This window comes from Ochlerotatus camptorhynchus, unplaced genomic scaffold, assembly GCF_037179485.1.
Source record: "Ochlerotatus camptorhynchus isolate MF236.1 unplaced genomic scaffold, CSIRO-AGI_Acam_v1.1 ptg000050l, whole genome shotgun sequence".
Taxonomy (NCBI): domain Eukaryota; kingdom Metazoa; phylum Arthropoda; class Insecta; order Diptera; family Culicidae; genus Ochlerotatus; species Ochlerotatus camptorhynchus.
The window spans coordinates 946,736-1,090,914 of NW_027040540.1; the positions used below are offsets into that span (position 1 = coordinate 946,736).

The following is a 144,179-nucleotide window of genomic DNA, read 5'->3' on the forward strand; positions in this document are numbered from 1 at the left end:
ATAACGATAATCCTATGTTTAGCACAGCCAGTTTTTATTGCAATGAAACATACGTACCACCCAATTGTGATGATTAGGAATTGCTAAAAATAGTAGAGTTGTCTAACACGCAATAAATACAGAATGCAGGCAATAGTTCCAGTCGCCTGTGTTTTAAAATGTAAATTTACAAACACATTCATATTAAATATGCGATGCGCCGAGAATGTCCAAACAAAAATGCGGACGCTATTTTAGATCAATAATAATACGTTAACTCTTATTGATGAATCAATTAGTCAAACAGAGCAAGTCTTACCAAAAATAAGACTTGCTCTTTATGCAGCATAAATGATGCATGTCCATAGTAGGTCATACAAGTGTATCCGCGGCATAAGCGTAATTGCCTCTCTTCCCAAAGGGCCTGGGTTCAATCTCAGTCGGTGCCGCTGGGATTTTTCGAGGCATAAAATCTCTGATCACGCCTTCCTTCCGAAAGTAAGTAATGCGTTGGTCCCCGGTCCATGAGTTTATGAGTCGATAGGTAGGTTTTTTGGTTCAGTTTTTAATTTGAACTACCCTTATTCAAATTGATATTTCATGTAAAACAATGAACCAAATGAATGGTATACTTTTATAGTTGTTGTGAATACATTATTATTATTTTTCCTTTTTTATTTAACGTCGGTCTCTGTCCGCAATCTAGTGCCAATCACCGACGGACATCGATTGCCATCCACTGACGGCAACCGAATGTGCAGGAAGGCAGCTTCTACAACTGCGTAGGATATCGCACCCATTCACAACACACATGGGCCGGGACCAACGGCTTTACTTCCCTTCCGAAGGAAGACGTGACCAGAGATTTTGATGCCTCAGAAAAATCCCACCGACCTCGGCTGGGATTGAACCCAGACCCATTGGGGTGTTTGAAAGCAGTCACGATTACCACTACACCACCGGTGCTGGCTGTAAATGATGTTATCCGTTGACCATAAATTTTAGTAGTTTAGATTTTGGGCAATGGTGGAGCTAACTTGTTTCAACAGTTTCAACCATTCTTTCTTCAAATCCAGTTCATTTTCCAACACTTTAGGTGTTTTGCGAAATGTTGCCTTCATGATAGCCCAATGTGTTCGGAGGGTTGACCTCTTTAGGTACAAAAACAAGATTGATGTTTTTGTACCAGTCTAAGACTGGTCGGGCGTAATGGCAAGATGCCAAATCCGGTCAAATCAGCGTCTGGCCACCGTTGGACATAAGGAAGGGCAGGAGGCGCTTGTTGCAGCGTTCATCCTTATAAAATTGCCCGTAATGGTGCCAGATGTGATGAAGGGCCGACTAATTTAACCCCATCCACAGATCGCCTACCAGACAAGGAAATTTTTTGAAAATTTGGATAACTTCTTCTTCCGGACGGTCTCAGGAACGGCCGACCTGAATTGACGTAGAACTCCTGTCCCGGCATCTGTGTTTCCGATCCATCTATGTGACGCGTTTGGATTTTTGAAGTGGGTGCACAACATTTGTTTACGCTTCTGTTCGTGTTCCGACGCCATCACTGTAACCACTTGCACAGTTGTCAAGAAACTCTGCCGACGTAAACATTACACTATTAGCTAGTTTCAGGCAAAATTCCAGCATTTTTTTTACCAACACGCTAAAAAGTTACAAACAAATGAGTGTGTCGAATACAGTCTTTAGTTGCCAATATTTCAGAAATTGCAATGCCCATACTGGGAAGGTACATTACTTTGAACTTTATTGGAGAGGTAAAGAAGTTACCGTGATTACTTTAGAATTGCCAGTACTACACTTATCGAATACATTTTGTTGTAATTACAATAATTACTCAAATTAATCAAATTTGATTCTCCGGTCATGCAATAAATACGTTAGCATTAAATAAAAAGGATAGGTTTATAATTATATTATGGTTTTTTTGCAAGTGTGTCTAAGAAATAGCTTTACTAAGTCGTACAAGGGGGTTAAAGGGTTGTACAAGGTGAAAGGTAATTCCTGTCAGTATATGGTCATAAAAATGAAAAGATGATGTTAAATTTAATTTTCAGTATATTTCCTGTTTCGTGTATCTATAATATTTGTCTTAGCTTAGTCCAATTCAAATCTTTCTCCCTTTCCTTTTATTACGCATCCGTTTTTGAAAATCGTTACAGCTGGCACGCACGATATCTTGAGGCATTTCGTCCCATATTTTCACCAAACGTTGCTTAAAAGTTTCCACGGTTAGTCCCTTGGTATTCCCTAGTTTGCCTAATATGTAGCCCCATGCAAAGAAGTCGAGAGAATTCAAAGCGGGTGAGGAGGCAGGCCACTCTTTCGACGAAGTGAAATCCGGGAAATTGGCCTCAAACCAAGCCTGCGTAACTTTTGCCTGATGGGACAGTGCTGAGTCTTGTTGTAAGCAGTATGGTAAATTCTTATAATGTTTTTGAACGAAGAGAAGTAAGTGGTTCTTCAAAACATTATCGATGTAATATTTACAGTTGATTTTAACACCAGGTTAAATGAACAGCAATGGAACTTTCAATGTTTTGGAGAAACATCCCCAAACCATCACCCTGGAAACATTCTGGAACCTTTGAAAAGCCAGTTTGTCACGAGGAATGTCATATTGCTGGTTGTGGTGATCCTGTAGCAGGAACAAATTTCTCATCCGAAAACAGAATTTCGCAATCACCGTGCCGTTTGAGCAGTTTCCGACATCTTTCGACTCTAGCTATCTTTTGCTTTCCGGTCAAACCATGCACCCGCTGTTTTTTGAAAGCATTCAATCCGAGATCATCTTTCAAAATACTCCTGATCGTTGGCTGCGACATTCCGAGTTCTTTGGTCATCTTATGCCCAGACTTACAAGGATTCCGCCGAATTCGCTCTCTCACTCGCTTTGATAACATCCGGAGTCCTGACACTGCGTTTTCGGCCTGGTCTGGGAGGGATTTTCCACGAACCGGTTTCTTTGTACCGTTTAATGGTGCGAAAGATTATTTTTCGTTTATTCCGAGTAGTTTCAGCGTCTTCAAAATAGAACACGGTCTATGATGTTTCAAAAACAGGGTTATCATGAGTTCCCTTTTCGCGTCTATGATTATCACGAGTATCAAACGAATGAAAATTCAAAACAAACGTGCATGCCGTGTTGACATTTGAACACACTCTAAAAGAGAAATATGCAGACATGTATGTGATTAACCCATTTGATACTACAATTGCTTAAAAACATTGAAAGAAATTACCTTTCACCCTGTAAATTATAAAATAAATATTCGTAATTACCGCATGACCCCTATCATTCTTTTGGAAGTAAATATATGGTGGCATGGTCTGAAGAAGTATGAATTTGTATCCTGCTAATAAAATCTGAATTCCCAGTTCATGTTTTTTTATAAAGAACTGTGAGTTTCGAATCGGTTAAGATTTGAACTAAGTGGTAAAGAATTATTTTGAAACAAGCGTCATACATATCATATGAAAGTGTGTAATTTCGAATAAACCGCTCAGATCAGATATGTGATTTATTTATCTATTTATTGTCGTCAATCAGATGTAGACCATTTTACTGGGACTACTGGGACCAATCACTAGGACATCGTTGCTCAGTCGGTGAAGACGCAGCTGCAAAGCAAGACCATGCTGGAGGTGACTGGGTTCGATTGCCAGTCCGGTCTAGGAATTTTTCGGGTTGGAGAATTTCCCGACTTCTCTGGGCATAGTACTTGCCACACAATTATACTAATGCAAAAATGGTACAGGCACCGAAAGCTCTCAGTTAATAACTGTGAAAGTGAATCTAGAAAACTAATTTGAGACCACGTAATAAGCTAATATGCGATAAGCAATAAGTAAAAATGCGAAGAAGAAGAAGAAGGGCATCTATTTTCAGAAATCACATAAGCACAACGTTAGCAGCTCTTATTATGATAAAACTAAAATACATAAATACGTTATGGTCTTCGGCAACAATGTCACGGAGACTGTCATATGACATTTTAGTCTAGTACTGTGCTTTGATTGCTTGTTTGCAAGTGGCGGAAGTAAAGGCAGCGGATTATCACAGAAAATACATCGATGACTGTGACTGCTTACTCAGGGTGTCTACTACCTGGAAAACCTGGAAAACCAGGAATTTACAGGGAATTTTTATTTTTTCTGGAAAAACCTGGAATATTCAGGGAATTTTCCAATTATCACTTCATTCGTATTTCAAAAGAAGTTTTTCGTTCAGTTTCTCGAAACGTTTCTTAAGGGCCCTGAACTGGACAAGCATCTGACAGCTACGACAACGTGTGCGAACGAGACAAGTTCATTCAGAGAGTCTTGTCACGCTCGCTCTTCGCTGATTTGTATGTGGAGGATTAAAATTTTCGTAAAAAGGAAAAAGCCGAAGAAGAGAGATTGGCAACCGTCAAAAGTAAGTATGCCGCTGAAGCTCAGGAGTTAAGCTGGGTTTAGACTAGGCAAATCAGATAATCAACTCATTCTATTTCAATTGGCTTGAAAAGTTGAGTCTGGTTCAACTTTTTTCAATTCAAGTCGGTTGAATGACATGGTTTACACGTTCAATTTGCGTTCAAGTCATTTTAATTCAACTGACTTGATCAATTGACATTCCCTGTCTAAACCCAGTTTAAGAACAAAGGAGGCGAAAAATACTTGAAGATGAGCAAAACGAAGCGAATGTGCTGGCGGAAAACATTAATTCGTTACAATTTTGAATAATTTTGCTTTCTATTTGTTACCATTTTCTCCAAATTGATATTGAATCAATAGCAATAAAAACACATGTACAGGGTGTTCATCCAACCGGGAAAACCGGGAAATCCGGGAAAAAACCGGGAATTTGGAGTTGCCGGGAAAACCGGGAAATCCGGGAAAAACCGGGAAAAAACCAGGAATTCGGATTTGCCGGGAAAAAATTGCGGGAAACCCCAAATCGCACCGGGAAAATCATATTTATTCCTCCTAAATAACAATTTGATTTTAAATATCATAGTCTTGTAGGTCATATGGTCTTGAAGAATCATTTAAACCTTTATAAAACATGCAATGTTATATGGAATCAATACATTTGTACATGATCATAATTATATTATTTTGTTTCAAAAATCCTTAAAATTACAAAAAACTATATTCTTTTCTTTCGCTTGCAATCTGTTCGTGCGAAAGGTGATTTTGAAGTTGCTGCTACCAAGAAAGTCTGTAAGCTAATTTTTTTTATATTTTGGTGTCATTGGAAGAAAAATGTTTGAATTCTTATGCTACAGTTTTCGGACTGAAGTAGTTCTAAAGCCTGAGCGAGACATATCTTGTTATGAAGCTACTTGAAGATAGAGAAGTAGATTCATGCCAATAAAAGAATGCCTGATATAAAACTCCCGATCATGATTGGCATGCAAATGTTCGACACCGTTACCACAACATTATAAAATCATGACATGATCGGTTCAGAGATAAATTTAAAATAATGTCTGCATTTGTGCTCAACAGATTAGTCAGGACATCGTAGAATACCTTGTTTAGTCTGTAACACATAAAGATCTGGATCCATACCTATCACGCCAAGGTTGAGGTACAGTCAACTTTCGCTCTTTGGGCTAAACCTGTAGCCCACTTAGTGAAAGATTTTCGTTAGTTGGGCTGAGCTGTCAAGCTGAAAATTGGTTGAGGTATACACCGATTGTTTATTATCATCACAATCCTTTAGCAAGTATCCAAATTATTCATTCATGAGCCCCTCGAAAAAGAAATAGCACTGTCAAAAATGACGTTTGACTAAGATTTAGGTTGGCTCACAGGACTGCAACGCTTGTCATCTGAGAACAACTCGAGTGAAGCTAAATTTCTCTGCAGAGTGGTGCTCTATGGCTAATTTTACAGCTCCTCCGTTTCTTCTATGATTAAGCTTGGTATTTGTCGCGCAGCGTTGCGGAAAATAGATAAAAAAAATTGATAACCTTATAAGAAAGCATGATTCACGCAAATTGTGCTCGTCAATTCGAAAACAACTAAATCATTTTGTAATTGTACATTGTGGTAAGAATGGTTTTGAAGGCATTAAATTTACTGCCACCTTGCGCATTTACTGTTACATGGTTGGAGCTTAAATATGTGATCATGCGCTGCTGATGTTTTCGGCAGTTTCAAGGTGGGCTATAGCCCAACTGACGGGAGCCCAACTAAAACTTAGCCCACCTAAACATAGCCCAACGAGCTAAATTTGACTGTACTTAATTATCTTAGAGATAAATCGTCCAGCTTAAGCCTAGGGGAAACCATCATTATCCTGAGTTCAAATCTAAACGGGATAAGTCACGAATGATCCAAGAGTGTTAAAGTGACTTTAAATATAAAAAAAAAAGTTCTGATCTCCAGGCATTTTAGAAAACCTAATAATCCAAACCAATGATATTACGATATAATGGGCAATTTCTATCATTAAGTCCAATCATCGTGTACCTTGCTGAGTCTGCAGAATTCTAAAAACAGATATCCAGGATGATTTAGTTAACCCAACAATGTTTTTTTTTAAACAAAATTGATAAATTTAAATGATGTTATGAACTCAAAGTGCCTAAAAGTGCTCAAAATGCTTAACCTGTAAAATATCTGCAAGACAATTTGGAGAATGATAAATATTTTTGTAACACATCTTTGTATCCCACAAAATGTTGTTTGGCTTATAGAACTTCATGACATTAACTCCAGGAAGGTTTTAGGAGCTTTTAATACTGCGTTTCTCCTACTCAGGTCTCTTGTATTTATACATATATGCTTTTTTCGATATAACAAAACCACATTTAGGCTCATTTCCATTTTATCCGAATTCAAGATGCCATGAGATGTTGGAGATCTAGATTATTAACATATTAATGAAAATCTCATCTCATATATATATTTTTTTACAAAATAGACGTATTGTAGAGCAATTCTTCTGAAAAAAACATATGATATATGAACATATTTTCGAGCGCCTTTTGAGTTTAATGCGGCGATGATTTTTGGGTTGGTTTTTTTTTTAATAACCGGGAAAAAGTCGGGAATTGAAAATTGGATTTGAATGGACACCCTGATCATGTATATCAGATAAAACTTTGTTGATTGGGGAGCTAATAAGTGATTTTAGATATGTGAAACCATGATTTATTCTGTCTTGATCTTCCAAACAGAGTTGGACACAAACATATAATCAAAATGATATTTTGTTTTTGAAAGCATATTTTTGCCAAATTTAGATATATCGTTTTATCGAAATAGTATCGATGGGGTTTCCAAAACACAGCTTTCATACTTGTATTTATATTCTTGAATTAAAAAAATACTACACAAATACCAAAAAAGAATGTAATATTGATCGACGTAATGCATGCTACTGAATGAATAACTAATGTGATTGCAAAAACCAAATACAATATTACCCATGGATATAATTTCTTTTCGCAAATTATGTGTAGGATAAATGCACCAATAGTGGAGGTACTTTTACATTGCACTAACGTACCACTATTGGTGCATTTACTAAACATAAATTCTACAAATTAATATTAAACAACCTATGCGCATCTGTTATGCTGTAATATTCAATAACTTTTTTGCTGTGCCGAATTATAAGTTCCAACGCCTACGTTTGAACAATCGAAAATAACATATCAATAAATAAGTACATAAGAGGGATTCCAGATGGATAAATAGAAAAAAAAAAAATGTGTATAATTTGTATGCACCTGGAATTTTTATCATCCGACCTGGAAAAACCTGGAAAACTTAGGAAATGTTATTCCTTGGATTGAATAGACACTCTGTTACTGCACTGATACCACGTTCAGACTACAGAGGTATTGCATATTATAATAATTATCAACAAATAAAATGTCATCAAGATAGGCTTATAACATGTTATAACTTCTCAGTCTGGCCAGTGTTTTCATATAGGAAACCTATGATGAAAATGTATGATGCTCACATTAGTGAGCATTTCCAGGCCAAATTGCAAAACTGACTGAATTTCAGATTCTACCTTCTCCGATTTGCATGGAACTTTGCATAATGGTTTGCTGTGGTCAATTTTCAAACAACAAAATGGTGTATTCGCTATTTCTCAACCAATCCTAACTCCTTCCAGTCGAAAGTACGTCTGAGACAAAGGTAAAGGAAAAAAATATTCATTAACAGAAGACATATGCACGTCAAAAAATTCCAAGTAATTTTGTGTTAAATACACACTCTTCAATATTTTTTTTATCAAATGGGTTATAAAACATGCAACTTTTGGTCAAAGTTTTAAACCAAACTATTATGCATGGTTTCATATAAATCAGAAAAGGTCGCATCAGATAGGTTCGTCATTTGCCGTGAATTTTCCCTAGTGCCAAATCAGCAAATCTCGATTACTTTTTCAAAGGAACGGTTTGCCGATTTATACCGTGAAACCCCCACGACACTTCTTGAGCTTCTAGTAACTCTACGACCATCAGAAAAGCGCAATTAACTCGCCTAGACCTATTTTTTTAAACTCTTTATTTGTGATTTAGGTTAGCGACTGAAAGTCAATTTTTATTTGTTATATGCGACAGTTAGAAGATACTGAGAGGTTAGCACATATCATCGGCAAGAGACGTGCGTGTGAGAAAATTTGCGAAAAAATCTAAGGGCACCGGTGGGATCCGAACCCACAATTCCCATTCAGTACACGGGTGCATTGCCAATTATACAACGGTGGACCTATGGTCTACGGATGTATTTGGCTAATGACATATGAGTTTCGAATCCGTTTCCCTCCCTTAGTCTTTGTGCGCAAGCGTTCTCAATACACAACAATCGTCTATTACCGACGATATGTGCTTGTACCGCAACCACTCAGTATCGGTCGATGTGAACAAACACAACTCGTCTCTGTTCTACATCACACATGTTGGATACGGGATGCCCAATGCAGTACGAATAGAGCAATGAGCTGCTGGCCTCACCTCCGACCACCGGGCCATAGTGATGATTTATCATCAAATTAATTTTCGATTTAGGTTAGCGACTGAAAGTCAATTTTTATTTGTTATATGCGACAGTTAGAAGATACTGAGAGGTTAGCACATATCATCGGCAAGAGACGTGCGTGTGAGAAAATTTGCGAAAAAATCTGGTCCCACCGGTGCCCTTAGATTTTTTTCGCATATTTTCTCACACGCACGTCTCTTGCCGATGATATGTGCTAACCTCTCAGTATCTTCTAACTGTCGCATATAACTCTTTATTTGTTTCAAATTCAAATTAAATTACATTTCATTTTAACCTAGGTGCTCCAGTTACTACAGTAACTTACTTATAAATCTTATAAATCTAAGTGTCTTTACATTGTTGCTGCCTTGGCAATTCAGTATTTTAAACAGGTTGTTTATACCTGCATGTCAGTATTACAATTTAAATCTTAAAACTAAAAACTAACACTAAATCTTATCTAAGTATACAGGGAATTAATTGTTGCAATTGATTATTGCAACGATTTTCGCCTGAAATTATTAATTATTGTGTTGGACATTTGTTCTAAAGTCTCAACATTCGAAATTCTTTGTACCTCAATAGTACTGTACCAGGGAGGCAACTTCAAAATCATCTTCAGAACTTTGTTCTGAATCCTTTTAAGTGCTTTTTTCCTAGTCGTGAAACAACTAAACCATATTGGCACAGCGTAAAGCATGGCCGGTCTAAAAACTTGTTTAAATACTAGAAGTTTATTCGTCAGGCAAAGTTTAGATTTCCTGTTTATAAGAGGATACAAACATTTTTATAAATGTGTTACATTTAGCTTGAATGCCGTCAATGGGATTTTTAAAAGTTAATTGGTCAAGTACCAATCCAAGATATTTCACTTGGTTTGACCAGGAAATTGGAACTCAGTTCATAGTGACTATGTGACTACTAATAGGTTTCAAAAACGAAGCTCTAGGCTTATGTGAAAATATTATAAGTTGAGTTTTGGAAGCGTTGGGAGAAATCTTCCATTTTTGTAAATATGAAGAGAAAATATCTAAACTTTTCTGCCACACGAAGACTTATTCCTTTAGCGGAAATGCCTGTGTCAAAACAAAGAATTTGTGGCATACCTGAGGCAAATCAGGGAGGTCCGAAGTGAAAATGTTATACAATATAGGCCAAGAATACTACCTTGAAGAAGTCCTGCTCTAACAGGTAGTCGTACGGATTTGGAATTTTGATAATTTACCTGCAGAGTTCTGTCAGTTAAATAATTTTGAACTAATTTCATAATATAGAGTGAAAAATTAAACTTTTTCAATTAAGCAATCAAACATTCATGCCAAACACTGTCGAATGCTTTTTCTATGTCTAGAAGAGCAACTCCAGTTGAGTAGCCTTAAGATTTGTTTGTACGAATTAAATTGGTAACTCTTAAGAGTTGATGAGTAGTTGAATGCCCATGGCGAAATCCAAACTGCTCATATGCAAAAATTGAGTTGTATTGATGTGAAGCATTATTCTATTTAAAATTATGTTTTCAAAAAGTTTACTTATTGAAGAAAGCAAACTTATTGGACGGTAGCTAGAAGCTTCAGCTGGATTTTTATCTGACTTCAAAATTGGAACAACTTTTGATGTTTGAGTAATTTTTAACCGGGGTTCAGATTACCGGGGGTCCAATGTTCCCTTACCTGATAGTGGTGTTAGTATGCGTGGGCGAGTTACCAGTTACACCAAACCGATGATCAAATGCATTGTTTACCAAATCAGACACGTCCCTTTGAAGTAGTAATCGAGAATTACCTTTTGATATTGGTGCCTCGAAACCAGCTCAATTATAACCGGAAATGGGATTGGTTAAACTATTAAACCCTCTCTAGTATTTTTAGAACCAAACTCAGGACTTCAATGCAATCATTTGTTTAATTTCGCGTTTGATCGGTAAGCTTAATAAGTCACAACCACCACTCAAGCCACGTCCTGTCCCACAATTGCCATCCGTTTTTTTTTCTCCCCGAAATCACCATCTCTTTGATGATGAGCCCCGATAATACCTCATTAAGGTGAACCTCATTAATCGAGAACTGTAGGTACCTCACCCCGGCCGCTGGTTGCATCACCACCATCCATCCCAATCAACCAACATCTTCACAGCCGCACAGAAGAGCGCTAATAATGATTAATACAGCTGATTCTGTTGCCCTGCGGCGAAACCATCCATGTCCCCACCCCTCTTCGGTCACACGGGTCTCTCGCTCTCTCTCTCTATCTGCTCTAATCCCTCGGTAATTACATCACGGTCAATTGTATCGAATTTTTAATTTACGTTCCATCAGTAATTCCTTCTTCTTGTACCTTCCTACGTTCCTCGGGTTTATGTTATGTCGTTATAGCCGGGACTCGGAATCCCTTCTTCTGTATGCTCCGAAGCTGTATTTAAGAAGTGCATTTCGCTCACTACTACAGAGACAGCTTGCACCGAACAACCGACTGCATATTGTTTGGAAGCATCCTGTTTGGGAATCTAGTCCGAAGTGCGCTCACCAATACACGGCGAGTGGGGTGATTGAGGACTGTTTTGCCGGCTGCTCCTGAACCGTACCGTGTGTTGTGATCAGTGAGATTTTGTTTCTCACAGATAAGTCACAGTGGTGAGTGGCGAGAGAGGCTCATTGCTCATTGGACAGTGATGAAGGAAGCGAGAGCGATGCGGAGAATTCGCAATGTTGACGACTAGATGAGAGCGAGGTTGCTTGACTGTGTGTGGGAGCATAGCTCTCGGTCGGGTCCATGTTGTTCGACGCGCATAACACACTGTCTGCTACTGCTGGGGGGTGTCGAGTGTATGCGAACTCGTGGTTGCTTTCATTGCTCAACATCAACGTCCAGCGGAAGCATCGAACTTCAATTGGGGAGATCTGCAAACTTGTATTCGAAGCTGGTACGACGTGTATACGTGTTTCTCGTACCGTAGCATAACAATCACTCGGGGGAAGCCCAACCAATAATAGTACGCTTGGTCGATCGGTCGGTAGCAAACCGTTAGGACGGAACACACGAAACGTGCAACTCATAAATTGGTTTATTATCGTGTGCAAACAATAAAGCGATAAATTTATAAAAGTATTAAATCATAAAACGGTAATTAATTTAATTAAACTTTTCGATAGCAGTTGTTCCTCCTTTTCTCGCTATGAGTCGGAGTTAGGCTTCTGGAATGTTGATTCCGTGCCCGTCGTCTAGACCAAAATCTGCACAGTCTATCGGCACCTTGGGAAACTAATTATTTTTTATCTTTCTCTGTCTCTTTTTCCAACAGGGTAGCGAAGAAAAAAGTTACACTTCAACTCTGCCGCGGAAGCTGATCCAATCAAAACCGTGGGGGAATAGGAGAAGAGACAGTAGCCAGTGGCAATTGTCACCGAGATCATAAAAAAGCAGAACCAAGCGCTGAAAAGTTGTCCCCCGGTTCGTTTACTCGTGGCGGAGATCGTTAAAGAGAAATAATAGTACTCCCTCCGATTGAGGAAGGACAGTGAGTTCGGTGGCGGAAGAATAAGAAGAAGTTTCTAGTGAAAATATTTATATGATTTTAATGAGAATCAAGATAAGAAATAATAGTTGGAAAATAATAAATAAAGGCAAACATTAGCTATCGGGCCGGGGCCGTCAGCCTTCCCCTAGACTCCTGTTGTTCCTTGTAGCTGTTGTCGTACAGTGATTCCCAAGTGAAGTGACTGAAGTGAGTGGGTTCAAGAATGGTCGCACATTTGCACCGCCGTCGATTTCGTAGATGTTGTTGTTGTGGTTGGTAGTGAAGTTCGACGAAAGACAGTCTCGCTTCCCCCCTCAGCATCTGAGTGTTACGCGCGCTGAACCCGTCGACGACGCCAGAAAGTGTTTGTGTTGTCACCTACCGACAGACCGTCCGTCCGTCCGTCTCCATCTTCGGGCCGGCACCTGCAGGCCGCCCAAAAGGCACCCGTCGAACCGGCAGCAGACCGCGCGCGCAAATTGCTGAAATGAAATATATTTCGCGAAAATTGAAATTTATTTAGATATAGATAAAAAGAAGTGCGCGACGCGGAGGGCAAAGCGAAAAAATAGAAAATTATTTATAAATAATAGCCGCGTGAAAATAACAGCCAGAAGCGGCAGAAAAACCAAACTCCCCACGTACAGAAAGGGGGATCCAAAGCGTTATTGTGTTTTAGAAAGAGCGAGAGAGAACGAATAAAAAAAAAAAAAACGAGGAAGAAAAATAGTGGCGGAAAAATCTATCAATTTTATCAGGCTTCCGAGCGCTTCCTTCAATCACCCTTATCCCTCTCGCCTAGCATAGCCAATACAATCAATAAAATAACGAGCATTTCGGCGCGTCCGCATTTGCGAAATAAATAAAAAAAAACGGTGGATCCAAGTGATTGAAAAATTGTGCAACGTCGAACCTAGCCAAACGCAAAAGTGGCGACGAGGAACGTGTCCCCCTAAATCAGAGTTGGTGCATAATCAGTAGTAGTAGTGTTAGACGGGCGTTACAAAGAAATTACACAGGCAGTACCACCGCAGAAAAGAAGAACCACCAAAACCAGTTTTCGTTCGTTTAGTGCGAGCGTTCATTTTTTTTCATAATTGTGTTGCGGTCTAGAACCGGCAGCGTCGTGAAGAACCGACCAAAAAAAGCCGTCAAGCTGGCCGCGTCAATAGCAATGAACCCACACTACCATCCGTACTCGGATCTGGGCTCGTCCCCGCACTCGCCCAGTCCGGACAACAACAACTACCCGCAGCTGACGCCGCACCACAATGGCCACGGTGGAGGCGGCGGTGGCGGGCCCGGCAATCCGATGGGGGTCAGCCAGATGGACAGCCAGGCGGCGGGATTCCACGGCATGGGCAACGGAGGCCCCGGTGGCGGTCCCGGTGGACCGGTCAAACACTGCGGGGGCTGTGGAGGTGAGTGGAACCAACCAGCGAAGTGATTTGTGTGTGAATATGTAGTTAGGGCAAAAACGAGTTCAATGTGCCACCGCAAAATACGTGGAACGAAGAGTTATGAAACTATTCCATGGCATGTAGAACGCGGTGTTCCAAAAAAAATACTAGTTATAAGGTGCTTTTGTGACGACTTGTTGGGTAGAATTGGACCGAAGTTGTTATTGGGAATCTTGAAGGGAAACAATCAACGAGTAAAGCATCTAGCATACAGATCGTTACGTTTCAATCTGCAATTTGTATGTTGCATAACGTTTTAACTTTAAGTTTTTTGGTAATGTTTATGCAGTATTAAAATTGTAAATTTCAATCGTCTCGTAAAATATTTCTAGTGTAGTTTTATGTTAAATCAACGAACTTGTTAACAAGATTGTAGAGTAAAGTGGAGCAAAAGTACCGAAATGATAGACAAGTGATTATGAGTAGGAACACAAACTTACCTGAAATTGTGTGTATTCTTGTGTATTTTGAATATTCCACCTAGAAGTTATCAACATTGGATTGATAAATTTTAGATTTTTGCATTTTGATATATAAAAAAAAAATCGAAGCGGTAGTATGACATGATGCAAGAAGATTGTAACCTAAGTGTTCCAGTATTATGAGTCTATATCAGTCCTGCCCAACCTTTCTATAATTACTTTTTCAAACGGCTGTGTCTATGCTCGATGAACATGGGCTAAAATTAATAATGATGAATATTGAATAGATCCAGAGACCACGTCCGCAGGCTATTTTATTGTATGTATCTGCAGACGTAACATATGAGAGACTCTTTTCATTATTTGAGTGAGTCAAGAGTAGTTTAAAATGGTGGATAAATCCATTCTCGAGTTATAGAGTGACATATGAACACCATTTCATTTTCATTTATAGAGAGATGTCAGATTGGAACTATTTTGTGCTAATTTCCACTGCTTAAACATAACGAACTTTCAAAACTTGAAGAAAGAACAGATCAGTGCATACAAATAATATATGCCTAAAGATGACGAAGGTTCAATTTGGGTTTGTTATTGATTTAGAAAGCATTGTTTCAATTAAAATAAACATTTGTGAAACATTCAGTAAAATGCGCACTCTTGCCCCATCAGTGGCAAATGTACGCACTCTGAACCCATTTACTAAATCGAACGTTTTAGAAAAGAATGTTGCCAAATAGTCAAGGAATCGACTCACGGTTATAAACTAAAATTTGATGCTACGGTGACAAATATACGTGGATTTTCAAACTAAGCGCGTATTCATAATCCACTTTACTCTACATACAAAATTGCTGATACATGCGATATTTTGTCTAAATTTACACGAACTATCGTTTAAAATTCCCCCAAATTAAGCTACGGGTGCGATATATATTGCAAAAAATTACATAAATTTTTCGAACAGTGCTTCACTTGTTCAATGTTAACTGTATAAACCATGGCATTTTGACGAAAGTATAAAATATAGTACCGTAAACCGGCGCCAAATTGATCACGATTTTCCGTAATATGTGAATATTTTCTTTGCTTGTAGATTATTTTCAATTAATTTATTTTTTAAACCAGTACTGGTATATATGTAATAAAACCTAGTAGCTTGATTTGTTGAATTATTAACGTAAAATCTAGTTTGAATAATTATTGTTCTAAAATTTGAAAATACTTCTTTGGGGTGAAATTGATTTATATAACTTATTCCAACAGTTGTGGCTTTTATTTTATTATCATTTTGGCTATCATGTGACTGACTGTGAGTTGATGTGATTACAGCTCATACATATCATTAAATTGTTTGAAAATATGTTTATTATCAACTATATATGTGATATCAAAAAATAAGCTAAAATTAATGTAGAATTATCAGTGATTTTAAAACAAACTTTATGAAAAATTTTGGTAAACCGTGCCTTTAAATCACCTCTCAATATTAAATCTTCAAATTATTTTCAGAAGTTTGTTCGATCAATTTTTGCCCAGTGATCAATTTACCCACGGTCTATGATATGTTATTCGTAAATGCCCCTTTTCATAGCTTATCAAATTAGTAAGAAGTATATATTCGATTATCTATGATTATCCTATGAATAATCATAACAATAGATAGGAATAGTTTTGAAAGTCTTGAAGCACATAATGTTTACTTGGCCAATTTTTCTTCTCTCCCATATATCTCCGGATGTGGACTACGTAAAAAAAACTGGAATATCAGGGAATTCATTTTTGAACATGGAAAATCAGGAAATCTCAGGGAATTTCATTAAAATTTGGGGAAATATTTCATTTCACATAAACTTATCAATAAGTATGACTAGGGTTTTCAAATTTTCCGGCAACCAACTTTCCGGGAATCGGGAAATGAAAAAAAAAAAATATTTCCCTGGATTTTCCAGGATTCTGGGAATGAGGAAAACAATGCTTAAAAATATAGATAAAAGTAGAAAAGGTGGTTTTCCTTAACAATATACTGCATATTTAAATATTGCGGCGCTCAAATTGTTCACTAAACAAAAAAAACATTTTCAATTTGAACGGAAATACGCGTTCAGTTTCGTTGCAACACATTGTAGATAGGGAGAAAACACATTTACTGTAAGACCCTGTAAGTGTACAGGGACGCTAGTCAGCTCTGTCTTGAAATCATAAAATAATTACCAAATATTCTTTTTCAAATAGCGTAAGCTCTTTCTGCATTACTTTGCATATATTGCTGAAGCATTAGAGAAGTATTGAATAGCAGATTGAAGTTGTAGTAGTAGGTTTAATATTGACCATTTGTCTGTACCTTGTGGTCATTTTCATCTGATGGTACTTTGCCAGACTAGAACTTTTTTGTTCGATATGAGTTTGACATATTTTTTCGTGATAAGGTGTGCTCTTGGAATTTTAATACCTTGAAATCTGCTCCTAAATATTTGTATAAATGTATTATCTCTCCATAAATGTTTCTTGAAAAAATTATTATTTTATACCCTGGGGTCAATTTGAACCCAATCTCAGTTTAGTGTATCCCAGTGGTGTTTCAATGGATTATTTCAATTTCAAATGTTTTGCATAGTTAATTTAGTGCATTGCACCAAAAACAGTTTGCGATCTTGTATGCTTGAACATCTTTGCTGAAGGCAGTAACAACCTACGGTTATCACTGAGATACAGCATTTTTAATTTGTGTCCAAATTTACCCCTGGATACACTGAATTTTCAGCATAGTTGTCCCATTCGTTAAAACAGCAAGCTGAGAAAAACGCAGTTCAAGAATTTTTTTTCTCCGTGGGCTCTTATAGATAGGGCAACATAATTTTGGTATTTTTCGTAACATTTTCTGAACAAAGTAGGACATTTTTGGTGTACATTGTAAAGTGATAGATTCCAATGTATAACTAATTTTCGCCAAAAATGCCAATGTAACTGTTATGCCGCACAGCGCAGTACAGACAACGTAAATTTTTCAATAAAACTGATGCAAGACACATATTTTTAAGTATTTAGGAACAGAATTCATTTTAGGCATACACACTTAGAAATTTTCGCCGACTTCGGTAATTTTTACCGAAATCTGAACAGCTGAACTTTTCGGTAAAATTTATGCAATTCAATTCAATTGCTTTTCACCTACTTTGAAACTAAATCTCCACTAAAATGACAAGATTTGGTCATTTAAACAAGGTTGAACATGTTTCGATATTATTTTCAAATTCAATAGCCTTTCAAATTAAGATAGTTTTACCGAACGTTCAACTGTTCTGATTTCGGTAAAATTTACCGAACACGAAAACAAAATCTTAGTGTGTAGCATTTGATAACGGCACAAAAGCATTTGTAAACAAACTTTCTAAGGCCCTTTACACGCGAACCAAAGTACACCCACGCAAACCAACAACGTAATCGGATAGGGGCAACTATAACCTTTCCGAAAGTGGTATTGGTTTGCGTGGGCGTACTTTGGTTCGCGTGTAAAGGGTCTTAGAAAGTTTGTTTACAAATGCTTTTGTGCCTTTATCAAATGTTAGGCCTGATTTAGTATTAAAGATTCCAGACAAATTTATCACCAAATTAAAAAAAAACTGGAATGTTAAATTAACGATTGTGCTACATTACCCTGAACGCCATCACCCCGAATCCCATCACCCTGAATGTGAAAAGAACGAGCAGCAATCAAAAGAAGGCAGAAGCTCATTCGGGGAAGTGGCCATGTGGGGTAATGTAGTACATATATTATATTCTATACAGGGCTGCTCACTAGATTTTAATTCTTCTGGAAGCAAACCACCATAATCCGTTCAAGTAAGATTAATTTATTATGTATTTGATCTGGTAGTTGACGTCTAAGTGTCTTGAAAGCATACAGGAAAAGGTAGGATGTCGATCAACCTTCTGAAATTACAATTAAAATTATATTTTCACTGTCGTAGTCAACATAAATCACAAGCAAATGATTAATTTCAGCGAAGGAAATGAAGTTCAGTGAAAACGAAAGCAATGAATATATTAATTTCCTGAACGGCGCCGGTGATGTAGTGGTAAGCGTGATTATCTCTCACCCCAGCAGGCCTGGGTTCAATCCCAGTCGGCGCCGCCGGGATGTTCTGAGGCATAACATCTCTGATCACGCCTTCCTTCGGATGGGAAGTAAAGCCGTTGGTCCCCGGTTCATGAGTTGATGGGTCGATAGGTAGGGTCCAGGTGTGGGAGCTGCCTTCCTGGCACGTCGGTAGCATTGGTACTCAGCACGGAAAACAAGATCGACGGAAAAAACAAACCAGAGGAAAAAAAAAATTAATTTCCTGGGAAATTCGTAAATCTCAGGAAATGCAAAATCGTTACCGGGAATGCAAACCCTAAGTATGACTGATTTCGCTAGTTACAACCAACTTAACTACTGGGTGTAGTTTAAGGGTGGTTTTCCATTTAAAATTTTAATTAGAGTTGCTAATAGAGTTGGTTGCTCAATGCTTAACGTAGCAGTTTTGCAATCTGACCAAGATTACTCAAATAAAAGGGTATTTTGATGATTTTGGGCTTAATATAAAATCAGCTCCCACTGGGTGTTTGCACATTTCTGAGTTGAACTGAGATCCATTTCCGTAGATACTACAAATTGTTAGTTGTTGCAACATTTAACCTCCAAATGGGTATATGGGTACGTCTCTTAATAAATGTTACCCCTACTTACACATGTCACAATTTTACCGACGAGTAGATTGCACTGTCGATCTAGCTTTGTCCAACAAAAATCAGTCCGTTGAGCGCATTGGAGTGCCTTGATCATTACGGATGATTTTTTTTAATGAATACTTGTCGTTCTTGTTCCTTATTGTGTTCTTAAAAGTACACTGAAGTCTTTTTTACGCGGTTTTTTTTTTCACACGTGCCGCTGAGTCGCAATTTACGCGGTACGTTTTTAACGATTTCTCGGCAACGATACAACCTATCGACTTGATTTCAATCACATTATCCGTTTCAAGCTATAGGTAATCGAATGGCATACTTTTAAAAATCACAATTTTTGGTGTAAATTACTGCATCCATCTTTTTTGTTTTGGTAAACTAAGGAATATAATCCTTTAAAACTAAACAATATAACATAAATTCAAATTCTGCTATGGGTGCATGTCTTCCCGCGCAAGGTTGCTCTTGACCCAGGGCATCTGAGAATGGTGGTAGAACGTTAATTTTTAATTTAATTTAAAAAAATCATAAATTCAGTAAATTTTATTGTATTAATGCGTATGTTCTCGTACATACATGAAAGACCTACGGTAGACAATGATTGACTGTACTAATTGCAATTATTACATTTAAAAATGATGTCATCCTTAGCTTGGCGATCTTGCCCCGTCCACCCCTAAATTTATTGTGTATTTATCATTCTTTCTTGATTATTTTTTTTCATTTCGAATCAATTGAATTTTCGATAGTGACGTGTTTTGTTGATCGCAGTGAAAATTAACATGATTATGCTTAGGCTAATTACTGATGCGCTTTCAAGTTTATTACAGGTTGCTAGATATACCACATCAACTCTAGCTTTAAACATAATTTGAGGCCGTTGAGAACGTTTTTCATATTCTTTATGTTTCTCGTCTGTTTCGTTCTAATACTGTCAGTTCCGAGTCTATTAGCAAATTGATAGAATCATACTGGTTGAGTTATCTTTTAGTATAAGTGAAAGTCGCCATACTTTCTGATCCTAATGTACACCAAAGTGGATTACTCTGCTAGAGGTAATCCCGCAGAATAGGTTTCACTTATAAATAAATATTAAGAATGATTTTTTTCAAAGTTCTGTATGATATTCTATTATAAATATAGCGCTTTATAACATTCAAAATTATATCTATATATTTTTTTTTAATTATTACTGGTCTGCGCGTGGGTAATTACGGGGATTATATTTGACGCAGCGAATTTCTTTAGTGTAAAATGCTTAGTATTTAAAATCTCAACATTGGATTGTAGGTACTTCATTTTATGAACCTTTTAATAAGTTATACAGAAATCTCACCACAAGCATCAAAATTTAACGGGGCTCAATAAACTGCAGTTGTTTGAAAAGCTTATAAGACTAGCGTTGATTTGAATTCTTCTGACAAATTTATCAGATTTTAAAATTCTTTTAGGATTCAAATTGTGCAAAATCCTTCTTGTTTTAATTTTTGTTAGGTAAACCGGTTTATGTTTCTTATCATGAAAAATTTGTAAAATAAAATCATATAAAATATTAAATAATACAATACTCTCTAACAAAAGTTCAATTGTTGGCCACAAACATGATTTATAAAAACTGGAAATGTTCTAACTTTTGACCAGGGAGACCGATGACCGATTAAAATGTAATGTCAGTTGCCACCCTGTATAGAATTACTTTTAACTGGATTAATTATGATGATCTCTAATAATACACATTTTTATTTCAAAAAATGTAAGAAAACGGGTTTGAATCTTTTGAAATTGAAAGAATAGGTTCACAGAATTAAGAAAAGGAGACCGGTGCAAATATAGTACAAGCAAAGGTTTGATTATAATTATATTACTATTCTTCGATGTGCAGTAATGTCCCAAGTAATCTTTTTGATTAATAATTAGAAAAGTTTGTTGCTCTGTTAATGTTTTTCAGATTTCTACATCCTGAAAAAAAAAAGTTTTTGGTATTGATCTTTAAAGGTAAACTGAACGGAAACAACTGAAAAGTGTTGAGGGAATTTATATCTGTAACTGTAACCAGTTCGTTTTTTTTCTAATCTGGTTAAATGGTATACCTTTTTTTTTTTTTTGTTAATTACTTTATTTGTACAGGCTCAATCGAATAAAGTTTACAGAGCCAAGTTATCATTTTCTTTATACATTATAAATGTCTTAAATCTAAAATTAAAGGATTGGAACCGATTACTCGCGGTCTTCTCGAGGTTAGTGGATGACAATTGTTTGGATCGGGAGAGGGAAAAGGTGATTTGGAATATGATTTATGATTCAAAAATTTCACTATTTCTAAAACATATACTTAATCCTATCGACGTTATATCAACTCTGTAATTATACAATTATTACAGAAACAAATCTACAAAAAAAAATACACACACATACAAAACACAAACTAAACACAAGGTTAATCAAACTTACAATCTATGGTTAATATTCTTCAAGAAAACATATATGAGTTGCATAAACTCCAGATCGCGTCTAGCCAAAATATCCCGAACTGGAACATTAGGTTGTCTACCTCGAGCCCGAAGGGAATCGTACAACTCGGATCTGACTCCACGGTGCTCAGCACATGACCAAATAATGTGATCTGCGTCCTGGTAATCTTGTCCACATTCACAGAGATTACTGTCCCCCAGCTCAACACGGAACAAGTGAGCGTTTAACGAGTAGTGATTGGACATGAGGCGAGACATCATACGAATGAAGTCTCGACCCACATCCAACCCCTTGAACCAAGGACACTTCGACACCTTAGGGATGATTGAATATAACCATCGTCCTAAACTCCCTTCACTCCATTTATTTTGCCAGCTGGCGAGGGACTGTTGACGATAAATGAAGAAAAATTCGTCGTAGGCGATTTGTCGATCGTAAATATCGCCTTCCATAGCGCCCACCTTTGCAAGCGAGTCCGCCTTCTCATTGCCCGGAATCGAGCAATGAGATGGGACCCATGCAAAGGTGATGACAAAAGATCTTAAAGATAAAGCACTTAGAAGCTCTCGTATTTTCATGAGAAAATACGAGGAGTGCTTTACCGGCCTCATGGAGCGAATAGCCTGACAGAACTGAGACTATCCGTAAAAATAAAATAATGATCTGGTGCAAGTGAGGCGATCGTTTCTAGCGTATAATGTATTGCCGCCAGTTCCGAAACATATACGGAACAAGGAGCATGAAGCATTAGAGAGGCGCTATGAAATTCGTTATAAATACCAAAACCAGCGGACGCCTCTATTAGTGATCCATCTGTGAAGAACGATCTTGCGGAATCAACTTGGCCAAACTTTGCAGCGTAAATTGACGGAACAATCATGGAACGATGATATTCTGGGATTCCACGAATCTCCCGCGTCATATATAAATCAAAACTAACTGAATTGCCGAAGTCGGACAAGCATACACGATGAGGATTATGCTGTGAAGGGCTGACATCCAGTGTTATGTACACGTAGTACAATGTCATAAAACGAGTTTGAGGGTTTAGCTCAAGAAGCTTCTCAAAGTTTGCAATCACCAGTGGGTTCATAATTTCACAACGGGTGAGGAGCCTGAGGGATAATTCCGAAAACCGATCAGAGAGTGGCAACATGCCCGCTAACACTTCGAGACTCATCGTATGAGTCGAGTGCATGCATCCTAACGCGATACGAAGACAGCGATACTGGATCCGTTCCAGTTTGATGATGTGAGTTTTAGCCGCCGACTGGAAGCAAAAACTACCGTACTCTAAAACCGATAAAATCGTTGTCCGGTACAACGTTAGAAGATCTTGCGGATGAGCTCCCCACCACGTTTCGGTAATTGTTCGGAGAAAATTGATCCTTTGTTGGCATTTTCGTCTCAGATACTCAATGTGGGATCTCCAGGTGCATTTGGAATCGAACCAGACCCCAAGATATTTGAAAGACATGGAATGAGTGATCGGCTTACCCAAAAGTTGAAGCTTCGGTTGTGCTGGGCTATGCTTCCTAGAAAAAACGACCAACTCAGTTTTCTCCGTGGAGAATTCGATACCTAGCTGGATAGCCCAAGTAGACAAATTGTCTAAGGTATCCTGTAAGGGTCCTTGCAGGTCGGCCTCTCTGGGTCCTGTCATAGACACTACTCCGTCATCTGCAAGTTGTCTCAACGTGCAGTTGTCCCTTAGACAATTGTCAATTTCTCTGACGTAGAAATTATACAGAAGGGGGCTTAAACATGAGCCCTGGGGGAGGCCCATGTAGCTAAATCGTGAAGCTGTAGAGTTTCCATGAGAAAAGCTCATATGTTTTTCTGACAGCAAATTGTACAAAAAGTTATTAACTAATGGAGAAAGGCCACAAGCGTGGAGTTTGTCTGAAAGGACTTCAACCGATACTGAATCAAAAGCCCCCTTAATATCCAAGAAGACAGAAGCCATTTGCTCTTTATTAGCAAAAGCCAACTGAATTTCTGTGGAAAGCAACGCGAGACAGTCGTTCGTTCCCTTGCCCCTACGGAAACCAAATTGAGTATCTGAGAGTAGGTGGTTCAACTCAACCCATTTGTCCAGGCGAAAAAGGATCATTTTCTCCAACAATTTTCGAATACACGATAACATCGCAATGGGACGATACGAGTTGTGATCTGACGCGGGTTTTCCAGGCTTTTTAATGGCTATAACTCTCACTTGCCTCCAATCATCCGGAACAATATTGAGCTCTAGGAACTGACAAAACAAGTTCAACATGCGCCTCTTAGCGACGTCTGGGAGGTTCTTCAACAAATTGAACTTGATTCTATCAGCCCCCGGAGCCGAATTGCCACACGAAAGGAGCGCGAGTGAGAGCTCCAAATGGTATACTTACCGAGAATATTATTTTGCTGCCATTTAACAAGAACATGACACTTAGAATAGGATTATCATCCATCGGCGTTGGTTTAGTTAGGATGCTTTAAACTTGGCACGCCTTGGAACACTGCTCAAATCCCATGTTAGGCTTATTTTATTGTTTAAATTATACTGCCTATAATCCCATATCAGTCCCATATGGAAAAAGTAGGCATAGAAGTTAAGAAGTTCAATTTCCATGTAAATATTTAAAAAATCATAGTGAATTAATGAATAATCTTGTCAAGCTCAAATCAGTTGCCATGAAGCTTGCATGTTTTGTTCTGTCAGCGAAAAAAATGGCGATTAAAAAAGCAAAACTCTAACCTGACTTCTGGACGATTGAATTTCAGGATGGGACTGATATGCGATTACTTTACATTATGGGACAAACTTGATGTTATTTTCACATTTTATCACCGTATATTTATCACATAATATGAAAGAAGATGCCAATTGATAGTGGATAGCGTTATTATCTTTGAAATTACGATAATCCATATGGGACTAAACTGCGATTATAGGCAGTATAGTATTTACCATTGATTGGTTATTATGATGTTTTCTAAAACTTTGTATTAGCCCCGATGACATTTTCGGTTTTATCATAGCTTTGAAGAGGTTTATAATGCTTAGAGTGGAGTTGAAGGCCATAATAAAACCATAAATGTTGCAGGGTAGGACAACTGTTTATACTCTCTGGGGGTTCTCTGTGTTTATACTCTTTAGTATGACTATTATTGCCCTGGAAAGAACCTTTTGACGTGAATTCTAGTTCGAAAATGTTCAGAAATTTGACTCTTTTGGAAAATATTGGTGGCCCTGAAAAGGGCCGATAGTAGCCTAAAGCCTTTGGAGGATTATGATGACGTGTAGGCAGCTGGATCTGAGGCGAATGCCACTTCGACCTGTTTCGTCTACTAACGACTCTCTGATGAAAGTGTTGGGGAAGCAGCAATGCTACATCGACATGTGTTGTCTAGAAACGATTATCTGATGACTGTGTAGGAGAAGCAAAATATACGTAATTAGTGGATTTGTTAGTTATTCCGATGCTTTTGGACAATGTTTAATTTTTACCACTTTGTCAATAGTTCTTTGTTGAAAATCAACAATCAAAAGCATATCGATGCGTGGAAATATTTCTGATCGATTGGTGGTATAATTATTGAAATTGGTCCAGGGGCAGCTGAGTTATTGACGTTCAAAATCTTTCATAATTTCGTTACATGTTTCATTTTCGGTTTGCACAAAGTGTACCCTCATATAGAAATCCCAGACGTATTCCTACTTTAAAATAAAAACCAGGAAAACCCGGGAAATAGCCGTGAATTCAATTGGATCATCAAAATATATTTTATACCTATATTAATCGATTGGAATTCTTATTTTTTTTTCTTAGTATGGAATTAGAAAAAATAAGTCTGACATATCAACAAATTAACAATGTCTCAGATTTTCGAAAATTTGTCAAGTCAAGGACCGTGAAAATTTTCCTGAATAGTTTCAGTGAGAATCTTTAACAATGTCTTATCTTTAGAAACGTGATTTTTTGTTAACTTTGCAATCTTGAAAGTTTTTGGATGACATTATGATCTGGCATTTTAAATATCTAGATAGAGCTGGAATTAGGGCGTAACAGCCTTAGTAAACAATGACTTCTCTCGTTGATTTCTAGGAATTCAAGGCACGCCTACACAAACCAACAAATCCATCGAGTAGGAGAAGTCTTCCCCTACTCGATGGTGATGTCGATTTGGCCATGACTTTCGAGAAATCATCGAGAGAAGTCATTGTTTACAAAAGCTGTTACGCCCTAATTCCAGCTCTATCCAGATATATACAGTTAATTTTAAAATCACTCTATTTGCAACACGTCAATGTAGATTTGCAATTGTTATTTGAGCTAGTATCAACGTAATTATTGAAATTTTCTCTTTTAGGACTATTTTCCTCAATTGTAACTTAAAGATCGCCAATGGATACTTTTAAAATGATTTATTTTAATCTGGAATTTTTTTCCTGGAAAAACCCGGAATTCTTCGCGTATTTTACCTTTACTTTTGGAATTTTCAATTTCTCTTACTAAATAATTTGAATATTTTTCATAGATTTTATACTCGATCGAATCACAGAATATCACAGATTTTTAAACAAATATGAACCCATCCAAAAGATGTTTTCAGGGTCATGGAATTAGATTAGAATTTCTAAGGAACTCATTCCAAGGGAGTTGTGCGAAGAACATGTGAAAAACATCAAGAGAAATCTGCTTTCAAGGTAGTTCTGAGCTACTTAAGACGACATGTGAAACCTAAGGAGATGCCAAGATAGTTCTGAGTAGAATTCCAGTGAAATTATTAATAGGTTTTTAAGGAAACTTTAACGTTAATTCATAGGAATTAATTATATTAATTCCTAAGAAATTTTAAAAGAGAATTCGAATTGAGGATTGCTTTACGATGATTTTCAGGAGAACTACAAGACAATTCAAATGGAAATTCTGAGGATAATTTCTAGGAGAACAATAATACGGAACATTATCCCATGGGAATTTTCGGATAATACTTAATAATTAATAATAAAAGAGATTAATTTCATGAGAACTTGGAACTCCAACTTGGAGTTTCACCATAATTCTTAGGAAAGTTTTGAGGTTATTCCAAGCAAAATTGCAAAGGAATTAAATTCCGAATGCCGAGAATATTTAATTTAACCAAATTTTGAGAAAAACTTCAAATAAATTCCGAAAAAAAAGAAAACTTCATCATGACAATTTTTAGGGAAAAATGAGTTTCAAGAATAAATATTATAGTGGGGAATTTCACTTTAATGCTGAGGCGAACTCCAAGTGATTTTTTTTTCAAAAGTACTTTCGGGGAACTGCTGGGAAATACACTGCAAAATTATTATTAATATAAAGAGCATATCAGAGTGAATTCAGAGAGTGTTCTGCTAAAAATTTTCAAGAGTATTATGGAGCAAATTAAAAGGGGATTCCATTTTATCACAGAATATAGAAAATTTATCCACGCCTGGGATACTGAATTAACGTCAGGCGTTCAGAGGATTTTCCAGGTTTAAGCTCTCATACATCTCGCTGTTACACTTTTCAGACTATTGTTCTATCTCACTGATTCACATTCCAGAAATTTCTAGCCCCATAAGCTTGAACAGATTTTTTAGACCAGGCATGATCATAGAATTTATTCTCAATTGAAGTCACAGAATCTTGTTTTTTGTTTTCTCACATTTGGATCTTCAATTTCAGTGTAAGAAATCTTGAAAAATTTGCTATGTCTGATTTAACTAAATTATTCTTTGGAAATTATGTCCAGAACCAAAATGTCTTCTGAGTTGTTTTGAGGATTCCCCTCAATAAGCTTATGATTTCTCCGCTATTCTCCATAACAGTCTTTGAATTATGGCCTCCAGAAAATTTTAGAAATTTACTCCATGTTTATTTTCGTATTCTTAACACTCCCAACACGATGCCTGCGGTAAAATGTGTAACGGCAAACTTGCATTGTTTGAAAAATCATGGCTCAGCCATTTATTTATGAATTTCAAATCTATTCGTATTTAAAACTACATAGGGAAAATGGATCTAATGTTGGCCTATGGACCTAACATTGGGCCCATCGCTTAAAATCAGCTATTTATTAATTTTATCTAGACGAACGCATCATTGGGATAGTACTAATGGATACTTTTGGTCGCTATTGAAAATTTAGTCGATTGCTAAATTTATGTATGGGCCCAAATTAGGGGTATTTAGGCCGACATTTCATCCATTTCCCCTACTTTAAAGATTTATTCGGTTTCAGTTATGCATTTTATCGAAGGCTTCGTGTTCCAAGTGTTAATGATTCTTGCGAGAATTAAACTGAATTTCTCTTCATGAATTTCTTCAAAATTCCCTTGAAATATTCAAGGAAATTATTTGGTATGTCCTTTAGAAATTAGAGAGTATAATATAAAAAAAATCTCTGGATTTAACCTCGTAATTCTATGGCAATTTTTCGCAAAACCCAGTTGAAAGCCTTCTCCGAATGTCCTTGAGAGAATCTCTTGGAGTTTTCTTGAGATCCTCTTTGGAAAGCCTTCGAACCTTTCTAAGGATTCCCTTGTAAGTTTCTTTATGATCTCCTTAAACTCGGAAAATTAAGAGGACATTTGGAAATATGCTCAAAATTCCCTGTTATTTCTACTCTTAGAAGCTCTCTCTTAAATTCATTCAAATTCCTTTAAAATTATCTTTAAATATGCTAGAAAATCTGCATAAAGTGTTTTTTAGCTTATTCAGAAGTACTTTGCTTCGAATTTATTTTATTCTGTACATCGGGATTGTGATTCCATAGCAGTCATTCATCCCTGTTAATTGGAGTTATTATCGATATTCCCTTGCAACTGCCCTCAGAATTCTCGTTTATATTTCCAGCCGTATTTGATCATTATGAGTAGTGTCAGGATTTTCATACCCTGTGTGTAATAGTATATCACAATTATATTTGTAGTTGGGTTCACTTGAGTTCTGTTTAGTAGTCCTTTTAAATGACTCCTGAAATTCCTTCAAATTTATTTTAGAATTCGCTGGAATTCTACTCATAATCCTCAGAATAGTCTCTTCAGAACTACTAAGCATATTATTGAAATATTCTGCAAAATAACCTGAAATTTTTATATTTCAATTTAATTTCTTAAGAACTCAAAACTCATTTGACATTCTCTTTTGGAAATTTTCTAAATAGTCTTTCATAGTGTCTGAATTCTTAAGTTCTGTCCAAGTCCAAGAGTCATGATTTTTTTTTTAAATATGAGATGTTTAAAATAACGCCATGCTTAAAATTTCAATTAGTCAAGAATGTGAAAAACTAGCTTTACATCTAAATCAAAATAACTTCGTAGTCCTAGATCTCAATTATTATTCCGTACATAAGGATTTCTAAGTTCACTTTAAAACATGCAGGCAAATGAACCAGATAACCCAGTAGTGTTCGCCCTAGTGCCCTTCGAAAAATTTTTGTGTAACTTAGAAAAAAATCATTATTTATTATATACAAATTTTTAGTTTGAACACTGCTAATCTGCACGCCGTGCAAACAAAAAATTGCCCAAACTTCATTTAGCACATGATATGCAGTAAAGTGAAATGTACGAACCGAAACGGAACGCAGATGAGGCTACCAGAAGCTTGCTTGTCTGATGATCATAAGGCTACTAGAAGTTCAAATTAAAAATGAACCCCGTTAATATGCACAAAGTGTCGTTCAGATTAACGGGGGTCCACGGTATCTATTGTTATTTCATATTGAAAACCCTTCGACAATTGACTGATTTACAATATATAACTAAGCAATGCTAACTTTCGTTTCTCTAATCCATCACAGGCAAAATTACGGAACGATTCTTCCTGCACGCACTCGATCGGTACTGGCACAATTCCTGTCTCAAATGCTCCTGCTGTGGTGCCATGCTAGCAGACATCGGTTCCAGTTGTTACACCCGCAGCGGCATGATCCTGTGCAAAACAGACTACTCCAGGTACGTTCTTCATATCACATCCCTTCTACTACACGGTGCCCTCCATCAGCTGGTGGTCGTCGGCTGTGAGAGAGATGGTTTTTAATATTAATTGTTGAAAAAGGACGTTATTGGGTTGACACGCTTCATTGGTGAAGAAAAGAACAATTCAAACCCTCCGACCCCTCGCGATGGGATTTTGACCCTTTCGTAGCCGCGGACTGAAGCCATAAATCAACACATCTAGAAATGCTTGGAAAGCTGAATTCCTTTGTACTAGCGAGCTGACAAAAAAGTTAATTGAACAAAGACGGCAGTGTTGCCAGGCTGGTCTGATAGATGAAGTATTGGCGACGATTGATGTCTGGCAACGCAGTTCTCTTCTCGGGCAAGGTAATTCGATAGTTTTGTGCGTACATAAGCAGAGTGCCGTAACCACAAGACCGATCGCCGCGGGGAAGTGATTACTTTTTTTTTTCTTTCTCGATTTTTTTGGCACTTGAAAGAAGTCTTAGAAAAAAACATATTGCGTGGTTTGATATGTTTTTTTCTTCATTGGGTTGCAGAACTCGTATTTTTCTTTCATTTGAGTGAAATTTAATCCATCGTTGGGTTGGTTTTCGGCTGCACCAAAACAAGGGCCATTGTTCCAAAGGCTGAGAATATTAGGTTTCCCAATTCGCCTACGGAGTGGAAGGTCCAATCAGTTTAATTCCTTTCATGGGGCAAATTATTTTTCTTGAGTTGTTATGCCTCTTTGATGGGTTGAATGTTGAAGGGGTTTCTCCGGAACGAAAGCAACAGCAGCAGAGGTTTACAATATGTGAAAGCATCCATTTGAATGATTGGCATGTCATAGAGGACTTGTTTCCGTGATCTGTAACAAGCAAGTGCCTCTAGGTACCACCACTCTTCATCAAAAGCCTTGTCGTGCATGATCTCGGGATAGGGCCGGCTGTGGGTGCGACGGTGGCGATGCGGAGAAAAAGCACTCCTTGTGCGTCCTCTGTGTTGTGCTGTGTTGTGTATCGTCCTGCTTCTCATACCAGGACATGCTGGCAGCAGCTGATGGCACGCTACTCAGCAGCATCAGAGTATCCGTGAAAGAACTCCGGCAGGCAACAGCTGAGAGGGTGGAAGCGAAGCAATTAAATAAATTAACAGAAGAACATCCAGATCTGCCTGCTTGCCTACCCGCCCGAGTCCTTTCTATTCTTTCGTCTTTCGTCCGCCCTACATTTCGCCATCCACTTTTTCGTATTATTCGTTACAAAACAAAAAGGCGCACTTACACTAACGAGGCCCCGGGTACAACAGGCAGCAACTATACATACGAAATGGTTGCTCCTCGCAGAAATCAGAATCTGTTTCCCACTCTTCAATGATGATGACGATGCTGCTGAGGAGAAGAGTAGCAAAGCGGCAGCACACACAAACCGGGAGGAATAGGCACTGGTGCTCGTTTCTCCGAGTTGCACCGAGCTAATTACGAAATGGCAAAGCCGCTCCATGATAGCAGCCAGCACTGCGACCCCGAGTCGACTGCGCGTCTGACAGACACGTGACGCGCGCTTTTAGTGAAGAGGTCTCCCCCCCTAGGGAAGCACCGACGCCGGTGACGGACGCCATGCGATGCTTATGGCATGTGAACTACTATGGACGGGTTTTCTTACTTGTACGTTCAGGAATGGCGATACTCATCGTTGAACCTATCACGGGGACGACGCGCAGGATCACATGTATGGCCCCGTAGGTTGTTCGTTCATTATTGTGATTCGTTCCGATACGGGAGTTGGTGCTAAGTGCTAACTAAATAGCTTTGCTAGCTGACTGGAGGTAGTGCGGGACGGATTTAGTCACCCCTCGTTTGATGGCGTGCAAGACCGTCGGTAGGGTTTGCGGTAACAAATCGCTGTTCAGTAAATATGAAGACATAAATCTCAACACTATTTAGAAAACCTATTCATTTTTACCCTTCCTACATATACAAATCGGTTCAGCTCCACGAAATCGACAGCTCAATATCAGTAAGCAAAATCGGTCGGCACTAGGTCACCGAGCTCCTTGTATCACAAAACAATTATGTTCAAGTTCCCGTTCAACTTAGTGTTACTATATTTCGACCTCACAAACGACGACAACAACTGGTCTTGAGAAGGATTTGATATGGATTTCCGTCTTAATTAGACGATCTTCTATTCAGTTGGCAAAAGTGGCAGCTATCAAGCTGGCCGGGTTCCTCACTTAAGTTTTTGAGACGTTATTTGGTGAAGAATGAATTAAATTTAAACAAATAACTAGAAAGGATCTCATCCGAATGATCTGTAACTAGCCGCCCTCCATGTTTCATAAGCTTAAAATCAATCGCTCTTCCAAGTTCACCGCTTAAAATATAGATACCAGTGGCGTTTCCTTAACCTCAATCTACCTGTGCACCAAAACATCAACAATTATTATTTCTTACAATGCATAGATATCGAGTAAACTAGAAGATTAAGTGTATTTTTCAACCGATTCGAGTATGAATATGGCAATAAATCTGGTTTTGAAAGTGAGGTTACGGGACACCACTGATAGATACATATTTAAAAAATGTTAACTTTATCGCGTCGTTATTTCTATATAAAAAAATACTGAACTAAGATTTCGAAAATTCACGCGCACAAACTTCCACCCTTCATCGGCATCTTTATGATGAGGACTCTAGAATGAGGACTCATTCTCGACAATATTCACCGACAAACCGACATGCACGACCATCATTCCTGCATCGATTCCAATTACACAATCCGATGGATTGTATGTATGTATGTATTTCGAAGATTCGAAATCCGTCAAGAATTAGCTGAGCTACGATTTTTCAAACATTGCATCACATATTTTACCAGCGGCATCGTGTTCGAAGTGTTAAATTGTTAAATTATTGCATTTATTTTGTGGATGTACAACTTTTTTTTTAAATTAAGAAGTTTTTTTTTTTGACTCAAATTTAGTTTAAAGTTTACGAAATCAAACTTAAGAATTTTGCATGATTTTTGAGCAATGTTGATTTTTGCTTTATAAACTTATGTGTTACTTTTCCAATTAGTTTACTATTAAATTAACTAATTTAAAACCCAAACTTGAAAAATGTTTTAGATTAATAAGATTAATTTTTGGTGCCTCTAATGCCATGTTCAGTGGGGTTGTAACGTGTTTTGTCATACGTTTTTAAAAGACACCAGAACACATATATTGATTATTCTTGTATTTCGAAAACATACTTTATAACACATTACAGACCTCTAGTATAAACATGGCATACATTTAATCCAACAGAGAAACTACTGTTTTGACATGGCATGTCAAATAATATCATATTAAGAATTATCTTCAAATTCTTCTTAAATTTAACAGTATTATCTCTAGTTACTCTCCTCGTAATTACCTTGGAATTTTCTTTGGAATTCCCTAGAAATTTTCCTAAGAATTAACTTGGAGTTCCATCGATTTTCTTCTCAAATTTATTTTAAACTAAAAACGATTCACAGAAATCCGCTGGAATTCTTATCAGAAATCCCTTGAAATTTCCTTCTGAACTTTCCTGAAAGGTTCATAAGAATTTAATTTAAATTGAGCTTATTGTTTTACTACCCTCAGAACATCAGAACATCCTTCTGATGTGTTTGTTATCGAAATTCACTTGAAGTTCTTTTCTGAATCTTCTTCAGCATTCTTTTGAAATTATCCTTAGAACACCCAAAATTCTGCTTATAAATCTCTATGAAATATCTTTAAAATTCATCTGATGTTCTCCTCACGATTCAAATACCTAGAAATTCAATTCAGCACTTCATTTCTTCTTCCCAGATATGCCTTGAAACTCACCTTATAATTTCATAGGACTAAAGGGTGGAACGGTCAAAAATGGGTCGACTCAAATTTGGCGAATTATTTTTAATCGTGCATTTAAAAAACTTGAACACCCATCCTTTTGCAGGTCTGTGTGTACGGAATGTTACCTCTATTTTGTTTTTGTCATTTTACATTCAGTTGTCAAAATAGCGTCGAGGAACAGCGTATCACTAAAAATCTGCTATTGAAAATTTAGTCGATTGCTGAAATTATGTATGGGCCCAAATTAGGATCATTTAGGTCGACATTACATCGATCTCCCCTAAGTTGTCAAAGTTCCCAAAAAAATACTTACTTTGGCAGACGATTTGCCCCTGTGGGCTGTAATCCGAAATTTTGGTGACAACTGGCATTGGTTACCCCTTTTGTTTCGAAGAAACACAGTTGTTCTGCGCTGTTTTGGCCAGACCTAGCTTCCTGTCACTATGAGAAAACGGCTCAGGAACGGTATACCGCCAACAACGTGCAAGTCGTACCCAAAGACAAAAACCCTCCAAACTCGCCGGAGAAATATTGAGCAATCGCTAAGCGGAACCTCTAGAAAACTCAGAAAACTGTTGGAAATGAGAACCAGTTCAAAGCAAATTGACAATCAGCATCAAGTAAGGTTGATACAACAGCGGTACAAAATCTGATGGAAGGTGTAAAACGTAAACTCTGGCAGTTTGCATTTGGCAAATCGGAAGCCTAATCAAATAATTATCCTGTATTTTGCAGTCAAAGTTCAATGAGTAAAGTTTGATCAATTATATCATAACATAATCAGTGTGCACTTAATCATGATTGACCAATTTTTGACCGTTGCACCCTTTATATCTCAAAATTATCTGGGAATTCTGGACCGAGCTCCTATTGAATTTTTCCCAGGGGTTTTTTTAGGAATCCTCCTTAGCGTTTCTTTTGAATTAACACTTCAATTCCTTTTAAATTTTCTCTGCAGAATTCTATAGAGAATCTTTATATTGGTAGATCCATAAATGTTCTTTCAAGTTCCAAAACCTTAAAAAAATTCTGAGTGAAATGTGGGATCTCGATTTTTTAAGATCCCACATTTTGTAGATTTTCTCAGTCCAAGATTCACTTTTTCTTAATCTAGGATCACGAACATTTAAGAAATGCACAAATTTCAAAAATATGTCGTAGTCTAAGACTCGAAACATATTTCTTGGAGATTTTATTAAATCTCCTAGCAATCTTGGAAATATTATTAAATTCCAAATTTACTTGCTGAACATGAACAACCTGGAAATTTTTAGATTTGAACCGGGAAAACCGGAAAAACCAGGAATTTCATTTAGAAAATTCACTGGCCACCCTGCAGTATACTATAGTAACTATAGTTACCCAATGACCAAGGTAAGATAGTTATCTCTGACCTTAACAGAAACCAGTCGCAAGATGCTCCGGGGAAGTGACCAATATAACATAAGGCATTCGTGCGACGTATCTAAAATTTAAAAATTTTATGGACAAATAAAGTAAAAATATAGGCATCTAATGACTGCGGAATAAGTGCTAGAAGCCTTTAAGGAAGTGACCAGTTTCTGATTTCAAATGGAACCCGTGGTATGACGTATCATAATATAAAGATTGTTTTGAGCTATTCACTAGACTGATGCATAGTTTGAAATTTTCACTCCACACTGCTCAATCAGTTTCAAATCGGGTCCTGATAGCCTCCGAAAATTTGAAATCCTTTGGTAGGAAACTGACTTGTCAAAAACCCTTTGAATTTATGTCCCTTGGGGTGAGTTCAAAAGCAGTCAGAGAATATACATCAGAGGAAAGTAATAGCTGATGGGGTTGTGTTGCCAAAAACTGGTAGGCACTGCATTTGGATTTTTTTGAAAATTGCTGGAAAGTCATGAAATATCAGGGAATTTTGTTTACGTCATTGAGTCGACACCCTGTTTTGTTCGGATTCAAAATTTGTTTTTGCTAAGTGAGAAATACTAATGCGAGAAGTGAGAAATAGTAAATTGCGTCAATAGTAAATTGCAGTTTGTGTAAAAGTAAGAGGGTAAGAGGGGCATAGTAAACAGGTGGGCATAGTGAGCATCCCGTGCACCAGCTTGGACTTCCGGCCGTTCGGAACAAATTGGTTGGTGGTAGAATCAATATCATAATGATATTGAACCTACTAACAGTTGATTTGTTTCATGCAGCTGGAAAACCAGAGCCAATCTGCGGGATGCTCACTATGCCCCACCTGCTCACTATGCCCCTCCTCCACCTACCGATCGAAAGTATATAACATCTTGAAATATTTTTCTCATGGAATGTTCGTTGATCTGTAGCTTTTCAGAACGCGTTTCAAATTTGTCAAACAAATTTAAGCCACTTTAATATATATTTTTTTTTTGCTTTATTAGAGAGATTTTCAGCCTTGGGATTAAGATAGTTTATAGATTAATATTTTGACTACAAATGTGCAAAACTTAAGTTGATTGTAGTTCTAGTTCATTTTATTATAGTACATCAAGATACAAATAGTTTGAAAAGGATATTCAAATAAGAAGCATTTTAGAAAAGTAAAAAAATAAATGATTTATTTCAAGTTCGTAATTAACTTGTTGAAAGATTAGAGATCTTCAATGCAGTCCCATTAACTTTACAACAATTGTAGGAACTTTGGAGAAGTTCTGAGGAATGAAAGGAAATGCTAAGAATTCCAGAAAAGCTCTATAAACAAACTGCAGGAGCATAAGGGAAGTTAACACGCTTAAAATATGGGAAACTTACTGGAAGCTGTAAGAACCTCAAAGCGGTTCTTTTAGCATCCGAGACTTTCAGGAACTTTTTTGAAGTTCCTAGAATTTCATAGAAATGTAGAAACCTTTAGGGGTATTGTGCAAATTTTTAAGAAGTTCTAAGCACCCCAGAAAAGCTAGATGGATTAAAAATATATAATCGTAAATTTAGATAAATTGAAGATAGTTCCATGATGTGCTGAAAAACAAATCAAGAACCCTTGAGATGTTCCGCGAATTTCAGGGAAGTACAGAGACCTTCAGAGAATTCATAAAAACTATTTCAGAAACTTCACAGAAGCATAGCATAGCATAGCATAGCATAGCATATGCGATTGTACAAATCGTGGGTGGCTATATAATGGTCAACTAATACGTTTTGCAGAAAATATCGAGTGTTGGCGCAGAAAATATCACTTGGGATTAGTGATTTTCCCCACACGAAAATAAAATCTACAATACAAGCATCGCATTATACACCTGGCCACATCCTTACAATCGCAGGGGAAGGGAGGGAAAGTTAATCCAACATCTACTTAAGAAGGTGCAGGGAACCCATACTACCTTCATAGGTGTCACAGGAAGGAAAGAGTTGTGTTAGTGGGAGGGTGAATGATTTGGCAACTCTATTCGTCAATATAGAGCATTTGATAAATCAGTGACAAAAAATAAAATATAAATAGATAAAATGGAAAGATCTCACCCGATTGGCCTAGAGACTTTGCAGCGTCATGTTTTCAGAAATGCTTTATTTAATTTTCCTTGAACCACCGCAATCACTGATAACGCTCTTCTAGCTCGTACGTACAAAAGAACGCACTCCACGCATAATCAAGGTTATTTCAGAAACTTCACAGAAGTCCGGAAAAATTTAAAGGTGTTTACGGTAATTCTATTTATTTTCGAGCAGAACCGAGATCTTCAATAGAACTAAGAGCTTTATGGAAGCTTCGAGAACATCAAGACAGGTCAGAGAATCAAAGGGCAGTTCAAATAATTTCAAGGAAGCATTAGAAACCTTAAAGAAGTTTCGAGAAACTCAGTGAACTTCCGAAAACTTCAACAAAGCTCCGAGAGAATTCCTGGTAATTTTATGAATATATGGAAAACGTTAAAGTATTTTGAAGGTGTTATATCATTGAGCTAAGTGGATTAGAGTACATCAACGAAGTTCCATTAAAAAAAAAAACGAGACCTTTTATCAAGCAGTGAGATCTTCAAAAAATTTCAGAGAACTAAATTAAGTTATTTTTATATAGTTTAATGATATTCAGCGAAGTTCCGAGTACTTTGAGGATAGCTTCAGAATAAGCCCATTAACTTATGCAAATTTGCAGCGACTTATAAAGAGTTCTGTGGAATTATAGGGTATTCAAAGAATTTTATGATTGATCCTAAAACGTCAGAAGAGTATCAGAAAATTTTGCTGAATTATCAAACAAATTAAGAGAACTTCAGGTATGCATAGATAAGTTCAAGGAAAAGCGATTGTAAATAATTGTTTTAATACTTAAGGAACATTTTTGAAACTTAAAGGCAAATTAATTAAGTTCAGTAAAGTTGCTTGTTCTTAAAAAAATAATTATTTCGTTCTAATTCCATAAAAATTGAGAGAGCATAAAAAATCTAGAATTTTAGAAAAAACTTTGAAAACTTCACAGATGGACAGGGGTCTTCAGAATCAAAAAAAAAATTTTAATTTATTTTTTACTGAAGATTAATCCACTGTGAATCTTTAAAGTTTAAATGAAGTATGAAGTGTGAATGAAAATAACGAAAAAAATTAAATGGTTGTGATTTAAAATTCATTATTTTCTTTAAAACATCCTCAGTACGATTTTTTTTTTAATTCTTTGAGACTTTCAGGTATTTTAGGGAAACACATTTTTTTTTAGGATTCCCGGTTTTCCAGATTTTGTAAGTTAGTAGACACCGTAACTAATACCGTGGGTTTGGTTATAAACTTTCTATTGAATCTTTCGTTTCAAAGGTTCATATCGTACGTAAGTGTTTATGAGATAATAATTGAGTAAGTACTTTGACTATATGTTTTAGTATTACTTCTACGTGAAGTCAACGATTTACATAGTTGAAGATGCTAATTTCAAATAACAGACTGTAGTGGTAATTTTTATACGATAGATGGAGTAGATGAAAGCATAGAGTTGATAGTTCCGTTAGAGTACGGCAGTGTGAAGATTGCATATAGATATTAGAATAGCGAGCTAGGACAACTTTTAAGGAAGGTACAAATCGGTTTTTTCATCTGGTAAAGAGAGATGAAAAAACCGATTTGTACCTTCCTTAAAAGTTGTCCTAGCTCGCTATTCTAATATCTATATGCAATCTTCACACTGCCGTACTCTAACGGAACTATCAACTCTATGCTTTCATCTACTCCATCTTTCGTATAAAAATTACCACTACAGTCTGTTATTTGCAATTAGCATCTTCAACTATGTTAATTGAGTAAGTTTAAAACATCAAACATTTAATTGATGCGCCTTCTATTAGGTCACTTTTGAGTCACTATTTTTACAACTATTTGTCACTATTTGGTCACTATTTGGTCACTATTTGGTCACTTATTTATTCAACATGGTCACTAAAATAACTATATCTGACCTCAGTGATCGCTACCAGCCCTGCTGCATTGGGCTCATTAAACCAAGCTCAAATTTATGCCGATAGACCTTGAATAGTTGAGCAATCAGCATCCAATATTTGAGATATTATTATTCACATCATAACAAATTAACGCTTTATAGAACTATTTTGGAGAACACTATTTGCACATTTCATGCTCTCTTCATAAACATGGTACCGCAAACCCTACCCGAAGGTTTTTCCGCCCTTAGCTTACTCGTAATCCAAAGTAAAACGTGTGCAACAAAATGTGTAACGAGCTCATGTAGCGCTTCCTCCCACCGTATATCCACTCTCGCTTTCTCCCCGTGCCCCAGAGCCCCGGAGCTAGTAACTCATTCTACATCCATTTTGTTCCCACCACCGCTGTTTTCCGTCAAGCACCCGGGAGTAATTGAATCATAATACTATTAATTTAATTAGGAAAATGACAATTGGACGATTCATCGTGCAATTCACTTTACATGCACACGCACGTGCCCCTGTACGAGATGGAAATGAATTCGCGCACCCACACAACTACAACCGACGCGACATAACCAATGGAGTGGGTAGGCACTTGAGTAAATTGAAGTGCATCTCGGATTTTCTTCGCTTTCCTCGCTTCTCTACCACCTCAAGGGATCGTTATGAGGAAGTGCGCGTTCAGTGCATTTTCCATCAACAACTATTGCTGCGACAAGAGCTTGTACCGAACCTGCTGCGGGCACGTGTTGCGTGTAATGAAATCATGTCATTTGTAAGGATACATTTTCCGAAATAAAACGGTAAAATTCAGCGTTTATTGCGTGGAAAATTAGCCCACCAAAAAGAAAGAAAGATCTGGACTCAACTGACTATGGCGAGAAACGTTTTCCAATTCGTAGTTCTCGCACGTTTTCGTCAAATTCCACTTTGCACTTCGCCGTACCGGGGATTCTTGTTGGATAGCCAGAAGCAAGAGCCAAATCTACAATGCGATGCGATAAGCAAAAACAGAGCCGTAACCAGGCGAGGGTTCCGAAGTGCTCAACCAATTGAATTATCATCCCGATGATCCTTCGAATCCGGCCACACCGACGTCCAAGGAATGCAAGACAGAAGGAGAAAAAAAAAACTTTTGACCACGCGATGGTCTCGTCTCGACACTCTTTCCCCCCTTCGTCTTCTTTTCCGCTGCTGCTGCTCATCATTGACGAGGTAAATTGATGCAATTACGCTAGGAGCAAATTCAATTACAGTTTTTTCTCCGGTGCCACTTTTTCGAACTGCTCCCAACCAGCCATCTGCTCGGAACCTGTTCTCGCCAACTCAGGCTATGCTATCTCCCGAGGGATTTCCGTTTTGCTCGGAAACAGTTTTTCACTTCCACTGTACACCGGCTGCCGGTCGCTCTCTATTCCGATTGCTTGCACCGATCTCCTTTCTTTGGCCTACCTTTTGTGGGTGAGGGGTGGGGGTGGGCGGCTCAAAAGCATTTTCGACACCTAATGATAGTGTTGTTGTCAGTTGATGTTGATCACCGTTCGGAAGATCCGACACGTCACGGAACAAGAGAAGGACATTGCCATTTTTTTTTTTGGTTCTTTTTCCAAAACACCAAGAGTGTGAGGTTAATGAATTTTCGGGGGTTTCTTTAGCGTGACGTTTCTTGCATGGCAACCGGCCCGGCCGGCCATTTGGTCGGTCAACTTTCTTCGCGGTAGGCCCGTCGGAGAAAGAGCTCAGACACATCACTCAAATTCCTCCGCACGTTGACGATGACGACGCGCATTGCGTTGAAGGATTTCAGTGAATAGAAGCGGGCAAGGAAATAGGGCAAGGCGACTGGAGGCTCGGTTTGTCTGACAGTACTCGAGGGAAAAGAAATCCCAAAGGAGGGAAGAAATGGTGAAATTAAATTACTGTTTTTTCGTGTTCGCTGGACTATTGGGGTTTTTCTATTTTCCAGACAGTGTGATAACCGGTTTGCACTTAAAAGAAGGGTGGATAGCTTTAACGTTTTGAAGATGAAAGAATCTCCATTTCTGATCTACAATAGCATACATTTACAAGCAATAGGTTTAAACGGAACCCAATGTTTAAAAAACAGTCGACAGGCAAAATGACCAGCATTAAGTTGCATCTTGAATACAGTTTAGTTTGTGGGAAGGATAAATTAGACCAGTATTCACTTTGCAAAGTGATCACTGGACGACGATCTTTGCCTGATAAGTGAACTTCTGCTCAGTAAGCAAAAACGATCACCACTAGGCTACCGCGCCTCTTACGATGTTCATAAACATAATCTGTTCGGTATGCAAAAAACGGTCACTATAAGGCCACCGAGTTTCTTTCATCACAACCAATCAGACGAACATGAACCTGTTCAAATGGAATCGATTTGATAAGTAGTCGTGCTTGAAAAGAGACGCAGAAAAAAAAACAGTTCAGAAATCGCTAAAATATTAAGGATCCTGCAATTGAACGCTTAGTTAAAGCGGTAAAAACGGTCGTCTCTGGACCGCTAAGGCCTTTATATCACTACAACCGATGCGACCGATACCGATCAAAAAAGTCCAGTAATGGGGCGAGGGCTATCACGCAAAATAAATAATTATTAATAAAATGACAGCTCTAACAGCATTCATACACAACTACCATCTTGGAACGACTCAACTGTGATTGTTGATCAGGATTGATCAAGCGTTTCATTGCTCCACAATTATCGCACATGTTTCAACCAGTCCCGACCGAACTCTTTTCTAGATTCAAGAGTTTTGTAAAAGGCGTGACTTATATTTTTGGTACATGTTCGTTCTCATTTTTTGTTATATAAAAGAAGAAATCATAAAAACCAAATAACAGCCTTGATTTCTGACTGTCTACCACGAAATCAACCATGGCAAAAAATTACTCTTAGTGGAAAAAAAAATAACAAAATCCATTCACGCCATTTTTGCACATTGCGATTTTGGTTTCAATAGCATACTGACGTATCAGCCAGTTGACGAAAAGTTGCCGTAGCGTTCAGAAATGAAGTAACATCAACATCACGGAGTTGAGAGCATGGATAATAAGATAAATGCGATCGCCCGAAAAAAGAACCCTACTGAAGCTGGTCCTGTGACAGGAGATAGCACGAGCGACCAGTGGCTGTAAGAAGAAGAGGTATAAAAGCGGCCCTCCAGTCAATGGGTTCAGCCTGTCAATTGAAACCAAGTAGGTAGCTAAAGTCTGGTACACTTATAAACCGGACTCATAAAACCATGTGTTTTCGGGATTGATTTGACGTAAGAATATTTAATTTAGTCAAAATAAAGGTATTTTATTGTTCTTTCATAAAAAAAACGTTGCAAAATGACTCCGACGGCGTTCGGATGATCTCGCGCACTTTCTTCGGAATTCCCGCAATCATCTGCCGCACACTAGACTGGTCATCCTCATCCATTTTTTCCAACATCGAATCAGCGTTCTGGGTCGTCTTTAACTTCCGCTTGATAATTGCCCAATACTTTTCTATTGGGCGGAAATGCGAGCAGTTGGTTGGATTGATATTCTTGTCGACGAAATCCACCTTATTGTCGCGTTACCACTGTAGCCCCTCCTGGCAGTATTGACAGCTAAGCAAATCTGGCCAGAACTTCACTTGACCTTTGATAGCCTTAATGAAAGGTAGTATACATTTCTCCAGGCACTCTTGCGTATACAGCTTCGAGTCCATCCTTTGGTTGGTGATTAAAAGCTCTGCAGCTGCAAATTCCTTGCCAGATCATCAGTATCCGGAAGAATTTATCGGCATAAACAAACTACGTATATACGTACATATCAAAGCGAAACTTTCACCACTGAAACACGTGTACGTTCAAAATAAATCATTGTCGAAACATTGCAAATCCGACCACTAGAGGCGCTACTATAGAATAAATAAAGTTTCCGGATTCTAAGTGGACCAGACTTTATAGAAAACACCAACGCAATGCTGCACCAGCGAATGACTGGCACCAATCGAGGGAGATGAATTAGTACGTGATTCGCTACTACTATATTTGCATGAGGTTGGAGATGGACCAAGGATGCTGCAGATGTTCAACGAGTGATTTCACAATCTGCTTATCCCTGCCGAGGTAGACTGCATCAAGCGAAGTGTGGAAGGAAATGTGGAAGGGATGGAAGGGATCGAGCGATAGGTGAAGAGGAAGTTCTGTTGGGCTGGATGCATCACTCGCAAAAGAGAGTCATAAGTGAAACAGCAACAACAGCAACTACGGAATGAAATAGCTTTTCAAATGGACGCAGTTGTTACACAGTTTTAAGGAACAGATTCCATTTCCTGGTATAGGGTACCAAAACTGAAGTATTGTTACCAGCTAACGAGTACAATGAGCATTCTCAACGCGGATGTTTTGCCACATGACTCAGAAGCTACTGTAAACCTCGAGGATTTGCAATTCATAGCATACTCCGCAAGGAGAAGGCGAAGGCCGTGCCCCTTCTGGATGAGACGTTTCAAAAACTGAAACGCTACATGGCGAAGTAAGGTTAGTCGATTGACGCAGTACAAGGCAGCAAATCGATCATCGAGGTTCATCACGTTGCTAAAATTGTCAAGCGCGGAGTGCTCTATGACCTAAGTGAAACCGATATTACATAGATCCTTAACACCGATGTAAAGCAGTTGAGTGATCTTGCTAAGCGGATGCGACGTTATAGAGAAACTCATTACTAATTTTTACTATTTTTACCCGCTTTACTACCAGTTCTCAGAGAGCCAAAAAATTTAAAAATATTTTTACGGATTTTGAAGGAACATTTGGCTTATAACTTATATTTGATAAAGTCCATATAGTAATGGAAAGGCAGTCAGTGGAGGTACGGATGTTGCTTGTGTTTAATACTTATTGGTGTTCGATTTATTACCAGTGTTGCCAGATCTAACGTTGGTGCGTACGGGTAAGTGAAGCTTGTCATCCGGAAGAAATTCTCAGCAAAGTTCGACCTTCACATGCACACAGGTCTATACAATGGACGAGAAAAAGGAGGTTCCCTCCTCGATAAACTTCCTCAATTGGAAAGGCAATATATGTTATGCTGGGAATAACGATAAATGCTTTATCGGTATGCGGTGGGGCACCGGTTGTATTCCTGTCCAAGCGGAAGGCCCGGAAGCAACAATATAACGAAAAACAAGGCAACGAACAAAACCAGGACGTATAAAAGTAACGCAGGATGAAAATGGACCAGACTTCCCTGGAAGCTAAGAATAACAGTGGACAGCGATGTTCAAAAACAGCAGCCACATATTCTCAAGCATAATAATAACGCGTAATAGTTCTATAAATTCGAGATAGTGAACTAAAGAGTGGAATGAGCAAAAAGTAGTCTCACAAAATTAAGCGTAGAAAAGTAATGTTAATTAGTAATCATCTATTTTATATTCAAAGTGTTTTATGTTATGTTTACGATTTTCAGAGTTGGTTGGAAATGCTATCCAACATGAAGATTTATGCCACGGATACACTTGTATGACAAACTATGCACATGACCATTATTTGTATAATAACTTATGATCACATCCATGATCACACTTGTATAGTTGTTGTATAGTGCTCATAATTATTATACAAATAATTCTCATGCTCATAGTTTGCCATCCAAGTGTATCCGCGGAATTAGTGTGATAATTTATTAGAGAAAGGTCTGAAGAGGGTAGGTTGATAGTTCCGCTAGAGTACCGCAGTATGAAAATTGAATAGAAGTTGAAAATGAGCGAAGGGCTGTGACTGTCGCATTAATGGCCCTCGCTCATTTTCAACTTCTATTTAATTTTCATACTGCCGTACTATAGTGGAACTATCAACATACTCTCTTCAGACCTTTCTCTAGCTAATAAATTATCACACTAAAGCTTCATGCTCGATAGCATTTCCAACCAAATCTGAAAAATTATTTTATGTTGTTTTTGAAGCTTACTCTCAAGCCCTGATATTGTTGAGTTTTTTCTATACTTTGCCAAATACGAATTAACGAACTTCACGGTTGATCTATTCCATTTAGTTTAGCACAATCTTATTATATTGTTAAATTAAGTCATTTGCCAATATACGCCATCAACTTATTCTGAATCCTTTTTAGGTTTATCGTGACAATTCAAGAGCAAATTTTCATTACGTCGAATGTAACAAAGGTAAACAAAGTCGAGCTATCAGTGTCAATCGATTGTCCTGCTATTACACTATATACTGTCCGAATATAGGATCAAACCCCATTTTTAAATTTATTTACCAGTCAAATTGCTTTTTGACGTAATCACCTTCCGATCAAAATAGTTTTCGATGTTACTTAAGTCACCCAATTTCTATGGAGATGCCGTTTGACTTAAGTAACAGCGCTGAGAATCCCGTGAAAAGTGTACGTTCGTCGTTTCGCTTTCTCATTATTAAAGTGAATAAATCGAACTGTTTGTTGCTAAGATGATTTCGGTGGTCCTAAAATGATGAATGGGCTGTACGTAAGGAGACGTTATTGATAATTCTCCCGAATATCCTGATAAATACACTTTGACTTAAGTAACAACGTATAATGACTTTTGACTCAAAAAACAGTATTTTTTAGCATGAAAGCTAGCGATTTGCATTTGTATGATTAAAACCCTGCTAAATATGTTAAACATTGCTATCACTATAAGATTATATGTGTTTACTTGGAAATAGGAATAATTTTTCGGTCATCAAAACAAAATCTTATTTTTCTCGGATTGGTGCGAATGTTACTTACGACATAATGAAAATTTGCTCTTGAATTGTTCAATATTTAAAAAATGACCGAAGTATAATTAATTTGGCGGTTCGACAACTGCAACGTTGTTGGCTTCATACAATTTTAATGTAACTTTACCGCAATGACAAGACACGAGATAAGGCCAATATAGCTTAGGCTATCAGCGGTTTCTAAAGAATTTTCTTGCCCCGTAATGAAAGAAGAAGAAGAATCGTAACTGATATCAAAGCGCTCTGTGTTCCTGAACCGTCAAAAAGTCTACCGTGTTGTTTGTTAGGTAGACCACAGGTTCAGCGCCCTTCATCTGGAGCGCGAGGACCTCCAGTGGCACCCTAAAACTATCGAAGTTTAAGTCGCACCGCGGTTGTTGAACGAGCTGCTTGAGACGCATCCCCATTAGGTGGAACAAGTGCCAGTCGACCAAGTGGCGTCAAATACGCTGCTGTTGCTAAGTGATCGCAATTTAGCGGAGGAGCTAAGGAAAATGGGGCACCTTGAGAATGTGTGTTCCGGAAGTAATTTCAGCGACCAGCTTTTTCCTTGTATTCTCATTCGTTGGTTTGAAGAGTTTGAACTATGAAGAAAACTAAACTGAATTCAGAAAAGCAGTGAATCGTGGAACCTTACAACAGGTTCTAGATCATGTTCGCAAGTTATAAGATTCATGATCACGTATTGCTTTAGTTTCTATGTACAGTAACCCCTCCATATATGCGATGGGTGGCACCGTCCACCCACCGCTGTTTCTTGGCTGTCCTTCCACCAATTACGCTGATTTTTTGTATGTGATTAGTATCAACTGTCAACTAGCTATCCACAGTAAATCAGCTCAATAGTTTGAAGGACAGCCGAGAAATAGCGGTGGGCAGACGGTACCACCCATCGCATATGTTGAGGGGTTACTGTATTTGAAGGATTCATTATTTATTCGATTCCAATTCCACGTTCAATGAACAATATCCTAACCCCTGTATACTTTTCCGAATAAATAATTCGTATCACTTCTCGAAAAAAATCGACCGAGAACGAGCACCGACGCATACAGACGACCATTAAATGTGTGCAAAGATCTGGATAATAAAACCAATTACAATTTATCTAACGAGCATTATCCAAACAATTGAAGGCTGCGAGAGGGAGAGATAGTTGATCGACTCAACCGACCGATAGGTACCTACGTGAAAAGGGAGAAACGCTTACAGCCTTTTGCTCCCTGACACGTACAGATAGGCGAAAAAAAAAGTCATGTTTCCTCCAAGAGGAGGGTTCAATTAATTCAGCACCACCTCCACCATCGTCGATACCTCCGCCAATTCACTGATGGCTTTTGATGGGTAACAGAAGGATGAAAAAAAAAACTGCTACGGTGACGGCAACGACGACGACGACGACGACAACGATGATGACTACGGTGGTGGTGGTGGTGGTGGAGGTAGTTCAACTTGGCAGGTCGACCCTCGTCAATTAAGATCGAAACGTCAAAATCGGAGCAACACGCAATAGTCGTCCGATGCTGCGTCTCTGCCAACATAATTTTTAGCTGCCAAGTCTAGACCCTTCTTGGACGACTCTCTTGCGCGCTCTGTTGGTCCTCTCAGGATAATGAAGTAAACAAAGTTAAGCCGTCCATCGGCTGCCGCCACCCCACCACAAGCAAGCAGCTGTTGTTTGAACGAAGAGAAGACAAAAAACAGTGCAGAGTGGTTTGGACTGGAATTAATTTTTCAAGTGATTGTGATTGAGGAAAAAACGCACTCCGGTCGGTCCCCCGACCGTGTCGGGTTCCGTGCTCATTAATTATTGAAAAACGCTGCCGCCCAGACGACGAAGGGTGACACATCAAAGTGCCTCCATCGAACAGGTCAATCATTTGTGGTTCCCGCTTCTCGGCTCGGCTTTTTCTGTCCGTAATCACTGAGCTGTGTACGGAGAGAATTGATGTTCCGGATTTTCTAAATTTATCGATTCTATTTGCTTTATACGTAGATTTATGAAAAATAGCCGACCGAAAGTTTCAACATTTCATCTCCATCAAGCGCTGCTCCACCCAGCTGGCCACTTCCTGCAAAACTAATTTCATTAAATTGAATGGAAACATCGGCCGAAAAAATCGTTGCACCGGGACAGACCAGGGGCAGTCGGTGGATACGGTGGAGATTTGTTTTACCAAGCAGTTGGGCTGGCTAGAGCAAACGAGTGTAGGTACCTCCCGGAAACAAGACCACAGTGGGTAGACTAAAAAAAAAATCAGGAATCAAAGTCCGAGACTACGGTCCACAACAGTTATGGAAAAATTTAACTCGTCCAGCTTCCGTCTCTATCTCTCGCGCGAATGGTGGAGCTGCTCCGGCTGCTATCGCTGCCAGATTTGAAACGTGGCCAAAAATCCTATCCCAGCTATATCGTTTGGATTTGTTCCTCGCCGCCGCACGTTTGGCCTGCTTCCCTGCAGCTCACACGTTCATTAGGATGCGAGCTGGCAGTGATGGCACTTTCTATGTTTTGTATATGCTTTATATAGTAATAGTTTAATTAACGCAAAGCTTGCCGGCACAAACAAATCTAAAAGTCATAGACTATCCAAGAAAATCCGTTTTTTTCACAGATTCCAGAGAAATTTTCTTGAAGATTTAATATCTTTTTCCAATATTTTTAGACAAATCAAATCGTAGCAAATGTTTTCGTGCTGGTAAGCTTCGCGTTAAGCCAATAAATATAATTAATGTGCTTGTTTTAATGACTGTTCATGTTTTCCATTTTTCCAGGTTAGTAAAATGCATCAATCATGGATTGTAACTTCTTACAAGGTTTGAGGATAGACTTTACTCTTATTATAGCTCTTTAATATTGCATTGATTCGTTAAGTTGTCGCAGAAACTGAGGCTCCATTCGAGATCGTTTATCGTATGAACACTTGTACGAAAATGTAGTTTCGACTTGGTTGCATAATATGGCCTCTTATTTGAACTTATTCTGAGGAGGCATGAGGGGTTTTAATCTGGACTTAGTATTAATTTTTATTATTATTATTTTTTATTGACACTTTATCACTTCTGTGACATTCGTGTCTGGCACTTAGTATTAATGCTTTTGAACTAAAGCATCGGAATAAATTATTATATTTTCTACTCAATAGGTCATGCGATTTTCGACTCGTTAGAATATTTACCGTTAGGCACAAAAATCCGATTTCATTCCAGACATGTTTAACAGCTAATTTGTAAGTCCAAATATGCTCTAAATTCCACGTTAAACTTATGATGATCCATTGGATGCATAATTATTACGATACAAGGTGAATGTAAAGCCCTACCAATTAAGAATCGGTGCGCTTCTTTTTTCCGATACAGCGCTCCTAGTGGTCGGTTCTGGAATATGTTGACAGAAATTTGTTTACAATATCTTGCTCTTGAAATTCTGTGCAAAAATTAAAATTTAAAAAAAGCTAATGTTTTCTTGAATTGCCACGCGATGGAAGAAAAAGAAGAGTATTAATTCTGCACACAAGGTATGAAACCCCGACATGGCGGGTATGAGGATCGCAAAGGAGTTGAGAATAGCCAAAACCATGGTCTGTGCAGTGCTGAAACGGTTCAAGGAACGTTTGTCTGTTTCTCGGAAGGTGCAATCAAGGCGTCGAAGCGGTACAGTGGACCAGAAACTACGTCAAAACGTCATAAAGGCTTTCAAAGCAAATCCAGGGCTTTCGGACGTGGATGTGGCCAACAAACTCGGTGCTGCTCACAGTACAGTTCGGAATATACAAATTCAGAAAGGTTTCTTCAAGTATCGGGCTATCTAAGCAATCGAACCGGACCGTAAAGCAAAACATTACGGCCAAAACGCGGGCCCAGAAGATGTATGACCAGGTGGTGACCAAATTCAACGGATGCATCCTTATGGACGCTTCCGGGACAGAAGCTGCCGTGGAAATGTTCCCAATAAATATAAATTTGTTTTTGCGGACAAATTTTCCGGTAAGCTGATGATCTGGCAGGCAATCTGCCACTGTGGCCAGAAGACCCCGTTTTGCATCACAACCAACAATATGAACGGGCAGTTATACATCAACGAATGCCTGAAAAAAAAACGTGTATTGCTGTTCATTAGGTTCCACCGAGGCCCCGTCAGGTTTTGGCCATATTTAGGATGAACCCCCGAACTATCCAGATCTCCTCACAATCGAAATGTATCATCAAAGTTAATCTGAAGAAGAGTAGAAAAATGGCTAAGGATGTTATTTCAATGGCCAGATACTGGAAAAAGCAGCTAGTGAGGTTGACCAGCAGGTTGTGTGGAAGTTGATTGCACCCATCAAGCCCAAAGTTCGCATTTTCATTCGAGAGGAAATCGCAAAAACCATATTGTATATTTAAACTACAATAAGTACATAACATTTTCTTCTAAAAACTTTTTATTCTAAACCAATCAGTTTCTGAGATACATCCAAATTGAAAGCGTACCGATTTTAAATTGACAGCACTTAAGTATTGAGTTTAAAGTAAAGCAAAGTTTAAGGATTTGAACACCGTCTGGCAATCGAGCCACTACCGTGCCTTCTAATTGGAACACTCTCAACGTAGCGAACTTTCTATCACTAGTCAGACTTAGGCTCAAACAACTCTTTGCTGCTTGCTATGGTAGTCTCAGGGTGGCCAGCGGACCAGGAAAACCGGGAATACCTGGAAATATCCGGGAATTTGAAAAGCAACCGGGAAAAACCCGGGAATTCAACGAGAGCATCGGGAAAAATAAATTTACCATACCATACGAATAAATTTGTATACCAGAATTTCAGAACAAACCATTAAAAGAGAGTGATTCTTTACCAAATTAATGTCTAGCTCTCCCAAGTAACAATTTTGGTTTTATGAGGGTTCTGTAGACCATGATTTAGACTTGTAGAATGCTATAAAACCACGATAAAACCTGCAATGTTACTTGGGCTATTTGATGCATAATTTTCTACAGTTTCCCGTCTTATTGTTTTTAGAATTTAATCACTCAGCAATATTTCAAATTGATTTTTGTCGTTTCAATTTCAGATGTAAAGTGCATGGGCATTAAAAGAAAATATTGAAGATGCTCGATTGTGGAAACAAATATTTGTAAAGTTTTAATCTGAACTATTCTTTTCAAACGTTTTAATTTTTCGTTTTTAATTCTAAATCATCCAAGCAATTTTTTTCAAAATTCTCATGATATGAAATTTAGAATTAACTTGGAATTCCGTTCTGAAATATCATAAAAAATTTCTGAAATTAACCAGAAAACACTCCGCTTAATAATTATCATTGAATTTTTTTTTTGAACTTTCTTGAAACCCCTTGTAAGAATTTGCTTAGAATTCTTCTTAGAATACCCTTGAACCTATTCGGAGACTTTGATTGCTTGAAATTATTTAAAAAATATCTTTTAACTCAGAAATCTTTCGAAATTTTATTTAGAAGCCCCTTGGAGTATTTTAACGCATTTCTTTCGATTTATCAATATTTTTTGCAATCAATTTTGTTAGAAATCTGTGCTGAATCTTTCGCACAAGGGTTGAAATTATGACCAGAAGACTCTTAGAACTCTGTGTCTTGTTGAATTCTCACCATAGTTCTATTGAAATTCTTCTTCAAATTCATCTGTCATTTTCCTCGGGATCACCATGAAAATCTCTTCAGAATTACGTAGGAATTTTCCTTAAAGTTTTCTTTTCACAACTCCTTTTGAAATCTTCCAAAATTATCTAAGAATTCAATTTAGAACTTTTTAGAGCATCCTTCTCCACAGAAATCTCTCCAAATTTATCTAACAATTTCTAAGGACTTCATGTCAGAATAATTCTGGAATTCTGCTCAAAACTTCTCCTTCGAAAATTATGTGGGATTCCTAACTTTGGTTCCTATAATAGTGGAATGCGTTGGTTTCTTATGGGTTCCACTATTATAGGAACACTACCGCAACTATAGGTGCACAGGAGTGAAAATCTTAAGGAAAAATAAAGCTTTTTCGTAATTGGTGGGCTAATTTTAAGTATGCAATTATCCGGGTCCTCCTCACTATTCCGGCACAACCTCCATACCGCAACTATAGGTACACCACTATTACTGGAACACCTACCCTACATCATGAAAATTTTGAAAAAAAAAACGAAGGTGATACTGCAGCAGACCTTGGAGCACGCGTAGAAGACGACAGGCTACCGGCCCCTGATAATCAAGAAGATGAGGAGGAGATCGTTCGGCTGAAGAACAACAAAGCAACTGCTGTAGATCAACTACCAAGTGAGCTATTAAAATACGGTGGTGAAGCGCTAGCTAAAGCGCTGTACTGGGTAATTTCCAAGATTTGGGAGGAGGATTTACTACCGGAGGAGTGGAAGGAAGGTGTCGTTTGCCCAATCTACAAAAAGGGCGACAAGTTGAATTGCTGCAACTACCGCGCGTCACCGCCTGTCACCATTTGCAAGAGAGTTCGTGGGGCAATATCAGACGGGATTCATGGGTGCCCGTGCTACCACGGACCAAATTTTCGCGATTCAGTAGGTTCTGCAGAAATGCAGCGAATATAACGTGCCCACACATCATTTGTTCATCGATTACAAATCCGCATGCGACACAATCGATCGAGATCAGCTATAGCAGATTACGCACGGATTTCCGGATAAACTGACGCGATTGGTCAGGGTGACGATGGATCGAGTGATGTGCGTTGTTCGAGTTTTGGGGACACTCCCGAGTCCCTTTGAATCTCGAAGGGGGTTACGGCAAGGTGATGGACTTTCGTATCTGCTATTTAACATGTGATTAGAAGAACTGGGATGGACACGAGTAGCACGATTTTCAGGAAGTCCATCTATCCTCTTGGCTTCGCTGATGACATCGACATCATGGCACGGAGCTTTGAGATGATGGCGGAAACGTACATCAGACTAAAGGCTGAAGATTGGACTTCAACGCATCAAAGACGAAATACATGAAAGGAAGAGGTTCTAGGGAAGACAATGTTAGCCTCCCACTACGAGATCAGATTGACGGTGACGAAATCGAGGTGGTCGATGAGTTCGTATATTTGGGCTCACTGGTGACCGCCGAAAATGATATCAGCAGAGAAATTCAAAGACGCATTATGGCAGGGAATCGTGCCTTCTTTGGACTCCGGAGGACGCTCCGGTCGAATAAAATTCGACACCGCACGAAGTTGACTATCTACAAAACGTTGATTAGACCGGTGGTCCTCTACGGCAACGAGATCTGGACTGTTTTCGAACGAAAGGTGTTGCGTACCATCTGGAGGTGTGAGTGCTGGTGAATGACGGAACGTGAAGGAGGCGAATGAACCACGAATTGCATCAGCTGCTGGAATTGCAAAATTTGGGTGACTACGGTGGACTGGGCATGTCGTAAGAATGCTGCACGACGAAGAATTTGAGGAATTTCTCGTAATACCTAACTTTTTTTTGGTTTTAAAAATATTATGAATGAAAATGACAAGGAATCCAATTTACCTATTTCAAAATTATCACGATACACATCATGGTCTATTTTGATTGAATTTCCAAGGGGTAGATCACTCCGCACACCAATCTTGGATCATCTTTTTTTACCAGTGTACCGATTGTGCCGGTCATAGAGCAAGCTGCGATTATTTGTATAAAACCCAACCCGGCAACCCGGTATTTCTGACACGTTGAATGTTTTGGTTTGAAATCGTAAAGATAAATCGGTCTAGTGGCAACCACGGAGAAATGTAATGTCTACATTGGTTGTAGATGATGCTCAAATTCATAGTATTCGTTCGCCTGCCGATTCAGGATGACGCCGGAATTTTTCTTGTGTTCATATAGGATAATAAAAGTTCTCCAAGGCAGACCAGAAACCTAACCTTTCGTGATGTGAAAAGTAACGGTCGAAAAGAATGGAACCGATGGGGAACATTGTTGGAGACCGAATATAGAGGATGATTAATTTGACTTCTGTATGTTTTGTATGAGTTGCAGCATTATTTGAATTAAGGGTGCTAATAGGGTCTGATTAACTGCCTCTTTTTCCCGAGCCCACGTTAGAACCCGAGTTAGAACCTACATTTCGGATTTTAATCTATAAGTGATCCGAAAATTGAACTGCTGGTCTGAGTTCCTCTAGTATATTCAATTAGGCAATGAGAGGATGTTCCTGAATATACAGTGAAACAGCACGTATTATTGTTAACATCTTCAATGACAGTTGTCCAAAAGTATGTGTGCTACCATTCTATTTACAACAATCCAATGCCTACGAGATTGTGCCGAAGGTGTGCCTGATTTAATTTCGGAACAATGTGCTGAGTGACTTACCCCTTGTTAAATGGTTGAATGTGTCTTTTTTTTCGCTAGATTGAAATAAATTCCAACATTCATGAAACGTTTCGATTTAAAACAGACAGTAAATGTATTTTGTGTGCGTTGCATAAATTCTTATCTTTTCCAAAAAACAACCAACAATAAATTTGGGATTCTTTTTGTTTCCTTTATTTAACGTCGGTCTGTGATCGGCAACCGATTGCCAACGACGACGAGCGCCGATTTCCAATTGGGGATTAATCACCGACGGTATTCGAGTGTCAGAGAGGCGACTTCTACACTTGGAAGTTTTCGAACCTACCAACACATGGGCCGGATCCAAGTGCGGTCGGTAGAACTGTTTCAAACACACAGTTGGTACTTGAGCGGTCGGTTTTCATCTCTTTTTTGCCAGTGGTGGCTGGGAGGGGGGGAGGACACCCCTCACCATCCCTCTCCAAAGGGGGAGTTTGGTACAGAGAGATGAAAAAACCGATTTGTACCTTCCTTAAAAGTTGTCCTAGCTCGCTATTCTAATATCTATATGCAATCTTCACACTGCCGTACTCTAACGGAACTATCAACTCTATGCTTTCATCTACTCCGTCTATCGTATAAAAATTACCACTACAGTCTGTTATTTGAAATTAGCATCTTCAACTATGTAAAATCGTTGACTTCGCGTAGAAGTAATACTAAAAAAATATAAAAAAATACAATCAATGTTCAATAAAAAATCAATTGTTTTAATGTACAGCAATTCCATAGCAAAACGATAAATTGGTTTTCAGAATTTCGTAAAAAAATGGTAGGTTTGTTCCTTATCGCAAAATATTTAACCGGTATTTTTTTTAGTTTTGTCATCTAGTACTAGTTTGGTCCAAAAAATAAAATAGACTACCATGCGTCTCCATCGATTTGTAGCGACTGTAACATAGTCACGACGCATGGTAGTCTAGTCGCATAGGAGTATTGAGCGATAAAATCCAAAACTTGATAATTTCAAAAAAATATACCTCAAAAAGGAAAAAAAATACATTGCTGATATTGTGATATAATTTGTAAAAAAGCCTCATTTTCAAGGAAAAATATAAAAACAGCGGCCTCTATCAACAAAACATGAAAACCATAAAAAAAAAACAAATACAATGAATGCTTTCAATACAAAGTCGCAGTTTTTTAATATCATTATATTTTCCTAAAATGTATTTTTAATTACCTTTTACTTGTTATTTTGACCTTTCAATGGTTCAAAAGTTATGAATTTGGGAAAAAAATTATTTTTGAAAAATAAATCGATTTTTTTGATTACCCGAACATGGAAATGGTTACCCTAATGACAACACAATGTACGGGTCTAATATTTTGCGATAAGGAACAAATCTACCTTTTTTTTAAGAAATTCTGATAATCACTTTATTGTTTTGTTATTGAATGGCTGTATAAGTGTATGTATTTTGCACTGTTACGCATTCATTTCATTTTTGAAAATGACTATATTTTTGGAGAAAGTTGGTCGCAGTTCTTTTATTCAAAGATTAAAGATGCAATTTTTTCAGCAAAAAATGTGAAAAAAAGTTGTAGAAGACAACTTTTACGTATAAATTAAAATAAAGGAGTTATTCTTTAAAAACTGTGTTTGAAAGGGACACCATGTCTTAAATCATCAAAACTATTATAGGAAGTAAAGTTTCTTAAAATTATGTAATGTACACATGGTAGAAGGTTCCATTATGATATAATCAAAATTAAAAATAATAAATTCTAAGTATTGCCATTTTAAGGACCACCCTATTTGCAACTTTCAACAAAATAAAGGTATTGGCCGTAACAAATATTAAAAAAAAGTGTCCTATCGCTACAAACCATAACTAGAGGGGACACAAATAGAATACATATTTTTTTAAACAAATGACTTTATGTTTTGTGTATTAGAAGTTTTCGAAACAATTAATCAAACCTAACAAGCGCTTTTGCACAGCTTTTGTTAGTGACCTAGGTATATTGCTAGTTTTAGCGAGGTATTTTTTTTTTTGTAGAACACCAGTTATCCGTAGAAACCGTAGAAATATTTGTTGTGCCCCTTGATATTTCGGACAGGTTTGAAGAGGAGTGGAGACATAATTTGTTTTTTGGAATAGTTGTAACGGCCTTATTATAAGGAACAACTACATAGAAGACACCGTGCTGGTAAAGTTGCAATTTCTGGGTGAACATGTGCAATGTCTATTTTGCTACAATACATTATGCCCAAAAAATTAGCCGGCGCCGGTGGTGTAGTGGTAAGCGTGACTTCTGTCTAACACCCCGATGGGTCTGGGTTCACCCAGCCGAGATCGGTGGGATTTTTCTGAGGCATAAAAATCTCTGGTCACGTCTTCCTTCGGAAGGGAAGTAAAGCCGTTGGTCCCGGCCCATGTGTGTTGAATGGGTGCGATATCCTACGCAGGTGTGGCAGCTGCCTTCCTGCACATTCGATTGTCGTCAATGGACGGCAATCGATGCCCGTCAGTGATTGGCACTAGATTGCGGAACAGAGACCGACGTTAAATAAAGGAAAGAAGATTATGCCCAAAAAAAATGCAGAGCTATACAGTATAGTGTAGTTGATCTTATACCAATCTGAACATCAAATTGAGTACCTGGGTACCCCGTCGATTTAGAAACCATTCTGGCAACACTTCGCATCCCCGGAGATTTTTCTCTCAATGGACTATGCAAGTATATGATGACGCGTGATATGAGTGTTGTATACTGTTGTACCTATATAATGGCTTCCCATATCATTCCTCTTTCAAGCACTCACACACAAACCCCCTGCAAATAGACTCTCGTCCTGTCTCCCGGCCTCCGCTTTCAATTCAACCACGCAATCCCGTGCCAATTCTGGTGCCATGCCATGTCTCTAGGAATCATCTTTTTTTTTTGTGGCGCACTGATTTGCCCAAACAGCAGAATAGAAAGGGCTGATGGCACGATCGGCGCTGTCTTCTCGCTGCATTCATGTTTAGCACTTTTGCCTTTTAAAAAAAATTGAACGAAATTTGCACTGCGGCAGGTAGATGGGGAAAGAGTGAGAGGCGCGAGAAAGTTGTTTTTCAATTAAAACAAAATCAAATAACTGAATGGAACATGCAGTCTTTTTTTCCTGAGGTTGCCTAATGGAACCAGCTCGTCGCTGCGCTGTTGCTTGGCCTTCCACCTCGGTTGAGTTCTTTTCGCGGAATTCAAGTTTCGTTGACCAACCGACGACGGCGGCAGGGTGGCTTTTATGCAGCTCTTGAAAAATTAATTTTGACTATTTTTTACTCCGTTTCACTGGATCTACCCACTTGCGGGCATAGTGTGTGGACGTTACGGACGCTGGACGGTAGCTGATATCTGAACTGAGTTTGACCGACAAAAGCTGAGCGAGCGATGGAGAGAACGATTTGCGCTGGTTTGCGTTCTCGAATCGCTTAGAGAATGACTAGGCATTGGAGGGGAACTTGAATGTATGTAGAATGCAGATTTTGTGTGATTTCATTACGCTGATTAAAGTTTATGGTAGGAATTGCTTTTCATGGCATCAACACCGGCAAACTTAAATTTGGAAGAAGATCAGCTGATATACATGTTCTTTTCTAAAACATCTTGGAAGAATTTTGAAAAATAATACCTGAGCAAATTATCCTCTTTTAAACCATAATACATATTGAATGAGGATCCTCTAACAAATTAAACTTTCTGTAATTTTACCCAAAGGAATTGCGTTTAACCTAGATCCCACTATCCAAATGCTTACTTACAAAGTACCAACCACAACAGCGCTCACAGCAACCGAAAAAGCTTCCGTCAGATAAAAACCCACCATCGTCAATGGTCTCCGATCCGCATTCTAAACGGTCAACCGCTAGCTCTCTCACTCTATCCCTCTCGCCAAAGCAGCAATGATTTGTGTACATTTGGGTTGAGTTTTTATGGATGGTTATCGTCCGGATCCCTTGCTAGTGCTACTACTGCTGGTGCACTTGTGTGATAAACGCTAAATGATCGCGCAACTCGTTCACTACGTTCGGCAAAAAGACGACCTCGATGGCAATGTTCCGCGTACGCATGCTGGTGACGTTGAGAGGCTCAGAACATTTTTTTCTTTTATCAAATGAATCATGCTGCTCTAGTAAATCTAAACCGGAGGAAGGATGTGTCACATGGTTAGAATTTTTTGATAAGCGCAAACCCTTTTGTTCTGGAAAGCGAGCGATAAGGAATTGCACCGTCATACTACAGTTGTGCACACAAGTTTTTATGAGTAATGGATTCATAACAAGTTCGAAACGGATAAATCACAGTGGAATAAAGATTGTCAAATTGAATGCATAACAAAAAAATAATTACTCTAGAGAACGTTCACCGTAATGACGTTTACTGCATCCATCATTTGCAGCTTTACGATTGTGAGTGTCGAACGACTGTCCTCGTCGTCGTCGTCGTCGTCGAGGTTCCATTTTCTACCGTTAATGATTTTATTCTTCTGCTAACGACTACAAGTAACATCATTATCTCGAAGTGGGGAAAAACAACCTATGTGCAGGCGGAAGCAGCTTTTAAGGATCCTTTTCCTATGGTATGTCTGAGGGTTGATGCGAGGTTAGTCAAGAGTGGTGGGAAATAATCAAATCGAAGGGTGGGAAAGGACTCATTCATGATGGAGTTTAATGTGTGCAAGTTTTTCCAACAAGCATTGATTGTGAACGGGCAGCACAGAAGTGTGTTTAACGAATTCATTCGGATCCTTTTTCATATTCATTTGAATCATATTTAAACATACATTTCGATTTAGTAGGGGAAATGGATGTAATGTCGGCCTGAATGCCCATAATTTAGGCCTATGCATAAATTCAGCAATCGACTAAATTTTCAATAGCGACCAAAAATATCAATAAGTACCGTTCATCTAGATAAAATTGATAAACAGCAGATTACTAGCGATGGGCCCAATGTTAGATCCGTAGGCCAACATTAGAGCCATTTCCCCTATTCTGTTTTTGCCTAATTGACTATATAATTTACAATGCTAGTCTAGTGTTACACAGAAAATAATTCTGAATTTTAGTGGTGATGTAAACATTTACGAATGCAAAAATGCATGCATGTAAACATCCTTTTCACGTAAACTAGAAACTTGCTTGAAGTCTTGCTTGCAAGGATAGGCGTTTGCAAACAATATTTGGAATATCTCATGAAATGGTGCAGATTATTCATTGACTTATAGGAAATTACGGCTTCGGAATTTCTTTACCTTTTTAAGTCAGGGATGAAGTTTTAGAGTATTAATGTTTTGTAAAACGATACAACTTTATACAAATAATCAGCGCTCAAGTGCTTCATTTACCTCCTCACGATAATAGACAAAGAAATGTCAAAGCCGTATTTTTTCTTATATGGAAACTCCTTACGTAGTTTTATAAATATCTTCAAGCCTCGAACGAGATTACACGAATCTTTGAAAAAAATCTAAAAGATGGCAAAAAATGGGGTTCAATTTTTCAAAATGCGAATTGCAATCGTCTCTTTAATGACGAGTAATGACGTCTTTTGCTCACAACAGGCCACCATTTGCAGTATTTAAAGAGTTTTATGTTTGTACATTTTAATCAACTTAATGAACTAAGCGCAAAAACAATTGTTCCGATCAATCGCGGTCCTACATCAACCTTCCGTTCGTGCCCCGAGGCATAGACTCTTCTACTTATTTTTTTACAGTTTTTGTACTGAAACAGAAAAAAAAAACTAATCCCTAAATGTTATTGTAGATTTAGAAATTGCACATAGTCGCTAACTAAATCATTTTGAGCTACTCAAGTCTACTTAAGGTCACTTACATAAGAAATTCATCACACCATCCAAATATGCAATAATAGTTGAGGCTAGCTTTTCATTTTGCTCAGTTACAGTACAAAAACTGTCAAAAAGTCAGGCAAAATCATGAATACATCCCGGTAGATTGTGTCATTCTATAAAATACTAGCCTCCATGAAAATACGTGGGTTTCTCTACAATTTTGCGCGCTTAAAAAAATCTACCATCACGTATGGATTCAGCCACGTCCATTGTATCAAATCAAGCCTAACTTTCAAAGGGTGGTGCTGAAATATGGGTGACAATACAGTGAACCAGAAAAATGCCGGGAATTCAAAATCAGCGAGAAAAAACGGGAAAATACTTTGAATTTTAATGATAAATTGTAAAAAATAAAGAATAAAAAATAAGAGAATTTGAATAAGATCTCCAAGGTAATTCTGAAAAGAATTCCAAAGTGATTCAGAGAAGAGTTCCAGGTGCAATTAAAGAAGAGTTCTGAGTAGAATTTTTGAGTGTCTCTTATAAGAATTCTATTTGATTGTGAGAAAGATTCCCGGTCCAATTCTAATAAAGTTTCCTTCCAAATAAATGCTAGAAAAAATTTCAATAAGGGAGGGGGGTAGGTAAATGTCTATGGTTCATACAAATTTAAAAAAAATAATGTACTGACGATTTTCTACGGTAGTCTAAAACCCCTTAAAAACTTTTTACGCAGTTTATGAACAGCTCCTTATTGCATGTTTGAGATTGCCAGCTTTTACACATTGAAGATGATTGCTAGTTGCAAGCATCATCTGTTGATTAACTGCTAACTTACAGGTAATCTAATTACAACGGACAAGCATTTATGGTGCTCTATAAAGGTCATACTCACTTCTAAGGACTGTATCGAAAATAATTTGTAAACAAATGTTTCTTTACAAATCCATAACAATATTTTTTTAAATAAAAATTGGTATTGGTTAGGTTGAGCCTGAAATTGAAACTTTAGACTAAAAGTCTTTTCTACAAAGTTGTTCCTTATAGTTAGTCTCCCATTTTTATGACAATGAATTCTAGGGTGGTTCTTATTATCATTAAAATCAACAATCTAACTTTTTTGTTTGAATAAATTAAGGTATACAGTCCTCGACAAAGTTATAGCTAAGCTAATTTCAAGCAACTTTGTTGAAAACAATTTTTTTGTATCTCTTGAATTGGCCGATTTAGAGCTATTTTCTTGAATTGAGTAAGGGTGGCGCTAAAAAAACAGTTATTTTGCTCTTGGTTTCTTATTTCAAATTTCTCAGCAAAGGTATCTTCAAATGACTTTTAGATCTTTAGAAGGCGCAATTTTTTGCTGCAAAAAGCTTGTCAACATCTTTCGCCTATCAAGAGTTAATGACGTTTTTATACTAAAAATATGCACTTTTTAAATGTTAATATCTCTGGTTGGGGCAAACAAAAAAAAAGTTTTTTTACGGCATTTGAAAGGACGTATGTTATTCTCAATAATATGAAAAAATTGGAGGTATATTATTTTCTAAACTCGTATAAAATCAATTAGAAATTATTCATATTTTTTACTAAATTTGGGTATATCTTTTTTATTAGAAGAGATACAGGCAACAAATTTCGCTATAAAACATTTGCCTTAAAGAGTTTTAAAAGTCTCTAGAAGATGACTTTGATGAGAAATTTCAAATAAAAAAGTTATTGGCAAAGATGGATTTCATAGGACCACTCTAGTGACAAATTTAAATAAAATGTGCTAGTACATTTGTTTCAATATTTGGACATTTAGTAAAACACTAAATGTCCAAATATTGAAACAAATGTACTAGCACATTTTATTTAAATTTATCACTAGAGTGGTCCTATGAAATCCATCTTATGTCAAGAAGTTTTTGTTCTTAAAAGTCCCCTTCTTTTGGTGTTTGAAAACGTCAGGGTGGTCCTCAAATTAGGGAATTTTTAAAACTACCTTTTTTGTTTTACTAAATAAAAACATGTGTTGTTTGAAAAAGATGTAGTTGAAATGATTGCAAGCAACTTTGTCGAAGAAAAATTTTTTCTATCTCTTACAGTTCTCATTTTAGAGTAGTTTTTAGGAGTTGACTTAGGAATTTCCTGGAAATAATAGTTTTTCAGCACTAATATTTTTATTTAAAATTTCTCATAAAAGTCACCCTCTAGAAACTTTTAAAACTCTTTAAGACGAATGTTTTGTAGGGAAATTTGTTGCCTGTATCTCTTCTAATAAAAAAGATATACGCAAATATAGTATTATTTAGAATAACATACGCCCTTTCAAATACCGTATAAAAACTTTTTTTTTGTTCCCCCAACCAGAAAAATGCATATTTTTAGTACAAAAACGTCAATAACTCTTGATCGGCGAAAGGTATTGACAAGCTTTCTGCAGCAAAAATTTGCGCCTTCTAAAGATCTAAAAGTTATTTGGAGACACCTTTGCTGAGAAATTTGAAATAAGAAAACTAGAGCAAAATAAATGTTTTTTTTTAGCGCCACCCTTACTCAATTCAATAAAATAGCTCTAAATCGGCCAATTTAAGAGATACAAAAAAATTGCCTTCAACAAAGTTGCTTGAAATTAGCTCAGCTATAACTTTGTCGAAAAATGTATACCTTAATTTATTCAAACAAAAAAGTTAGATTTTTGATTTTAATAATAATAAGAACCACCCTAAAATTCATTGTCATAAAAAATGAGGGTCTAACTATAAGGAACAACTTTGTAGAAGTTAGACTTTTAGTCTAAAGTTTCAATTTCAGGCTCAAAACATATCATTCCACCTAAATCTGCATTCTGGACCACTGTGCAGTGTGACAAAACAGGTTTTTCGCACTTTTTTTACACATCGTACAATATTTGTTTAAGTTGTTTCATGATTTTAGTAGCTTCATCTATGGACAAGGTTGTGAATAAAACACAGTTATTTTCAATTGTTTTAGCCTTATTTGATATTCTGTATGTCATTTTTGCTAAAAATTGGAAAACATTTAGAGATTTAGATTTTCGCTTAGAGCGACCCAATTCAACTTGTTCGCAACTACAACCTATTGAATAACGATTGCTGATTCTTAATGACAATTGTAAAGAGCAGCTTCAAAATGATGTTAAGAGTTCTGAAACCTTAAAATATTCAAAAATATACTGTAACGATGCGTTAAAAAAAACTGGAAAAAGCACTGTCCGAATTCTCATAAGAGGAACTAGATTTTACATGAGACCAATTTTGATGAGAATATGTTTTGGTTTGTTTTTCTTTGATTAGTTAATCACGCAATTTTTTGTTTACTTAAAAATATTTTTTTTACGGGTAACAACTTATTTTCGATACAGTCCTTATGTTTTTGATGTATTACTTTAAGTTGGTTATATGCTTCGGGAAGAACTTGAATATAAATTTGTCAACCAATTCAAAGGTCACACTGATAAATATTAAGACAACAAACAATACGCTTATCACACTGGTGTGCAAATTTGATGTACACACATTTTGACCTCACTCGCAAAATAAATGTCTCTTACATCCAATGTAAGGCTGGATTTATTACATCCTCTACATATGTGTCTCACAACAAATGTAATAGTAGTACTTACAATACAAGTGTTTTATAATACCTTCACGAGATCATATTCTCAACGCATTTGGTCAACAATTTTTGTCCGAAAAATAATCTAACATAAAAATTTTAAAAATTATTTTAAAAACTTTCCGGCGACCACTTTACAGAATCTGTTCTTGTAGCAAAACATTGCAAATTCTGCATACTTTTCATGCAAATCTGTAATAGAATCCTGATGAATGTGGGCGTCTTAGTGGAATACCTGTATAAAGAGAGAAAGAGATAGAGAGAGAGAAGGATTAGTAATTTCCATTTAACTGCACTACCTTATTTGCTTCGTCTACAATGTGCATACTTCTTCAGTGTCTTGTACTAATACTCGTAGAAGTCTGAAGAAGTCTGCACATTGTAGACGAAATACGCGTATCTGTCAGGATAAGCAAACAACGGCGCCGGTGGTGTAGTGGTAAGCGTGATTACCTCTCACCCCAGCAGGCCTGGGTTCAATCCCAGTCGGCGCCGCCGGGATGTTCTGAGGCATAACATCTCTGATCACGCCTTCCTTCGGATGGGAAGTAAAGCCGTTGGTCCCCGGTTCATGAGTTGATGGGTCGATAGGTAGGGTCCAGGTGTGGGAGCTGCCTTCCTGTGGCACGTCGGTAGCATTGGTGCTCAGCACGGAAAACAAGATCGACGGAAAAAACAAACCAAAGGAAAAAAAAAAAAAGGATAAGCAAATAAGGTAGTGGAATTAAATGGAAATGACTAATCCTTCTCTATTTCTCTGTAATAGAATCTTACATCTCCCGGTTGAGTCCAGGAATAAATTATGTAGCCTTCGATACGTTCTCGGCTTTGCTTATTGGGTTCCTGAAGTTAGCTTAAAATTTCTGATACCCTTTAAACCTTTATAATGAATACTTAAATAGATTTGCACTATAGAGCTTATTCTTTCTGTGCTCATAACTGATATGAATATTTAAAATTTTGCTTAATTTTCAAATTGATTTCATGTGAAACCAGTTGAACAGTTGCTTCAGTCAGATCATCAAATTAATCAAATAAAATAAAATATTAGATAATCCTTTAACCGGCAAAGCTCTAATCCATAAGCCATCAAAAATCCTTCACCAAACTCATCGGGAAACTTCCCCTGTACCGAGCGCAACAAAGTCTGTTCATCGCCGCAAAGCCTTGAAACCCGACGAAACGGGGAAACACTCCCAAAGTAGCAGCAAATTAAAACACCGATCACCACGAACAATGTAATGAGAGTACCGATCGCCCTCTAAGCATCGCCTTGGTGAAAGGGGTCTCGCGAACGTGTAGGGACGTTGGGTGCTCGTGTGCGCGTGAGTCCAAACACAGCTCCTGATGGTCCCTAGGCACCCGATGTTGATGTTGATGATGATGATGATGATGATGGTGATGGAAGCCCACCTAACGAACAAACCAATCATTACGGACCTACAACTCTCTCGCCGCACCGCTGCCACTGCGGCCCTAGCGCCGATATGACCGATTGCCCCAGCGAAATGACACACGGAAAGTCAATTGCAATCCGTTCGGTCGTTCGTTCGTTGGTTGGCTTTTGGTTGGTCGGAAGCATATTCACAGTCGTAGGTATGTAGTTATGTTACACACGAACGATGGGTGGGCAGGTGATGAGCGAGGAGCGAGGAAGTTTTGTGGTAATGAGCATCAATTCTTTGCCCAGGCAGACGTGTACGGTACAGCAGCAGTGCGATGAGAGATGGAAGAAACGTGCCCAAATTAGCAAACATAACAGCAGCAATGGTAGTAGAGAATTGTAACATTGTAGTCAAGTCGAAATTGCAGGTTTCGATTTGCCGAGTGTTTTGTACGGACCGACCTTGCTCTTGGGTGGAGAGATGGAGGAAAATTATCGATGTTTGCGGGTATATTAATTAAATTGCTATCTCTGGCCTGCGATCAATTCCACGGGGAGCAATTTGATTGTAACATTGTAAGTACGAGAAGGGGTTCGCAATGCACGGGGCGACGCAAGGATATAAATAACAATGCAATAAAAATACGAATCTTTCTGGACGGGACGGAAAGAGACGGGCCGGAATGGTACGGTGTGCATAGTCATTAAGTTCTATTGCTTCGACTCTGAGCAGTCTTAATGATCCTCTCGTGCTCGTCGTCGTCGTTGGCGATGGGAAAAATATCAAAGAGTTGAACTGGGTACGGTTCAAGCGCGAACTTGAACATCCTTGATCCGTGACGCACAAACGATTCACCTCTCGCGACCTTCCCCCGCGAGACGGTGTGGTGGGGTAGTCTAGGCCACCATGGGAGAGTGTGTTTATTATCGTACGCTTTCCCACCACCGTTCACAGACAGGGAGAAAGCAAGCGCCAAAGAGCAAACGTTTACGACGATGACATTGCGACGACGACGCCCGGGAGACGACGAAGAAAATAATGAAAAATATTTATTTCATTTAATGATCTCTTTCATTTCGATACTCCCGACAATTGTCGTTATCGCTTCCTGGCACAGGTTGGTTTTGCATTGACTGGAAGATGAAAGTCGTGGGATGGAAAAAGAAGAAGGAAAACGCTTCTTGTGTTCTACTCTTCCGGAGGGTTCCAACTCGGTCGTGAGCGAGTGTCATCGTCGCGTAACGAGAGTGCTCTCAATCAACCGTGGAGTGACTTCTTGGTGAAACCGGTGGCGAAGGTGATGATTATGATGATGTCTCAATCACTGTTGCTGATGCTGATCCTAAAGGATTTCCTAACACCTTTTTTTACTGTGCGCTCAGGTGTTGTCAAATAGAGCAATGGTAAACTACGATTCTTTAGGGAGTTGTTTTTCGTGCCGCCAAAAGGGTGTATTTAATTTTTAACTCTCTTTCAGATTATATTGGAAATGCTCAAAATTTCACAAATAGTCTCTGGAGTGTCACAAAACCTCAATTTCTAGAAACAGAGCACAACAAAGTATCACAATGTTGCAAAAATTAACCAATCATCAGACAGGCTGGAAGAGACCCGAACGCTTCCGGGGAGTCATTTCTTGCGCTGCCTAAACTATATGATTAGTCGCCTCCTCGTGTGCCGATTCGATCACGATAATGAGCCTCAATTGCTTCTTCCTTCTTGGGTCTCTGACACGGCGAAGACAACAACGAAAATTGTAAAGTAAAGAAATTCGAAAGCAAACGGCACAAGGATTCGTGTGGCGCACACGGAACAAAACCAACCACCTTGTCAATTATGAAAGATACTGCTACCAATCAGTCAGATAGGCAGTCAACCAGCAGCAGCAGGAGCAGTGGTTAGCAATAATAATGGCCAAGCGGAATGAATTGTTGCCTAATTTGCTGCTGATTCGCTTTTCCCACCGGGTAGTTAGCCGGCTACTGCTACGTTGCTGTTGATGGTCACGTGGGGTAAGATGATTGGATCCGTGTAGCCCTTAACTCAGTGATGATGGTTTTAATCAGATGGTTTAAGATTCTTCAGAATCCGCAGGGCATATCGTTTGTTACATTTTGATACATACTTGCCGAAACCGACTGGTTTGATCTACTTTAACTTCACACGAAAAATACTCCCCAATCACTCGCATCGACTGTTTACATGTCAAATTTCCTTTCTATTTTTTCCTCAGCCAATTGCTGGTATTTATTTGCCAATGATCAAACAGATGTTCCACAGTTCTACCTCCTTTATTGCACAAACATTCCTACTTTTCCGGTTTACACAAGTGATTTCCCGTAATTCACATGCAATCACTGCCGTCGCTACTCATGTCTAGAGCGTTACTAATGGTGATGCTTCTGCTTTTTGCGGAAAAAAATAAGATAAAAAAAACTGCATCAAATCAACTCAAGGACTAGCGGGAATCCGCACTGAAAATAAAATTTCGTTTATACCACTTAATCGCTCGTTTGTTCCGCGAATCCGTTCGTTGTTTTCTGCAACTTGCTTATTGGATACGAATGATTCATATAATAAATGCGAAATGTTCATGTCTATAGATAAAAAAAGTACGAAATATTCGTATACTCAATAAAGAATATGAAGCTATGCAGAAGCAAAGAAAATAGGACAAGAAAAATAAAGAACTTAATACCCCTAAATGTATTACAAAAAAAAATTATATATTAGTCTGCCGGCTTCGTTTAGCTCCTAGAGACAATGAGCATCCAAATGCACCTATCTCCCGAAGAACGCGTTACCCACTGAGTTCTACCAACCGCTTTTTCTCGGTACATACAAAAAATCAGACCGACTGGTTGAAACCCCGCCAAGAAAAAGCGGTGTGTGCAACTCAGTGGGTAACGCGTTCTTCGAGGGATAGCTGTAAGCACCATAGAAAAAAAACAGGATTAAGTTAGAGAGGAAAAATTATCACATATATCTATGATTTTGGCATTAACGAGTCATTTTACGTCCAATTTTGGTTCTCTTTAGGTCATTTGAAAGGTATTGAATGAAACTTTATTTTTAGGTCAATGGCTCAATATATGTTTCAAATTTTGTATACTAAAAGTTTACCCAACGTTACAAACAATTTCAAAAAATACTCTGGAGAATCATGACTGATAGTCATGTAGTAGAAGTAGTAGAACCCTTATTCTAAATTTTATAAAATATTTAATTCATAAGAATTTTTATTCATGTCACCGATCAAAAGTTTAGGTTCACCCCACAGAATGGTGTTTCACTGTTGTAAGTTAAGGTGAAATTTTACTTAAAAAAATGTTGATCGACTTACCACATATTGGATGATATATATATATATGACATATGTTTTGAGGGTGACCCCAAACTTTCGAGTGGTACATACAGGGCTGGTAGCAGGTCACTTTTTAGTGACTTTGTCACTATTTTGAAGTCAGTCACTAAAAAGTCACTTTTCAAACCAAAAAGTCACTAAAGTCACTTTTTCACAACTAAAATAGTGTGAAATGGAAAAATATCAACAACATTTTTAAATTGAGTACTTGCCACTAAGGAAGTTATCAAATAATTCTGGGATTATTTCTGAGGATACTTCCAGGAGAACTCTGAAGAGTTCAAAATAAATTCCGAGAAGAATTCCAATGGAATTCACTTTTGAGGGCTCATTCTCAAAGGAATTCTTCGAAGAGTTTTAAGGGTATTCTGAGATGGATTTTTGTTTGAGAATTCTGAAAAAATACAATGGAAATTCTGAGAAGAATACGAATTGAATTTGCAATATTATTCAGGGGAGAATTTTAACATTATTCTAAGCAGAAATTTATGATATTTCTGATGTTAATTTCATGGAAATTCTAAAGACAATTCAAGTTAATTTAAAATGGATTTATGGGAAGAACCTTCATGGAAATCCTGGAAGAATAATTAAAAAATCAAATATAATCTACTTTAACTAATTATGATATATTAATTTATGCATGAAGTTATCGATTTAAATAGTTGGAGATGCTTAACGTCAAATATCAGACTTAAAGTGGACATTTTACACGATCGATGAGGAGATAAAAGTATAGAATTGAGTACGGTAGTGTGAAAATTGTATATAGAAAGTAGAAGTAGAAAGCGAGCAAAGGATATTTTTTAGGAAGTTACGAATCAGGTATAGCAATCAGGTAGATGCTTACGTCAGATGGCGATTTGAGTGTGAAACAATTGATAGAATTGTTTCCGCACATCGGAGGTACATGAGCAAATCGGCGATCATCCCTTTTGCCAGTGTGGCGGAGTGAAACACCCCTCACTATCCCTCATCAACGAATGAGTTTGGTAAAAGGGATGCTCTACCCGATTCGTATCTTCCTCAAAATTGTTTTAAGCTCACTTTTTTTTACTTTCTATATACAATTTTCACACTGCCGTAGTACAACGGAACTATCAACGCTATACTTTATTAAAATGTCCACATTCAGCATCTCCAACTACGAAAATAATCTATTTCCAAGAATGTTGTCCATTGTTCTGCAAAGTATTTCCAGAATGCAATATTATTTTTGTTAAGCTTGTTTTAGAAGCAAAGTTTAAGAGGAGTGGAATAATTCTAAAAAATTTCTTGAGATCATTCTTAATTTTTTTTATGAAATATTCTTAGTGAATTATCAAAGTTCTATCAAAATTTTAAAGATTTCCATGGCAGAATCAAATTCAAGATCTTCGATAAAAAATTGCTGTCGTTGTTATGATCTATTTAACCCTATTTAACAGTAACATTTAAAAAAAATCTTTGGGAAAATCCGGAAATTGCACTTCAAATGCTCTTAATAGGAAATTCCGTTGAGAGTTTCGACATAATTACAGGAATTCATGAAATTTCATTTTAAGTTCCATGACAAAAACAGTTTATTTCAATATTAAACCTTATTTGAGTTTCTGAGTCATCATATAAATGAAACTTTTGGTTACTTATTTATAATCCAAAAGTCACTATTTGGTCACTATTTCCGTAATTTTAGTCACTAAAGTCACTACTATTATATCGCATCAGTGCTACCAGCCCTGTACATACATCATACTGTGGCGGTGACCCCAAACTTTTGATCGATGGCTTGAATACATATTTTCATGATTCTAATAGTTTCTAAATTTTTCCTCCTAATTTTCTCAACTGGAGCCCGTTGGGTATTGAATTATGGCTCTACCCAGGGCTGGATTTAAGGGGTCAATTTCCCCGGCCCCGGCCATGGAGACTAAGAAAGTATTTGTTGTATATCCAAATTTATCAGAAAATAATTTTCATTTCACGTTGAATCATAATGTTTAGCTCTGAACTTCTTATTTAATTGTAGACGTTAGTCTGCTTATTTATCTGAGCTTGTAGGTTACCATTTGTTGAATTGAGGTAACAGACCTTTTAGCAAATTAGCTTTGATACATTGCAAATTAAGATCATTAAGGACATTGATAACTGCTGAATTCCTGACTTATTTTTGTTCGCTGAACATCGAAAGTAATGTTCTTAAGAAGATTTTTTTTATTATAGTCACTTCAACACTCTTGGGTTATTCGTGACTTATCCGGGGGTGAGATATAAACTCGTGACTTTGGTGTGAGAGGTATGGATGCTAACTACTACGCCGGGGTCGCCCCCTTAAGAAGATTAATTTTCAAGCATTGACGTCTACATTGATGCTAAATATAGGCACCACTGCTTTCTTTTTTACTGTTTTGCATTGTTTTTATGTAGCATAAAGAGTATAAACGCAACGCTAAATTCAATACCGTAATTCGGGGGTAAAATGATCACATAATACGTAAATATGGAAATTAATTCTTACATTAAAGAGAATTGACAAAATTATGGTATTAAAATAAATAGACTTTGATGTTGCCAACGTTCCGGATGATTGCTTTTTATATTTAGAGTTTTTTTTTGAGTGACTTTTTATAAGATATTCCCATTAAATTTGGGTTCCCTTAATAGTTGTACGAAGTGTATTTCCAGCAGATATGATGGCAGTGGCGTCTCGTAACCTCACTTTTTAACTTTCAAAAAAAGATTTAATGCCATATTCATATTCGAATCAGTTTAAAAATACACTTAATCTTCTATTTTGATAATTGTTTATGTTTTGAGAGTTGGTGCACAGGTAGATTGAGGTTAAGGCGACGCCACTGATGGGTAATAATTTTTAATATAATGATGGGAAAATGAGGCTTCGTCAGCATCTGGGTGTACAGTTTCCAGGCCTGTGACCGTTCGTCACGATTTGGAGCCTTCTGTACTTTTTACGTATGCAGTCCCTCCCGGTCCTTGACTCTCTGAACGAAAGACTTGGACAGATTCAACTTTTTGGTCACATCCCTGACACGAAGCATTGGGATTCCCGGAAAAAATAACCACACAATTACCATAACATAATATAAAATCACAACAAAATCTATTGCCGACAATCGATTCAATTGTATGTATATTATACAAGTAAATTTAAAATATTGTTATTACAATAGATCTACAATACGTCAGAGATGCAAAATATCATGAAACTCACTCGACACTCGTGAACGCATTAACCGACTATCGCTGACAGAACGTTTTGTCAACCAGTGAGAGGTAGAGCCATGGTAGAGCGCTGCTCACAGGCAAAACGTAACTCTCGCTGCTGATGATATAAAGCATAACGAAAACAGTGAAGACTTCTGCAGTACGAATAGCGAAACGACAGAAGAAAATGAAAACAATGCCTACGCATTCCAAATTTGGCTCAGCACTCGGTACTGTGGGAGTTACAAACAGAACTGGCAAAAGTAAAGGGAAGCTGTTGGGCTCACTCACGAACATACTCACATAAGCAAGCAAAGCAACAACTGATTCAAAACGAGCACAGATGAGTGTGGTGATTGTCGGGAATGATCAGATCGGTGATGGATCACCACCGAAGACGACATTCACTTGTTGCTTTTTACTTCTTTCGTCAACTTGATGGATGGTCATGGAGAGTGCTTCGACAAGCACATTGATAGAAACGTACTAAGCGTTACTACCATCAGCTGTTTAACGATCGTGATTGTGATAGGTCGCAACTCTGGTCTCAACCATAGAGCATGAATTTTCAGCAATAGAAAATCAATAAAATTTATGGTAAATGACTTAAGTTTATTCGGTAAAAAGTGATTTTCTGTACGGTTAAGATACATAACAACCCCTTTGTTCTATTGTCTATTTCCACATTTAGCATAGATTATATTGTGGAAACTATAAATAATATGGTTATTTTATCGTTGTTGACAATACAATTTATTTTAAGTACAATAAATTCTATTGTATGGTTATAATACATTTCATTGTACCTGTATCGTTCTTTTTTTTACGGTTGCCGCTTTAACGCTTTCACGACACACTCGTGATCCTGATCACTAATAGAACATCCATTCTGACCGCATTTCTCCTTCCGTTCGATGCTCAGAGTTTCGCTGTAACATTTAATCACACGACTCACCGTTGACTGCACGATTCCGAGTTGTTTCCGATGTCTCGATGATAGAGTTGAGGATTTTTCAGTTGCTTGCGCAAAATCAATTCGCGATGGTGCTTTTCGGGTGACGTCATTTTTTTTTCAACTTTTCAAAAACTGACAGCGATAAAAATACAGTGTAAACAATACACTCTAAATTATTTCTACAAAAAATTTCAAGAGAAAATACCCAATCCTTTGGTACAAGCAATGTAAATATTTACCTTATTTGACAAAACCCAGGTAATCATGACGTATAATTATTAAAAACAATTCGAATGAAAAAAGAGACCTACTGGTAATCATGACTAAGATTTTTCAAATAATGTGCATATTTACATCGATTGTATCGAAGAATTGGTAATTTTCTACAGAGTTTTTTCCGTGATGCAATTTGATGTGGGACACCCTTTATTGAACGTCAATTAAAAAAAAAATTATGCAGAAAAATCTAAAAATTATTATCTTGATAAAAACTTTATCAAGATAATTACATACGTAGCAATTCGAAAAACTTCGCAAAACTTCATATAGCTGAGATTTTTTTTAAGTGTAAAGAATTTTTTTTCAAGTGGTTCCATACTTATGACGATTAGTATAATTCTGAACAAATATACAAGACACTTCAAAAGTGAATGGCATATGAATTCTAAGGATAATTCAAGCCAGTTTTGTACAGAATTATGAAAGGAAGCTTCAGTGTATTCTTTGAAGAATCAGTAAACATTGAACGAGAATATTCGGATGAATACGAAGATTTTTTTAACGTTCTATTGAGAATTTTGGAACTGTTATAAAGAAAATTTAATGGGAAATAACAGAGAGAATTTCATATTCATTTTATTATTCTGAACAGAGCTCTGACGTTATGACTGAAGCTAACAGGCAGCTTGACGTAATATAAAAAAATCTCTTGCTTCGAGTAATGTACTGTTTGTTAGTTAGTTTAGACAAGCAATAGTATGCACCATAATAAAATGCATAAGTTCATATACAAAAAGTATGATGATTTTTTTATGGTGCATGCTGTAACCATCCTTGAATTGGAGCTTAGATAATTAAAACATAGATTTGTCACTTCGGAAAAGATACTGACAACAAAAATGTGGCGCCTGACTGAGAATGGCGGTTAACGGGTGAACTATTTTTTTCTCCCTACACGATAAGAAAAAAGTACCCACCTACTTTTAACTAGTTTGTCTCATTTTCTCCTTCTAATGTTGTCAAATAAGAAGGAGCAAAACCACCCAACAGTGGTAGTAAAGTGTGGGAACCCAACGTTGGGTATAATAATATTTACCTACTGTTGGGTACAACTAACTTACTTTTGGTTAAAAAGCTGGCCTATGGATCTAAGATTGGGCCCATCGCTAAAAATCTGCTATTTATCAATTTTATCTAGATGAACGCGTCATTGGGACGATATGGCTATTTTTGGTCGCTATTGTAGATTTTGTCGATTGCTGAATTTATGTATGGGCCCAAATTAGGGGCATTTAGGCCGACATTACATCCATTTCCCATGTGGATTATTTAATCATAGCGTGCAGAGTAATTTGTGATTAACGTGTATATCTAGATAGAGCTGGAATTAGGGCGTAACAGCTTTTGTAAAAAATGACTTGTATATGATTTCTAGGAATTCAAGGCACGTCCACGCAGACCAACATCACCATCGGGTAGGGGAAGTCTTCCCTACCCGATGAGGATGTTGGTTTGCGTGGGCGAGCCTTGAATTTCTAGAAATCATCAAGAGAAGTCATTGTTTACAAAAAGTGTTAGGCCCTAATTCCAGCTCTATCTAGATATCTGCATTTGCGAGAACAAACACTTTGAGTTCCGATTTCTGTCTGAAACAGCAGTGATTCATATCAGAAACCAAAATGGGGTTTCGATGGTGCGAGTTTCAAAATTTTACGTGTGCTGCTTCCGGTCCAAGTTCAAAAACGATTCACAAAGTTCTCGTGAAAAACAGGTATTTCCATAGTTGTTGTTTTTCGACGAACATTTGAATGATGTTTTTTGACGACTTCATTAATACTCTTTGCAAAAACTCAGGGGTTAACGTCAATTGACGTCTATTAATTCTCAATAATATATTATAAAATATTCGTATCTGCATGCTGCTACCAACAGCTGTTCCGTCCGAGGGGTGCGACACATCTAAATCTCAATTTTAGATGCTCAAAACATGTCACACTAGCGAATCAATCTTCGAAAAATCTTCGTGCATTTCTCGCATCTACTGCATCGAGCATCAAGAAAATCTTCAGAATCGTCATCAATCTTCTTTCTATCTACTCAGCGTGCGAGCAGCTAGCCACAGCACAACACAATCTTTCCTGCAGCATAGTTAGAGTCGTCTCCCTCGGTTCCGTCTTCAAATAAAAAGCAAAACAAAACCAATGTGAAATAAAAATGACAATTTTCAATGTCAGACGTGGAATGCGCCATCCAAAACATTAATGTTTGCTGGGCAGTTTTGATTCAAGCTGCTAAACTGCTCTTTTAACTCACCGTTGACCGATAGATAGCGCGCTTCCAATGTTACTTTTCGAGTAAAAGCAGGGATGCCCGACTGAGCAATCTATGTTTTGATTATCGAAGATTGGAGATATTGCAAATCTATTTCTATATTCTGTAGTTCCCGTCAAACTTCAAAATACAATTTTACCTAAAATGATTCGATGAAGTTGGTGGTGTCAACGCCAATCAACTTCCGCTTGCATTGTTATCCCAAATTAAGCGAAAATTTTATTAGTCCGTTACGTACCTACCTACCTACCAACCTGTACGTACGTTTGACGACATATTCCTTTCAGGAAGTGGCGCGTCCCCGGCAAGGATCACATGCATGCTCGTTATTATCTGCATCAATCCGTCGCGGTCCCACCTCCACCTCCTCGATCGATCAACGCTGTAGACCACCTTGAAGACGACGTTGGTAGTGCCATTTTTGTCCTCGCGCAACAGTACCAGCACCATAATACATGCAATTATTTCTTCTCCTTTTGTACTTGGGAAACGATAGAGAATGAGAACACGCGTGTGTGAGCCAGAGGATGGGGACTCCTTCAAGTTTGTCTCGAAGCCAAAAGGTACAGAGAAGCAGCGCGAGAGATTGGTATCATTATTTCGCGATTGATGGTGCATATGGTCCTGATGGTTATGCTTATGGGTGGTGGGGTAACCGAGAGAGGATGTGTTAGTTTCGAATGCGCGCGCGTTCGCACTCCACCAGCAGTGTACCCATAGAGTGTAATTTTTTCCACCCAGGTTTACCTCCTTTTGCTGCTCGCTATCTGAAGCGTAATGAACGTCGCCTGTTCGAAGCTCATTAAAATTAATTTGAGTTTATATTTTGCGGAAAATTATTATTACGTTGATGGCTAAAGCAGCAGCAGCAGCTGTGGTGGTGGAAAATGAGCTAACGGTCGCAAAGTGGGAGAAAAGGCGGACGGAAGGTACTTTTTGGCACAGTGTGAAAATAAATTGATGAAGTGAGCAGAGCGAGACAATAGCCACCCAATGGAGGAGAGTGATGGGGAGTCAATGCCGGGGTAAAATCAAATTAGCTCTGATAACATATAGAAAATTTGAAACCTGACAATTAAGAATTGATGGTTGCAGGATGTGTGTTTTATGCGTATGTATGTATGTATGTATGTGTGTGTGTGTGTGCAACCGAGCAGCACCGGTGATTACACGGCAGAGAACCAAGAATAGATCTTAATTAGTGTCATGTTTTTCGGGAGGAACGCGATGCTCGGCTGGGATAATTAGTTTAATTTTCGGGATGGTTTACCTCGAACGTGTGAGTATATTTCCAGAGAAAGCAATCCATAATTGGGAGCAACGGTTTGTCTTGTTTGTCGAGGTAAATTAGCGAATTCACGCTAGCCTTGCTCCCGTCCTCAAATTGGAACAAAATCAAGTTTTGGTCAATTTGTACGGAGAATTGTTGTTCATGATAATGCTGAATACAATCATATTCTTATTCTCAATCAGTAATCCGTTATTTTTCCGGAATTCAATGATTAAACTTCTTTAAACTTTTCTCCCCGTCCATCGCAGGATACCAGTCATCCAATTAATACCGGTAGTGGATGCCGGAGAGAATGATTCCTTAATTGAAACTATCAACAATCGGAATTCAATTAAATCTCCTGAGACCTGGAGCTGTGTCGGATGCAAAGCTTCATCCATTCACCATGGTCCTGCTCGACATTCCGCTTCATCTTCTACCAGCTGGGCTTCACCACCGTACATCGTGGTGCGTAGATCCAGAGCCAGAGATGGTAGCCAAGCACTGACTTTTGCTTTCTACTGGCTCTTGATACAAGCAGCAAGTACGCCGAAACAATGGGGCTATAATCAACATTAAATTCAACAATTGTAGCAAATTATGAAGATAATATACGCTATTTTTCCGAGCTGCTCCTTGTTGCCACCGTACGAGATCTTCTACTCTACTAGAACGACGACGACGCCGAGGACTACGCACCCATACATTCGCTTACTGGCTCGTCTCTTCCAGTAGGTACACAGCAGACGACGATGATGAAGACGTTCAAGAAGGGGAGGTTCAGGACTCGTGGGCAAATGTGTGTATGTGTGCGAACGAACGACGGGAGTTATCATCATCAGCTATTCATATACAATTTGAGCAACATGCTTGAACAGTTTTCCCTACCATTCATTGACACACCCACCCACAACATCGACCGGCCGGCCGGCGGTGGCACAGGGCTCCACTTAACTGGGAGCTGATGGGTGAAACTTTGGGGCGCGAGACGACCTCCAATCTCCGGCAATCCAGCAACATCACTGGGAGGAAGGAGGTGCCGCTGCCTGCCAGCTGCTGATGGGGCATGATTTTCAATCACAATCGCATTTGATTTTCTATTCCTTCCAACTTTCTATGGCACCATTAATTTGTACGAGCTTGTTGTGTTCGTTTGAGGTTTCTTCCGTTTGGTTCCTCATCTGTCGGTCGTCGGTTCTGCTCGAGACTCCTGTTGGTTGGTCCGGCTGGTCTTCCCACGGGATGGGATGTGTTGATTGTGGTGGTGATGCTGGTGTAGTTGGCTCTTGCTGACGACAACCGGATGATCTCAAGGTTCTCGGGGAGTTTGGAATGGCGATGGAGGGAACTAAACGGGAAGTTCATTCATCTGGCACACTTTGCTAATGGGCAGGGGGTCGGTGGGTGGTTGAGTGGTACGATGGATGAGAGTGTTGGAGAAGGAATCGAACAAATTCATTGGAAACAGGGTTGAAGGTCAGCTGATGGAGATGCAACTCCTAATTGAGTATCAACATATTATTGGTATGATGTGAAATTTTATAATTCTGCATCAATTAAAAAAATGTTTTAAGAATGTTTGTTCAGATCATATTACACAGAACACAAACTTATCAAATACTCACGAACCGTTTTCATTTTTTATTTATTTTCAGGTTAGTACCATTCACAAACCATTGGTGTGTGTCATTGTGGACAGGTAACCTCAGGTTAAATACAAAAAGTTTTCTCAATATTAAAAAAGGGTTAACCACACACACTTAAAAATAACTATGTTTACACGAGACGTAATCCATTGTTGACGTAAATTATGGTATGTAAACGCACATGTCATGTAAAATTAAGTGTTCCGCAACCGAAATATACGCAGCTAGACGAAAAGTGCGTTTGATTGAATTGATTTTCTCCTTTCTTTAAACTGATGCTTATGTCATATGGGCCGCTTGGTCTCAGGGCATCAAAATTAACATGACTTTTTCGTAGTGTGCAGATGTACCATATAAGTCTAAGATGTAAGTCAAACGAAACATGACCAAACACAAATCTTTGCATCCAATATATAAATATTGTTGACAGCGCTGGTGGTTGAGGGTAATTAGCGATGTATTTCCACTCCAAGCAAATGCACGGCCAATGAGATCACCCAAATTTGAGTTCAGTTTACGAATAATCGCAACAAGTGCAGGAACTCACCGAAATTATGCCACAAAAATCTTCCGGAAAATGAGAAAAATTTACGAAAGTTCTACTCAGTCTACCAATAGACTGAGAGAATCCAATATTTACTTTTCTCATATTCAGGAATTTTTTCCTGAAAAAAACCTGGAAAAACATGAGGCTAATTTACTCATCGCACTTTCTGCGATTTATGAGTAAACTGAACTCAAATTCTGGTTGGTCTCATTGGCCGTGTATATCTTTAGTCATGTCTTTATTAGGGTGTCTACTCCCTTGAAAAACCTGGGAATTCTCAGGAATATTTGTTTTACCTGCACACTTTGGAATAACTAATTTTACACGTGACGGAATCCATCTTTGACATAAAAGATGAGACGTAAACAAACATGTAATGTAATATTAAGTGCTCCGAGACTGAAGAGTTCATTGCTCGACGAAATATACGTTTGATTAAGCTATTTTATGACTCAAATTTATGTCAAAATTGACGCTCGTATATGTCACTCTCAGAGCACCTAAATTTACATGAATTTTTCTAAGTGTGTGGAAAACCTGGAACTCTCAGGGAATTTTAAAATTCTCGTCAAGCATCAAGCAATACATACAAATAAGAATAGAGTATGTTAAAGTACGCCAATGAATTTCAAAAGATTTTTTTGTTAAATACAACCAACTTAATCTTCCCTGTTATTCCCTTCTACTTACTGAACATAACCTAATTAAATCAGGCTTCGAAAAATGTTGAAGAATCTGGAAAGAATTAATATTTTCAAAGTACCCGTTAAAAAAAAGGACTTGCAAAAACTTTACGGCTTAATTTATAGGATGAGAATTTCTTAGAAACTCCAAACGATACGAGATTTCAAATGAGAATACTAAGGGTAGAATTGTTAGGAAAACATGAAGTAATATTTGAGGATTACTTACATGAAAGTTCTGCTGAACTCCAGATTCCAGGTGAAACGTAAGGAAAATGCCAAGGTAGTTCTGAGTAGAATCCAATGAGAGTCATCAGTAGGATTCTAAGTTTTCCTACAAAATTCTGAAGAGGATTCCAATAAGTAAGCAAATGAACGCATTTTGGACCTTGCTATTTTTTTTTTGTGCCCTGTTAGTAGTGGCAAGACTCGGGTAGTGACCGCTCCCATTATGGATTTGTATATTGTGTATTTCATATCGAAAATAACGTCGCGTGTAAGTTGAATTTAATGAAGACCATAGCAGGGATGGAAAATCATTTACATTCATTTCGTCCATTCATTTACATTCATTTGCCTCTAACTTTTTTCATCAACAGAATTCCGTAAAATAGTGTTTGAAGCTTTTGTAGGCTTTGATATTTTGTGAACAACTCAAATCAGTATCTCATGCATGATGAATTAGAGCGATAAGACCCCACCATTGGTTTTCAGTGAATGTAAATTGCATTCACTGAAAAACAATAACATGTTCTGCCAGCTCTAGATCGTCATGCATGAGAGATTTAGATTTTAGTTATTAACAAACATTGTATTCAATATTAAAAGCTACAAAAGCTTCATACATCATTGTACGGTATTCCGTTGATGAAAAAAGTTAGAGGTAAATGAATGCACGAAATGAATGTAAATGATTTTCCATCCCTGGACCTAAGTGCTTTTTCGTAGCTTAGTTTTCGGATTTGAAAGATCGTCTCTTGCAGTGGCTTGCTCAGTGATGGAAAAGTTCGCAAAAAATCACTATGACTCGCTAACTTTTCCCTTGGAGAACTTCGTGAAATATCGCGAACTTTTCCAACACTGGGCTTGCTTACTGAACAGAAAAACGCGGTTCCAGGAATATTCATATTAAGGAGATTTATTGTCAACTCGCTTGTTTACTTAGTATTTTGCGAAACTTGTCGTCGTCGTCATCGGTGCCGGGTTTGAATGGTTACAACAACTCGAATAGCGGTATGATGTGATATGAAGGGCTCGGTGACCTTAAAACGTCCATTTTTGCTTACTGAGCAGAACATCGTGAGTCTAATCTCAGACCCATCCACATTCAAGATTTGTCGTTCGTTTTAGTTGTTATTATGACTACATGGTAATAACAGCAACTCAATGATTAAAACGGAGCTTGTTTGCCTTGTGGCAAACGTTTTTGCTTACTGAGCAGAACACCGGGGGTTCAATCCCAAGCTCGTTCGCTTTATATGATCGTTAAGACATCAATGCAGCTTATCGCTTACCAAAACGAACCCTGCTACAAACCCAATCTTCTTACCAGTGATTCCTCATGGATTTCTCCGCTAAAATTGTAAAGTAATTTTGAAGAGAATTCTAAGGAATTTGTATTTAGAAGTCCAAGATTCTTGTGAGTAGAATACCAATAGATGAAGGAGAATCCAAATGGAATTCTGAAAAGAATTCACTGAACATTCTCAGGATGACTCCAAATGAATTCTAAGGAAAGTTTCAAGGGAATCTCCAACGATGTTTTGAGGAAAATTTTAAAGGAATACTGAGGATCATTCTATGGAATTTACGGGACAATTCTGTATGGAATTGAGAACAATCAACAAAGCATCGGCTGGTGTACTTTACTCGGCAAATCAGACCTCGGATGAGGTGTAGTACAAAGAAGCTGGTAAAATACAATTTTACCATTGATTTCCCTAATTTAATATGCTGTGTGTGTGATGTTGGTTTGTCACAAATACCTGACCGGCCTGTGGTTGCTGGAGTTTACTGGTGGCTGCTGGAATGGTGGTGGTGGTGCTGGTTTCGATGACGGTGGCTAGCTTGATGGCGGGAAACAGTGAGGCTGATGGCGACGCCGGCCGGTAAGCACAATGGCGGACTCTGGCGAACAAATGTTGACTCCGCGGAGAGTTTTTGGTTCCAGGCCTGGAGATGGCGGACTTGGATTTTACGAGTGTGTGGAGATCTGCTCGGTCAAATTTGGGGTGGAACTCGAATTCTAATCTTCCAGCTTCCAACCCCTTGGTTGGGAAACTACGACCGGTATAGCGCAACCACGTGGGATAATTAAACAATTACTCCAAAGCGAGTTGAACCTCGGTACCGTCATAGGCCAGTTCTCCACCAAAAGCTACCCTCACAACTAACAGGTCCTAAAGGACACCAAAGAGATGGTCTTAGGCCCGATTGTGACATGTGGCCACTTCAATCCCTGTTCCATACCTGACTCTCTACACTCCTGCTACTACGACACTACTTCACTTTACGATACTTTACTTCACTTTACTTTTAACGGTGTTCAGGTTATCCAACTGCTCTCGTTTAAGTTTAATTGGCAAGTGGCGGAAGAAGTTTCCGTGCTACTCGTCGTTCTCTTTCTCTGTACTTCTCGTACCCATTCTCCTATTTTCCACTGAACTCAAATTGTTGGCTCATCACCTATTCCAGCAGTTGGTAGTATACCGTGGTATTGTAAAGTGTACTAAAACTAGGGGTATCTTTATAGCAATTATAATTTGAATTTATTCGGAGACATGCAAAATTCGATAAACTTACATAAACACAACAATAGATGTTACAAACAGTAACAACTCCTGGAACTAGATTTCTCTTCGTTTTAAATATTACCAGTTCATCCAAGATGGTGCACTTCCCTACACCTTGTCTGCGTTCTTGGTTATTTACTATGTTATTAAGACTCCGAACACGATGCCTCCGCTAAAATGTGTAACGTCAAATTTGCAATGTTTGAAAAACCATAGCAGAGCCATTTATTGACCAATCGAAAATCCGTTGGCGCCATTTGAAACTGCAGACTTTTAAGATTCATTCGGTTTCAATAGATTAAAAATCTATCGATAAATTCCTGGGCATTTACCGGAATCATCGTGTTCCAAGTGTTAACATAACATCTTGCAATAATCAGATGAGTTACACATGGAAAAACATAATACATGACTAGTCTTTTGTTGTAAAATGATACTCCTGAAAATAGCAGCATTTCTGTTTTAAATTACAGCATTTAAAATTTAGAAATATATTTACTACTTTTCATTCAAATTATGATAATTCAAACTATATATTTACAATTTATCTGTGTATGTACTTTTTTTATAAATGAAGTTTTCTTAGTATTTGTTTCACTCTAGAGTCTAAATGAAAAAAAAAATGAAAAGAGCTATCCTAAAATCAATCAAACAATTTCCTAACTCTGGTGGCAATACATTTTAAACAGCATGTCCTTAATTTTTTAAACTTATTTTCAACTTTTAATATAGTTGAAGATGCTAATTTCGAATAACAGACTAAAGTGGTAATTTTTATGCGATAAATGAGGAGATGAAAGTATAGAATTAATAGTTCCGTTAGAATACCAACCAACCAACTACAAGCTTCACCCCTGTCATCCTCAATGTAGCACACTTTCCTCTGACTTCCACTTGCCATGATCTACACACAATTAAGCCGAGATTGTATTTATCTTCTGATTCTACTTCTACTCTACCCAGTGTCCCGTCCGATGACGATAGTTTGTCCTTACGAACATGCAAGCAACCAGCGGAGTATGTCCTTTCTGCAGCCGGAATACAACTGACTTTTTGCGGAAGGCGGCAGTTGTGAACTGCCCGTGCCTACTTTGTTGCTCTATACTCTGCAATATAGCATTTGTTCCACCCAGTTGCTCCAGCAACTTAAAGTGGAAAGGACGAAGTACGGACGTAGACAATCTCAGACGGCGAGCAGACAGCTCAACTCACGAGTCAAGCGACGACGAACGAAGGAACTCTCTCTCTCTCTCTCTCTCTCTTTCTCGGTTTTAATCGAACAAGGCCAAACCGATGGATCTCTTCATCTCTTGCCTGTCCTTTTCGACCACGACGCAACATTGTAGTAGAATGATGAGGGGGTGCCATCAGTTAAAAATGGTATTCATAATGACGCTGATGGCTGTAATCGACATCGTTAGTGTAGGTTTTGTTGATTTTTTTTTGCTGGTGAATTTCAATGAGGATTGAAATCGGAAGAGCTGCTTTTAAAAATCATTACGAAAATAGTTTGAAATTTAACGTGTAAGCAGTACCATCCGCCTCCATCCAACACCACAGTGGAGACTCGGTCCATGTAAATGCATCGTTCACCACAGTGCAGTATCCAAATCCCTCGTATTTACCAACAAGTGATAAAATCACGTTTCCGAAATCCCAGTTGTAAACCACACAAAGTAAGTGTCGTGGAAAAATAAAACAACCACCTCACGACGACACAAAAGTCAACATCACTTGAGAGACACACAGACGCACACAAAAACAACACTCACAAAACCAGAAACGAGACGCAAAAAAACGAGGGAACTCAGAGAACACATCAAAGCAAATTTGCATAGAAAATCAAGCGAACGTGAATTCCGAAATCGGTTGTGCTGAAAGTTGTGTTCCTATCTGTCTCTTTCGTTTGGTGTCATTTTTTCTCTACTCCTACCGTCCTCCCCCCCCCCACCGGAACTCTGTTTCACTTTCATTCATTCACATTTCTTTGCTGTCAAGTACCAGCTAAAAGGACGTGCGCCAGTTCAGGATACACAGTCAGTGCTGGTCTGGTTGAGGTGGAGGTGTTTGATTTTTCGTCATACTCCGCCCGCCCGCGAGAAGCCCCTCCTATCCCATTCTAAGCCATCACACCGTGAGCAAATTGTTGTTCTTACTGCTGCTGCTGCTGCTTACTGCTACTTCGTTCTGCATGTAGGAATTTGCCTGTTTGTGTTTCCGTTTCTTTTCCTATTCACCCAACCACCAAGGATTCACCCACCATCTTTACGACGATGACGACGGTGACGACAGTCGTTCAACGTTCGTAAACATAAATCAAAAGCGCCACCTTTCTGGTCTGTTCACTTTTCTTCTTCTTATTCTTATACATCGTTGCTTCTTCCGCTTCGCCGTGGTTGATTTATGTTTGTAAACAGAAGCACTGCTCAACCCCCAACCCTCCGCACTCTGTACCTCACCGTTTGCTTCACGGAGACTATTTCGAGTAAGGGGTGATGGGGGAGCATTGGAGGTGGAAGCGGAGGTAAACTTTGAGGGACACTTGACAGCCAACCAACCATGGATGTGTGTGGCAACGACCATGAGTGTTCTTTCGAAAATTGTTGCTCGGATGTGATTGAATTGATTCTTGCAATTATATTTAAGACCATTCGATTTGTATTGGCAAATTAACCACTTCATTCGAGCAGTTCAAAAAAGCAAACTTCTCCTAAAACCAATTTAACAGAGGATTGATTACATCCTCTGTATATATTCCATGCAAAAAATGCAATGGCAGTTCATGCAATGGACTCCAGCGTCAAACAAGTTAAAAAATTATTTAAAAAAAAAAACCTTCCGACGACCACATCACAGAATCTGTTCATGCGGTAAAACATTGCATATTCAGCATACTTTTCATGAAAGTCTGTAGCAGAATCTTACATTTCTTTGTTGGGTGCCCAATCGTACTTCGAAATACAAAAATGTGTGTGTCTACTTCCTGGAAAAAAAACATGAAAATCTGAAATCTTCAGGAAATTTTATTGTATCTGAAAAAATCTGGAATTCTCAGGAAATTTTCAAATTCATTTATCAAGCAAATTTTTGTGATTGTTATTGAAGATATTTTGTTATTTGCTATTGAAGTACGTCAGAGAACCTTCTCATTTTTTTTCCTATGATTAATTTTTTTCCGTCGATCTTGTTTTCTGTGCTACCAATGCTACCGACGCCAGGAAGGCAGCTCCCACACCTGGGCCCTACCTATCGACCCATCAACTCATGAACCGGAGACCAACGGCTTTACTTCCCTTCCGAAGGAAGGCGTGATCAGAGATGTTATGCCTCAGAACATCCCAGCGGCGCCGACTGGGATTGAACCCAGGCCTGCTGGGGTGAAAGGTAATCACGCTTACCACTACACCACCGGCGCCGCTGAGAACCTTCTCATGAAATTAAAAAAAAATATTATACAACCAACTTTATTTTCCTTGTAAGTTGATTTCACTCTTTGCACATCCCTAGAAGCACACTTTTTTCAAAACGGTTTAGGCAACTTTTATGTGACTTCATTTAGTCAAAATAAAGTTGCTGCAACTTTCTGCCACAGCTTTTTGCTGCTTGGTATAATACTTCTTGAGTGGATTTATCTTCAGTGACAACATAAAATCTTATTTTTGAATTGTGGTTTTTTAAGGTATTAGAACATGAATTATTTGTACAGATTATAAATTTGTTCTTTAAATTTTTAATGTTGGACCTAATTCAATCAAAGTAGGAGACATTGTCAAGGATCAGGAACGAAAATATGTATAACCCAGTTTTCAAATAAAGTTAGGGTCTTTCGAAAGTTTCCCAGCCTGTGAACTGAATAAATTTGAAGATAATTTCAATCTCTAGGAATAGAAATTCAGAAGAATATAGGGTCTCCCAGAATGTCTAAGCACGACTTTGGAACGCCCCTGCTTGTTTCAGATGACGTTTAAAAAGCGCTGAATCATTGTTTACATTTCGACCAACAGTTTCGTGAATCGACAGTGTCTGTTCTTTACATTTCCGTAACTATGCGAAGCATTTCTCCGGAAAAGCGCAAACAGATCGTGCACAAATGGTGTACTATCCCCAACATTTCTCTGAGTCAATTAGCGAAATTGGAAGGTGTAAACTGGGAAAAAGTATCCAAAATTGTTGCAAGGGCATCTGTGCTAAAGCTAATGAGTAGCTAATGAGATCTAAAATCCGCTCCCTGGCTTTTGACTGATCAGATCTCGGATTTTCTACGTTTAACTGTAAGAGAATACACTATAGAGAACATGAATACGATATAAAAATCGAATTAGCTGTAAACAGAGTTACGTTATCGTTTTTTTTTCGTGTTTAGACATTATGGGATACCAAATATATCAAAGAATGAACGTAATGAGAAAATCCAATATAGTTCTAAATAGAATTCCAAGGGAATCCTGAGTAGGCATTCCAAGGCAATTGCAAAGTGAATTCAAAGAGCGTTCTGAATAAATCTTGATAGAGCTGGAATTAGGGCGTAACAGCTTTTGTAAACAATGAATTCTTTCGAAGATTTCTAGAAATTCAAAGCTAGCCAACTCAAATTTACATCCCTATCGGGTAGAGGAAGACTTCCCTTACCTGATGGTTATGTCGGTTTGCCTTGAATTTCAATAAATCATCGAGAGAAGTCATTGTTTACAAAAGCTGTTACGCCCTAATTCCAGCTCTATCTAGAAATCTGCTAATTAATGTTGAGGAGACTTTTCTAAGAGATTTGTAAGGAGAACTGAAAGTAAGTTCTTAAAAGAACTCCAAGGTGCTTGTAAGTTGAATTTCAAGAGAAGAAGGAGAATCCAAAACGAATTCTGAAAACAATCCATTGAACATTCTGAGAATCGCGTAGAAAATCTGCCATACAATTTTATTTGAAATTTGTTTGGACCGTAGACACACGCAAACCCTCATAGCAGTTTTAAGTGAAACTCTCAAGGACAGATATTGAAATGTTCACTCAGCTGCAAGATAAGTTTCGCATCATTCAAGCTGCTATTCGCAGAGCTGAGCATCGGGGATATTTTTATCTCTCATTTTTCAACGATTATTCATTATCCTCTCCCATCCGAACCGTGAAAATATCGCTCTCTCAAAATCGGCGAGAACACTTTTTTATATCCCATTGGACACTGAAAATAATCGCTCGTCTGTTGCTGGAGTCCGAGCACGAGTTTAGAAATAAGCGTTTGAGCCGAATGTGCCACGAAAAAAGCTGGGACCCCCTTGTTTATTTTGATACCGTAAGGCTCTGTAACAAGTTAGTTAGCTCGAAAAATAGATAATTTTTGGAACAATTTTTAGATGTGATCAAAAATCTGGTAAAGTTTCATTGCTTTTAACAGGTGAGGCGATGTGAATTTGTCGGGACTTTTGATCTCCTGCTGTTTAACTAGATGACGGACTTTGACTATATGACCAGTGGTGGCGGGGGGGGGGACACCCCTCACCATCCCTCTCCAAAGGGGGAGTTTGGTAAAGAGAGATGATATAACCGATTTATACCTTCCTTAAAGTTGTCCTAGCTCGCTATCTACTTTCTATATGTAATGTTCACACTGCCGTAATCTAAACGGAACTATTAATTCTATACTTTCATCTCCTCCTCATCTATCGTATAAAAATTACCACTTCAGTCTGTTATTCGAAATAGCATCTTCAACTATAGATGACGGAGTTTAACATGTTTAGATGACGGAGTTTAACATGGTTTAATGGGGTGTTTACATATACGCTGGTTCACTAGCACTAGTGTACTAGAACTGTACTAAAAAGTAGCCAGCATAATGTAAACAGCATGATATTTCAGGAACAACTGAAATTCATACCAGTTGGTTGAGCTGGCTGAGCTAGTGAACTAGCATAAGTGTACATACCCCCTAAACCAGTGGGAGAATGAAAGATGTGACAAACTAATATCGCCTCACATGTTTACATCATATTGGTTTGGGCCAACTTAAGACCAAGTCAAAATTAAAAGAAGCAGGAGAAATGGCTCTAATGTCGACCTATGGATCTTAGATTGGGCCCATCGCTAAAAATCTTCTGTTTATCAATTTTATCTAGATGAACGCGTCATTGGGACGGTACTAATTGATATTTTTGGTCGCTATTGAAAATTTAGTCGATTGCTGAAATTAGGAGCATTTAGGCCGAAATTACATCCATTTCCTCTATATCTGTGCTGGTGCTTGTGTACTAGAACTTTACTAAAAAGTAGTCGGCATAATGTCAACAGGGTGTCAGCATTTACCAGCATGAGATTTCAGGAGCAACTGAAATTCGTGCTAGTTGGTTAAGATGGTTGTGCTAGCGAACTAGCATATACGTAAACACCCCAATAAGCCGAACAATTAGCAGCGCTAGTGAACCATCATAAGTGTAAGCTGAGCATTATGTGGTGTTTACATCTGTGCAGATTTGCTAGCGCTAGTTTGTTAGAACTGTACTAAAAAGTAGCCAGCATAATGTCAGCATCTACCAGCATAAGATTTCAGAAACAACTGAAATTTGTATTAGTTGGTTAAGCTGGTTGAGCTAGTGAACTAGTATAAGTGCAAACAGCCCATTACCTTTCTTTCACGCGCAGATTGGATGTTGCTTATGCGGGATATGGAACGATCCGCCACAGACTGACTGCTTAATATGGAACTTTTTCATAAGAGTTACAGAGGCAAATTCTGAAAAGCTTCGGATTGTTTGGGTCAAATAGATATGCTAAACGATTCACATAAAAACTATACGCTAATTGTTACATAAAATTTAAATTCAGACAAAACCGAACTCGTGCCGTACGGGCGGTATTTTTGGCGTGACTGACTCGTGACTGACTCGTGACTTGCGTAGGATAGAACAGGTCAAAATGCACCCCGGGGCAAAACAAAATGCTGCTTATTAAATTCATGAATGAAAAACCGCATCGAGCGTTTTTTCCCGAGGTGCATTTTGTACTATATTCTCCTACTAGAACTACTAGTAGTTATCTTTCTCATACCACCGCAAATAGCGTCCCGTTCTGTCTGAAGACAGCTGAAAATCGGGTTCTCGAGTAGAGTGAAAAGTCCTAATCACCCGAAAAAAAAAAAATTCCGAAAAGGAAATGAAATTATCGGCTGTCACTACCGAATGAGAAGAAATTATCATGGTTGCTTTTCTCGAGCGAATTACTTTGCTTTATCTTTTCATCCTCTGTTCGGATGAAAAGTGCCGCTTCTCTTCTCACATCTGCGATAATTTCGATCTCTGCACAAGGATATTTCCACAGGGAGTTTTGAAGGAACATTTCAAGAAATTCACGATACCAGTCCAAGAGAATTATGAGCAAAATATAAAGGGAATTCCGAAGATAAGGCTATGGGAGTTTTGAAAGAATACTTGGTGCATATGGAAGAGAGATATTTTCAGGATAATTCCAAGGTAATAAAGAGTGAATTGTTAAGAATTTTATGAAAACTGCAGGGTGAATCAATGAGCGTTCTATAGAAAATTTCTAGAGTATTTTGCAGGTACACACATATATTCTTTCACCGAAATCTGTGAGATTTTACCGAAATCTCAACAACTGAACATTCGGTAAACAGATTGATGATTTTTCACAAATATCCTGTAATTTTTTACCGAATATCTGTGAAAAATCACCAAATTGTTTACCGAACGTTTAGCTGTTGAGATTTCGGAGAAATTTCACAGATTTCGGTAAAATAATCAAAGTGTGTATATTTGTTAAGGAATACCTTAGGTTGATTGATTTCCTTTATTTAAGAGATTTTCATTCGCTAGCTGGGTCGTCTCCGAATATAATGCCTACGGTGAATTCTGAAGAAATTTGTAGTTGTTTCTAAGGAAATTCTTGAGACAATTCTAAAAAAATCCTATATAAAGTTCAAAATTGATTCAAACACGGAAAGTCTATCGAGATCACAGAAGGAAAATAATACTCGGAGACTTTAATTTTTGATTTTATTTAGTAGCTCATGATTGGAAAAGTTCTCTAGATTTTTCATTAAGAAAAAAATTTCAAGAAGAGAGTTTTGCTTCCTCGAGACGACCGCGAGTACTCGGTTCAATTCCTTTAACTTTAGATTTTAACTTTAGGTTTAAGATATTAATAATGTTTAATAAAAATTTGGCTCTGTAAAGTTTATTCGATTGAGCCTGTACAAATAAATTAATTTACAAAAAAGGAGTTTTTTTTATTGTAACACAGTAACGTCCCGATATTGTCAGCTCCTTTGCGCATCAGACTTTTATTTTTTTAATAATTTCTCATAACCGTAATTTCAAATCTTTCTCATTCATTTTCAAGATGGATACTTAAGGTATACTTTGGCAAAAAGGGGGCTGACAAAATCGGGCCAATACTGGATCTTCTTGTAACCGATAATGAACGATCGTCGGTCGTAGTTTGTTGTGATGTAAGGAGCGTGGTGGCCTTAGAGCGATCGTTTTTGCTTAGTGAGCAGAAGATCGTGGGTTAGAACTCAAGTCCCTTACACTACTGAGTGTAATGAAATTCGCGGGTACGTAAAAGAAGTAATATTTGAGTTTTAGGAAAGACGTATACGTTGGTAAGGTCGTCGCCGGGATAGAAATATAGTAGCAATAAATTGCACGGAAACTTCATCGTAATTATTTTGTGATATAAAGAGCTCGGTGGCCTAGGGAGACCGATCTAGCTTACTGAGCAGAAGACCGTTATTTCAAACCCAAGCTCCTTCGACTTTAGGTATCGATTCAGCATATCGTTTACCAAAACGAAAACCCTTTTATTAAAGCGAGTATTACGTAAACACATTCCTACCTATTCCTTTCTTGTCCAGCATTTGAATGTGACCGGCGCTGGTATTGCCTAGTTTTAGATCACCAGCATTTACACATTGAGGATGAGTACTAGTCCCAAGCAACGTCTATTGCTTCCCTGTGTAATTACAGCTGATCTGGCAATAACAGAGTTGCATCCTGCTCATGCTCAAGATTATTAGATTTTTTAGATTTTTAAGACTTAAAAAATGTGACCTCTCAGACCAATATTCTGGACAATGAGAAATTAACAAGATTCTGGAACATAAGAAGATTCGATAATTACAAACCAAACTCAAATATACGAAATGCCGTGTTCGAAATATTTAATATCGCAAAATTAAAAAAAAATATTCAAGTAGGGTAGAGAACTACTCCGGCCTAATCGCCCAACTTCAAATCAATCCATGATTTCAGAGTAAACATGTCAATTATTCGTTTGGTACGATACTTAAGTTAATAAGCTACCTAACGAAGTCAATGAGAACGCGTGATGTGAAGGTTTGCACCCATTATCCCAAAAAACAAAAGAAGCGCTCCGACCGAATCAATTTTTATCTTCATCCAATAGGCCGAAGTGAATTCATTGGCGTTTTAATGGCGTTTCAATGCGTTAGGCCGAGTTGAGAATCCATAGGCCGAGTTTGGCGTCAAGTAGCAGTGTTAGACTTTTAACAATACCTCAACAATTTGTTTCTCTCTATCAAATCTTACGGTACGTACGGAAAGGTAAACAAATTTGGAAGCCATCAGTAATAATAACATTCCGTTTGGTGCTAAACTGCGCTAGATTTAGAAAAACTAATTGTGGGTTGTGCTTAATAGGCCGGAAATGGGGTAGTTAACCCTATCTCGACTTGATTTACTTTTTAAATTTCTGGTGGTTCGAAAATATTAGAATTTACAACTTTTTGTGGGGAAAAAATGCTATAGTAATAAAAACATGAAGCTTTTGTGCGATAATTTATTAGCTAGAGAAAGTTCTGAAGTTGATAGATTAATAGATTGGTTAAAGTACGGCACTCAGTGGGACGAAATCAAAAAAAGAGGGACATGGCCATTTGCGACGAAACTATTGAGTAAAGCATTTTGATGCCTTCTAGAATTTTCTTCAAGTTGTTAATACTTTATTGAAGTGATAAAACAATTTGTTTAAGGGGGGTATACACTAAGATAAAAAAAATAACTTTTTTATGTCTTGTTGAAATTGATGATCATCTATGGAAACATTGTAGATGAAGTCATTTTAAAGAACTGTGGAATTTTCTATCTCTCAAGTGGATGAAGTTATAGGGTGAAAATGGAGTACAACCGGTAGTACCCCCTTGAAACCCCTTTTTTTTACCATAACTTTTTAGTTTGAATTTTACAATTTTTTCATTGTTGTACTAAGTTGTAAATCGCTACTATTTGTTTTAATGATTTAAGTCCCTTTTTATAATTTGTTAACGCTATCTCTTAGGGGGTTTATCTTGCATGTTAGCAGGTATTAGCACCTAATCTCAACGTTATTTTATTCAGCATCGTCTAGTCTAGTGTTACGTATACAATGCATAGGAGGATTCAAGGGGATCCATAATGAATTTTCTAAAAAGTACCTCAATGTTTTGTTACGTTTTGCTGTTTTCATGACCACTTTTCCAAGTGTTTACAGTAGAGTGGGTTTCCCACTGCTCTTTCAATGCTTATTCTGGTCCCCATCAACTGGGCAAAATTTGAACGAACTTGGTTATAATCTCGATATGCGAGAGAATTTTTTATTTTGTATGGGAAATGAAACGATCTTATCCAGTTGCTTGCCAACAATCCAAATATTGCTCAAATTTCACCAAAACTCGGATTGAGATTGAGAATACTATACCAAACAACTTTGTCGAAGCTACAACTCACTCTAATGTACACACTTGAAAAAAATGTCCAAAACGTAGCAAAACATTGAGGTACTATATTAGAAAATTCATTAGACATCTCCTTGGATCCCCCTATGAATTGTATATGTAACAGTAGGGTATAAGTTGCTGAACGAAACCCCTTTAAAGTTAGTGTTGAAAAACTATAAATACGTACGTAAATCATTTACATGAAGAGATAGCGATTTGTTTCATTAAGCAAAAATGTGCATTTTTAGAGTACTTGCATCTTGGTAGAACATTGAAAAAATAGAAAAATTCAAACTAAAAAGTTATGGTACAACAAGATTTTTAAGGGGGTACTAGCGTTGGGGCCTCGCTTAGCTCAGTCGGTAAAGGCGCAGCTACAAAGCAAAACCATGCTGGAGGTGGCTGGGTTCGATTCCCGGTCCGGTCTAGAAATTTTTCGGGTTGGAAAATGTCTCGACTTCCCTGGGCATAGAAGTATGATTAGACTTGCCACACAATCATATCAATGCAAAAATGGTACAGGCATCGAAAGCTCTTAATTAATAACTGTGGAAGTGCATCAAGAACACTAAGTTGAGAGCACGCAATAAGCTTATAGCAATATGCAATAAGCTTGAAATGCGAAGAAGAAGAAGAAGAAGAAGAATAAGAAGAAGCGTTAGTACTCCATTTTTACCCTATAGCTTCATCCACTTGAGGGATAAAAAATGAACGTATTGGATAAAGCTTCAAAGACTTCATCTACAATGTTTCCATAGGTGTGCATCAATTTCAAAAAGACATAAAAAAAGTTATTTTTTATCTTAGTGTATACCAACCTTAATCAAAAATGTTCACTTCTCAATTAAATTACTCAAAAATGAAGAAACATTCTAAAAGACATCAAAATGACACACTCAATAGTTTCGTCGCAAATAGCCATGTCCCACTATTTTTGACTTCGTCCCACTGTGCGGCAGTGTGAAAATTGAACAGAATTTGAAATTGAGCGAAGGGTTATTGATGCGACAATATTAATCAAATGCGCACTCCTTTGCCTAGCTCACTTTATGGGTGAGGGGAATTAAGGTATTTCCTCAAATCCATAGGCAAAAGAGTGCGTGTTTGACTTGCTCATATACTGTAAGCGGCTGTGGAATAATTCAAGAATTTCTTTTAGTGTCATTGAAAGAAAAGTAAAGTAGTTCTAGTATAAAGCCTGAGCGAGACATGTCGTAACAGCTACCTGAAGATAGAGAAGCAGATTTATGCCAATAAAAAAATGTCCTATGCCAAATTTCTTGCATGCCTGATCATGCTTGGCATGCAAATGTTCGACACCGGAAACAATCAACAAACTAACAAAATCTTGAGAATCGGTCCAGAGATAAATTAAAAATTAATGTCTCTACATTGTGCTAACCAGGTACATAAAATTAGTCAGGGCATCGTAGAATATCGTAGTTAGTCTGTAAAACATATCGATCTGAACCCATACCTCTCACGCCAAAGTCATGAGTTTAAATCTCACCCGGCAGAAATGATCCAATAGTGTTCAAGTGACTATAATAAAAAATAAATAAAGATATAACCAAACCAAACCAATGATATTATAGGCTTTCAACGAAGTTTTACCCATTCTATCATTAAGTCGAATCATCGTATAACTTGATGAGTTTGTAGAACTTACAGATCAGATATCCGAGCTGTTATTTTTCCTGAACTTGTGGCTTTTCATGTAGTCAGCGTCAGGTTTCGAAAACTAATTTTCACTGGTTTTTCTTCCGACATCCTTAAGGCGTGACCAGCCCACCGCAATCACCCTGTTTTTCAGATTTGAATGGTGGGTCGTTTTCCCAGGTGCGAGGAGGAAGGATTCCAGGCAAGAATCAAGGAATTTCCAGAACTTTCTGGTCAGGAACGCCGATAAAATGTTCATCCTGAATAGATTTTCAACTGGATCGGGAATGAAACCCTCCGCGCTTTCATAACCGCAATCTCATCTTTCGACTCACCTGGTGAGAAAATCCATCCCGATGGGCCGATTTTCCCTCTAACTATCAGTCTTTAATCATTTTCATTCGATAAACTGCCAACCACTCATCATTTGCTCCGCATCATTATCATCACCCACCACCGCGCCATCATCATCATCATCATCATCATCATCGTCACCATCGGCATAATCCTTCGCACTAATGATTCACTACCGGCGTCGCTGACGATGGCGAAGGCGACGTGTGCCCGACACAAGTATAGCAATTATAAAAATGTGCACGCTCGGTGTTTCACTCGTTACCACCCATTTCGCCCGAAGCGGCTGACTATCGTATATATACTCCTTTAATTAACTTATCTAATTAATTAATTAATTAACAAATTAATTACCATCTAGCGGAAACATGACACATACAAACGCACACAACCTGACTGAGCCGCTTGGTGATGGTGGGGCTTACTTTCCTCCGGGGTCTGATATTCGATAGTGCTCGCTGCTACCCGTTCGTTTGTATTGTACATATGTGAGGGTATAGAGATAGCGAACCGTTTCTTGCACAACTAAGCCACCCACCTCCCATCGTGCCATTATCCCACACTGTACTCACCCAAGGGATGCCGAGCACACGACTGATATAGACCTGTGTAGGCCACCCACTCCGTCGCACTTCATCAAACCATACCGGGAACGACGCCATCGACGACGACGACGTCCTTCTCATCGTAATCGACGTTGATGAGTTGCGGATCGTCCCCCCACCGCCCGGTTCAGAGGCGGGGGACATTGTGCAGACCAGAAGCTTACCTTTATTCGTCCAACATTGACGTAATTAATGTTAACAGCTACCAAACGGAGTGGAGCAGAGAGTGTAAGGTAATCGGCAAAGGGTCTCTCTCTTTCTGTCTACCAGTGGCTGTGGCAGTAGGTTGGATGAAACAGGACCTTCTCGTCCGTCGTCACCATCGCGCTGCATTCATACACACACACACACACACACATGCTCACGGGTGCTTCGAGGACTCCGTCGAAGCAGCTCTTGGTAGCTGTTTATTTAAACTTGAAACTATAGGATATTGCTAATGAGGGTGAAACCGATGAAGACACTAAACTTTAGCGCTGGCCTCACATCATCAACCCCGGAGGGATATAACTAGAACTTGGGGGCAGAAGCCGGAGAAGAATTAAATTTAACTTTCACACTTTGGTCGGTTCCTGTGATGTGGATGATGATGATGACGACGACGAGATGTGGGGAAGGGGGCTGTGTTTGTATAGGAGCATGCATAATTAGAGACAAACAATGACTTAATTATCGCTTTCTCTCCGGGAAGAAAAGGCGCCTGGGTCTGGAAAAGAAGGAAATTTTCGCCGTGGGCTATTTGCTGCACGTAACGGCAATTATTTGCGAAAAAAAAATAACTTCGATAATCTTATGTTCCGCGCTGTCTTATGGTTCGCCTTCTTGGCACTATACTGTACTGCTGTTAGTGTGTTGAGTATTGAAGCTCATTTCGCTAATTAATACGGAAAGGAACCAGTTCTAGGAACTGGCGGCAGCAGTGAGTAAGTTTTGCCATTATCGTAAAAGATTACGATTCGTAGCCGGCATTTGCGAACAACTACTCATATAGCATATAATCGAGAACGCGGACAGGGCTGTAGTCACGCCGAGCAGTATGCAGCCGATACGACTAGAATTTTTGGAAACTAGCTGACAACTAATCGTCTCTAAATGATGAAGAACTTATCCATTTAGCACTAGATTGTTTGGTTTATAAGCAAGAATTTTGAATTATGACAAACATATAGAATTTCGATAACACTATAATAAGAGATCCCAATTCCGATTAAAGATCAACGATTTTGCACAAGTCGAATATTAAATACAGGGAACTTATCAATTTGTATTACAATTTGATGGAAGTGCCTGGATTTGTGTCATATAAAGCAACAAGATTTAAATAATCCTTAATCTCGGAATCGACCTTTATAGAACCCATATCCTTGCTTATAGTAATTATGTAGTGGAATATTCCAGAACATTGCCCTTGTCCTTATCTTTGGAATCACTTTGAATGCGAAATTAATAGACAAACAGTCCCCAATTGCTCCAATCAAGCAAACACAATAAATGCAATAAACTCGCTGTCAATCGAATAAATCTCCGTATTCTTAGAGCATTTAGTTCCCATCGCCAAAGTCCCACACACAGTCGAAAAGCTCATTAGAGGACGGATCGAGTGAGTAGCCCCAGCCCATATCCATCAGGACTCTTGCTGTAACCGGTTAAAGGAAAAAAAAAAACAATTTCCAGACAACCATAAAACTGATGTGCACTCATCTGAATCGGCGCGGGGCTGTGATTAGGTGCTGAACCCTCTCCACCCGGGAGGAAGAGACCGTACGGAAAGGGTTTGGTACGATGATTTTCCTAATGATCGTCGTTACGATGAGTGCTGGTAGTGCTGCGGCCATATCCTCTACCTACACACACATGTGGATGGGTGAAGCAGCTCACTGTGGATGTCGATTGATTGCGAGCTGCTGGATTCCCGTTTCCCTCACCATCACAGGATCACAGTGCTCGCTTGAGATGAAAGGGACTGCCATCGCAGAGGATGATGAGAGCAAACACACACTCATACAGTTGTCGCTCGGATGGTTGGTCGGAGAAGCCCAGTGGAATTTGCGCCAATATCGAACAACCGGAACTGGAAGGGGTATGGGGGTGGATGCCCGCAGAGGAGCAGAGCAAGTAATTATTACAATAAATTCAATGCTCGCTCAGCTATGAATTATTCAAAATGTTCTGTATTAATTAATTTACCTATAACGAAATGAAAACGAACTCGGGCAACCAATTCAATTATTATTGGCAGCAGTATATAGTACCGACGTACAAACACACGCACTTCGGTCTGGGTTTGATGATTTGGCAGGTTGGAATCCATGGGGATAGACCCGGGAGGCTGAGAAGAGGGCTTAGAAACGATGAAAGCTCATTGGCGTAAAATTGGGACTGACACAAGGGCTTTGTGTGAAGTTGGATAGTTTTGGAATTGGTGCGCAATGATTTGGGGGTGTGGGAATATTTTGCCGGACTAATTGATCAATTTACAGCAACGTATCAGTGCCGGTGAGTTTAATTAAATCGGAGTGCGAAACGGTTGGCACAGTTTAATAAACTGGAGAATGCTTTTGCGTAATTGTTCGGGTCGAGGTTGCCATCGTTACTGTATTTTTCGGGTTGGAATAATAATGTTGTGGGTATCTTTGTTAAATTTAATTATACCGACGAATGCTGATTAAAGCCGGTCTTGAACCCGAAAAATTCTTTCACATCCAGTGATGTGCGTCCATGAAAATAACCTACAGAAAGGTACCGTTGTTTGTGGATGGAGTTTTAGTCAGTATTCGTTTTTCTGGATATCTTATGCTTCGAATAAAGATAACATTTATGGTCAGTATTCTTTTTACCAAAAATTAGACAGCTAGGAATTGGAAAAAAGGTAAGAGTTTGACGTAGGATTACGTGCTCGGTATCAATATTCGGCGACTGTGTTAGAGAAACTACTTTTTCCCATCACAGAAAGGCCTCGTTTTTTTTTTTTTTCTTTGATTTGTTTTCCGTGCTGAGCACCAATGCTACCAACACCAGGAACGCAGCTCCCACACCTGGACCCTACCTATCGATCCATCAACTCATGGACCGGGGACCAGCGGCTTAACTCCCGTGATCAGAGATTTTATGCCTCAGAAAATCCCGGCGGTGCCGACTGGGATTGAATCCTTTTGAGGTGAGAGGCAATCACGCTTACCACTACACCACCGCCGCCGTTTATAAACGCCTCGTTTTCTGATGACAAAATTACTCATTTTCGTGCACAAAACGCACGGAATTTTTGGATTATTCAATACATAAAAACAAACATTCTAAAATTTATTAATTCGAAGTGTTTCTGGGTAATTGACAAAGTATTTGACCATAAACTTTTGGTTGCTGAGTACATTATCAAATAGCTTTGGGGGTGATGTGACTGGCAGCAAGGCGAGCGAACGTTCAATGAAAATTAACTCTTAAAAACAATAATTTATGGTGGTCCTGAAAAGAACCGTTTTGTTGTGATCATTGATGATCGAACACGAATGAGGCTGGCGAGCTATATGTTGTTTGGAACGAGGGTGACGCGCTTGGCATAGATGGCCTACAACGGCTCACGACGAGCAACTGAATCCGATCAGTAGCGGTGTGGTTTCTTCCTCCTTCTTCGGTATATCGAGGGCTCTTGAAAGCAGCTTTGATAGCTAGCTGCTTGCGGGCAGCCTTCCATTGTGTACTGGAGAACAATGTTCAACGACACGCGCCGAAAGCACTGCTGCTGCTACTGCTGCTGATGCCGACCGTAACCATTCACCACACATGGTGATTAAATAAACATTGTTCGGCGAGACCGGCTGGAATTCGATCTTGAAATCAGTGTTAGCGAAAGCGCTTTTCGCAGGCATTCGGTGATCATTTTAATTATCATTGCAACAGTTGTACATTCGTGCAATTTTTAATAGTGATCTTTTGAAAATTGATAAAGTCTTAATTTTAACAGATTCGTAGAAAAATTTCCTATCGCTTGGCGTAAGAATTAGAATCCATTATCTCTGGATCAAAACAGTCTTTGGTTTTTGAAATTTCACCCCCCAATGTAAGGCAACCATATTAAATTTAATCTTATGGGAACTGACATCCGATTGATGACGTTGACAAATGTCCAAAAAATACTCTTTAACAAATTTATGGTGGTCCTAAAAACGACCGTTTTGTCGTGATGGTTGAGTAATGCTGAACTATTAGGGTGTTCAACATAGATGAGGCTGGCGAGATGTATGTTGTTTGGAACGAGGTAACGCGCTTGGCATAAATGTTCCACAGTGACTCGAGAAGAGCGTCAGAATCCGATCAGTAGCGATCCGGCTTCTTCCTCCTTCTTCGGTGAATGGACGGTCATGTGAGCTGCAGCTCGCTACTTGCGGGTAGCCTTTCGTTGTGTACTGGAGAACAATGTTCAACGCCACCCGCCGAAAGCACTGCTGTGATTGAATAAGCATCGTTCGGCCAGACCGAATGGAAATCAATTTTGAAATATGTGTTAGGGAAAGCACTTTTTGTAGGCAATCGGTGATAATTTTTATCACGATTGCAACAGTTAGACATTTGTGTAACTTCCAATGGTGACCTTTTGAAATTGATAATGTGTTCATGTGTGCAGATTCGTAGAAAAATTTCCAATTGATTGGCTTGTTTAGAATTAAAATCCATCCGCTATTGACAGAGTTATAAGTGGTCAAAACATGACCACTTTTCGTTTGTTTTTTTTTTATTAATTACACCCCTCAATATGTTGCCGAAAGACGTAATCCAACGTCAAAAAGTAATACTAGCTAAAGCTGATACCTCTTTGTATTCATTTCATTAGCATTGTGTACTGAAGAACAATGTTGAACGCCAAGCGCCGAAAGCACTGCAGCTGCTGCTGCTGATGACGACCGTTACTGTGTTAGGGAAAGTATTTTTTGCAGGCAATCGGTGATAATTTTTATCACGATTGCAACAGTTAGACATTTGTTTAACTTCCAATTGTGATCTTTTGAAAATTGATAGCAGATTCGTATTTCCAATCGATGGGCTTGTTTAGAATTAAAATCCATCAGCTATTGACAGAGTTGTAGCAACCGGTGGAAATTAACCACATTAAATTTGCTCACTACTTGACTAGCCTATTGGTCCCAAGCAAATCGATTAACGTATCCCATTCTAGTCAAAATTCTAGTACTACACAATGTTTGTTTTGATCCGCTATGAAAGTTTGACAGATAAAATAAGGGATTTGTGGATTTTCCTATGTTTCGAGGGGTTCATCGATTAGCTTGGGACCGAAGATAGTACCAGAGCTGAGCCAAAAAGTTGAGCACGTTTCTTCAGGACCTACCATAGAGTTGCCTCTATGGTTAAAGGTGGTCAAAACCTGACCACTTTTCGTGACGCGGTGGATTTTTTTTTTTAATTTCACCCCCAATATGTTACCGAAAGACGTAATCCAAAGTCAAAAAGTGATACAGGCTAAAACTTCATCCGCAAACAATAGTACCTCTTTGTATTCATTTCATTAGCAGCTTAGGTTTTGCAATTTCAGCATATAGAGTTTTCTCAACAACATGTGTAAATAATATTTGTAGTGTTAGTATCGATTTATCGTCAATAGTGAGTTTCGTATCATTGTGCACGTTATCTTCGAGAAAAGCATACATCAGTCCAGGAAATCTTCGAATTCTCTACACTGCTCAGGCGGCTGCCTGAGACACGCTGTAGAAAGCATTCTGGAAGCTTCCAATCCCTCTGATCCAGATCTGGTATCTGGCGTCTATAATCAGCATCATTCAGGACCTTTAGTCCGATGTGTTCGACTTTGGTACTTGGGCTCGTTGATGTTCGTTCGTTGTATGATGTTTCATTGATTTCCAACAACGGCGCCAGTGGTGTAGTGGTAAGCGTGATTACCTCTCACCCCAGCAGGCCTGGTTTCAATCCCAGTCGGCGCCGCCGGGATGTTCTGAGGCATAACATCTCTGATCACGCCTTCCTTCGGATGGGAAGTAAAGCCGTTGGTCCCGGTTCATGAGTTGATGGGTCGATAGGTAGGGTCCAGGTGTGGGAGCTGCCTTCCTGGCACGTCGGTAGCATTGGTGCTCAGCACGGAAAACAAGATCGACGGAAAAAACAAACCAAAGAAAAAAAAATTGATTTCCAACATCAGTAAATTAGTTAAAACTTTAGGGAAGCTTCGTGAACTTCAGATTAGAGATTTTCAGGGCAGTATCATTAACTTCACAAAAGATGTTGTGACTTTGAAGAAGTTCAGAGGAATAAAAGGAAATGCTGATAATATCAACGAAGTTTCATATACAAACTGCTAGAACATAACAGAAGCTCCGACAAATTCTGGGATATATTAGAAACTTGAGGGGAGCTTAAAAATCTTAAAAAACGAGGTTCCAATTGTTCCAGGAAAACTGCAGAAACTTTTAAGAAATTCTTGGAATTTCAGGAATATCTAGAGAACTTTAGGGAAGCCAAAAGAACTTCAGAGATGTAACGAGAAGTTAGAGAAAATTGTGCATTCCAAGTACCTCAGAGAAGCTAGGTCTAGCGATCTTCCGGGAATTACAGAGCTTTTATGGGCAGATCCAATAAATTCCGGGAAGTTCCAAGAACTGCAGGAAAGTCCAGTGACCGTAATTTCTGTAAGCTCAAGTTCCGATAAATTAACCATTTAGTCAAGGCTATTTTTCACACAGATGTCGCTGTTCGATTGATAGCAAGTGATAAAAATCTCCATATAGAAATTTGGTAAGAAAGAAACAATACGCTTTTAATGCATATTATGGTCAACAAAAAGTTGACAACCACCTAAAGAAGTCATTCATGGACTTTGTCGTTCACTTTTTCCTAGAAATTATTGTTAAACAAGTTACAACTAATTAAAAACATATACCCGGTTTACTACGAGTCCCCAGAGAGTCAAAAAGAAATTCAAATTTGAGAGAGAAAATTCTCTCTCGCGAGCTCAATCTCTCAACATGGCATGTGTTTTGATGACACTCGATTTGTGATTTCCCTCTCACAGACTACACAATAGAGTGCCTGACACTGCAAAACATGTCTGGTACTTCAAGATATGCATCTAGATAAATATCCAAAGAACCTTTTTTTTTAATATTCTGCACTAAAGATACTTTCTAAGCCACGCCCCATTCATAAAAATGGCAGAAAATCCCGTGCGGCGGGGCTTGGAAAGTATTTTTTTGTGCAGAATATGTAAAAAAGGAGAGAGTTCGGATGTCAATCTAAATGCATATATAAAGGTACCAGACATGTTTAGCACTGCACTGGCCTCTGTGCTGAATTATCGGAACACAGATTGTGCGTAGCTCCAGATAGATGTCACCGTCAACTACAGCAGTGCCATCTGATGGAACATGAATGCAGAAGCTTTTTTGTCCCTTTATTTAACGTCGATCTCTGTTCCGCAATCTAGTGCTAATCACCGACGGACATCGATTGCCATCCATTGATGGCAATCGAATGTGCAGGAAGGCAGCTTCCACCACTGCGTAGGATATCGCACCCATTCAAATACACATGATCGGGACCAACGGTTTTACTTCCCTTCCGAAGGAAGACGTGACCAGAGATTTTATGCCTCAAAAAAATCCCACCGATCTCGGCTGGGATTTAACCCAGACCCACTGGGGTGAAAAACAGTCACGCTTACCACTACACTACCAGCGACGGCTAATGCAGAAGCATGACAAAATGGTTAATTCAGAACAGTTCCATGAACTTCAAGAAAATTCCAAGAAACCTAAATAAGTTCCGAGAATTTCAAAGTAGTCCAGAGATCTCCAGGGCACTTAATAAAAATTTATTGCAAAATTTGGAAACTTCAAAGAAACCCAGATATCACCAGGAAATTTTGAAGGATTTTTAAGACAGCTCCATGTAATTCAAGGCAGTACCAAGAACTACAAATAATTCAGAGAACTTTAGGGATACTCCAAGACAAATCAAAGAACCTATAGGAGTAGCTCAATCAATTTGAAGGTAGTTGCAGGAACTTTAGGAAGTCCCGGAAAACTCAAGGAATTTTAAAAGTTCCGAGAGTTTAGTCCAAATTTTGTTAATAAATATGAACATCAGGAAATTGTGAGTAGATTTTAAGGAAATTCCAGGATTTTCAGTAAACTTCTGAAAAGTTTAAAGATTTTTGAGAACTTTCATTATATTCAGAAAAGTTTTGAGTACTTCAAGGCCGATCAGAGATCTTCAAAGCAGTTCCGTTAAGTTATGAAAAATTTCAGCAGGTTTCATGGTGTTCCAAGGAATTATGAGATATTCCGAGAATTTTGGAAACTTCATGGATGTCCAGGGAAGATCAAGTGCAATTAAAATTTTTAGCTGAAGTTCCGTGAGCATTTAAGAAGTTTTCAAAATTTAAGGAAAATTTCCGGAGCTTCAAGGTATATCATCGAAATTCAAGGCAATTAAATTAAATTCCGATTTTTAAAATATATTGATGAATTAAGGGAAGTCTAGAGAATTTATGGAAAGTTCAGAGATCTTTCCGGTAGTCCCAATAACATAAAAAATGCACATTAAACATCAGGAAAGTCATTAAAGAAAATTTTAAAATGATGTTGAATTTATTTCCATAATTTTAGGGCGTTTTCATGAGCTTCAGGCTTATCTTGAGAACTTAATTGAAAATCGTAGAACGTCATTTATTATTTCAATTAAATTTCAGGTAAATTGCGGGGTCTTAAAAAGTTACAAAAAAATCAGGAAATTCCAAAGAACTCAAGGGAAGTTCTAATTTTTTAGGAAAATTGCAGGAGCTTCATAGAATTTCAGAGAACGTCAGGAAAAATCAGAAACATTTTAAAATTGGTTCTGTATGGTTGTGGGCTGTTTCGAGAATTGAGGAAACGTCACGGAAGATCATTGCAAATCTATTAATTTAAGAAAAATATCGGGAATTTTCAAGCATTTCAAGAAGTCCCGAACACTTTGGAGATATTTAAAAAACTGCAGATTTTTTTGAGAAAAGTCAGAAGAAAGAAAATTTCAAGATTGTTGGAGATGTTCCGAGATTTTCAGGGAATATCTTGGTTCCATTAATTTTTGGGAAGGTACAAAAAATTCAAAGAGGAGAACTTTATGAAAAATTTTAAGACATCAGGACGTTCCATGAACTCCAAAAATTGCGGGAACTTCAAAGATGATATATAATCGTTAGCGAAATTGAGAGAACTTTAGGGAAGTCCAGAGAAGTTTTTTTAACCGTTCATTTATTTGGAAGCCTCAACATCTTTACGCAGCCGATTAATACATTTTCAGGGACAAAGTCCTATCTAGTTTCCACTAAGCCGTCGATGAAATGAAGTGAGTGACTTATAAGCGAACAAAGGGAAAAAATAGCCAAAAAGCAATTTTTCACAAAAGTGCCAGGTCCTGTGTTGAAAAAATCTACTGATTTTCTGCACACAGACTACTGAGACATACGGAAACCGAATTATGGATGGAGGAGCAAAACTTTGAGAACATTGCTGAAAAATGGGACAGTATAATGAGCACTTTTATATGAAAAACCTGTACCTGCATTGAAAATAACCGTAGCGCACTTAACTTGCTTAACTAGACAAAAGTATTCGCACCAACAACGTTTCATTCTTATTTGAGATGGAGCAGGAAGAAATTCATTTGCTTTTGGAGTAAATTTACATTTCTTTCAGTTCAGACATGAAAAAGTTGTTGTGGGTGTGAGTGTTATCATTTTTGAGAGCTTAAGACCCTCTTCCCCCACGGGAAGCTTAGACATTTCCGGAGAACTTCGAGATTTGGGCGTAATTGTTTTTGTTAACAAACACGTCAATCACCGATTTCTCGTGAATGATAGCTCAATCTCGCAAATAAAGTATACCAAATGAAAGAGATATCATTCTTTTACCTGATCGTGTTGTTAGTTTTCTAGGCTGAACTATATTCGCGAGAAATCGGGGATTGAAGTGTTTGTTTTTCAAAATCAGTTACGCCCAAATCTCAAATCACTCCGGATTTGTCTACAATCGCCTACTTGCATGGCCATCTTGACCAAGAGTTGTAGATTTTGAAACCATCTGGACACGTGGTGTGTCGTTCGAGGAGGAGTAATTACGGGCCGAAGCAGTTTGCTAGGTGCTGGAACAAGCTATTGGATGCTCTTCTTTAAAGCATGGGGTTCAATTAAAATGATATTATTAGTTCAGTGTCCAGATTTAGTTTTCTAGATGCACTTCCTCAGTTGTCCGGGATTCAAACCCAGCCGCCTCCAGCATGGTCTAGCTTTGAAGCCGCAGCATTTACCAACTGAGCTAAGGGCGATTGTTCCCTACCATTTTAAAATGAGACAAGATTTATTAACTCCATAGATGGATAGATCATGATTTGACAGATACTTAGTTTTTGATTGTTGTGACTTCGTATTTGATATGTGTATGTGTACACACACAGTTACTGTATGGGAATGATATTCTTCTACCAATGTTGCCGAAGGATTCCACAAAGAATCATCTTAATCTTTGTTCCAATTTTGATAGGCCTAGGTCATTATTAAGTTATAAATTTTTATAAAAAAAAAATTAAATAAAAAGTTAAGCCATCTGCAAATGGTATTCTAGATTTTTTAAAAGGAAAATAAGTACTCAAAGATGATTAAGTAGCAGTTCTTCCCTCCCGTTGGCTAGTTTTTTTTTAACTTGGACGTTGGTGGGCGGGCCTAATCTTATGCTTCATAGTGGAGCGTTGGAGACGGTTGGTTTAGGTCCAGCATCGTTGGCTCATGCCGTGACAGAATAGCGTCATGAGCATGCCATGAGGATTACTGAGCTTCCCCTCTCTGATGATCCATTGCATAAGAGAACCAAAGTTCTAGCCTGAAGTGATAGTATCACACTTGTTACTCCTTTATTTGAAAGCCGCGTTATAGTACGCTTACGTATAGGCACTGACGTTGGGTGCGATACTGGCGGGTTTTGCCGCAAATCACTCTTATTTTATTTATTTTTACGCAGATAGATTTATTTGGGTTTGCAAGGGAATTATACTATTGAAATATTTCAGAAAGTGCCCAACAGTGCTCCTTCTAGTGCTTGAGTGACAAGCTTTCGTTGTTGTTTTCATTGAGGTATTACTCAGGGAACAATGTTAACCACCATTTTTGTACATGGTATTGCAACTAATCTTATATGTGCTTCGTTTTGATTTGGGATAAGTGTTTGAACTATGGCTCGGGATTTCCACTGTGGCGTGCTTCTATTGTGACATAACCATACGTATTTTTGTGGTGCGACATAGTGGAAACGTGTGAGCGTAGTTGAAGTATGTACCCTATGTCATTTAAAAATCAGCTAGGAAACTAACTTCAAAGTGAAGCATTTTAGTCACTTGAAGGTGTCACCTGGGACGAACTAATATATATTAAATATAGGTCAAAGTCAATAACAACTTGAAACACGTTAAATTTTAGATTACATTCACAAGTGCAGGTACTTAATAAATCATGGTAGGTAGATTAGAGATTTCAATTATTTATTAAATTAGACTAGAGATATCATAATCATCAAACGAACTTAAATAAGAAAATTTAGACAGCCTAGTAGCTTTAAGTGGATTAACAGAAGAGTTAGGATGCGGAGGGTCCGCTTAGGGAAGCAACTGGCAACTAGCCTTTTCATGTATTGTCTGTTTATTTTGATTATTGCTTTCAAATATCAATTTGGTATGTATGTGAAAGGATGAATCAGTGGGAGATGGATTTTCGGTTTCTTTACATTTAGCATCACTATGTGTCATTTCCTCAAAACTCCCCAATAACCGGCCTCTTCAATCCCTTCCTTTTCCCATGGCGTTCAAGTGGTGCGCATAGACTATTCAGCCATTACCCGTCCTTTATCCTCGGCTTTGGATTGACTTGCGCTCCCATTGCCCCACCAAACGCTGCAAAATGAAAAATGAAAATGAAAGATGATTAAGTAGCAGCTCTTTAAATTCCTTTGGTTTGTTTTTTCCGTCGATCTTGTTTTCCGTGCTGAGCACCAATGCTACCGACGTGCCAGGAAGGCAGCTCCCACACCTGGACCCTACCTATCGACCCATCAACTCATGAACCGGGGACCAACGGCTTTACTTCCCATCCGAAGGAAGGCGTGATCAGAAATGTTATGCCTCAGAACATCCCGGCGGCGCCGACTGGGATTGAACCCAGGCCTGCTGGGGTGAGAGGTAATCATGCTTACCACTACACCACCGGCGCCGTTAGCAGCTCTTTAAATGTTTCATTGAATTTTTAAGGGTGCTACCAACCCTATAGGCGTCAATAGTCAATAGTAGAATTTAAAAAATATATATGTTTTGAGCAGTTCTACGCCAGATGATGAATCAGAGAAACTTGACCTACTTGCACTCCGATTTGCATGAAACTTTTCATAGTTGTTAGTACTGGGCAATGATTCACATTTTGAACAGTTGCATACCTTTAGGCGTTATCCCCATAGACAATAATTCACACAGAAAAAAAATCTGAATTTTAACTATCGCGTAAAATCTCCGCTCGTTTAATGTTGAGCTACAGTTGGCATAAACTACCAAATCGTTTACAAGTTTGCATAAAGTATTACTAATTTATGCGATATTGCACTTAAATTGACATGAAATATCGTGTAAATTTAAGCCAAATCTAGCGTTAATTTTATCTCGCAGAAATTTGCATGATTTTTTCACACGGTGCAGGACCCTGCGTCTAATTACGATCCAATTATTGAATATCAATGTTTTTCGTTTACTTTTGACTTGGTTGATGGATATATTGCAATTGATAGTTGAATATAAGAATAATGAACATTTTCCCGTCAAGATTACTTAAGTTAACTGAATTTTAAGCAAGTAATAGCTTATTTTGTAACTGAAGATTATTAGCAGAACAATTAAGATTTTACCTAAAATCATATGTAAAGTCTACAATATTTAAATCAAGTTTAATCACACTAATACAGAATAGCAAAAGAACATGTTTTATCATTCAGCAATTGATCAATTATCAACATGTCACCATGATCGGTAAACGTCATGGCCATGGATAAATACTGCATAGGAAAAAAATGTTGAGTGTCCAACAATTGGCAACTTACCCTATAGAGAACATCATCCAGGATTTGTTCGACAGTCTATGTATGTGTATAAAGACAAATAATACTATCACAGTGTCCATTTCCAAACTTCTAGAATTAGTAGCACAGAGCTAAATATTCCAAAACCATTTCCAATTAGTATTTCGATTAAGTACATACACACTTCTGTCACAATTCTAATCCCAATTTCTCCATTCCATTCCAGATTGTTCGGATCCGGAGCGTGCTCAGCCTGCCACCAGACGATACCCGCCAACGAGTTTGTGATGCGAACGACATCGCACACGACGATAAACAACAACCTGAACAACGCCAGCAACCAGAATGGGGCAAACAACAACAACAACAATAACAACAACAACAACAACAACGGCCAGGCCGTCCCTCAGCATCACGTGTTTCATCTCAAGTGTTTCCAGTGCTCCAAATGCGGTTGCCATCTGGTGCAAGGTGACCGATACTACATGCTGGGTGGAAGTTTAGTGTGCGAACAGGACTGGCACAAGCTGGTGAAGACTTCCAATGCCCAGACGAATCCCCCGCTGCGCAAGGGTAAGGTCGGGCGACCTCGGCGATCGCGAGACTGAGATGGACCCCGGCTGGGTCGTCCGCCCAAGGTGAAACGTCCACCGATGGGAATCGACGAGACGCCCAGCACTAGGGCAGCTGCGACGACACCGGCTGCTTTACTGGACGATCTGGAGCTAACCGCGCAACGGAACTTAGCTCTAGCTCGTCTCAACTCCTCGCCTCTGCCACCGATCCAGACCAACCATCTGAACAACGCCAGTAATAACTCGGTCGCCAGTGGGCCCAACAACGTTGGACCCAACACCGCTACCGAGCAGTCACTGTACAATCATCTCTACGGCAAAGAGCTGGGGTTGATGAGAAAGTTGAGTAATATCGATGAATATCCAAACCATGCAGCACGCAACTATCAGCAACTGTTGCAGCATCCGGACGGGGTTCTACCGCCCAATGCCGCCCACCAAATGCAGCAAAATTTCACCGGCCATCCACATGCCGCCAAATTTAATCAGTTCAATTACCCAAATCCGGGTGGTCTGTTGAAGCCTTGCTACGACTACGCCTCCCAACAGCAACAAGCTGCAGCAGTCGCTGCTGCGGCGGCCGTAGCCCAACAGCATCAGATGCAGTCCCACCAGAATGCAGTATCGGGAACGACTGGCAACGCGACGCCAACGTCCAATCAACAGATGAAAAAGGAAATGTTTAATCTAAGTGGTAGCAATGGAGCTGATTTATACACACCTCCCCCTCCATCGACCTCTTCCGGTTCGGTAGCATCACCGGCATCAAACGGCGCGACCAACACCACTGCGTCATCTATGGCCAACGGGTCCGGAGGCAATGGCTCGCTAGCATTCATGAATCTTCATCAATCGTCCTCTGCAGCTGCAGCAGCCGCCGCTGCCACTGCTGCCATGTATGCCAATCATTTTAACACCAATGGCACAGGTGGCAGCGGTGGCCTCTCCAAAATGGACAACGGTGACAGTTTAGCTGATTTCAACCCGATGCGAAATGTAGGCGGCAGCAATCCCATGAGCAACGGCGGTCCACCCAACAACAATGGCAGCAACAATCTAATCAAATCCGCCGACTCAGTCCTGATGGCAAGAAGCTCAATTATGAATAATTTAAATAATAATCTTAATAAAATTGAACCAAATACTGATACCACACTTAACGATAATAACAATAATCCACATAATCATCACCATCAGCAGCAAAGCCACAATCATCTCGCTTCCCATCAGCAGCAGCATCACGGTGGCCATCACCCATTTCATCATCAGATGAACTCTCTCGGCGGCGGAGGCGGTAATGTGGGGGCTGCAGGTGCTGCCGGACCTGGCAATAATGATGACGATAACGATAAATTATCGTCACCATTAACGGGCACCTCGTCGCTCACCAATACCGATCTGAACGATCCCGAGAACGAGGGCAATGATGATGGGTATACCATTCTGTAAAAATAGAACCGGTAGTTGTAACAAAGCAGTGATGTACCACCTACCCAGAAGAGCTTGATAGAAGACACACAAAACAACATCATAAACACATGAAGCACCAGGCGTCCGCTTGGCAATCGATTCAGTCGAGGAGCCCAGTTAAGGAAGTTCTGATTCTGAGAATTCATTTACCAAGTGGTAGGTAACAGTTGTACATAGCACAGTCCAAAACTACTCAATTCAAAGTCTACTTCCAATGAATAATCACCGAACCGATATCACTTGATTGCTAGACGAAAATGTGCCATTTTATTTCTCTTTCTCATCAAACTCCCCAGATGTAGAGATAACCGGCCCACGGTGGTTGAAGACAAACGAAGTAAATAGTTGTTTTGTTTGTAAACTGTTTAGTTAAAGATAAAGCAAAAGTGTCTCCAAAACACAATGTGATGTTGAGAATTAATGCAAAATGTAGTAGATCGTAAACAATACAAACGTTGTGAGTTACAGTAAACATACCACTAGCACACAGAGCAGAACAGAATATTGTATGAAAATGCAAAACGAAACGACTCTTCTCAAATTAAATTAGCAAAGTTAGTACATTGTATCCTACAACACACACTCACTCACACAGCAAAAAGAAAACACAGACAAAACGAACAGAATACAGAGGATTAGGTGATAAGCTTAAGTTGTATAAAGAAACTCAACCTTAATGATTAGTCCTAGGGGTTAAGAAAAAATAAAATCACAAAAACAGACACACGAATCGACTTAGCTGAAAATACTACAACTCTACCAAAACTTCGCTACATCTTGTAATTTTTTGTTTGTTGATTAATTTATATTGAACATAGATGGGTTAAGTGAAGCGCTGTAGAAACAAAACAAAAATGAACAAGAACCCACGCAGAATCCCACTCCGCGAACTCTTCCCATATGTTACACCAGGAGTTTGCGCCAGCGGGCTTAGTTCTCAAGTGGAAACGCAAAATTCTCAGTAACGACATCGACGTTGTTGGCAATAGAACACAGTAAAAAAAAATCATTTTGATCGCCGAGAATCCTCCCTCCGAGCTTGGAAACGAGTGACGACGAGGAACGCACGAGGAAACCGAATTTGTTCAACTTTCTCTCTTAAGAGCAAAAAAAAACAAAACAAAACGCAAACAATAGAAGTTAAATGACAAACCATCAGCTCTTTACTCGCTACATATGTAACAAATCTAAGTGAATCACAGTTGGAATGAATGTGAATTGATATAATCATTTTTCCACTCTCTCACACACACGGTGGAAAAATAAACCCTTGTAAATTATTTCGAATTAAAGAAAGAAGAAAAACGGTGAAAGCCCGGCTTTGTAATTACATCAATTTGATTATATAACTATTAAAGCTATTGATAAATGAAATGACTTATTACAATTATTGACTAATGAGTAAACCCAATTATTGATTAATGCAAGGAGCAGAAGAAAAACAAAATACACAACAGAATCACTGCGTGGCGCGTGAGCCACGTTCTGTGCTACTGTGCAAACCGTTGTGGTCGGAAAATAAAGAAAATTATCTTGAGGAAAACTACGCGGCGCATTTGCTCTCGGCAGGAAAGAAAATCCTTTGGCAAACGTTGAACGTTTGAGGTTTTGTCTGGGTGGTTAACAATTATCTGTAAAAGTAAAATGTAAACCGGAATCCTGGTTAGAAGCTGTTCATCGACTATGAAAACAGTTCGGGGCGAGTTTTTAGAAGTCCCTACAGTTTTTTGGATATTTGTATGTACCTAAGACGCTCGCCAAACTCTCCCTGAGGTCACCATTAGCGTCAGCGTTATGTTGTGCAATGGAAATTTACATTTCAGACGTTATTTATTTATATAGTTGCTTCAACCTAACGTCAATATTTGCATATATTTCATAATTCAATTAGCTCTAAAACATTTTTTCTCAATCTTTTTCTACACACGAGTTTTTAAACCCGTCAGATTCATGTTTTGGAGTTATTCCGGTTTCCGTTGGGGTCACTCTGGGTTGGAATTCGGCTTTACTGTTCTTTAATAATCAAACACACGGTGAACATAATATTTTCTCACTCCAATGATGTAATTGGACCATTAAACCGATGATCCATGATCACATTGGGCATCCCAGAAAAATTCCAAGAACCAAAATCCGTCGTGCGACATATCGAACTTAATGAATTTACAAAACTCAACCGGTAATGGCCTTATTGAGAGTCCACAGTCACACTAGCCCTCCCAGGCATGTTCTACTACCCCCGGGGAAGTGTCCAATTTCTAATAATAATCCAAACCCGTCATGCAACATACCAAACTACATGGTTTTTAAAACTCGGCCGGTAATGGCCTTATTGAGAGTCCACGGTCACATTGGTTCTCCAGACTGTGTTCCGGTGCCCTCAGGAAAGTGGCCCATTATCAACCCGTCATGCGACATATTAAACTTCATGAAGATAATGCTCTTATTGAAAGTCCACGGTTACCCTCTCATGCATTTTTAAGAGCCCCGGGGAAGGCCAATTTTCAACAAGAACCAAAACCCGTCGTGCAACATATCAAACTTCACTGTTTTGCAAAACTTGACTGGTAATGGCCTTATTGACAATCCACGGTTACACCAGCTCTCGCGGTCATGTTCCGGTGCCCCCGGGGAAGTGGCCAATTCTTGGCAAGAACCAAACCCGTCGTGTGACATACATATCAAGCTTCATGATTTTACAAAACATGACGGGTAATGGCTTTATTGAGATGTCACGGTCACATTGGCCCTCCCGTAAATGATCTGGTGCCCTCGGAGAAGTGGCCAATTATTATCAACAAGACACATCAAACTTCTTGATTTTGCAGAACTCGGCCAGTAATGGCCTTATTGAGAGTCGAAGGTCATATTAGGCTCGAGGCTTCCCAGGCATGTTCCAGCGTCCCTAGAAATGTTCCGATGCCCCCGAGGAAATGGCCAATTTCCAGGCAAGAAACGAGCCCCCTGTGTCAGAGTGAACGAGGGCTCCCATGGTACTTTGTTGTGTGCGTTCTGGATGAAAGATGGTGGTGATACTGGAGCAAGCTTGAACTACCGCAAGAACTACTATGGTGGCAGGAATCAGCAGACGCGACTGGGTTGAGTGGCTCAAAGGCTACCATGATGCCAAAGGCAGTGCGTTCTGGTGTTGTATATTCAGCTAATTTGACAATAGACGGCTTCCCATTTTCAAGATGACAATGTGTAGCATCTGCATATGACAGCGGTTGATGAAGATGATGAATGGGATCAGAAGCAAGAAGAACAATGGTGGAATACGAAAATTTATCAGCCGGAGATATGTTAATCAATGATGGCAGGAACTTGGAAGCGGGACTAGGTCGAGAAGATTACCGGCTTACATAAAGCGACAGGCAGTGCGTTCTGGTGTAGATATTCCCAAAACTGTGTCTAGTTCACATCCGGTGGTTTTAGCTGCTGGTCTTGATCCGAACCCTGATCCCGTATTCTGGTTATCTGGGTTGCTAGTGTAATAGGATGCTTTGTTGATTATTCATCAACTCCTAATCGCTGGGTGACGCTTTAGAATATTTGAGATGAACAAAGAGGTGAAGGCATACGCTTTTTCACATTTATATCGCTGTGAAGCACCTGAAATTTTTTGAGATAATTTATATCAGCTAGCGGGTAAGTGTATCTCACAATAAAGAGCCTGGGTTCAATCCCAGTCGGCGCTGTCGGGATTTTCTGTGGCATAAAACCTCTGATCACACCTTCCTTTGGAAGGGAAGCTAAGCCGGTGGTCCCCGGTCCATGAGTTGCGTCAGAGAGTTGTCCCAATATGAACGGTAGTGCTGTTCAAGATTCGTCTGAAGTTCCACCGGCTATGGTGACCAGTGGGCGACGATGAGACTCGTCGAGACTGGGGGACAAGACAAGCAAAATTTAATAAAGAGAGACAAAATACAAAGGTATTAAATTCTTAACTACACAGTTTGAAAAAGTAGTGTAAATTTCTGTTCAATATGATGCACATAAATGTAGCGTCACATATCATCGTGTGAAATTTTCCTGTCATACAATTCGCCTTCCTGAGCGCCCACCTTTGCGAAAGAGTCCACCTCCTCATTGCCTGGGATTGAGCAATGTGAGGGAACCCATACGAATCATTTAATTTAGATGAAATTACGTTTGAATAAAAATAAAACTTCTTGGAAGCAGCGTTGGAAAAGTTTTCGATATGTAAAATATATCATTAAAGGAAAAATGTGAGTTTTGGTGAAATTTTCCAACACTGCTTGGATATATATATATAAATAAATGTTAAAATATAACTGAAAGTTGATCATTTTCACCTCGAAACTAATTTTTTAAGCTATGAAGTTCATAGGAATTCTTTAAAATGAAAAGTTGTTGTTATTGCTCAGCACACACCCTGGCAGACCGTAAAGCCATCTGCTGTCAAGCGAGTATGTGTCTACGGAAACCTGGCCGTGGGCCTATGCTAGACCGTATAGTATAACAACCTTCCATCAAAAGATGTTATCATCGCATTAAATACTACTAAGATACAAAAAGAGGTTGAAAAGTATATATTTGACAAATAAAACCTGTAAATTTGGCATTCTAAGAGTCACAATCAGCGATTTTATGATCCCTGAGTGAGTGAATGAAAATCGATTAAATAGCTGATTGCGAAATTGACAGGTTTTTCGATGTGTCAAACGTATACTTTGCACCCTCTTCAGTATCTTTTTTGACGTAGGACTACGTCTTTGATTTCTATATAGGGGTACACTTTGTGAAAACCGAAAATGGAACATGTAACAAATTAAGAAAGATTTTGAACGTTAATAACTCAGCTGCCCCTGGTTCAATGTTAATAATTTTATCACCAATCGATCAGAAATATGACTACGCATCGATAACAATGCTTCCAAATGTTGATTTTTAACAAGAAACTATTTAAAAACTGGTAAATGTCCAGCATAGTCCAAAAGTGTCGAATTAACTAACAAATCCACCAATTACCTACATGCATATGCTGCTTCCCCAGCACAGTCGTCAGAGAGTAGTAAGTAGACGAAACAAGTCGAAGTGGCATTCGCCTCCGATCCTCGGGCGCGTGCGAATAGGGAGGATGGAATTGCGTAATATTTTGCACACTCATCGCCATATTCAGAACCACACGCTCCCAACGACCACACCACTGTGTGGTGGTGTTCGGTCGTCGAAATTAGTAGCAACAGTAGCAGTGCTTTCGGCGTGTGGCGTTGAAAATTGTTCTCCAGTAACAATGAAAGGCTGCCTGCAAGCAGCGAGCTGCAGAGCCCACATAAGCAACCATCAAAGAAGAAAGAAGCTGCACCGCTATGCTATGGATCGGAATTAGTAGCTCTTCGTGAGTTGCTGCGGGTCGGTCATCTATGCTAAGCGTGTCACCCTCGCTCCAAACGACATACAGCTCGACAGCCTCATCCGTGTTGAACACCCAGCTCAGAATTACTCAACCATCACTACAAAACGGTCCTTTTCAGGGCCACCAAAAATTTGTTAAAGAGTATTATTTGGACATTGGTCAAGGTCATCAGTTCCCGCAAGCAGCTAACTATCAAGGCTCAACCTGTCTATAGAAGGTGTGGAATTTTAGGCCTGAATATATTGGTGCGATTAGTTTTTCCTCGGTTTTCATTCCGCACGATTCGTTTCTTTCGTTTAATCAATCACCCTTGTAGGGACGTCGAAAAGATTGTTTCAATCGGCACTTACATATGAAATTTAATGTAGATTATAAAAAATTTTGTATGTTACCAAAGTTTATGAATGGTTTGCCACTAAATGTTGAGTTAATTTATTGATTATTGAATTATCACACTGTATACCATGAAAAAGCAGCCTGTTTGTGAGTTTTTGCCTGTTTTCAAGTAAGGAAACATAAAAAAAAAAATCGCCAGCTAGTATTTTTCGGCGACTTTACAAATAAATAAAACCAAACAAAATCATCATGCAGAACTACCTAGGATTTGTTTTACTTCATATTTCACAAAATTGCTTTGGAGTGTTAAGACATCGTCTCCCGCAAAGTTTACATTTTTCCCTCTACCAACGCATAGAGGAAATGGCTCTAATGTTGGCCTATGGATCTGCTATTTATCAATTGTTTGAAAATCTGATATTTATCAATTGTATCTAGATGAACGCGTCATTGGGTCGTCACTAATGGATATTTTTGGTTGCTATTGAAAATTTAGTCGATTGCTGAATGTATGCATGGGCCCAAATTAGGGACACTTAGGCTGACATTACATACATTTCCCCTACATCAGGGCTAGATAGATCTCCACAGGATGTATGGAATCCACGCAATTTCAAAAAACCAAAATGCACAGCATTACGAAAAGAGGTCAGGTTTCAACCAACAGCAGATAGATTTTAATTCTAAACAAGCCAAGCGATTGGAAATTCATCTACCAATCTGCTAAAATGAACACTTAGTTAATTTTCAATAGGTCACTATTGAAAAAAACCAAATGTCCAACTGTTGCAATGGTGATCATAATTATCACCGAATGTCTGAAAACAGCGCATTCCCTAACACAGACTTAAAAATCAAATTCGATGCGGTCCCACTGAACGGTGCTCGTTCAATCACGGTAAGTGGTGGTGTCCAGTCCAGCAGCAGCAGCAGCAAGAGTGCTTTCAACAACAACAACAACGAAAGGCTGCCTGCAAGCAGCGAGCTACAGAGTCATATGAGCAACCATAGAGAAGGAGGAAGAAGTCCCACCGCTAGGCTAGGATCGGAATCAGTAGCTCGTCGTGCTCAGCTCAGCACTACTCAACCATCACTACAAAACGGTCCTTTTCAGGACCACCATAAATTTGTTAAGAGTATTATTTGGACATTTGTCAAGGTCATCAGTTCCCGCAAGCAGCTAGCTATCAAGGCTCAACCTGGCCTCTATTGAAGGTGTGGAATTGTAGGTCCTAATGTATTGGTGAGATTAATCATCGTCCGACCATTTTCCAGAACACGCTGGTAGGAAGTGTTAAAAATCCATATAGAATTTGAAAGAAGTGGGAATAATTCGCTTTGGGTGTATATTCAGTCCCCAGAATGTCAATAAAATCAAATTTGTGAGAAAATTAAAATTAGTTCTCACGAGTTCAATCTCTCAAAGTCCCTTCATTTTTTACATATTCTTCACAAACGATACTTTCAGCCCCGCTCCATTCATATAATTCGGTAGGAAATTCTGTGAGGGGTGAATTTAATACACTTTAATATAAAAATGCACAAAACTTAAAAATTCATAAATAACAAAAAAATAAAAAAAATAAAAAATAAAGTCGGGTAGATGAATAGAAAATACTCAAGTTGACAGTCCCTTGGATTCTCTTCATCAACTTTCTCTTTGAAATAAATACACAAATTTGATACGCTTGCAAATAAAAAACGGAAAGTGTTAAGATAATTGATGATTGATCAATTAAAAGAACTAAATGTTCACATTTGTTCCGTCCACTAGCGGTCCTATGTCAAGCTTCCGTTCATGCCCCTAGGCACAGACCCTTCTACAGTAGCAGCATACCCTTTCTAAAACTGTACGCTGGACCCCTTTTATTGGTAAATTTTGCTTCTATGAGCCTCTATTTTAAATCAGCACACAGACATTTCTAGGCTACGGTGCACGTTTGGTCACTACTGTTTTTGTGTTGATCCAAATAGTTTTGATAATATAGTTGCGCATTCCCGTTGTTATCATAAAAAAACATTAATATCAATGATAGGGTAATATGGTTATTTCTTCTACTAATTAATGAATTAATGATAATTACCTCTTATGATACTTGGTTTCACTATGATTTTCACTTACCCCTTATTGATTATTTATCAAATACCTCTCCGAGTATTTAACGCCATGGTATCCTGTTCGAAATTTGTCTATTCCTTATCCATAGTCCATTGAAAGCAGGTTATTTATTTGAGTTTCAGCTTGTACATGTCATATGATTCGCCATCATAAAGATAATGGGTTAAAAGGGAATAAAACGTATTTAAAGGATCCCAACAATAGAAAGAAGCATAGATAGATTATTAAGAAAATAAAACTACTGTATAACTAAAAGTACAATGGATGAGTGTTAGTTGCGGGACCATTTTAGTGATAGAGTTATATTAGTTTTGATCTGTATTTAGCCCTGCCGGCCCCTCTAGCACTATTTGCAGGCAATTGTTGTTAGATCATGTGACTCTGCTACTGCTACTATGTTAGATGTATTACTTATTAAGTTTCGTTAGAGAAGAATACTGTTTTACAACGCAACGTCATGTTTTAATGAATGTGTACTACTTGTCTTTCAATGAGTTATTCAATTAGGATATTGCTTTCCTGTAAATTTCATGAATTGATTTTTGAAAATTTGCTCAAAAGGGTTAAGTTTACATATCGTACCTTACCGAAAACATACTAAAGCACAACTGTCCTAATTCTCACCTCAAACATATCAACATATTTAACACATCCTATCCAAAACTTTACTTTTCCGTAAGCGCCTGATCGAAGATATGACGTTCACTATTGACATTGCCTGTAATTAACAAATATATTAAAAAAGATGATGTATACTACAACTTTAAAGGCTAGTTGCCTCTTATCTCTAATGTTAATCTGCTTAATGTTATTAAACTGTCTGAATTTTCTTATTGAAGTTCACACATGCCTTATTAAGTACCTGCACTTGTAATCTAAAATTTAACGTGTTTCAATTACTTTTGACTTTGACTTATATTTATTATATCTTTTTTCGTCCCACGTGACACTTTCAAGTGACTAAAATGCTTCACTTTGAAGTTAGTTTCCTAACTGAATTTAAATTGTATAGGGTATATGATCGAACTACGCTCACACGTTTCCACTATGTCGCACCACAAACATACATATGGGTGTGTCAGAGTAGAATTACACCACAGTGGAAATACCGAGCCATGTTCAAACACTTATCCCAAATCAAAATGAAGCATATATAAGATTAGTTACAATACCAATGAGCAAAAATGGTGTTTTAAAATTGTTGTAAAATGATGAGTAATATTTCAATGAAAACAACAATAAAAGCTTTTCACACAAGTAGACGGAGCACTGTTGGTCACTTTCTGAAATATTTCAATAGTATAATTCCCTTGCAAACCCAAATGAATCTATCTGTGTAAAAATAAACAAAATAAAATAAAATAAAATAAGAGTGGTTTGCGGCAAAACCCGCCAGTTTCTCGCCCAACGTCAGTGCCTATACGTAAGCATTCTACGTAACAAGTGTGATACTATCACTGACAGACTAGATCTTTGGTTCTCTCATGCAGTGGTTCATCAGAGAGGGGCAGCTTTGTAATCCCCATCGCCTGCCCATGGCGCCATTTTATCGCGGCATGAGCCAGCAACGCCGGCCATGAACCTACCGCATTTAACACTCCATTGTGAAGCATGAAATTAAGCCAGCCCACTACACGGTAACCGCAAAATACCCAATAATGACTACACAGTAAGCATTTTCGAGGGAAACTGGGACTACCCATTAAATGAGTAAAATTTTACCTATTTATCAGTAATTACAACTACAAAAATAAGTAGTAAGCTGAGTACTGCGGACTCACTCAATGTGATTGTCAACTGGGAGCCAGCGTGAACTGTCAAACGGGAGCCAAACATTCAGGTGCCTCAAAAGTAGTTACTCTTCTTATCCATTGTCAAATATTGTTATCTCATAGAAATCAACCATTCTTTTTGTAACATATTGTTAATTGTATGCTCAACAGCAGAAACCAACAGCCTACGCGGCAAGAGCATATAAACCAGCACAGTTTTTATGACTCAGCGGGGTTTTCAATCACAATAAAACATACATTGCCGAAACAGGTACGTAAACAAACTTTAGTATAGTCATGGGGGATCGAGCACTTCTGGATCAGAGCTTGTGGCGGGAATGAACGGAGAAATAGCTAAACCAATTTTACACTTGATAAAATTTTCAAGTAATTTTCCATTGACTTGCAAAATAAAATCGATTGACTTCGCAGTGTCCAGGTAGTAAATATTCATTTTTGAGTAACAAATACTCATAAATGGGTAATTTGTTTACTCATTTAATACATAGGTAGTCCCAGTCTCCCTCGAAAATGCTTAATTTGGAGTCATTATTGGGTATTTTGCGGTTACCATGTAGTAGCAAGGTTCAAAAACTAGGGGAGGGAACCTATTCTTGTATCTTTATAATACAATATATATTAATAACATCTAAGAAATTCTTAACTCCTAAACACATTTTACTATCAGAAATGAGTATTTGCAAACTTATTTTTTTACATTATTATTACTATTATAATCACTTTAACACATTTGAAATGACGGACATGACTGGCATGAGAAGTATGGATGCAAATCACGCCAAAGAGTGAAATTCGAATATTAGTCTCGTGCAATCATAAAGACATTATAAATACACTGGAGTCGCTTTTTACGCGGGTAATACGTCCCGCGTAAAAAAACCGCGTAAATTCCGGAATCCACGTAAAAAAACCGCGTAAATTCCGAAATCCGCGTAAAAAACGCGTAAAAAGCGACTCCAGTGCAATTTGCTTGGGTAATTTCCATAAATATAAATCAATGTTCCCTCGTTCCAACAAACAATTTTAGCTGAACACCAGCTTATACAGGCAAAAATTAGCTGCATAAGGCAAATTTTGCCAATATAAGCTTATCTGCAGCTAAAATTGATAGTTGGTGTAAAGATTATTTTCGTGGAATATGGCTCACACATAAACAGCTACAGGGCTGTTACAACAGGCGCGGATTTCGCGAATTTCGCTGATTTCGCGAATTTCGCTGATTTCGCGATTTTTGCGGATTTGTCGCGGATTTGTACTATCAGTCGCGAAAATCGCAGAAACATGAAATTATGTCGCGAAAATCACGAAGGGACTGATGTACTGTCACAAAAATTGTGTAATTCATTGTAACCTTTCTGTCCCGGCCCACTTTGCTATCATCAATTTTGTTGTTCATTTGGCTCTCATTTTTTTTTACCGGTTCAAACCAAGCACCCTGCAAATAATCGAGAAATGATCTCAATTCCATAAGTCACACCGGATTTACACGGAAATTCTCTGAGGTCTGTCCAATGTGAGACATTTTTCTTTTTTTTTCTTCAATGTGAACATAGCATTTTTGGTTGTCAAATCATAAACTAATCGTATATATGCGAGTAATTTCCATGTATACCGGATATTTTAGGTTCTCCAAATCGTCCGGGAGTTCAGTTGATTTATTCTACTATATCAACCAAGACTCCAATAATGTATGTAGTATCTAAATATGTAAAAACAGATTCAAAGTGTCTATGTGGATTGTACCCGACCTATTGCTACGTATAAAAGATGTTATAGGTTCAGAAATCAGATTATTTTTCTACTAGATCATCCAAGACTAATTAAATATCTGTAGTATCGAAATATGCCCAAATTTATTTGCAGTGTCTATGTGGATCATGCCAACATATTTTCGTGTATGCTGTTTTTTAGTATCGATATTTCGATACTACAGATATTATCTTAGTATTTGTTGATCTAGTAAAACAAATCATCTGAACTGCAGGATGATTTGGAGAATCTTGATCATCTGGTATACGTGAAAATAATCAAACATTATCCATTATTCATATAGACACTATGAATCTTTTTTTTTATAGTCATTCGTGACTTGTCCGGGGGTGAGATTTGAACTCGTGACTTTGGCGTGAGAGGTATGAATGTTAACCACTACGCCGGAGTCGCCCCCACATCACTATGAATCTGTTTGGGTATATTTCGATACTGCAGACTTTATCCCAGTCATGGTTGATCTAGTAGAATAAATCATCTGAACTCCAGAACGATTTGGAGAACTTAAAACATCTGGTATACATGACAATAGTTCATGCATGATCCACATAGACACTGTGCATCTGTCTGGAAATATTTCGATATTAAAGACATTGTCCCAATCTCGGTTGAGGTAGTAGATCAAATTATCTGAACTCCAGGACGACTTGAAGAACCTTGAACATCTCGATTACTCGGACGTAGATCATGCATGATCCACATAGACTCTTTGAATCTGATTGGACATTTTCCGATACTACAGACATTATTGCAGTCTTGGTTGATCTAATAGAACAAATCAACTGATGTTCTGGACGATTTGGAAATCCCACAATTTTCGGTATACATAGTAATAAGTCGTGCATGATCCACAAAGTCACATATATACGATTCGGTTATGATTTGACAACGAAAAGTGCTAGGTTCATATTAGAAAAAAAAAATGAAAATGGCTCACCATTGGACAGAACCCAAGGAATATCCGTGTAAATACACAATCGCGACGTGACCAACAAATGTTACTTATTAAACTCTGGTAATTTCTTATCATGTTCACTAATGACTCAGAATTTATACTATACAGAAATAACTGAAGATGATACAATGTTATTTAACTTTTTTTTTTTTAAAAGGTTACAAACGATACTCCTTTAGCTCAGTCGGTAAAGGCGCACTAGGCATAGGATGGTGCAGGCATAGAAAGCTCAATTAAAATGTTAAAGTACTTCAAAGAACACTAAGTTGACAGCAGACAAAAATCAAATATGCTATAAGCAATAAGCTTGAAATGCCATGTAGCAGTATACAAATGCTATTTTTAGGCAATGAAAACAGTTTTTTTTTGTCGCGGATTAGTATTTGAAGTCGCGGATTTCTTTTGAGAAATCGTGGATTTCGCTGCAGCTGTAACTATTTTACAATTATACCATATGATATGAAATAGTTCTATTCTGAAATAACTCATGAGCATTACGTTTAGATCAAGAAAACAAAATTTTGTCCTAAAAATTGTGTACAGTGGTTAAAAACTGCATTTTGTTTATTTTTACTTATTCTTTCCACTCCTTGTTCAATTTATTCACCGATTGTGAAACTTTAAAGCGTGACAGAACAAACTGTTTTTGTTTGGCGAAATTTTAACTGATTTTTTATTTGTTTAGAAAGGTTTCGATTTTTTCAAAATTTATAACACAGCATGTTGTTCTCATGATCATTACTTGAGTTAAACCACCTCTCAGAGCCTCATAAAAATTACATTTGTACGTCATGGACTAAACATTATTTACTGAAAATTTTAAATAATTTGGTAAAACAGTTAAAAGTTACAGCTGATTATGTGTGCGCCATTTTCCACGAATACACCCTTTATTACGGTTTTGAAATTTCAGATTGAAAAAAAAAATATTCAGATTTACCCAGCAGAGATTCATTCGCAAACAGCCAATAAACTGATTGATCTCCAATACCACATTGTCCAATATCACCTGACACAATGGGTCGTACCGCCTCCGTCCGAGCCCAACCTGGGGAAAGGATTGAAAGTGTAACATCACCCCATCAAATATTGCGACATTGTTGAGTGCGACCTTCCTCCTTTCATCCACTTATACTCGCAAACCCTCGGCTAAAAGGTCCCCCGGGACGAGCACGGGAGACACTCTGCGCATAGCCGATGAAGAAATGGCCATGCCTTGTCGTATTTCTGGTCCCAGTCAGCTGTGTTAGCCTTAGTAGTAGTTTTTAATAAACAAATTCCTTTTCCCATTCATTGATGTTCACGGCAATGGGTTTGGGCAGCTCTTTTACTGACTCTTTCCGACTGTGCTCGACTCGTCCTGTTCGACGACCTCGAACGAATTCCGGACAACAAAACCTGGCACGTGGCACGGTGGCCGGGGTTTTCTCATTTCGGGAAATGGAACTTTTCTGTATGGGTCTACTCTGTGTTCCATTATTGAAATGGATCAGCAGCCCCGTTCCTCGCCCCGGTGTGGACGACGGCGATGGATTTGGGAGGTGGGTGGTATCTTCTTACAAACGTGACTACGCCAAACCAGCAGTTGCGTTTCGCATGAAACAATGGCCAAGCGGTGGAACTAGAGTACGGGTTGGGAGATGGTGGGTGACGTACAGAAATACCATCACATTAGTGTTATCACTTCGTCCTCGGTGCGTCGATGAATGAATCAGCAAGCAAGTGTCATTCCTGTTCTGTGAAAGTGATTGGAGTTAAGAGGCGATTTGTGCTAAGCTTTAAGATCCCTGCTGGGATTGTTCTTAAATATTTACATGCATTACACCTTTATGCACATGAAACACTAGCTGGTGTCATCGCGGTCGTTCAAATTTTCTCCCAAATGCAGACTCATACAACAGCAGCGACAAGACTGTAGCCGGCAGGTCGTCTCTCCCTTTTTCCCTCGCAGCACATGGGGTTTTCCCATTGCGACCCGATCCAAGCAAGCAATATTCGTGATTAATTTCAGTGAGCTTTGAAATTAGCAATCAGCTAAATGGCCTCCTATCACTCTTTTTCACTCGTCGCCGTCGTCGTCGTCGTCGATGCTTCTTTTCCGCGATGCTTTTTACCGGCCACCTCCAGCTCAGTCTTTTGCGTCCGCCCGCCACACCGTGTGCCACTCACGGAAATAGATTTGCCATCGCCACCGACCGGGAAGAAAGGGAAGATGCGGTGGCTAGAGCTGTGCGTCAGCAGTACAAAATACATTTTTAACTGTTAGAATTATTGCCATTCCGAGATAATGTAGTTCTTGAAATTTCACCTTAACATTTTGGCACTGTTTGGTCAGAAATAGGGTCGTATCCCAAAAAGAATTTCTGCCGAAAGACCGATCGGTCTAATGACCATGCAGCCAACTGACACGCTAGAACCCAGGATGTATGAATTAAAATTCGATCGGCGCACAGGTCTACCGTTGGCGCCATTCAATTTGAGACATGCTATAAATGGGAAAATCCATCTCATCCCTGGTGCCACCACCACCAGCACCACCGACGTCGTCTTTGGCCTTCACGACTACACAAAACCGATGATAATGGCGAGGGGTGGTAAAATCGGGAAGAGCTGCCTCTGGTGTTACTCTAATTTTGATTCATTTTCTTGCCATTGTGTACCACAATTATGTGAGGAAGGGGCAGCAGGATTGGAAATGGGGACAGGGAGAGAGAGAGTAAGATATCCTAGTTTCGGTGAGCAATAGGCATAATCCTGTGAGTGAAAACGACTCTCGCTGCGGAATTGATGGAATGTGTATATGTTGTTGTGTTCTCTGCTCCTTGCCTAAACTATGATGCCGTCGAGATTATCGTGCAGTTATTCATTAGCCAAATTGAAATGATGGAGTCTGTTTCTGAATGTGTCTATAGTTGATTCCGTCGCCGTCATCGCCTGTATGGGCGAACACTAATACGCACTATGAAAATGAATGGCTTCGAATGCAGTTCGTGCGAGTGGAATCATTCAGTGCTACTGAATGTACAGCATCAATTTTGATGGATTGCTTTTGGGATTGAAAGTTGGAAGCGAGAATATCCGAAAATTGGCACTATTTAGTTTGAATAAACAGAATTGCATCGGCTTCGTGTTTGAAACGGATCCACATTGTATCTCACTTTGGTATTAAATAAAGGAGTAACTCGGGAACCGATTGGATATTTCATCGAATGAAAATAAATCTTCTCAATTACCATTCGTCGCATTTACGACCTTACAGACGGAGACGACGTTGTATTTTAGTTGAGACCATCCTCCTTGAATTCATATCAAGAAGAACGAAGATCATCGACTTCATCCCTCTCCTCAGACGCGTCAGTGTGGAATAGATAAGATGCGACCGATTTTGGCGGTTAGAAAGATACTCCTTTCGCTGGTAACATTTCCGACGGACACGCCTTTTCCAAGTACGGAGGAACTGCGGATTGCTCTGTTCGCGTTCTGGTATGATTTTATTTGCGATATTTTTCAACTTGGCAATATGTGAAAATCAAATGTTAGTGCAAGTAGCAAGAAGCTCAATGATTGTAAAAAGTGAAGTCAACAGTCCTCATAGAATCAGAATAGACAGCGTTTCTTTAAAACGCCGGATCATCAATTTGATTGTCAGTAGGGCTGTGAAAAACGAAGATTTATCGTTATCGCGATATAATTTGGTTTATCGGTATCCTATCGGATCTTAAATCATCGATATAGGCCAATATCCTATAATTTTTGAAAAACTTTGGTTTATCTTTTAAAAAAAAATTAAAGGCTTGTGTCCCTGATACGACCGCAGTATGACGTAGAACTACGCCAAATTGATGTATGTTATGCATTTTTGACTATTATACTTTATCTAAATTTTTAAAGTATTTCAATGTTTCATGGTAGCATAATCTGATCACCGTTCATCTTACGCATGAAAAAACGTATTTAAATTTAATGTAATAGAAAAGAATTGACAAAATTGTCCCTACATAACTACATTGGGTTGATCAATGTTGAGTTATTTTGCTGTGATCAATGTGCACTAAATTCGACTACAATAGGAACTGTAACGTTTTACGTTTTTTGTAAATAGTTTTTCGTTGAAATCTAATTTAATTAACAATTAAATCTTTTATATGTCAAGTTTGCTTAGAAATGAAATATTTCATCCGTGTAAATAAAATCAGACCATTGCTGTGTCGATTTAACAACTTTGCAATATTTACGGTGTCTAGGCTACAACTTCGCCATAAAAGCTCAAACCTTTAGTGAGCTGTATTATAGTGTATATGCTTTCTGGAGGCGCCATGAAGTCCGTCGCCATTCGAAAGGCGCAAGGGGAGCGCAACTCTCGAATAAAGAGGGAGTTTTTAAAAGATGACCTATTTGAATAGGAAAAGGTCGTTAGGAATTTTCCTGCTCGCAAAATTATTCTGACTCATCTATTTTGCTTTCGAATCACCTGGTTAACAGAAGTGCGCGAATTACTTTACGTCGTCGAGTTATATTTAATCAAATTGTTTTTGTGCTTTAAGTTTCTCTAAAGGTACTAAATAGTAGTGAGTGAGTTTTTATCAACCAGTGGTTTTTTGAACGTCTTCTTTCTTTTTGTACAGTGGACATAAGTCCGTATTAAGTTCCACGTAGTCTGCGTTCATTTGTGAAATTGTACAAAAAAGGTAATTTTTTAGATTTTTGTTAAAATTTAGAATTGTATAAGTAATGTGAGTTCGCGTTGGATTTCCAGCGCTTTGCGTTTTTTTTTGTATGGGCTGGATATACGGAACGTTCTTTCGGCTATCGTCTACGCCGGTTCGGAGGTTCCATCTGTAGTATCGCCATCATCGTTCGTGAGAGACGGACATTTCCCGTGACTCGTGCGCCCTGCTAAGGCCCACCTTTTCGAAGGTAGCTAAACGGAGGTGGGTGAAGTTCGCTAATCTTCGAAGCGAAATATCTTCCGACGGTCGCCAATCATCCGTCGACGAGGTCCCTTCCACTACAACCCCCGTGGACCATTATTTCCGAGAGCTCGGACCGTGTGAGTGCGTCGCCAAAAGCGTGCCGCGGTCCGGATTCAATCCAACGGGAGAGAGGGTTCATTTCATCACGGGTGGTTATAGCGGAAACAAAGTACGCAAAGCCGTCCGAAGGCCTCTTCTCTTTGCGGAGCGAATCTCCCGGGACAGCACGACTTCTCGTCGTAGCTCAGCTCTCGATTGCCAAATCGGAAGTCTTCCGTCCAGCCACCACTCCCTCCGCAACTCTAATTCGGCCATACCGCGTACGAGTCACCTTCCGTTGCTGCGCGCCATACTGCAGCACGTGAGCGACACCATCACGTTTACGCCGCCATCGCTACACCGCCTGGAAGGTCGTCTTTCGCCGCCATCATCGAGTCGTCGAGCCCTTATCAGTCAGCAGTCATCGATTCATCGTTTCGTCAAGTAAAACCTGCGCAGGTATGTGAGAGCATGTTTAATTCATGGCCATGATTTGCTCTTTCCCGTACACCCCTCTCAGAAATCCAATACGAATGAATGCGAGAACATAATTTAAAGAAAAAGTAGAAGATTAGCTTTTCGAACGTTTTGAATGCTACTCCCTGAATAAAACACACTTACTACGTTACGTTCTGTTTTCTTTCGTTTCCGCTCAGTTGAGTCAGCATTCCTTCGTTCTCTTTCCGTTTCGTTTCGTGGGTGAGTCAGAGTAATATCTTCGGTTTATTTATTTGGTCCATGCGCTCCATTTCCCGTATTACTGAAGGACTTGGCATTTCCAGAAAGTTAATAGTTTTTTCATTGCCGTTAGTAACCAACGACCGTTCAAGAGGTCCTTTGAGAGAATAGTCTCATTTGTCGGGCAAAGTTTTAACACGACCAGTGGTCTCTCCTAATCGAGAGTGGCGCTTAAGCCACTGAATTAAATCAAAACATCAGCGAAATTGCACGAACGGTTACAGAACTAACACTATTTTGTCACACATTTTTTGTTGATTTGCACCTCAGTGTAGTACACAAAAACGCCATGCAAATTAGGTATTTGAAGCAAAGAAGAGAGTGAAGGTTGCATTTTATGATAACGCAACTGGCAGTTGTTTTCCCTAACAGAAGACGGTACTTACAATATTGAACAAAATGTTGGTTCATATGTTAGCGAAGTAGTGGAGGAAGGGGTAAAACGATCATGCGGGGTTTCAGTACCTGTTTGTTCTCCAAGTTGGAGAACAACCCTAACATAACTAAGCACAACAATGTAGTGGTAAGCGTGTGACTGCTCTCAGGGTTCAATCCCAGCCGAGGTCGGTGAGATTTTTCTGAGGCATAAAAATCTCTGGTCACGTTTTCCGTTGGAAGGGAAGTACAGCCGTTGGTCCCGGCCCATGTGTGTTGAATGGGTGCGATATCCTACGCAGGTGTGGAAGCTGCCACTGTAATTATTTGAGAGGCATTGTGTACTACCGCAAACTACTATAATAGAAATAATCTCAGTGATTATTCACTTCCGCTAAGAGATACATCTACCGTTTCAACTTCTCCCCTCTGATGCTCCGTGTATGCATTTAGGTTAACATCTGACGTCCCTCCTTCTGCACATATTCTGCTCAAAAAATACATCGAAAGTCCCTCCTTTATTACGTATTCTGCACAAAAAATATTTGCCCCTGACAGGATTTCCCGCCGATTTTAAATGGGGCGGGGCAGAAAGTACCTTTTTGCACGATTGGTCGCGTTACCACGACAAACGTCAGCATTATCGGCGATTTCGGTATCGCTGATGAAACCGAAAATGCAAGCCCAAATGCGGAAAACGTCAAACTACCACAGCTGGTAGTGAAAAATGCACCTCTAAACACGCTCATCGCTAGCTTCGCGTCCATGGACATTAAAGCTGAGTTCAAACTCAGTATAATCGGAACAAAGGTGATGCTCCGCACGAAAGCGGAATGCGAGCTGGCCACATCATACCTGAATAATTCTAAGGCGGAATTCTTCACTGACGATATCCCAGGCGAGAAGCCCTTCAGAGTGTTCATCCGAGGTTTACCAAGCGGAAATCAAGGACCGCTACAAGCTACCCCCAACTGCCGTCTATCGGAGGGCAAGGAGGGACGAGAACGACAGGAAGTATCCGCATTGCTTTTTCCTGGTGCATTTCCAGAAGGGAACGGTGACGCTCAGTGCGTTGAAGGCAATCCGCTCCATCTATTCCATCATTGTCCGATGGGAGTCATAACGTCATAGCCTGAGTTTTGGGCACGGCACGCGAACCATGTCTCCTCCGAGTGTGATGTTGACGAGTCGTAAACGGCCAAATGCGCCAACTGTGGTGGCGCTCATCAAGAGTCCGACAAACAGTGCCCCAAATGCGAATATTTCAAGCGGATCCGAAAGCAGGCGTCCACAAGAAACCAACCAGGACGAAAGAAGGACAATACGCCGGCATTCAGAGTGGAGGACTTCCCGCCTCTTCGTGCTACGCAACACGGTCAAGCAAATCCGTGGATGCAATCCGGCCCTCGACAAGAAATGTCTGGTGCTTCTGCTGGACAAACCCCCCCCCCCCCCTGGATTCTGGAGACAACCATCAGCACAAAACGTCAATCCCGATCTCTTCTCTGCGGATGAGCTGATGACCAACGCTTTTCGTCAGTACCGCAGCAAGTCCGAACAGATCCAAGTGCTCGGTAAGTTCATCATCCAGTATGGCGTCTAAACCGCTAACTATCGTCACCTGGAATGCTTGCTCTGTAAGAGCAAAAGAGATTGAGCTTACCAACTTCCTCCGCAAGCACAGCATCAACGTGGACCTTCTAACCGAGAACCATCTAAAGTCCGGCGACAGCTTCTGGTTGCCTGACCACAACATTATTCGGCTTGATCGCACCAGCTCCAGGGGGGGGGGGGGAGGTGTTGCGGTCGTCGTCAAGAAAGGAATAAAATACCACACTCTGTCCCATATCCGCACCTCTATCATCGAGGCCCTTGGTGTGGAGGTGGAGTCGTCGACTGGATACGTCCAGTTCATCGCCGTCTACTGCCCTCGACAGTGTACCGCCATCAGTGGATTAGCGGCTAAATTTAAGAAGGACCTGTCCACCATCACCTGTACCGGTTCCCGCTTCGTAGTTGGAGGAGATCTAAATGCTCGCCATGAGGCCTGGCGGACCACTGCATGGGAGCATGGGCTGTACTCCGTTTGGTTTTCAAATGAGCCAACATTTATCTCACCGGCGGACAACCCATCGACGCTGACAAATACCGGCTTGTCTAAGCCTTGAACGAACTCAGCTCCGACCACCAACCGGTGGTGGCTGAACTGGGCTACAACGTGGCCCCTGCTCCAAGTCTGCACAAAAACTACCACCGCGTAAACTGGGTTCATTTTTGGTTGAATTGAAAAAAAATGATAATCTACCTAACTATGAATAATTTAACCTAATTTGCAAGATCGCGTATGATCTCGTGATTTGATATCAGACAGGCGTCTCTGAACCTTTCGAGGATGAGCATACTCCACTCCTACAGTGTCTGAAGACCAGCCAGGCGGTGGATCTCAGAATTTCGAGTCCGCGAGGGACTCTTGGAGATCATCCTAAGGATCTTGTTCTGAATCCTTTGCAGTTTGAGGTGATGGCACTTAGCATAGCTCTCCCATATTAGCGTTCCGTAGGGCGGATGATTTGCTTGTGGACGGCAAGCTTGTTTTTAATGGAAAGGGTGGACTTTCTGTTGATAAGTGGATAGAGGGACCTAATCATGATTTGTCCACATGGGAACGGAACAGCAACTTGCTATCAAGGGTGAGACCAAGGTAGATGACTTCACTTGACAATTCAATGGAAGTATTATCAAGGTGGACTAAGTGGGACAAGCCGAGGTGAATTGGAGTGTGGAAATAGAATGGTTTGTGTTTTAGCTGCTTTGATACAATTCTTCCAGCTTTTGAAATAGTCGGACAGAACATCCAGGCCTGATTGAAGTTTTTTCGTCAGGGCACGGATCACTCGACCCTTATAGATGAGTGACGTCCCGGAAGAGGAGCAACATCTGACTTGAAGATGTTGAAGAGGATAGGACCCTACCCTGGGGAACCCCAGCATCAACTTTGAACGTATCAGAAGGTGAATTGTTTAAGAAAACCTGGAATGATCTTCCCGACAAGAAGTTTTTAATGATCTTGACTTGTATCGATGCAGCTTGTACACTAGGCCATCATGCCAGACATTGTCGAACGCCTTCTCGACGTCCAACAATGCCATGGTAGATGTATTGGAAACGGACTTGTTCCGCTTGATGATGTTAGTAACCCGGGCGAGTTGGTAGATGGTAGAGTGGCCTTTCCTAAACCCGAATTGCTCTTTGAGAAAGATGTTATTATCATTTGAAAACACCAGCAGACGGCTGAGTATCAATTTTTCGAATAACTTCGAGATGGAGGACAAGAGACTGATGGGGCGATAGTTTTTGGCACTGGTAGGATCTTTGCCAGGCTTGTGGATTGGAATGACTTTGGTTAACTTCCAGCATGCAGGGAAGTAGCCAAGCACCAAACACTTATTGAAGACCGCTGCAAGGTGCTCGAAGAAGTCAACACTCAAGTTTTTCAACTCAAGGTTGACCACTCCATCGACACCAGCGGCCATCATGTTCTTGGTTGATTTAATCGTTGATATCACCTCATCAGCCGATATTCTGCTTTCATCAGGGACAACTACGGGGGTGGCAGCGACTCTAGACATTGCCTCCAATACTGCAGGCTCGAAGGGACTCACCATGGCTTTGCCAAGGTTATGTGAATTCACAAAGTGTTGACCAAGAGCATTGGCTTTTTCCACTGGGGTTATGTGTAAGGATCGATCCGAATTCTGATTAGGAGAGGAAAGAGGAGGGGAGGGCCTCGGTTTATTTTTTAAAATCTTTGCCATTTTCCAGAATGGCTTAGCACAATCTGGGAGAGAGCGAATCTTGTTTGCAAAATCGATATTTCTGAGATCCACCTTGGCTTGGATGATTTTGTTCGAACGGTTGCAATTGGTTTTCAGGTTAGGCAGCTCAGTACGCTGGTACTGCATACAAATCGTGTTGTGAACTCCAATGAGGTCTTCAGTGGGCCTGTCAAGGTTCAGAGTATTACTCACCTGTCTGGATACTGGAACATGTTGCTCCTTGGCCCGGGAAATCGCTTCATCGATACACCAAGTTTAAATTGTCATAGTTGAAGATGCTAATTTCAAATAACAGACTGAAGTGGTAATTTGTATACGATAGAGTGAGGAGATGAAAGTATAGAATTGATAGTTCCGTTTAGAGTACGGCAGTGTGAAAATTGCATATAGAGAAGTAGACAGCGAGTTAGGACAAGTTTTAGGAAGATACAAATTGTCAATAAATTGCATTCGATGGCATTAATATCCATTAAATGACAGTTCGCTATATGGCGAGGGGCACTAAAATGGTGATGCTTGAAAATGTAATCGCACTGATTTAACATAGTTCCTGTGCACCAAAATTTATGAAATTTTGGAGTTAGGTTCCATTTTAATGTAGATTACGAATATGCAAAAACACCAATACCTCTAAACAACCCCATTGAAAGAACTACACCGCCCACTAGCGGTCCAACGTCAAGCTTCCGTTTGTGCCCCTAGGCACAGCCCTTCTACTTTTTTTTTAAATACAACCCATTTTTGTGATTTTTTTCGGGAAAGTCTTTAAAAGTCCTACCAAAAAAGTGCTAAACAATCATTTTTATTATTCAAAGACATCGAAAACCTCAAAACGAACTTTTGTCCCACCTTACTCTAGTGGTATGAGGAGCTCCTTGTACTAGTGTTGACTGCTTGGCCGAAGTTACTGAGTAGAATATCTTGTAGGATCTCAGCAAAACAAAACTCATGAGTTCAATCTTCTATTTTTAAACATAAATCGATTTCATGTCGAAGGGCATACACGATCGTTGTTCGTAATGCTGTTGCTATGTGAGGAACATGGTGGCCTAAGATCATCCTTGTTTTGCTTGTGGAGCAGAATATCGTGGGAAAAACCCAGAATCATTTTTTTTTAAATAGATGAAAACGTAGAAAATCGCTACTAAAAGAATTTGTTCGAAGCCCACACTTTAAAATAGTATTATCGGATATTTGGCATATGTTGCAGAAATATGTAATTTAATTCACATGATAAAGAAGAGTTCTTCTTGGCTAAGTTCCTTGAACTTCAGCTGATAAAACAAACATCATTTGCAACAATCGTAAAAATCGTCTTGATAGCAAGTGAAGTCGGACTCTTTAATTTCACCAAGGGGATTCATGCAATGATATTTCCAACTATTCAATGAAGGGCTCTCCAAATACAGCATCTATAAAAATTTAAATGCTGCAATTTAGATATCAGCAAGAGCACAATGGAGTGTCCTGCACCATATACATGTTGAACCATTTTGCCTGTACAAGTTGCCTATCACTACTGCATACTATAAGTCGGCCAGCTTCAGGAAGGAAAAGCCGATTTTGGAAAACACACACGCTCACATACTCTGGAGGCAGCCAAGGAGAAACACAATTCGAATATGGCAGGAAGGAAATGTGTTTAAAATCATCAAATATTTAACGCATTTCTTATTTGTACATTTTCTGAAGATGTTCTCCGGTTTCAGTGGTTCAAATTACAAGAACCACAAGATATGCAGGGCCCGATGTGATCTCATCAGAGTACTAGGCATGTACTGCCACTAGCTGGTTCCCAAAGAACTTGTTCTGCTATTCGGTACGGTGGCAAGTCGGTTGGATGAAGACGACGACGATGACGATGACGAGAATCGGAGATGAAGCATATATTGTGATGCCAAGTGTAGTGAGAATAACATGTTCTTCTACTTGTACGATTAATTCGAGATGTGTTCAAATATGCAAACTATCGTGAGACGACTTCCTTCGTTCTAGGGTGCTAAGTGTTGCTATTGTTGATCGGAAACGATAAGTTTCCGTTCTAAATTTGTTCATATACATCCGGACGAGATATAGACCTTACATGAAAGCTTCAAAGTAAAAAAATCATCTTGTTCTATGCTTTTTTAACGCCGAAATGGACTTCCTTTTTTGTTCCACCAATGTAGAAAAAAACTCAAAATCCTCGTCCGAGTTGGGAAAAGCGACATCAGCTCCAGGAATGTGCCTTGTAGCAACTTAGCTAAATTGCTGTATAATTAAATATTAATTTGTTCTTGTCTTGTGCTCAAGTGCCACTGGAATACCGAGCCACCCACCCAAATGAAGCCATTGCCGTCCTGTGAAAGCGCACTCGGGAAGCTCCTTTTTGCTCCATTCATTTGGAACCCCACCAACCGTTCCCAACCCTGCCATCGCTTTCCCTAATTGTTGTTTCTGTCACAAAACAACGCAGTCCGAATGAACCATAGGTATCGGTGGAGAATCTTGCCTTTTGCCTGTACCTTTTGGCCAAATAGTTAACAATATCTAGTGGCGTCGTTTTACTTTTTGCTGCTGATGCTGTTTGTTGCACTGCTTCCTTCTCCAAGGGATGCTGGCTGGCTGCCGGAAATAGAAACGACTGGCGAGAAAACAAAAACATAACAGGGCAGAATGGAATTAAATTAAGTTAAATTAAATTAAATGGGAATGAATAGCAGGATAAAAAGTACACTTCAGAAAATGGGCTGGTGGGACCGGGGGATAACTCTTACCTTGCTTTTTCAATGTTGCGGTATGATTTGAGCGAAAGAAGATCAGTTGGTCTGTTGTGGGATAATTGGTTTTGAGCTGCGGTGAGTATAATGTGCAATAATTAACTCCTACTTTATTTAATTCCTGAAACCCTCGGTTTAACTGTTAAAACATAAGATTGATATGCTTTGCGATGAAATCTTGATAACGTTTGCATTAGCTGGACAATGCATACCATTGATACTTCGCGTATCTGCAGGTACACCCAACCGGCGGATGTAAGATTCGCTTACAATTATGTGTGATTCATCATCAGATGATGTTAGTGGAGACCGCATGAACCGAGGATGCGATATACCGAGCTGCGGTCCGATGTAAGAAAATTGGAGACCGAAAAATGTGGAGTGTATTAGTGAGTGAAATTAATTATGTCGAAAAAAATAGAAAAAAGGTTGCCGACTGGACTCGAACCACGGACGTTGCGACTATCAGACCTGTGCTTTCTCCACTGCTCTCTCCATGCTTCGGAATATAGTTAGCCTAAAAGCAAAGATGAAGCGCTCATTTTCTCGCATGCTCGACTTCGTATGCTTTTTCTGCTGGAGAGATTCAAGACAAGTGTGTGCGTCGTTCTACAATGTTCTACAATGTACGTCGTTCTACAAGCTTACTGGTATAGTCGAAAGCGTAGATGGAACACGAAATAAAAAAAAGACAAAAAACCATTACATCGCCTGCATGGTCAATTTCTAACATTCGTTGCGATGTTCATGAACAGTGGATGATAGGAAACGGAACTAACATTCATTGCAATAGATTTTTGGTTTGGCAGTGGAGAAAGCACAGGTCTGATAATCGCAATGTTCGTGGTTCGAGTCCAGTCAGTCGGCAACCTTTTTCCTATTTTTTTTTTCGACATAATAAATTTATCTCACTAATACACTCTAAATTTTTCGGTCTCCAATTTTCTTGCATTGGACCGCAGCTAGGTATATCGCATCCTCGGTTAATGCGGTCTCCACTTACATCCTCTGATGATGAATCCCACATAATTGTAAGCGAATCTTACATCCACCGGTTGGGTGTAGCCAATCGATAGCAGAATTGCAAGTTGAGGATCAAAGGCCGTTTATTCAATGTCAGCATAATCAACGTACACAGCCCTCACTTAGCAGGTGACGATGACGATAAAGACGCTTTTTACGCGCAGCTCAAACGGGAATACGACAGCTGCCCAAGCCATGACGTCAAAATCGTCATCGAAGATCTTAACGCTCAGGTCGGCCAGGAGGAAGAATTTATTTATTTCATTTCGTCAAGTCAGTGTAGACTACATACAATGATTATAACAATGTTTACTTACATACTATGCATTAATTCTATTCCGTTTTAGCTTAGTTTTTATTTGCTGCTTGGACATAGTGATGTCAATAGTTCTGCAATGCAAATTATATAGGCGCATCATTCCATTGATTGGGTTATTTTTTGCATAGTTTGTTCTGTGCGATTTTTCAGAAAATAAATTCCGTGTTCTAAGATATCGACAAGGTGTGTAAAAATTTAATTGTGCGAGAATTTCTGCCGAATCTATGCGCATTGAAATAATGTCGTTGATAAAGAAAAGCATTGCAAATTGGCGGTCCTCCTTAAGTGTTTGTATATTGATGAGCATGCAGCGCGCTTCATAAGATGGTAATGGAAATGCAGTCCAATTCAATTTACGTAAAGCATATAAAAGGAATTGTTTTTGGACAGATTCTATGCGTTCTTCGTGTATGGAAATGTATGGATTCCATACTTGGTGGCAGTATTCCTGAATTGGCCTTACATATGTGGTATATACTAGCTTAATAGTGTATGGGTCTTCGAAATTATGACTGAACCTTTTAATGAAGCCTAGCATTCTGTTTGCTTTACTAATGATAGTATTATAATGTTCTATAAAAGTTAGTTTGGAGTCTAGGATTATACCTAATTTTGCGTGGGCGTGTTCGGTTCGCGTGAAAAGGGCTTAACAAGTCTTGTGCACAAAAGTTGATATGCCCGTTTCAAATTTTACGCGAGTATTATTCATGTGTTCATTTTTAGTAAACAGGGCCCCGCTGTTGTGTCACTTTTTTTCGAGTGAGTGAACTCAAATCCACCCGTGCACTCGTCTATAGCGAATTCGTTTATTATTCAGTTTCAACCTGGATCGGGTATGAAGATTGGGCTTGCTTGTTTTCCGACAAACGTCAGTTTGATCGTTTGTTTTTAAAACCCAGCTCAGGTTGAGGTTCGCACTGACAAAAAGTTCGGTTTCGTACTGTTTCACGTCACCCGAGTCGACTGTCAGAATAGAGTGAGATGACAATTGTCGTCTCACCTCATTCGCCACGCAGAATAACCCTGATTAACTGAACTACAAGATTTGAAAATACGAATCAAAATGAGAATAAGGAATCTTTTTTATGATCGATAGAGAGTAGGGGTATAATTTTTCATTTATTTTACCAAATTCCCCATACAAAATTCAAACTAAAAGCGCTAGCTCATCCTACAACCAAATGGTTTTCTCACCTAAAGGCAAAAATCTAGAGGTTGGCACGTGGAACATTAGAACTTTTATGTTTGTGGGCCAGTCTATTGCAAAATGCTTTAAAACATCGATAACACTTGCAATGATGCTTGGGATGTACACTCGATTGGAAAACTTAGCACAAGCCGCAGCATATCCTTACTCGAATTAGGTGACAGCAGCACCAGCAAATCCCACTTTTGCAATGACAAATGAGAAATGCTGCTGGCTGCGTTCAACCTCATTTTAGCCGCTTATCTGCTCAATCTCTCTGGTCGTAATTTTAATGAAGTCATGTAGCTACCACTCGTCTTCCTGTGTGAGTGGTGGGCCTCCATCATCATCAACATCCTCCTCCTGTTGGCTTTTATTCACTTGACACGATGATGACGACGAGGACGGACTGAATCTGAGGTTGAAAAGCAGCGCGAGGGAAAATGAGTGTTCCGCTTTGTACATAGTGAAAAGTTTTTTTTTTTCCTATTTTAATTGGTTGTTTGTTGCTGGTGTTCTCTGCGCGTTACCCTTTTCCTCCTAGAACACACGGCTTTCCATCGCATTGAGCTATTCACGCTGCTCTCGCTCTCGCAACGCTCTATTGTTTAAACTTATTGTGAAAATAGAATTATAAAATACAAAAACCTTTAATAAAGTTAATTAACGCCGCTTGTAAATGTTTCAAGAATTTTCGCCCTGAGGCTGTTCCAGAGCTCTCGTTCTCAGCGTGGATGTTACCAAGCGGCCTGTGCATCAGTGGGCTGTAGTGGGTGGAAGCTCGCTTTCCATGTGGCTCGATGGTATGCCATGTGGTAGTGCATAGAGTGAAAATGGGATAGTTTTGTACAAAGTAGCTACTCAGCAGCAGCAGAGACCGGAGCATGGGACGATGTACTAGCAAATGAAGCTCTTCCCTGTGGAATTTGCGGAGGTCTCAAGCAGCCGGGATGGATGGTGTGGAGGAGATTTGGAGCAGAGCTCAGAACAAGAAGTTGGGGTCAAAATGGAGAACAATTGTTCGGAAAATTTGACGCTGGTGCGAAAGTTTGGTGACCCGGGGATATCTGATTAAAATTTTCGTGGAAAGTTATCACGGCATTGGGAAGCGAAATCGTACGTAGATTGTTTAATTACAATTTTGAATTACATCCTCAGCGGAGCGGAAAATTACTGTCACAAACAGAAAACAGAAATTGCAATTATGGTTTTGATTCGCCTCTAAGTAATTACCTCTTTTCAATCAGACTATTGATAGACGCTTGATAGGCTTGCTCATTACAACTTTCACTCAGACTAATAGTACTAAAGATCATCGTAGAAGAAAATCATACTTTCCTTGCCATCAACAGAATTCCGTTAATGCGTTGTTTCTTCAGCTCTCCGTTTCTGTACCAGCCATCTTGGCATTGCCAATCGCTGCAAGTAGCTTCCTCATTCACTCTAACCGAACAGCAGCAGCGGCCTAGAGGGAAGATGGCAGCTTTCTGCCTAATGCACTACACCATCCTTCCGCATCCTGCCCGTCTCACTTCCCAGCCCCATCCCGAGCTCGTATGTATATTATGGATGGAAGCATCTATTTAATGTATAACATGGTGTACATTAGTCTAATTGGACATTAGTGGAAATGAAAATTTTTGCCCCTATTAGCAAAAGTGGTATTAATTATAGCGTTGACGACAAAAATGACAAGGATGCAATGCTTGATGCGACCGTGACGATAGGAATGTCCTGGGAGTGGATGTGGGGGCTCTAAACGAGAACGGGAGCTACGAGCGAGAGTGGACTAAAGTCAGTAGTGGCTGAGCTGAGTGGCTGGTGATGTCGGAACAAGGATAATTATGATAATTAAGCCATTCGGTGAAATGTTTTAGCTGTTTTACAGCATTTTATGAGCGACAGATTCCATCAAGGGTGAATCTTTTCGAGATTTTTTGTTTTCGCATATCGAAACTTGGAAAATGTATCCAAAGCAACCAACAAGCCCGCTAACTGCCCTTTTTTGCAATAAAAATGCTAATGTACGACTAATATAATGTTCGGAAAACATTTAAAACAGTAGATTGCGGGCGTGCCATTTTAGGGGCGATGACTAATGGCAAACATATTTTTCAATATACATATCAATAAATGATGCATAACAAATTTAAAAACGCTCCAAATGATCCAAAAACCGCAGTGAAAATCCCTAAAAAAGTGAGAATAATCCATAAAAAATATCAATGTGATCCATATTTGATGTAAAATTTATAAAACTGTACCACTAAATGTCTAAAGAATTAGCAATTGATGTAACAACTGTACGAGTTACCCATAAACATATTTCAAATGATCCATAAAACATTCATCAGTGAACCTTAAACTAATGATAGTGATCCATAGAAAATCAAGTTTGCGCAATTTAATTTTTTGGGCACTATATTTTTAAATTTGATCCATTAACCTTGGAAAATTTCTCCATTATTGCGTAGCTGTCACAAGAGCATGTAGAAGAAGCATCCAAAAGAATCTTCTAAAAAGGAAGCTCCTCAACAGTCTGAACATGCTTCTGATTAAATGTGTAACGGCAAATTGGTAATGTTTGAAAAATCATAGCTCAGCTATTTATAAACAAATTTCAAATATTAAAATTAAAGACTTTGAAGATTTCTTCAATATAAATAGGTATAAAATCTATTGATAAATTGCTGGGTTATGGTTTTTCAAACATTACCGATTTGCCGTTACACATTCTACAGAAGGCATCGTGCTTATATAAGAGCTACCATCGAACTATATAGCTCTGAAAATTTGATTTTTTAATAGAATAGAAAATTTATATAATGCACCCCAAAATGGTGAGGACCACAGGGGAAAGAGCGTCCAACATAGCTATGGTCTTCACAAGCTCCTACCTCACGCTTCCACGTGTCGGATGATGACAACCAGTATATGCCCATATATGTGCTGGTAGCGGGGTGTGGGCAATGTCATCACGATTAACCCATATCGTGATGATAGCAAGGCTAAGGAGGTGCGAATCGTCGAGTGTCTGTCCACCAGGAGGTGCGGCTCAAACAGCGTTTGTCTGGCATCCAGCGGCTAAAACAAGAAATGTTGAATCGTGTCAACTAAACCTAAGATGGCAGCCCCATCAAAACGATGGAGGTATCGCGACCCTGGTACGGTACCATACTGAATTATAAAATTACTCAGAAAAATGAAGTAAGAAGAAGAAAAAACGAACGGAATTTTCGGCAACTGACCCAACGGCAACGAAATAAGGACAATGGATGGAAACTCGGTTCATGGAATGTCAGAACGTTAAATGAACCTGGACGAGTGGGCCTTCTGGCCCGTAAACTGCAAAAGGTGAATGTGAGTGTGGTTGCTATTCAAGAAGTACGGTGGCTTAGATCTGGAGAACGTGAATTCAGGGCGGTAGATCCTATCGCCAACACATCGTTCAAATACCATATTCACATCCCATCGGAAAAACCTCTTTTGGATGTGCGATAAATGTGCGGAACTTTTTGAGAATTCGCACCTCCGATCCATCACCAATTTGGCAGTTGAGAAATCACCGCTGCTTTCTCTCACGGAAGCTATCACGAATTTGCAGACGGAAATTAAACAGTTGTCATCAAAGCCTGTCCCGTCAATTCTGCCACCTGCTGTCAACCGATGGCCAACACTTGAAGCAACTCGACCATCAAAACGATTTCCTGGATCTGACTCTGTGGTGCCTAAAACATCTGAGTGTCAGTCTGGTTCAAAACTGTTGGGTCAGAACGTCATCTCTGTACCTACATGTGAAAAACCGGCGGCAAAATTCTGGCTCTACTTGTCCCGTATCCAACGTGATGTGAGCAACGAAGCAATCTCTGAAATGGTGAAAGCCAACCTGGAACTCGAAAATGAACCTGATGTTGTGAAATTGGTCGCCAAAGGAACCGACACCAGTAACATGACCTTTATTTCATTCAAAGTCGGTCTAGACCCAGCTTTGAAGAAGAGAGCTTTGGATCCGTCATCTTGGCCCGAAGGAGTTCTATTCCGTGAATTCGAAGATCACTCGGCTCAAAAATTTCGGAGACCATCTGGTGTGAATCTAACACCCACGCCAGTGACACCGCAGACGACGTTTGCAGCAAATCAACCGATGGATGGACCCCGGGACGCGCAAAAATAAGCATTTTGGAAGCCTCTTATCCACTCAGCACAGTCGCGCCGATAAATGGTGAATGCAGTCGAAGTCGTCCCGGCCCTGTGTCTGATGTGCGAGAAGAGGTCTTCCAGCTTGCTTGTCTAGGCAAGTATCAACATAATTTTCATAATTTCCTGCCTGATGATGATTCCCTCCTCAGATCACCAACTTGTTCTGCCGGGAGTACTTCCAGCCAACATGGACAACGCCTTGAACGTCCCCTACCTATGTCGGGACGCGCCGAAAATTCCTACACGCCGGCATCTCGTGACAACATTTGTGGAATTGCTGGTGACAACGATGTTTGGCTTTACTTCCAAAACGTACGTGGTCTAAGGACCAAAATTTACGACCTGGTTGTAGCGGTATGTGATTGCAATTACGATGTCATCATATTGATAGAAACGGGCCTTGACGATAGCATCAACTCACTGCAACTTTTTGGTACTGACTTTAATGTATTTCGCTGCGATCGCAGTGCTCGTAATAGCCAGAAAGCGAAGTTTGGAGGAGTGCTTATTGCCGTGGCCAGCGTTTACAAATCTGTTGAGATAAAGACTATTAATGGTAGTAACCTGGAACAAGTAAGTGTGTCTGCCTGTATTCGCGGAAAGCGGTTCGTGCTTTGCGCTGTATATATTCCTCCAGATCGTAGTCGGGACGTAGGTGTTATCGATGCCCATTTAGCTACTTTTTGTGAATTACGTGATGCAACTCCAGATGATGACCTTTTGCTTGCTTGTGGTGACTACAATCAACCACACATAGCATGGGATTGTCTTGATGATGGAATCTTAAACCTTGATCCTTCCACGACGTCTGTTGCCAGTGCTGCTCTGATGGATGGAACGAGCTTCCTGAATATCCGGGAATACAACTCTATTCGCAATCACCTGGGGCGCATCCTAGATTTGGTTTTCTGTGATTCCGATTGCAACATTGTAGTTAACGAAGCGGTGTCCCCATTGCTGGCTATTGATTTGCATCATCCACCGATTTTATTCTCCTTACCAACTCATCCGATTGTGTTGACCGTGTGGAATCCCTTGATGCTGGTGAACATACGCTCGACTACTCAAAAATCAACTTCGTCATGCTCAACGAGTTCCTGATGAGCTGTGATTGGAGCAGTATTCTGGCAACAAATGACGTCAACGATATGGCAGCACAATTTTGCAACATAATTTGCAATTGGCTCACGGATAACACTCCAAGACAAAAACCTCCTATATCTCCTGCTTGGAGTTCTCCTCTCCTGCGGCTTTTGAAACGCGATAAAAATTCCTGGCAGCGTAAACTTCGCCGACATCGAACTTCTGAAACGAAACGCAACTTTTATCGCGCTTGCAACGCCTATCGTAAGCTTAATTCAACCCTATACAAGTCATATGTCTTGCGTGTCCAAACCAATTTACGTAGAAATCCCAAGAGCTTCTGGAAGTTTGTGAACTCCAAGCGAAAATCGTCGAATATTCCTTCATCCGTATTTTTTGGCGATTTGGAGTCTACTTCTATGCTCGAATCGTGTGATCTATTTTCCCGCCACTTCAGTTCTGTTTTTTCGGATTTAGCCGCCAACGCAGATGAAGTAGAAAGAGCGGCTTGCAATGTTCCTGAGGGTCTCATCGATTTGCGTACATTTGTGGTTAGCAATATGGATGTCGTTAAAGCTGTTAGGAAGTTGAAGAAATCTGTTTCACCGGGTCCTGATGGTGTACCTGCAATCATTTTTTGCCGCTGTGTTGCTGTTTTAGCTGATCCCCTAGCTCGCATCTTTACCGCTTCGTTGCACCAAGGAGTTTTCCCCGAAATAAGGAGACATTCCTTTATGTTCCCTGTCCATAAGAAGGGCGACAAACGTGACGTGACAAATTATCGTGGCATAACAAGTTTATCTGCAGCTTCAAAATTATTCGAGATCATTGTGAACGATGCTATCTTCTTTCATGTCAAGAGCTACATTTCAGCAACGCAACACGGATTTATGCCAGGACGCTCAGTTACTTCAAATTTGCTGGAGTTCACCTCAACATGTATAAATCACTTGGAAAATAGGGCTCAAGTAGATACCGATCTGAAAGCGGCATTCGATTGCATCGATCATGGTATTCTTTTTCGGAAAATGTCTCGCCTGGGAATTTCGGATGGTTTGGTTGATTGGCTGAAATCATATCTTTCCAACAGAACACTTCGT

General features: G+C 39.0%; 1 protein-coding gene across 1 annotated transcript; it reads left to right on the top strand.

Moving 5' to 3' along the window:
- Positions 1-12,856: 12,856 nt before the first annotated feature.
- Positions 12,857-108,758, top strand: LOC135717151 (LIM domain transcription factor LMO4). Its single transcript, XM_065239106.1, has 3 exons — positions 12,857-13,923; positions 29,391-29,544; positions 108,377-108,758. Exons 1-3 carry the CDS (start codon positions 13,677-13,679, stop codon positions 108,756-108,758), a joined length of 783 nt encoding a protein of 260 aa, XP_065095178.1. The 5' UTR covers positions 12,857-13,676.
- The last annotated feature ends 35,421 nt before the right edge of the window (positions 108,759-144,179 follow it).

Bases quoted from the DNA above. Each gene is read 5' to 3' on its own strand.
- LOC135717151 (XM_065239106.1), top strand. From the start codon at position 13,677: ATGAACCCACACTACCATCCGTACTCGGATCTGGGCTCGTCCCCGCAC. The intron at 13,924-29,390 runs GTGAGTGGAACC...AATCCATCACAG, and splicing joins ACACTGCGGGGGCTGTGGAG to GCAAAATTACGGAACGATTC. The intron at 29,545-108,376 runs GTACGTTCTTCA...ATTCCATTCCAG, and splicing joins TGCAAAACAGACTACTCCAG to ATTGTTCGGATCCGGAGCGT.